Consider the following 130515-nt stretch of genomic DNA (forward strand, 5'->3'; position numbering starts at 1 on the left):
TTTAGTACATCTATCCACTAGTATTTCAGTTTAGTGTGTATAGTATGTCCTTTATTTTTTGGCATTATTTAGTTTCGCATTTTGCATTGCATTGCTTACGTTGCACGGGACAACGGGAAATTCATCCGTGAGATAAATTGGTTACTGTTTGTTTTTTTTTATTAGAATCAACTTATTTAAGAATTCAAACATATATTATTTTGTTTTAATAATATTGATAGAGCAGTAATTGAATTTTTTAAGGGTTTTTTTTTGTGTAAAAGGTATAATTAACTAGTCTACCTATGAACATTACAGAACAAAAAATAAGTATTGGTTTTTAGCTTTATGCTCAATGATGATATAAGATTTTTAAATACTAATGATAAAAATTATTTGCAATTCATTTCGTTCAGCAAGTCCTAGTTCTAGATAAAAATAATAATAAAAAAAAAGAACCACAAACAATTTTACTCCAAAAAAATAGTTTAATGTCAGGCCCAGGACAGAACCATGGGAGCTCCATTTGGAAATGGGCCGAACTTCTGAATTCTCAAGTAAACTCACATAAAATAGGTTATTAAAATCACATACTTTCATTTTCTCTTTCATTTTATTTTTTTTAATAAATCTTTATTCTTTTTCCATAGCACGATTCGCACCATTTATCAATTTTTTTCTATTTTTATTTATTTATTTCTTCCTTCCACTTCAATTTATCCCATAATCGGTAGACATTTACTATTTTCCAAGAAAAACTTCACTATTTTGGTAAATATCCTAATAAAATATAATTTAAACCTTTTTCTAAAGTTTTAATTTTTCTTACCTAAATTTTATTTTAGTTATACTTCAGAAAGATAATTCAACCTAAGTGTCGTAAATATTCAATAAAATTATTTATAACGAATAAATTTTACCTATTAAATGAATTTTAGTTAGGATATGATTAATTTAACTTTATACTATAAATTCAAATAAGAGAAAATTAATTATGCACCAACCAATACAAAATAATTTCCACACCGCTATTCATCCATTCACAAGTGAATTCTAAAGTAAATCATTATGATCGTATATAAGATTGCAAATAACACAATAAGCATTGGCAAACCGCATAGCCAGGGGCAACCTGGGAATTTTCAACAAGAGAGCCGTACAGTTATATTTTTCATCGTTTATCGGATTTTGTTAAATCATAGCTAGATACACACGCTGATGCTGCCAAATATCCAGTACTTCCTACATATCAATTTGGTTTGTGTTTCTCAAAGACATTTTAATAACTTGTTCAGTGTGAAGTTTCCTACCAATTTGTCGTTTTTACCATGGAAGAACATGTACTTCTTCTAGGTTAATCTCAAGGATATCTGCAACCTTGTTGTTCATGTAGATCAACAAGATGGGAATGTTACCTTTTTTCTTATATATATCTTGATTATTATATTCTTCTAATGTAGACATGTTAAAACCCTCAATCCGATATTCGGGTTATAATTTTTTTTTTAAAAAAAAAACTTTGGGTGAAGGGGATACGTCCATTACATTTTTTTTTTTTACTTTTAAATGTATTTGTATTTTTAAATATTTCCGGGAAAACTAAGGAATTTATTAAAAATAATAATCGTTATGCTCCAATTTGTAACTTATTTTATGAAGCTTAAGTGATTTGAAGCAAGATCATAGATTACTTCCATAATTTCCCCCAAAATGAGGATGATGTAGCTTGTAAGGGGTACTATTTTTGCATTTGACTTGACTAAAGTCAACAACTGTTAAGAGATAAAGTATAATAATAAATATTAGTCACAATTTAATAATCAAAGTTGTTATAAGATATGGGTGTATATATATTTAGCGAAAAGAAAATATTTGTATTTATTCCTCATAATTAAAATTTGGATAAATAACCATGTTCATTCCTGACGTTTGCAGTGATAATTTTGTTCTTATATTATGAAAATTATTAATTTAGTTAACAAAAATATAAATATACTAACAATTTAGTTTAACCGTCAAGTTATCTTCATTTTTGTTAATGTTTTCTAGCGACATCACAGTTTGATTCTTGTAATTTTTATTCGGTAACAATTTCATCCCTATATTATGGAAATTATTAATTTAATCTACAAAAGTGTAAATATACTAACAATTTAGTTTAACCGCCTAGTAATCTTCATTTTCGTTAATATTTTTTGGTGACATGGCATGTAAAAGATGACATGGCAAATCCACGTGGTGGAAGTGAACTCCATGTTGCTAACAAGACAAATCAACGTGTGTAAGTGATGTGTCATGCCAACCAATAGTTTCTTAGAGTAAAATGTCAGTGATACTTATTTTTTTAACTATTGGTTTTTAAATTTGCGAAGCTATGACTATTTTCCTAAAGAGTTGGTTCTTTCTAATTTCATTGTAATAGGTTGTTATGCAGCGACAAATTGGTTCCCAATATTTGTAACTAATGGACAAAATGGTCCACAACATTTATAAAAGTGGACACTCACCTAAAATATCGATGACAAAATTTAGATCTCTTTCATCATCATCATCATCAAAAGATTCTTCAATGTCATCAACCCAGGTCTCCATCATTATCCTCCCCCATCTTTGCAATAGGTTGTTATGCAGCCACATATTGGTCTCCTAACATTTGTAACTAAATGACAAAATGGTCTACAACATTTATAAAAGTAAGTACTCACCAAAAACATTGATGACAAAATCTAGATGGGTTTCATCATCATCAAAAGATTCTTCAATGTCATCATGAGAGTCTCCATCATTATCATCCATTGGTCTTAAATTTTCTCCTCGTCATCTTGATTATCATCCCCAACATTACCAAAGAAATTAGTTAGTACTTCAGTTGTTACATATCTTTTTTTTTTTACATTAAGATTGCCATAATCAAGTGAAATATCATACAAAGGATAAACAACCTTTGCAGATGTGTAAGCCACTACAACTCTTTCTTCCACATTACCCACACCACCATCATTGTCTCTACACTAAGTAGTAATTTTTTTTGCTATCTTATCAATTTCATTTAGCACATTATCTCCAATACAAATACAATCATCTACACCCGCATCCTTACCATCAAGCACTTGTTTGTTTGTGTTGTCAACTAATGGCTCACTAACAACATCAAACACACCTTCTATCAATATCTCCAATGTGCTATACAATGAGGAAATTAAAAAAGCATTCAAACACAACATTTTCATTCACACATCTATAGTGCAACAAAGTAACAAAATTGTGACCTTATCTTACAAAATCGCCTCTAGTCTTCAATGCACATGGAGATATCCTCTTGTAATGGCAGCCATAAATAAAATGCCACCATCCTCCGACATATCGTCATTGTTGGCCACTAACACTGCAAAGGGTGGAAAATGGAGATTTACCATTGATATTGACAAATTAGTTCACAATGCGTGAAGTTCACTTTTGTCAAGTCGATGTCGTCCTTCGCCATGTTGCTAAAAACAAACATAGACAACTTAATGGTTGAACTAAATTATTGGTACATTTATATTTTTACGAACTAAATTAATCATTTATGTAATACATGACAAAATTGTCATTAAATGCAAACTAGAGGAACTCAAGTAATTATTTACCCTTAAAATTTTCATTCATCACAATAATCGAGTATCTCACCATACACTTCCTCTATCTATTTTTTTTAAAAAAAAGAAAAAATCCTCTATCTATGTATCTAACTAAATATGTATGCGTGTGAAAAATATGTGTAAGTTATTTATTTTTAAAAATAACTCTATTTCTAAACTTAAAATTTGAAATTGAACCAAATAATTAAAAAAAAATAGGGTGCAAGTGGGTGGTTGAAAATCAGTAACAATAAAACTAAGAATGTGTGTATAAATTACATATTTTGAAAAATAACTCTATTTCTAAACTTAAAGTTTGAAATTACAAATAAGTTAAAATAAAATAGTATGTGTGTGAAATAAGTCTATTTCTAAACTTGAAGTTTGAAATTACACCAAATCAATAAAAAATTAATTTTAATTGTTATCGAAATTTTTTTAAGGAAAAAAGGTGAAATCGTCAATGCACATAAGATCACATATTTTTATCCAAAAAACGTCATATACGTCAAAAGATAAAATATAAAATAATAATTATTAATTTTAAAATTATAATAATTTTATAATTCATTGTAAAGGAATGTTAGTGATACTTTCTTAATCCTTAGAATAAAACTAACAGTTTAGTGTCTATTTACTTATAGATTCTACGTTTTTTTTATTAATTAAAGATCACGTAAAATTTGTAATTAAATAAATTAATTTTAATTAAAAATGTGATAATTTAGAGGTGACAAAATGAGATGCGGATCCTAGAAGCCTCGTACATATACTTCCCAAGAGTGCTAGGTACACCCTTTCCTCTTTCTTAATATATTTTATTACCAATTATTCCCTTTTAACTTTATTTTTACACCCCACGTTTATTATTCTTCTAAACTCTGTTTTACATCCCTTTTGTTCATCGAACCCCCCCCCCCCCCCACCCCCTTTTTGTAACATGTCTACATATAAATAGAAAGGAAATTATAAATGAAATAAAATTGTAATTGGATAAAAGAACATTAAAAGGTACAGGAAATTACTTTCTGGAATAGCATATCCCAATTCTAGAAAGTAATTTTTGGAATCAGAATACGTGATTTCAGAAAGTAATTGTTGGAACTATGTTTTAACCAAAAATGCATAGTCCTGTAAAGTACTTTCTGTAATTGGGATATGTTGCTCTATAAAGTATTTTTTTAGCAATAAAAGAAAACAAAATTGAACACGTACGCCACCTTAAATCACTAAACGCGTTACCAAAATTGAAAGTTGAATGCACGCGTCTTTTATAAAAAAAACTAAAAGTTGAGAGGCTACCATAATACATTGTGAAACTTATTGAAGCTTATTTGTTAGTTTGTAAATTTAAAGTTGTCACTAAAAGGAATGACACATACCAAGTGAAACGTTTAATAATGAAGTTGACATTAAACGTACTTTAAAATGGAGTGCTACGTAGAGATAAATACGGTATTACATAATTAGGATTTAAAGAATAATGAATATGGAGTAAATGAGAGGCTCAAAAATATGGTTTAGAGAATAATTAAGATGTGGTGAAAAAATAGGGTATAAAGGGTATATTTGATAATATAAATATAAAGAGAATAAAAGGGGTTAGCAAGAGCATGAAAAAAAAATCCTGTCTTAGTTCTATAAAATGAAACGACAAAATAATCCTTTTCTTTCCTAATTACTTATCTAAATTATTATTTTCATTTATTCTTCCAATATATACGATTAAAGTTGCCTGCAACAGCAATTGTTAAAAGGAGTTATGTATGTGGATTTATGGCGTTGCAGTCTTTGTCTTGTGTTTGTCCTTGTAAATTTAGATACATCTTTCCGCAAAATTCATACTACTTCACATTTTCACACAACCAATGACGGCGGAATAGCTGAATTATCATCGATGGAGAGAAAGAGAAGGAAAGAGGAAAGTGGGAAACTAAAGTTAAAAAAATCCATGAAAAAGGGTCAAATTAATTGGAATCAGATTCCCACTAGTCTTTTCGGGGCGTATTACACCACTAATTAATTAATTATACTTCTGAAAAGGTTGAGATTTCTAAATTGAATCACATTTCAGTCATTTGTCCTTTGTTATATCTGACACGCATTCGTGTCAGTGTCCGACATCGACACAACATCCATAATACATTATATATTTTGGATATTACAGGTGTTTATGTGTCTGTGTCCGTATCGTGTCAGATGTTTATGTTGGTATCGGTGTTTTATAGGTTGTATATAAAAGACGACGCCTTATTTATTTATTAAAAGAAACAATGCTTTTTCACAATGATAACAATTAATAATATGTTACATGATATAAAAATAATCAAAAAAGACTTTTTTGTAATAATTTTTCCTTCTCTCGTTAGAAGTTTTCTCTCTTTGCTAGGGTTTCCTTCCTAGGGCTCCTATGCATGTGAGACGCTTTTGTTTTCGTTTCTTGTTCTCGTTGATCTTTCTCTTTACCATCATGGAAGCTATCAATCTGAAGGGTCTCAAAATTGTTGATGATGAGGAAGAGCTATTCATCCACACTGAAGTCACAAACGAGGAACAACCAAACCTATCGCTTTGTCTGGTGGGTCATTTTGTAACAAAATGATATATACGTGTTAATTATGAATAAGGGATGGTAGAAGTTTAGGGTCCTCTGAGAGGTGTTACAATCCAGGAAATCGAGATTGAATATTCCTCTTCAAGTTTTTTCATCATTGTGGTATGCAGTTTGTGATCAAAGGAGGACCCTAGTCGTTTGATAAACATCTACTCATCCTCAGCCTCATCAAGGAAGTGGAGATCCCGAAGGAGATACCTCTTTTCAAAGTGCCTTCTGGATTCAATACTATGGGGGTAGAGCAAAGCATTGCGAACTATGTCAAGGAGTTCTTGGACTATGAGGAAAAGAACAATTCTGGTCTATCCCACTCGTATATGTGAGTTTGTGTCCTTATTGATGTTAGACAATCACTCATGCGCACTAAGAAGATTCGTAAGCAAGGTGGAGAAGCAAAAGAAGTTTTGTTCAAGTACGAGAAACTTGGTGTCTTCTGCTACTACTCTGGCCTTTTGGGCCATATATTGAAGACCACTGTGAAAGGCTTTTTTCTGCAAGCATTGATGATGGCACTCGTCTGTGGAGAGAAGGGACTAGGGCTGAACTGAGAAACACCGACTCCAGCGGCAGTTCCAGGTACCTGCGAGGTGAAGGAGCCCATAAATGGAGATATAAATGGGATTGATTCTGGCAATCAAGAAAATCAGGACGATAATGTGGAAACTGATCTCATCAAATCTGACAAAAAAAAGGAAGGTAATTAATGCAGGCAAGTTAACTGAAAGTGCCACGATCTCTGAAGTTGTTTCAGCCATTGACAATCAAGCTTAGACTCAAAAAATTGCTTCTATGGAACCTTTTTTTAATGGAAGGACATCTCGGCCAGGCCTGCTTGGAATCATGATTATGTTATCTTGGAACTGTCGGGGATGGGCAACCCTCGTGCAGTACTTTCTCTCCATGACCTTGTCCGTTCATACCATCCAGATATTATTTTCCTTTATGAAACTCTTGTAGTGCATAAGAGGATTGGTGAAATAAAATCGATTTTGGGTTATGATTGTTGCTTTACTATTGATTGTTTTGGTAGAAGTGTGGGCTTAGCTCTTATCGGGAGAAATCCTTTCATTTGCTCCCTTTTAAATTTCTCACAAAATTTTATTAATGTTAAGGCTTCTCAACTTGGAAAGCCTTGTTGGCGTTTTACATGCTTTTATGGTTTTCCTGAAAGACAAAGAACAAAATACTCTTAGGACCTCCTCAGGAATCTCTCTCGTGATAATACTCTCTCATGGTATATTATGGGAGATTTTAACGACCTTCTAGCGCATGATGAAAAGAAGAGGCATGTTGACCACCCGAATTGGCTCATTAATGGCTTCAGGAATGTTGTTGTTGATTCTAGATTAAAAGAATTGCCTTTAATAGGTTATCTTTTCACTTGGACCAAGAGTAAAGGTTCTCCTAATTAGGTTGAGGAAAAACTTAATTGTGCTCTTGTCACACAAAAATGAGTGATGACCGCTAAATATATCTTAATTTCACATGATTTAAAGTCATTATCTGACATTTTTGATACATTGAGTCTTGTTTTATCTTAAGATTAGGGTGAATTGTGAATTATCACATAGGAACTTTGGAATTTAAGGTTTTAGGACTTTTTGATGTTTTATGGAGTTTTTGCAGGAATTTAAGTCAGCTAAAGAAACTGAGCTTTCTCACTTAAGCGTGGTATGTTGTGTGATTAAGCAAGGCAAGTCATAATCAAAATGAGGAGACACCGACATGCTTCACTCAAGCTAGTCATTCTGAGCATTTGAGTGAGAGGAATCATGAAGATAATGGATGCAGTTGAGCTCACTTAAACAAGCCAAGTCAGATAACAAACTTGGATTCACATGAGGCCTTTGCTTAAGCCTAAGCCTTAAGGGGCTTGAGTGGGGTAAATAGAGCATAGGAAGAACACAATACCTTGCTTAAGTATGACATTTTGTGCGATTAAGTGAGGATAATGAGTAACTAAACTAAATTTATTAGAAGGTCTCGCTTGAGCAAGATGTTTCTCGTGCTTAAGCGAGCCTTTCACGTCAGGCCCAAGCCCATATCAAAATATAAAAGAATTGAGATGCGATTGAAAAAGGGGTCAATGCGATTTGAGCAAAGATATTTGAGAAATAGGGCAACTACTTTCTAGGGTTTTAGAGGAGATTCATTACCTAGTTTTCATGTATGATTCTTGGAATTATAATCAAGTTATAAGCGACTAATCACCTCATCTGTTGGGGTTGGATAAGTTGAACCTGAAATCATGTAACCTTCTCCAATTAATTTAGTTATTTAGTTCTTATTATTCTTCTTCTTCTTATCTTAATGCTTATTTTAGACTAATCACCTATAATTTGATCTTAAGAATTGAAAGCATAATCAATAGACACCCCTTTGATTCCAAAACTGAGGAAGAGTACCTAACTGGGGTTGATTCTATACATAAGTCAATACCAATTAAGCTCTTTGTAATTCTTAAACCTTAAGGTTGGTTATTTGGATTGGTTTACAAAGACATTATGAATTAATCCAAATAGCATAGATGTACTCTCTCAACTAAGACATTAGGGTTAGAATACAACTATGAATCAGAGATAAAATGTATGATTAATTGGCTTATTTGGGAATCATTGCATTGATAAAGGGAAAAACCGAGTCCAACCCTGGCTGTCCAAACCATCAAATTTCACCACACTATTGCAATTGTTTTTGCTTAATCATTCCTTTTACTTGTTTTTATTCTTATGTTTTTATATTTACACATTCAACACAACCAATTGATAAATACTTTTTACAAACTTTGATTTTTAATTCCTAATTGTTTGAGTATACACTAGTCCTTTGGAAGATGACTTGGACACAAGTCCAATTACTATTTTGAAACTTAGTTACAGTTGACCGCATGAAAATCCCTATTAATAGGCTGATATTTTTTCAAATTGTTGTCTCCTAAATGGTATCATTAATTTTGTGGCTCAAGCTATTGCATGAGTACTTTCCTTTTACCTTCTAGAGAAGGAGATTTAAAGGATATTTAACTCTTTTTTGTAAGGTTCAAACAATAATCCAAGAAAAAGAATTAATTGACTCAGTTGGAACAAACTGACTATGAGAAAGGAGCATGGTGGCATGGGATTTCACCATCTTTACGACTTTAATCGGGAAGCACTAGTTACTTCCATATTCTTCTTAATCAAAGGGAAGGTCAGTGAAATTTTTTTTAACTAAATAGTCGCTTTCTAAATCAATTTCAGTCACAACCAATCCATAGGGGTAGACTTATTGTGTAGCTTATTTCCCCCCTTGTGTGAGGTTTAGATCCAATGACATGTTGTTGAGCTGTTTCGTGAATGGGTAGACTTAATGAGTTATTATAAATTTGACTTGAGGTTTAGTGCAATTAAATTTATAAGATTATAAGTATATGTATTTTAATTTAGTTTTTGTACAATTTTTTTAACTAAATCTTTCCATTAAATGTTCTAACTATAGTTTTTATAAAATACTATTTTTTGTACGAATGAAATAATAAAAGTTAAAACATGTACTATAAATTTGTTAATAAAATAAAAATATCATTATTATTATTGAATTTAAAAAGTTGGTGAAATTTCCTCAACATTCCTTGTGCTTAGGTGGGCTGTTTAATCCACTTATTTATAATTACTATTGATATATTATATTGTGTTTTTCTTTTACATTTATTTTTAATTTAATTTAATGATCTATTTTACTCTTTATTTTGGATTTATGAATTTGAATATTTCGTCAATTACATTTGTGTTAATTCAAATTTTGAAGTTAAATAATATAAATACAAAAAATAATTACTAAATTATTGATGATAAATAATAAAAATGAAAAATAAATGAAATAAATAATTCTTTATAAAATAGCATTTCCAATAGATTTTCCGACAGAAATGGTTTGTCAGGAATTTCCGACGGATAGCAAAAATTCATCGGTTAAAATTTCTTACGATCATTTTTTCGACAAATTTCGACAGTCGAAAATACGCTTTTTTTTTTTGTAGAGTTGCAAACCATCAAATTTCACAACACTATTGTAATCGTTTTTGCTTAATTGTTCCCTTCACTTGTTTTTATTCTTAAGCTTTTATATTTATGCATTCAACACAACCAATTGATAAATATTTTTTATAAACTTTGATTTTTAATTCCTAATTGTTTAAGTATACACTAGTCCTTTGGGAGATCACTTGGATGCAAGTCTAATTACTACTTTAAAACTTAGTTACACTTGACCACACGAAAATCCCTAATAATAGACTGATATTTTTTCAAATCTTTGTCTCCTAAATGGTATCTCTTGTCACTCTAACCATTTTCCCATTATTTTGAAGCTAGATCAAGCATCTCAAACCAAAAGCTAGAAGATTTCGGTTTGAGAATACTTGGCTAGAGGAACCCGAGCTACCCACAATTGTCCAATCAGCCTTGGATCGTTCAGCCAAAAATGATATCTTTGGTAAATTCCATAGTCACACAAATGATTTGCATAGATGAGATCAAATCTTGTAAGCATCAACTAGAACTATGTTGTAAAAACCCTGACCCAGCATCTATCTCTCGCTTCCTTGAGTTGCAAAACCATCTGAATAATCTCTTGAACCACGAGGAACAATTTTGGAAGCAAAGGACCAAAGCCTTTTGGCTTCGCGATGGGGACTTAAATTCCAGTTTTTTCATGCAGTTGCGAGTGCGAGGAAGAAGCGTAACATTATAGCCCATTTAAATGATTTGGACAGTAGTGCTACAACCTATGATCATATATCTGTGGTGTTCCCTCCAAATATTTCAGCAATCTCTATACAAGTGGAGATCCTAATGTTAGTGCCATTATTAATCATGTGGACATTAAGATCAATGAAGAAGACAATAATTTTCTTATATCTCCTTTCAGCAAAGATGGGTTTTGCCAAGCTCTCTTCCAAATGCATAATGACGTCTGATAGCCACAATCCAACTTTTTATAAACATTTTATAGGATTTAATTGGGGATGACATCTTTATGGCAACAAATTATTGGCTTAATGCAGGTGAATTCCCTTCTTTCTTGAACAACATTGATATTGTTCTCATCCCAAAAAAGTATAATCCCATATTTATGCTTGATCTGAGACCTATATCTTTATGCAATGTTTTGTATAAGATTATATCAAAAGTCCTTGCAAATAGGCACAAAAATCTGCTTCCCAAATGCATTTCTTGTGAGCAATCAACATTTGTGGAGGGACAATCCATCTTAGATAATGTACTCGTTGCTATAAAAACTATCCACCACATGAAATGCAAGGTAAAAGGTAAAGTTGGTTAAAGATCGACATAAGCAAGGCATTTGATAAAGTTGAATGAGAATATTTATTTTCTTTATTGATGAAGATGGGTTTTGATACCAAGTGGATAAGGTAGATAAGATTGTGCATAGAGAATGTTGATTTTAATGTTATGATTACTGGAGACACTATTGATTCTATTTTCCCTAGAAAAGGTATGAGGCAGAGGGATCCATTATCACCTCATCTTTTTATTATATGCATGGAGGGTCTTACAATGCTCTTGAAGAAAGCAAAAGGAAATGGAGACATCCATGGTATCAAAGTGTGTTAAGGAGCCCCTATCCTCTTACGCTTATTATCTGCTGATGATTGTTTCCTTTTTTACAGAGTCATTGATAAGGATGATGAAGTCCTTCAAAAAATCATTAACTCTTTTGAGAAATCCTCTGGCCTTGCGGTCAACTTTCAGAAGTCTTAGATCTTCTTTAGTAAGAGCATCCTAGCAATGCTAAGGATAATATTTCCAGTCTCTTAGGTATTTCTAAATGCTTGGGAACTGGCAAATATATGGGTATGCCCTCCATGATTGGGAGTAAAAAGAAAGCTATATCCAACTATTTGAGGGGCAGAATTTGGAAGAAGATAAATCATTGGTTAGGCAAACATCTTTCCAAGGCGGGAATGGAGGTACTCATTAATTTTGTGGCTCAAGCTATTTCATCCTATTGCATGAGTACTTTCCTTTTACCTTCCACTCTAGAGGAGGAGATTCAAAGGATATTTAACTCCTTTTGGTAAGGTTCAAACAATAATTCAAGAAGGGGAATTAACTGACTCAGTTGGAACAAGCTAATTATGAGAAAGGAGCATGGTGGCATGGAATTTCACCATCTTTACGACTTTAACTTAGTCATGCTAGGAAAGCACAGTTGGAAATTTATTTTCAACCAAGATGCTATTGTTACAAGGGTCTTCAAAGCTAAATATTTTTCTAAGGTGGACTTTTTGCAATCTAGTTTAGGTCACAATCCAAGCTTTACATGGCGTAGCATCTATTCTTCACGGGTGGTGGTTAAGCAAGGCCTTAGATGGTGTATTGGGAATGTGAACAACATTAACATTTGGAAAGACCCATGGTTCCGAGGAAGTGATAGAGCCTTTTTGTTCAAAGTGAACCACTTGATGGATTGGAGGACATGTGTGTTTGTGAACTTATAGACACTATGTCGAGTTCTTAGAGGAATGAGATTGTCCAAGATATTTTAATGAGAGGGACAACCAGCTTATTTTAGCTATGTCAATCCACTCCATCGAGCATGATGAGGATACAATCATATGGAAAGTTAGCAAAGAAGGTAAATATTCTGTCAAATCCACCTATTTTCTTGTTATGAAAAATCTTGTTAACAATGCTAGCTTACGGGTACCCGGAGACTGGATTACAGTTTGGAATCTTAACATTCCTCAGAAGATAAAACTTTTTCTTTGCAAAATACTGAGAAATTGTCTTCCCTCAAGAGAAAGACTTTCTACAAAGGGTGTCCAATGTCCTATTCTATGCCTTTTGTGCAACTCAAATCCCGAGTCTACATGGCATGTCTTCTTTGGCTGCACCCATGCACGTGAGGTTTGGTCTTTCTTCTAGATCTTGTAGCACCATCCAACTAATTGTTAATGAAGACAAAAAAGAAGGAAAGATATGGAGAAATAAGTTGATGGTGAGATCTATCTGATATGATATTCTTGTCTCCTTTGTATGAAGAAATTGATTGAGATTTTAGAATAATCAAGTAATTAAGTCTTTCATCAATGCTAATAATCGTCATAGGTGAACAACGATAATTAGTTGATTCAATTCTATCCACAATTGAGTGGTAAAGTGTCTTGTATAACGATTACCCTCGTCCCTAGAAAAGGGATTTCAAAAAAATAGGAGAAATATTTATTCACGATACTATAGAGTATCCAAGAATGACGTGGAATTCAAATCTTTGAATAGTCCAAAAACGAGAAACAGAGAAAGAAAGAGTACGCAACACACACATCCATGATATTGAGAATAATACTTGGGTGCCTGGTGTCGGCTCTGGAGCCAGCCACCATAACGTGACACCAAATTCTCATTCTGGCGCGCGTCCTCACATCCCCACAGTTACCACTATTCCTCTTTTCTTCATCATCATCTTCTTCTTCTTCTTCTTCTTCTTCTTGCATTTACATCAACTCTTCTCCCAACCCATAAAAAAAAAAAAAAAGTTCGTATTTTCCCTCCCATGATCGACCCTCATGGTCACAGACTCCAAGCCCATCATTCCCCGGCGCGGCCTCGTCGTCGGCAACTACTGTCATGACGTCCTCCACCGCGACGGCGAGACCGTCGCCGAGACCCTCGGCGGCGCCGCCTCCTTCATCTCCGTTATCCTCGATGCCCTCTCCCTTCCCTTCCACACCGTCTCCAAGGTGGGCCCCAACTTCGCCTACACCGCCGACACATCGAATCACCCCCCGTTAATAATCCCAACCTCCCAAACCACGCTCTTCCACGCTCACTTCGGTTCGGGCCACCCGGACCGCCTCCTGAACCGCGTCCGATCCTGCGATTCAATCCAACCCACCGACCTCCCGGACCAACAACCCCGGTTCGGGTTCGGACTCGCGGTCGGGGTCGGCGGTGAGATTCTCCCGGAGACAGTGGAAAAAATGCTCTCGATCTGCGACCACGTGTTCGTGGACATTCAGGCTCTGATTCGCAGGTTCGACAACATCAACGGTCGCGTGAGCCACGTGGCGCTAAGAGAGAGCGGGTTCTTCCACCTCTTGCCGCGTGTGGCGTTTCTCAAGGCTTCTGCGGATGAGGCCGTTTTTATTGACGTGGAGGAGGTGAGGAAGTGGTGTTGCGTGGTCGTCACGCACGGGAAGGATGGTTGCGAGGTGTTTTGTGAAAACGGTGCGTTTAAGGTGGCGCCGTTCGAGGCTGATCAGGTTGATCCCACCGGCGCCGGGGACTGTTTTCTCGGCGGGTTTGCGGCGGGGATTGTGAGGGGCCTGGCCGTGCCTGATGCGGCTCTGTTGGGGAACTTCTTTGGATCCATTGCTGTGGCGCAAGTGGGACCGCCCAAGCTTGACTTCAACTTGATTCAGGTTTGTTTCTTGCATTCATATTTATCATCAATTGGCTAGATAGAGTAATTTAATCTTGACATGAATGTTATTGATTTGTTTGAGATTTTCCAAGTATAAGATTCAGCGGAAAGGAATTAGTCTCTGACTAACGGTTGGGAGATATCTTTGGTGTAACGTAAAAAACAAAGATTTGTTGCTCATAGTGATCTTATCCGACTTGAACAGGAACACGATTGCATACCTGAATCTAGATAAAAAAAAACAAAGATTTAGAGTTTTCCATATACCCCTAAATCATTAGCTTGCAATGTCTAGAAGAAAATATATATTTAGAATTGTATTTGACCCTTGAGAAAGAAAACTTTAGGAGTGCTACATGTTCTTTTTCTGTATGGACCACTTTGGTTACATGTCCTACTTCTTCTTCAGAAGTTTGTAAGCAATGTGAGTACATATACTAATTACTAGGGAGAGAAGAAGATATGAGAGTTTAACAATTATACGGGAATGGGAATGAAATAAACAGGGAAGTGTTTTAATGTAAGAATAATTTAGTGTCCATTTGTTTTAGATTTTAGTGGAATTGATATTTAGATGTTGAATGTGATTGGGATGTGTGACCAAATTAATCTCAGCCACGGATTCCGCATTCGAATGTGTATCATGGTAGCACCAACCAAATAAGCTCTTAGTTTGAGGATGATACTATTTGATTGTTAGCAAAGTGGAACTGGATGAAATTTCAACTTTTTACTTGTGACTTGTATGGGAAGTGGCTGTGCTTATAAATGAAAGTTCTATTTAAAAATATGGTTATTTTGTTTTGTGGGAATCAATTCATTGTCATCAATGTTACTACTACATGCAGACTGTTATAGTTTGTTGGAAACTTAGGATATGCTATCTGCTATTTATTATTGAGGGATTTTGCTAGCTATGTCATGTTAGAATTGCAGACTTATCAATGCTGTTTTTTGTTTTCCTTGGTATTATTTTACAGGAAATGAACAATTTATATTTAGACTGCAGCTATTTGATTATATATTGTATAATTCTAATGCACATTTAGAGCCAAAAACAAGGTATTATAAGCAATAGGTTTTAGACTGTCGTTGTAATCTTTGAAGACAAGGTTATGATTGTGCATTTCATTTCTGTTGTTTTAAAGCATATTAACTCCCTATATCTCTAACGTTTATGAAGAATATTAAGAATGGAAGCTCAAGTATACTTTCAGCCTCATCCCCCCATGCCTGTCCCAGAAAAAGCATGATTACTCCTCTGGAAGCTTAGTTTCAATCTGTTGACAATCTAAAAACGGACCAGAATATCTCTCCAATAGGAAAAAAAAATGTTTTGGAGAATGGATATGATCCATTTTATTAAAAACCAAAATACCCAATAAAACTCAAACCCCACAGCCTTGGAAAAGTTGGAAAGTTCAAAATAATTCACATTCTTCAATCTCCAATATGGCACAGGCATGGTTCATGATTGATGATATCCACCTAAGAATCTAATTATTATTTGGTGGCAGTATGTTTACTTTGTAGTGATTGAATTCATTTTAACTGTAAATACCTGCATGAGTTACTTCTTTTTTATGTTTACTATGGTCTTAGTCGATCTTAAGAAAGAAAAACATGCACATCAAATGTAGTGAGTATCAAAGAAGACTTGAATAAAGATTGGAAAAAACACATGGCAAGATCAAAGACATGTGCAATTTGCTAGAGTAGATATGGTTTGTAGCATATTACTTGTATCCCTGAAACTTTGATCTTTAACCAAAGCCAAATGGTGTCGAGTGATCCATTTAGCCAAACTCAATGGGATACGGCTTTGTTGTTGTTGTCGTCTCTCAATTGGTGTTGTTTTCTTGTTATCTAATGATTTGTGTGCGTATCAGCCTGTACTGTGAAGAGTTGACAATCGAGAGTTTTTGTCTATATTCCTCTTAGCAATACAAAAAAAATATGTTATGATCCATCCCTTACTTTTGTTTATAAAATACAAATTTTCAGATGGTTAAGGATGAGATGCACAAAAGGAAGCTGCAGGATATTCCCTTCTTAGAAAGAAGAGATGAGTCGCCAGGGTTTCAGAAGCCACCTGAACAAGATCAATTCTATGCATCTCTTGTTACTGCCAAAGCCATAATTACTTGCCAGATTCAAGAATCTGGTCGGAATCTGCTAAGCTCTCCTAAAGTGTTTGAGCAAAATAATGCAAAGACAAGACTTTCACTGGCTTCTGTGCACGAGGAACCAATTCCAAGCGTTGATGGTAAACCCTAACATGGGATGGTTGGAGTTCCAAATCTCACTGTAACTCTCCAGTGCCCTTCCTTTTCATATCAAAAATAGAGATTTCTTAGCATCCAGGAATCTGTCAATTTATGGTGCCTTTTCCACACCTAGTCTCACGTGCAGCCTAATTTGTAGTTCTACTTGTACCAAATTACTAATAAATTATTCTTAAAAAGAAAATCGAGATTGAAATTCCATTCATGTTTGTATGCCTTGCTATATCCACTTTTATCTCTTTCTTTTCTTATGATGAGTTTCGCTTCCTATAAAAGATAAAAAAAAAAAAAAGAAAGAAAGATGAGAATATGTTGGAAAAGCCGTTCAACCGCAACCGGACATGGCACAATTCTATTATTTTGCCCAACTTACTGAACATTGCACTATCATTTAGAGCAAATTATCTTTAATGTGCTCCGATTGACTTGCTATTGTTTGAGATTTTAGCATCTTGATTGGATGTTATATACCTTGCACATCAAACTAAGAGTATATTTGATAAAATTAATAACTAAGAGTATATTTGATAAAATTAATTGATAAGCTAGTTGGAAGTTTATAAGTCATGAGTTGGAAAGTTAGAAGTTAATTGAAAACTTATAATCTAACTGATTTAATTGAAAGTATTAGATAAGATTATCAAATAAATGTCAAATGACATAAAATGATATGTTTAATATTTTTTACATTTAAATTTATTTCTTATAACTTATCTTAATATATTTAAATTTAGTTAAGTTTGAGATATTTATTTCTTCCAAAACCTTTAATTAGTTGTAGACTATCATATTAAATTTGTAATTCTTAACCTTTTCATTGTCGGCCTACCATTACTAAGATGTAGACTTTCATATTAAAAATGTACTTTTTTGTCTTTAATTATAAGATTTTTTTATAAATTTGTTCGTCTCTTTTTATAAGATCTTTTTCTAATTTTTAGATGCATTAATTATTTTTTTTACATACTCTTGTTTAATTATAATTATTCTCTCTTTAAATATTAATGAGAAACAAAAAAAATAAATTTATTATATAATTAATTATTTTTTAGAAAGATAAGAAAATGATCATTTTGAAATGATAATACAATTAATTGACAAATTTAATGTAATTAATTAAATTAACTATTTTTATTAAGGAATATGAATTAGTTGAAAAGTTATTATAATTAGGGATCCGGAAGTAACTCCCTAGATATAAATTAGATTAAATGAAGTTTTTCAGTAAAAAAAAAAGAAGATTTTTAAATTAAATAAAAGACACTTATAAGTTTGTGTATTAAATAAATTTATTTTGATGAAAATAACTTATAAACTAGTTAAAATAACTTATAAGTTATTCAAAGAACTTAACAAACTCGGCCTATCATTCTACTTGCAATGCTTTATATTGGTTGTTGAATGTAGGGTGGATTTTTTTTTTTCATATTTTTTCTATAGACTACTAAATAGATCCTCCCTTATGAAATGATCTATGGAATGAATAATAGAAACTAGATCTTTGTGCTTTAGAATGAACAGAAAGAAGAAAAAAAATTCTATATATGGCAGTTTTGCTTTCGCATCATAATGAAGTAATTTAAAAAACAAATTACAATCAATATATTTAAAAAAATTACAAAAGATAAATCATACTTTGAAATACGAATTTACCATAAAGAAATCGTGATTCAACCCACGATTTTGATTTTCATAAAATTATTACACTCAAATCGTACATGCACATATAATTTCAATTGATGATAAAAAAAAAATATAACTTTTTATCAAATTAATCCTTAAATATTATAATTTAATAGATTTATATTTTGTTTTTCAGATAAAGTTATCATAGAAGAAAGAGCAAAATAGTGTCCCATTTAAGGGTATAACGCCTTCCGTCTAACCAGCGAAGGAAATCGGTGGACACAGGTCTAAGTTTTCTGAATTTGTTTAAAGCGGCGGTGCCGCCGTGCCGGCTCTCACTGTGAACTGCACGTATCTCTTCTCTCTCAGGCCTGCACCTTCGTCTCCGCCAACAGGTACTCTTCCCTCTCCTCTCACCCCCCCACTAATCACTTGGGATTATTATGCTAATCGCTCATATTAGCACTTTAATATGCGAAATGGGCCATTAATTTGTTCACGATATCATTCTCCTTTTTCACTTTGTGTGTAACAGTTGTTCACCACCACGCAACCAAAGATGGCAGATTCGATTTGCAGAACACTGAGGGATGGAGCGTTGGAGGGAGAGCTTGCGCCTACTCTCACAATCAAGGACTCCCTCGCTTCACCTTTCGCCTTTCATGTATTCTCTCACATTCTACTTCAACTCTCGTCACACGTCATAGCACAAAAATCTCAGTCACAGTCAGTTTACTATTCCCAAAAATGATTACGAATTCTTTTATCTTGTAGTTCTTATTTTTAATCTCAATTTTTTCTTTTATAGGGGTATAGTAATTGTTGCACTTTCTCGGAGTCCATCGTCTTACACTTCTTTGTTAAAGATGAATGGGATGGATGTTGCTTCTTCTAATAAATGGTAAATATTTTAAACTTAATTGTTTAAAAATGTGTCTTATTTGTTTTAACTGCATTTCTTGTGTCTTGGTTACCATTACTTTTTTGGTGTTTTATCTTAATCTTGGAATAATTTGGATTTCTTGAATTCAGAGTTAGGTGTTGTTTTGCAGGATTCACATTTTGGATTGTTATACTGATCCTCTTGGTTGGAAGGATAAGGCAAGGAAATCTGCGAATGTTACGGATCCTTCTCAGCAAATTTCGCTTGCTACTAGTTCTTATAAAACCGTGAAGGACGTGGATAAGTTGTTTTTGGTAATTGCTGAACTTGGCAGAGGTATTACAGTTATGTGACTAAAGTTAGCTTATAAATTATCCTTTTCATTTTCACCGAATAAATGTCTTTGCATCAGTTGATGGGTTTCAGAAGTATGTGTTTTTTAAAAAGTTATTTCTCTTTCTGAATAGTTTTTCTAATTCATATACCTGCAGGATTGGTTGGAGAAAATAAAGCCCGCTTCTGTGTTGCCATAGACTCGGTATGTTTTCATTCTGTGATTGTCAATATAAGATAGAAGATATACATAGAAAATACTATTGCCACGACTTTAAATGAAGTTGAATTTAGTTTGATGGTGTTTTGGGAATGAATATTCTTTGTGCCTCAATGCTGGACATGCCGAATGCATAAACAAATAACTGAATACTTTATGATTGTTAAACTTATTAGAAGTTTGTTGTTTGTTTGTTTTCCCGCTAATGCAAATAACCTTGGAGCAAGCACATCTCTTATTGAGCTGGGCATAAAAATTTCATCATATCTATGATCAGTATACCAATTTGAATAATAGATTCTCATTGCATTTCATGGAGTCTGTGGGCTTACATTCTAAGTTTCATACTGCTTCAATAGTTATTATTCAGCTAATAGGAATCTGTTAACTTTTGCCACATTATAGTTGACAGAAACTTGAAAACTCGAATATTTCTCTATATTCTATTCAGTTCATTTTGCATGATAACCTTAACTACCAGATGATTTGAATTCTAAAGTTGACTTCCTTTGGGGGAAAACTGGAAAACTATGGATGGAAGGCATCAATGTATCTTGTTTAACCTTTTAAATTTTCTTGGAAATAAATGAACTGTTAATATTAAGTTATTATGTTAAATTTATTTGCCCAGTAACCTGTATCTAATTATCTAACCTGTTTGTGTGTGCAAGTTTCATATTTTCCTTTTACACTTAAAATTCTTGTGCAAAAAGATTTTACAATAACCTCCAAATTGAAACTTTAACATGACAATAAGAAAAAAAAGAACATCCTGCTCAAGGATTCTTAGTGTAATATTCTATTTAAGAAAGTATTGTTTGTTGGTTTCTCTTGTATTATCTGTTTGTGCATCTGTAATCCTAATGGGTTCTTGTTGGATATTATCAGCTAAGTGAACTTTTGAGGCATGCATCTATGCAGTCAGTTGCAGGCCTTCTAAGCAATCTGCGTAGCCATGGTATTCCCTCTTGAACTATTTTGAGTAAAGTTCCTTCCATAGTATTGTGTAATTAGGCATTAGTTAAGTGAGTAAATTTATAAGAGTACCTAAACAAGTGGGATAGTTGATTATTTCTGCAACTAAAATTTATAGCATGGGTTGACTTGATGCATCAATGATTTCTTCCTTAAATTCGTTGCTTTTCTTGTTGCAGATCAAATTTCAAGTATGTTTGGATTATTGCATTCTGACCTTCATGAGGAGAGGGCTGTGGCAGTTCTTGAGTACATGTCCTCCATGGTGGCCAGTGTAGACCCGTATCATCATTCTGCAGATGGTCAGAAAAGGTGTTTAGAGAGTTCCTTATATGATCAAAACTTTACCAAGGGAAAATTTAATGTCAGGTTCAAACGCAGAAATGGGCGAGTTAGAGTAACGGTGATTTCTTTCTTCCTGTTTGTAAGCTTATTTGGAATGACAAATCTAAAAATTTGATGCACTGATATAATATCTCTTCACTTTTATCCAGTGTGAAGAATTTAAAGTTGAGCCTGGAGGAATCAGCTTCTCACCTGTTTCATCAGTAGATGGAACCGTCATTGCAGGCATAGTGCCAAAGGTCAGTCTATAGTTTCCTGTAGATGGAAAACTGGTACTTCGAAGTTATGTCTCTGTCAGACTGTCACTAGAAGCAAAAGCCAAAGTACTAACAATCTTTTTGTAATTAGGTATTTTAAATGGTTTTTGAAAGAAAAAGGATCTACTGAAGAGATCTTTCATTTGTAGAATTCCCTCTTCACCCTAGGGTTTTGCTGTTTTGGTTGAATGGAGTATATAGCATTCACAAGGCCTTTTTCACTTTTCAGATGGTAAAATTTAGATGCTAGGAAATATGAAATCAAGCATAAATGTCCAAGTTCTAACTACTTACCAATGCGCTGATTTGGTTCTTCACTTTGTCGGTTAAAGTACTGAGTGCTTCTAACAGTACATATTTACACGGTATATTTTCTGCATACAAGACTGATGATAGAATCAAAGTGTTCTATGTCTAATTTGCAATGGGCACAAACTGTCTTGGAAACATCTCATTTGCTGAAGAAATGCATACAGATTCTAAGCACTTAGTTTGTTCACGTACTCTAAACACCCATGGAGATACTTTTGATAACAGAGTATATCTGCAAGTACATAAAACACAGTCAAAAAAACCTGTCTGGAGACTACCAGAGACCAAGCGAGAAATGTATTGTGATATGAAGTTGATTCCTTTTCATTGATTGTGTTTTAACAGGTGCAGTTCAATCTCCAGCTGTCAGAGAAGGAGCGAATTGATAGGTCAAATGTTGTGCTTCCTTTTGAACACCAGGGTATGAAATTGATTTGTATTTGTTCATGTTTTACATTGTTTCATTTATATATAAACTCTCGTGCTTAAGCTCTTTATTCTTAAAGGAAATGGTAAACCAATACAAATTTATGATGGTAGAAGATCCCTTGAAGAGAGCAACAGTGAGGCAAATCCCATTTCAAGTGGTAAAAAGGAGGATTCTGCCATGGGTGAAATTATATATTTTCGTGATTCAGATGATGAGATGCCAGATTCTGATGAGGACCCGGATGATGATTTAGATATATGAATATACTCTTGTTGGTAACTTTTGTATCCCTAGGTGACATGAAAGGATAGATTAGGTTTATGACTGAACAAAATGGGAAAAAAATAATCTGATACTGTTTAATTGCTTAGAAGTGAAATGCAGTGTGCATCACATTCCAAAATATTGTACAACCTACTGAGGAACCTGACTTAGTTTGGACGATTTTGAGAATGTTTCTGTCTAGCGCTAGTCTCTACAAACCTTACTCTTGCTTCAGCTGGCAATAGAACTTTTAAAATAAGTGTTTTTAGTCCCTCAGGACAAACTCTATTAACACTGTTTCCTACGTGATGTCTGTCTTGAAGGATTAAAAACACAGATTTCTTAAAGTTCAAGGATCAAAATGTATGATGGTGAAGTTCAGGGATTAAAATCAAGAATTTTATAAAATACAGGGACTAAAAAGTAAAAACATGTTTTTTCCAAAATTATATATATTTCACGAGTGAAGTCCTTCTGTGTACAATCACCATAGCACTTTGAAGTATGAACTATTCTATGCATGCTTGGCTGAACTGCATACTTCAAAAATGCTGGTTAAAACTCAAAATTGATACGCAGATTGGTTAAGGGTGTGTTTATACAAAAGTTGGACCCAAGCGTAAAGGGATGTTCACCTAATTGAAGGAGAGTCCTCTCCGTTTTCTTCCTAGGAAAGTCCAACCGCAATCTCCAAGGACACACCAACACCATGTCTTGTTTTTCCTTTCCTTTGTCTTTCAAGGCTAATCACTAGTGCACGTTATAATATAAAGTGTAATAATAGTTATTAATTAGAAAATTAATGGTTGAGGTATACTTTATTCTCTAAAGTATAGTCATGGTCTACAGATCTTTCTAACCAAAAAGGTTTTCATAAAAAAGAATTAATCCAATTTATTTCCTATAAAGTCCTACTTGGCTAGGTTTGGTGGGGACTAAATCATGAGTCCTTATTAATTAGGTGACCTAACCTATTTCTACCCATAGATTAGATTTACCATCAATTATATCAAAATTGTGATTTTGTTAAAACAAAAATATGGAAATTACTTTTGCTTTTGAAAGTATGTTAGGGTTAAAATTGAAAAATATTATCTTTTATATTAGTTAACTTTTTTTATTAAGTTTTATTTAAAATATTCTTTCAAACGTAATTTTCTTCACTTAAAGTATGTTTTTAACAACAGTTAATTTTGAAAAATTAAAATTATCGAAAATTAGATTTATAAATACGTATTCAAACGCATTATCCAAAAAAAGGCGTAGGCTTTACCAATTCTTGTACTCACTTTGATTTTTTTTTTTTTGTTTGATAAAGGTGTGCAAATGTCTTCTTTTGTCTCCGAACAATAATATACTTTATTTTTTAAATGCTAAACAACCTTTATTCGCTACAAAATATATAGAATAAATCATTAATGGATTTTATATCTAAAAGTATTATTTTTTGTATTGATTTGTTTCTAATTAAAAATTATATAAGTCATTTTTAAGTATTAGAAATTAAGAAATTTCCTAATTATTAAAAAATATTTAAATTAATCTCTTAATGTAAGCAAAATATTAATTTAAGAATTAAATTGATAGATAACACTTAAAATTTATACAGTATTATTATTTAAGATATATTTAAGTAAGAAAGTATTTGGAATTTATAAAAAAAAAGATTTAAATACTCTTTTCATTTCTGTAATTTAGTATATTTTTTTCATTTTGTCCTCATAATATATTTTTTTATTTTAATTCTTGTAAAACATATTTTTTTTAACTTTGGTCCTTAAAATATTTTAAATAATATTTTTTTACTGTTTAAAAAGTAAATAGTATTTAAATGAAATAAAATTAAAAAAAAAACTAAATTGTAAGAAGGAAATAAGTATTTTTAAAAAAAATGTCATGTTTCACGCTTTGCATTGGCACTTGCCATATTTCACTTTCTCGTGCCGTCCGATCCAACACTCCATCTCAACTCGAAGATATTTATTTTTCTACATATTTTATTTCCTTAAAATATTAGCAACTCGGGAAGATATTTATTTATTCATTTGTTTATCCTCGTATTCAAAACCCAAGAAGATATTTATGCCGTCCGTCACTCAATTCGGTCACAGTCTCCAATCACCACTCGCCAACTCCCCATGCCCGTCAAATTACTCCACCCTCATTGGACCGTCACCATCCAATCTCACCCACCAAATTCAGCGGGAAAACCGCCATTGCTGAGTCAATGCTCAATGCTTCTAAGTCTTCAATGCCGCAACAAGAAGCGCCACCACAAATTACATAGTAACTCTTTTTCTCGAATCCACAGAGTGAGACTCATCGTGTGAACAACGATAACGGCATGTTTGAGCGTACTTGAAAAATTTGAGCGGCCATGGACGAAACCGCCGTAACGACGAAGCCTGATTGGCTCAACAACCGCGCGAGGGTCGCCGGAGAGAGAACCGAAGAATTTTTCTGTGGCGGCGACGACGAAGAGGAATGCGACGACGAGGCTTGGGACATGTTGACTCGGAGCTTCTGGCAGGCGCAGACTGTGCTGGACGAGAACCGTGCGCTGATCGACGAAGTGAACAGCAACCACGAGTCGAAGATTCCTGACAACATGGCGAAGAACGTTGGCCTCATTACTCAGATCCACGGTAACATCTCCAAGGTTCGCTCTATTTACTCCGATTTATCTGTAAATTTCCCCAACATTATTCGCCAGCGCGGCGTCGCCGCCGTCAACCACCGCAATCGCGACGGCGACGTCGAAGAGGATGAAGATGAGGCGGAGAACTCGGAGGAGAATTCCGCGGAGCACGTGCTGGATAAATCGGAGTAATTCTTTGTTTCCTTACATATGTTATATGATTGTTGTTGCCTTGTCCAATGCATCCTAGGGTATCATGTGATGTAGTTGGTGAAATTTGAAATAGAATGATTCGGTTTGTGCTAGTGCCTGTTTTAGTGTGAGGTTGTTTGAGAAATCTATCTGTGCTTATTCCTGGTTGTGCTTTTGTGTTGTTTTTCTTTGTTGTAAGGATGGTTGAATTGATGGCTGTGGGAATGCGTAGCACATTATCCGCCCACAGATATTAGGTATTTATGTCAATGTTTGATTTTGTTTCTTCATGGTTGTGTTGATTTTTTATTCTCTTGTTTCAAGGGAGGTCCTGTGGAACTGGGAAGTAGGGAAGGGAAAGGGGACAGGACAGGGATTGAACCTGTGCGTTGTGTTCGCCATGGTAAAGATTGAAACCGCAAGTGCCCTGTGAGCTATTAGCTCACTGTCTCAAGCCTGCAGCCTACTTTGTTATTGTTGTTATTATTCTCTATTCTAATATGTTGATGATGGGTAGGTAGTTCTCGAGTTTATTGGTTGTTTAAGTTGATGAGAATTCAGAATTCATATGTATGAAGAGCTTTAATGCAAGCAAATCCAGTAGAAGCTAGTTTACTTGGAGGTTTCTGTTAACTGAATAATGGTCTTTGTTTTAAATGATCTGCTTCTGATCTTTAATTTGAAACTCAGACCTACCCACCGTCGATGAGTTTCCATCATAGTGGTGTTGGTTACATGGATTATTCATCATTCTCCTCAATAGATGTTATTCTCACTCCTAGATACATTCATTCATAATCTTTTTCTTACTTTCTTGTGTGTGGGACTGTGGGTGTATCCATTCATCCGCCTCAACATTTTCATCTCCATTACACTTGCCTTTTGCCCAACACTTATGGATGCCGAGCAAAATGGTCTGATATAATTTGACATACATGCCATTGCATTACATGGCATGTTTCACGTCATTGCAATATGCTGGTGTTCTGATGCTGCCAGAGTTAACATCAGGGATTCCTATAATTCCTACATCAGGGGAATGAATACTGAAGTATTATCCTATCTGCTAAGAAGGTCGCTCTAGGATTGTTTTCAATTACCAAGTTCAAACTATTGAAATGCTCAAGAAATTGGAGGCATAGAAGACTTTGTACGAAGGAAAACATTTGAAATAGTGCTTTCATAGCACTGAAAACTCCAAATTTGATTTGCAATTCATCCCCAACAAAATTAGATGTTGTCATGTCAATACTGGAAGTACAACCACTCTGATGTTATGAATTTATTGTGATCAGCTTCGTTTTCAAAATCTTCTGTCTAAGAATTTATTACTGGGTCATTAACAGTTCCTGGACACATACGCTTCTTGTTGCATTTCATTTATTTTGTGGTTTGTCTAGCAAAAGGATGATGACCAAATTGACTTAGTAATGTGATATAATAGGAACATCTTTTAACTATTTCTTGGAAAGCATTTGCAATTATGACGTACTTTTCTCAAATGGCGCATATTGAGTAAATGGTGCAGCAAGACAAAGCAACTGGAAGTACCCACTTCTGCAGGAAGATGAAAGCTAGAATCCATGGAAAGGAAGTGGTCTTTTTCCTAAATTTGAGTTGTTAATGTGTTTCAATCTTAAATGAAATTTATATTTGAAGATACAGGCTATGGATATAGTGGACATGGTGGTTATAACAGGTAGGTTGATATGGACCAGGGAATGCTGATGACTTGGTAGGTATGGGTTTTAAACAGAGTAATCCAGTGGGAATTGTTATGGATGTCATGGAGGAGTTTGTTGTTTACTGTCTCTGGTAATGTGATAACATAGATATGGATTGCAGATGATTGAATTCTAATTAAGCACTATGCTAGTGAAGGTTTCATAGGAATTACGTGAAAATATGGTTTCCAGCAATGCTATTTCTGTGGAATTAGTGTTCAGCTGAACATCTAATGTGATGAAGAAAAAATGGTTAGTTGACTTGTTTTCAACATGGAATTTGGAAGGGGAGATGGAGAAAGACAACTTTCGGGGAAAACAGAATTCTATTGTTAACTGAGCTTTGGAGTTTTTAGCATGATGGGTAATGCAGCAACACGAGTGCTTTTAAAAGCGATCTTATAGGCTATCATATTTAGGTTTTGCAAAGTTAGAATTTTGGAATTTAATATCTGTGCCCAAATATTATCGTTAAAAGTTAAATTTTTAGATTAGCTTTTTATAAAGTTTCTAGTAATTAACTTCTGATTTAGTTGTGCAAATTTGAAGTTAGAGATAGCTTTGTGCCTTTGTCTTCATGTATCGTTTGTAATGAAATTCCTTGGCACTAATGAAACGCCTTTTTCAACTTTCTTCTATTTAAGTGTCTCTTCCCTGATCTCTCTGTGAATCTCCCTCGCTCTATAGAGTGATTTTTTACTGCACTTCTACTTGCTATGTTGTAATCTGGGCTGAGGCTTGAGATTAGTTTGCTTATGTTCATGTTAGAGGTCATAGAATCTGTTTGGAGATGATTGTCAGTAAATTGGCATGACTTGACTGGATAATTACTTGATTTGTATTTCGCTAATTTCTTGATTCATACATATAACTTGTCTAAACTCCAAACACAGATCAAAATTAGAGAATACTGGTAGAAATAGAATTGATAGGAGGCACGTCTTCGAGGATTTTTGTAAATCTGGTTTTGAAACATACTTCACCCATTCATGGATGAAAAATGTTTAGTATGTGCGTGAGTAAGCGTTTACAATATTGATTTTCAGCATGTTTGGAACTGTGTTTAAACTCACATGAAAGAGTATTATAAGTGAAAGTGAAAGATATTGAGAATAGCTTCCATGATTTTTTACAGTGGGATAAATTAAACCCATCAACAGAACTCACAAACACACGCAGGGGAAGAATAGAAATGAGAGAGAAGAATTTGGCACACACTTACCGGAGGAAAAGAGAAATAGAACTAAATTTCATTCACCCATAATTCACTTAATTGATCATTCATATTACTAATGTGGTACAGCGAGGTTCCTTTTATAGGCAGATTATAACAATAAAATCATATAAACTTAGTGCCTAAGAAAAACTAATGACGGTGGCACTAACCATACTACTCAAAGTCTATGCAAATGATTATGCAAAAAATGAAGACGGTGGCTCCATACAGATTTCATAGGCGTTGCAGTAATTTTTTTGAGCTGCAATCTTTGAATTCAACATTTCAAATCCAGCTTGATTTAAATTTTTTTTAACCAACATTGCCTCCCTTAAATCAAGCTTGTATCATTCAACTTGTAAAATAACTTCATCTTTAACCGCTTTGTAAAAATATTTGGATAATAATTAATTTCTACTTATTTATTGACTATCAACTCTTGTATCTTATGAAATCAAATATCAATGTGCTTGGACTTCTGGTGAAAAATTGAATTTTTACTCAATGCAATGACAAACTTGTTGTCACGAAATATTTTTGTGGGAGTATTCTGCTTATGATGCATTACATCTAGAATTCTTCTTAGTCATATTGCTTGCATAGCACAATTGTTTATTGCAATGTATTCTGCTTTAGCTGTTTAAAGTGCAACAATTGGTTGTTTATTTGAAGATCATGAAATTGCACCTAAACTCAAATGAAATGCATACCCTACTATGCTTTTTCTTGTTTCTACATCTCCTACCCAATCACTATCTATCTATCCAACAAGATTCACATCATTATTGTTAGCATAAAAAATTTTGTCGATTAGAGTACTTTTAATATAACGAAGAATTCTCTGAATTCCTTACAAATGGCAAACACGTGGCTCTTCCATGAATCTACTGAGCAAACTAACTTTGAAGATTATATTTGGTCTTGTAGTTGAAAAGTACCTCAAAGTTCTAATTAAACTGTTTTATAGAGTTGTATCCACCATTTTTCTGTCACTTTCCTTTGTTAGCATCAACTTCTCTCGAACTGGTGTAGAAATTGGTTTTGAATTTTCCATTTTAAATTTCTCCATAATATCACCTACATACTTCTTTTGGGAGATAAAAATTTCATCATCTTGTTGAATGACCTCAATGTCAAGAAAATACAACATTAGGGCTAAACTTGTCATCTCAAAATAACTTATCATAGCTTCTTTGAATTTCGCAATCATCTTTGAATTATTGTCAGTGAAGATTAGATCATCAATATAAAGACACACAATGAGAATATCTTCGGAATCAACAAATTTGACATATAATATGTGCTCATAAGAACATCTTTCGAAATCGTGCTACACAAAATATTTTCTTATGCCATGCTCTTGGCACTTGCTTCAACCTATACAAAACTTTCTTCAATTTATAGACCTTGTCTTCTTTTCCTCTGACCACATATCCTGTAAGCTGCTTAACATATACTTCTTCCAGAATATCATTGAAGAAAGCAATTTAATATCCATTTGATATATCTTCCCACTATTTTGAGCCGAAAGAGAAATAATCATGTGAATTGCATCTAACCTTGCAACATGAGAAAATGCTTCAAAATAATCAAGACTTGGTTTTTGCTAATATCCTTTTGTAACCAACCTTTCTTTAAAGCAATCAATTTCTCTATTAGGATTGTACTTTGTCTTGAGCACCCATTTCACTCCAATAGGCCTTTTATCTGCTGTCAAATTTGTTAGCTTCCATGTATCATTCTTCTCCATCGCATGAATTTCTTCATACACGGATTTTCTCCAATTCTCATCACTTGAGGCTTCTTCAAATGTCAATGGCTCACAATATGAAAATAAAACAAAAAGTGATAATCTCCTCGTTAGATGGCTCATCATCATTAAACATGACACAATCTTGTAATTTGGCTAGTAGTTAAGGATTCCTCTACGACCTCCTAAATGATTTTGGTTCATCAAGTGTTGGATCTGGTTGCCTTTTATTTTCTTCATAGTTGTTAGAGATCACCACTAGCTCATTCTGGGATTTTGTAGACCAATCCCACATGCCTTTCTCATCAAATGTCACATCTCAAGTGATAATTACTTTCTTTGTCTTCAGATTGTAAAGTTTGTATGCCTTTGAATTTGTGTTGAAACCTACGAAAATACACATTTCACCTTTGTCATCTACTTTCTTCCTAAGTTGGTCTGAAACATGTTCATATGTTATGCACCCAAAAACTCCGAGCTGTCTAATTGTTGGTCTCCTTCCACTCCAAGCTTCTTCTTGTGTCTTATCACAAATACTCTTTGTTGGACATTTATTTAAAATATAAACAGCAGTGGCAACTGCTTCCACCCTGAATTCTTTAGGCATTTGCTTGGCCTTTAGCGTGCATCTCACCATGTACATGATTGTTCTATTCTTCCTTTCAGCAACACCATTCTATTGAGACATGTATCTGGTTGTCAGTTGATGTTGAATTCCATGTTGCTCAAAAAAGTTTCTATAGGTGAGGTATTATTGGCCTGTGTGTTCTGAGCATTTTGATTCTGCATCCACGATATTTCTCTACAAATGTGTTGGTATCTCAACCGAACATAGATATGAATGAATTGTATCTAACAACTTTCTCACCTTCCAAGACTTTTTGTTTGGAAAAGATTCTCTGTGCTTATTTTCAATCTCACATGTCTCACATACTCCATTAGGAATATTCACAACAGGTAAACCAGAAACAAATTCTTTTCTTGAAAAATAATTTAATCCAAAAAAGTGAAAGTATCCAAAATGTATATGCCAAAATCAATCATCATTTGAAATCAAAAACTCAAGCAAGACAAAAAATTTCACGGTGAATTCTCAAAGGGAATAGGCGATTAAGAGTCATTTTTACTTTAGCAACGAATCTTTCATTTCTATCAATCAATGTGTTCTAGCCAGGATGAATCTACATGTTATAGCCTTTCTCTAACAATTGTCTCATACTCAATAACTTCCGATGAAGACCAAAAGCATAGAAAACATTAGAGATAAAATTTTGAGAACCTTCCTTCAATCTGATAGTAATTTGGCTTTTTCCCATAATTGGAATATTTGCATTATTTCCAAATCTCATGGTAGATTTTATCGTTTCATCTAAAGCAGAAAATAACTCTTTTTTGCCACACATATGATTGTTACACCCAGTATCCAAATACTAAATATTTTCATCCTTAGAAAAAAGTATTACTAGCTAAAAATAAACTTTGATGTCTATTAGAATTCTCACCAACATTTTGACTTTCCGCAACGTTTGCTTGTTGCTTGAATTTACACTCTGAAGCTTCTTGCCCGAACTTTCCACAATAGTAGCAATTAAAATTCGCCCAACCTTGGTAATTGTTGTTAGTATAGAGCAATAAAAGAAGAGAAAGAAATAAAGGGAAGAAAGAAAAAGACACACAGTTTAACGTGGTTCAGCACACAATGTATGTGCCTACGTCCACGGCTACACTAGGAGAACTTTTTATTACTTGCACATAAAAGCTTACAAGGTGTCTCTATATATAACACTAGTGAGACACAAGTTTTTACAAACCAAGCGATGTGGGACTAAGCCCACACAAGTTTTACAGACCAAGCGATGTGGGACAAAGGAACTAAGACCACAAACTCTAACAATTCTCCCACTTGGGGTCTAAGTTCCAAACTCTAGCAGCTCCTTGTAAGCAACGAGTTCATCGACTTTTTACCTAGTGTAGCGCCTTCATCTTCAATTGTCCTTGAAGGCCAATTGAGGCAATGCAAAGCCTCAGTTTGTCAGTTGTAACAGCTTTAGTCAACATATCTGCTGGATTCTCTGATCCTAAGATCTTCAATAAAGATAAGTCTCCATCATTTATCAACTCCCTGATAAAATGGTATCTTAATTGAATATGCTTGCATCTAGAATGGAAGACTGGATTCTTAGCAAGACTTATAGCACTTTGACTGTCACTAAACATAGGAGCATCATCTTGTTCTTTCCCCAATTCATTGAGAAAATTCTTTAGCCAAATCATCTCCTTAGCTGCTTCTGAGATAGCTATGTACTCGGCTTCCGTGGTTGAGAGAGAAACTCTATCTTGAAGTTTAGACTTCCAACTCACAGCAGTACCTCCCAAGGTAAAAATGTAGCCTGTGGTGCTCTTCTTGGTATCAAAATCTCCTTCCAAGTCTGCATCTGAAAATCCCTGTAAAGTGAGATTGCCTTTTCTGAAGCACAAACACATCTCTGAAGTACCCTTCAAATATCTGAGTATCCACTTTACTCCTTCCCAATGCTCCTTTGCTGGATTTGATAGGAACCTACTGACAACTCCCACTGCATGTGCTATGTCAGGTCTGGTACACACCATAGCATACATCAAACTCCCAACTGCTGATGCATATGGTACTCTTGACATGTAACATTTTTCTTCATCTGTCTGCAAAGATTGCTTCTTTGAAAACTTCAAATGAGATCCCAAAGGGGTATTCCTGGTCTTAGAATCTCCAAGGTAAAACCTGTCAAGCAACTTGTGTATATATTTCTCCTGAGACAGCTTCAAAATTCCTTCTGATATGTTTCTAAGAATTCTCATACCAAGGATTTGTTTAGCTGGACCAAGATCCTTCATTTCAAAGTTTTCTGCCAACTGCTGCTTCAACCTGTTAATTTCTGCCATACTAGATCCTGCAATCAACATGTCATCAACATACACAACAAGGATAACATAACTATTAGTATATTTTTTAACATACCAGCAATGGTCCATGTCACATCTTTTGAATCCTGAGTTGCTCATAAACTCATTAAACTTCTTGTACCACTGCCTCGGTGCTTGTTTCAAGCCATACAAACTTTTGTGAAGCTTGCATACAAGATTCTCCTTGTCTGGCACTTCAAAACCTTCTGGTTGGGTCATATAGATGTCTTCCTCTAAATCCCCATGCAAGAATGCAGTTTTAACATCTAACTGCTCCAAGTGAAGATTCTCTGCAGCTACTATGCTCAGAATAACTCTGATGGTAGTCATCTTTACAACTGGAGAGAAGATCTCTGTGAAATCAATTCCTTGTTTCTGCTGAAACCCTTTCACCACAAGTCTCGCCTTGTATCTTCTTCTACCGTCAGATTCTTCCTTTAGCCTATAGACCCACCTATTCTGTAATGCCTTCTTTCCTTCTGGCAATTTAGTTAAAGACCACGTCTTATTCTTCTGAAGGGATGCCATCTCATCTTTCATCGCTAGCTCCCACTCAATAGTGTCATTCCCCTGTGTAGCCTCATTGAAACATTCTGGCTCACCAACATCAGTTAACAACAAATAATGCAATGAAGGGGAATACCTATCTGGTGGTACTGAAATTCTGCTAGATTTTCTTGGAGGAGTTGATGGTTCTGGTTCTGACTCAACCTCTACGCCTGTACTCTGGTTTCTGTTGGCTACATCACTTTCTGAGATTTCTTCAAGTGTTGCTTTCTCAGAAATTTCTGACAGTTTACCTGCACATGTAGATTCTGCAGAAAATTTGTCCTTATAAAATAAGTTCTCATTAAAAGTAACATTTCTGCTTCTGATAACTTTCTTGGTTTGGTCATCTCAAAACCTGTAGCCATACATGTCAGATCCATAACCAATAAAATAACACTTCCTTGCCTTCGGATCCAATTTATCTCTACTATTAGAGTCTATCAGTATATATGAAACACAACCAAAAATTCTCAAATGTGAAAGTTTTACCTCCTTTCCAGACCATACTTCTTCAGGCAACTGATAATTCAAAGGAACTGATGGTCCTCTATTGATGAGATATGTTGTTGTGTTTATTGCTTCTGCCCAGAATGCTTTAAGCAAGCCAGATTGGATCCGCATACACCTTGCTCTCTCATTCAAGGTTCTATTCATCCTTTCTGCAACACCGTTTTGCTCAGGTGTTCCTGGTATTGTCTTGATCATTCTGATCCCATGTTCTGAACAGAAGTCTTTAAACTCCTGACTATCATACTCCCCACCATTGTCAGATTTCAGACTTTTAACCTTTAGACCTGTCTGATTTTCAACTTCTGTCTTCCACCTTTTAAACACAGAAAACACATCAGATTTATTTTTAAGAAAATAAACTCATACCTTTCTGGTAGAGTCGTCGATAAAGGTGACATAATAGCGTGAGTTTCCAACAGATTTCACTGGGGCTGGCCCCCAAACATCTGTGTGCACCAATTCTAGCTTTTCAGCTTTCAGAGTCTTCCCTGCCCTTGAGAAACTGACCTTTTTCTGCTTTCCAAGGATACAATGTTCACAAGCACCAACATCAACATGCTTGAGGCTTGATAGCTTACCCTTTGCCGCCATAAGCTTCATTCCTTTTTCACTCATATGTCCAAGTCTTTGATGCCACATGGTTAAATTATTGACAGCCTCAGTAACTGCTACCATATCCTCATCTGCAATCATGTAAAGAGATCCTCGCTTCTTTCCACGAGCCACAATGAGATTGCCTTTTATTACCTTCCAAGCTCCATCTCCAAAAGTGGTGTGATGTCCCTCATCATCCAACTGCCCTATAGATATTAAATTTCTCTTTAAGGCAGGAATATGTCTGACATTGTGCAATGTCCATAGGGATCCACTGGAGGTCTTGATGTTGATATCACCTCTTCCGACAATGTCAAGAGATTTTCCATCTGCAAGGTAAACTTTTCCAAATCTTCCAGAAACATAGTTAGACAATAAATCTTTAGAGGGAGTAGTGTGGAACGACGCACCTGAGTCCATGATCCATGAATCAACAGGACTATCCAAACTGCAAATTAATGCATCATCAAGTTCATCAGTTGCTGCATTTGCGGATTCATCATCATCGCACTTCTTGTTTTTGTGCGACTTGTTCTTCTTTGGTGCCTTGCACTGATTGCTAAAGTGACCTCTCTTGTCACAATTCCAACAAGTAACGTCACTTTGAAATTTTCACTGACCTTTCCCTCTTGACTTTGATCTGCCTCGACCATTCTGACCCTTCTGGGTAGTCCTTCCCCTGCCTTCAGTGTTCAATGCTGAATTGGAAACATGACTGGAAGATTCTCCTGAATCTCTCTTGCGAACATCTTCGCTCAAGATCAAGTCACGGATGTCACTAAGCTTTAATGTGTTCTCCCTTGTAGAACTACTAACTGCAGTAACAGTTGCAGCCCAACTATCCGGTAGTGATGACAATAGAATCAATGCCTTCACCTCATCCTCAAATTTAATCTGCACAGATTCCAATTGGGCAAGAATAGTATTAAACTCATTAATATGATCAGTTACAGAGATACCTTCTCCCATCTTGAGGTTGAACAACCGGCGCATCAAGTATACTTTGTTGGCTGCTGACGGCTTCTCGTACATATCTGATAATGCCTTCATTAAGCCTGCAGTAGTCTTCTCGTTCACGATGTTGAACGCGACGTTCTTGGCTAATGTCAATCTGATCACGCCAAGAGCCTGTCGATCTAGCAAGTTCCATTCTTCTTGCTTTATGTCTTCTGGCTTAACCCCTGATAAGGGCTGATACAGCTTCTTCTGATATAGATAATCATCTATATGCATCTTCCAAAAGCTGAAATCTCTGCCATCGAACTTCTCGATCTTCACCTTCCCCTCTTCTAATGCCATTGCTCCCACTGCCTCCTCTAAACTGAGAAGACTCCCACTAATTCCTTTAAACTAAGGAAATCTCGTGGAGTAACCAAAAGCTCTGATACCAGTTGTTAGTATAGAGCAATAAAAGAAGAGAAAGAAATAAAGGGAAGAAAGAAAAAGACACACAGTTTAACGTGGTTCAGCACACAATGTATGTGCCTACGTCCACGACTACACTAGGAGAACTTTTTATTACTTGCACATAAAAGCTTACAAGGTGTCTCTATATATAACACTAGTGAGACACAAGTTTTTACAAACCAAGCGATGTGGGACTAAGCCCACACAAGTTTTACAGACCAAGCGATGTGGGACAAAGGAACTAAGACCACAAACTCTAACAATTGTTACCTCTACCTCTTCCTCGATTAGCAGCACCAAAATTATCTCCACCTCTTCCTTGACCAAATGATCCAAAATTGTTGTTTCTACCTTGGTTGAAATGTCCTCGTCCTCTTCCTCTGTAATTTCCTCAGCCTCTACCTTTGAAATTTCCTTTTCCTACATTGTTGAAGTTATCTCGACCTCTACTTTCCGCACTTTGACTGGTTTCCACAGCATTGTTGAGATTAACTTGACTCTTCAGTGTTTCTTCACTTACTTTCTTTGCCTTTTCCAAGATTCTGCTCATGTGACTTTCAATGCTTCCTTGCAACTCTGTTATTGTCATGGTGTCTATGGGACTCGATTATTGTAGTCACCACATGATCAAACTTCATTGACATGGTGCGTAGAATTTTGTCTACCACCTTGTTGTCAGGAATGTCTTCTCCATACACCTAGATCTTGTTGATGAGATCTTTAACGCATGAAAAATATTGTTCCAAGGATTCAAATTTGGATATTTCATACCTTTCGTATTCCCTTCATAGAGATTGGAGCTTAGATCACTGAGCCTTCTCCGCACCTTTGTAAGATAGCTTCAAAATATCTCATGCTTCTTTATCAGTTTTGGCATTTACAATTTTGACGAAAATGGAATAGTCAATTCCTTGTTGAATCTATGACAATGATGACCAGTCTCTTCTCCTAGCAGCATCATTAGCTCCTTCCGCTAAACCATCTCAACAAAGCTCCAAATATTATAAGTTCTCAAATGTGTAGCCATCAAAGTTTCCTAATAATAAAAATCTAGCTTTCCATCTAGTTTGGGATCAGACCATACAATGTTGTAATTGGTAACATCTCTCAAGTGTATCAACTTTATTTTTTTTTACACAATGAGAATATTTTTGTTCCTCACAGACTTTTTTTTTCTCTCGCACTACTACTAGAATCCTCATACTCTGATATCAATTGTTAGCACTGAGGTAAATTAAACACTCAAACCCACACAGTGGAAGAATAGAAATATAAAAAGAATTTAGCACACACTTACTGGAGGAAGAGAAAAATAGAACTAAATTTCATTCACTCATAATTCACTTAATTGATCATTCATATTACTAATGTGGTACAGGGAGGTGCCTTTTATAGGTAGATTATAATAATGAAATATTATAGACTTGGTGCCTAAGACAAACTAATGATGGTGGCACTAACTGTACTACTTAAAGTCTAAGCAAATGATTGTCCAAAAATTGAAGATGGTGCCTCCATGCAGATTTCATAGGCGGTGCAGTAATTTTTTTTTTAGCAATCTTTGAATTCAACATTTCAAAGCTTCTCCAATCTTCTACATATGTAGCTTGTAAAAATTCCAGCTTGATTTAATTTTTTTTAACCGACAAAGATGGATTAACGTTGAAGGTTGAGCAAAAGTGAAACTAAACACATTTCGAATAAATTATATTTAAATGTTTTTATTTGAAAAGCCTATACTAAAATTCAACATAATCAATTTTATTTCGAATTCATAATTAATTCTTGAACATGAAATTAAAAGTAAACATTTACCTATGGGTCGATGTCCAAGCTTTCGGGGCAAGTAGTTTCTTGGGACCAAATAAATTTGGTACGGTTGATGTCAGAAATACCTTTTACTCGACGAGGAAGTAGTGATCCTGATTGGGAAAATGAGTAAAACAGTCTAAATCTAGTTCATCTAGACAAAGATCACATATGTTACGTAGTTAAAAGTAAGGTAACAGAAAATAACCTAATCTAGAGTAAAAAGGAAAATAAAATCATAAAATAAAATAAAGACTAAAATATTTTTATTCATTCATTGCTTGATTTCTCTAAAAAAAAAATACATTTATATAGACTTAATTGATGCTAACTAATGGATATTATTTATTTATATGTTAATATCTCATTATATATAATAAATAACAATAACACAAATATCAACTGTATTTCATATATATAATCTTTTAATCATATTTAATTTTGAGAGCATATCTAGACTAATTCTAACAAAATATCTCCACTAACATCTTATATTTTTCTTTTTGCTCTCATCCCCTTTATAATCCTTACTCATTCTTGAAGGGAGACAAATTTGTAAGTACAAAAATCAAATCTCTCTCTTAGTCTATTTCCTTTCATGTAATAGATAAAGGAAGTTTGAATATATAGAACCATAAATTATCTACCACATGTACAAGACGGTATGTACCACCAATTTGTACTCATAGAGTACCTAATTTAATTATTTTAAAAAAATTGTAATACACATACGCACAAATGCCCAACCTGTAACAGATACACGTATACATCGGTACATACTCGATACATGTTCCGCTTTAATTTTAAAATACACATGCTTTATAGAGCACATTTGTATTCCCCCATCCTGTAAAGTTGTATAATTATCTTTTTTTCATGTAATGTGCTGGTTTTCAAAATCTTCCAAAATTTGTATATTTATCTTTATCAACAAGATTCAGCATAATTAGTAAATAATTAATTTTTTTAAAACATGTTAACAGAAATTAAATTTTCTGATAATCATGTGTATGAAAAAAATTTATTAAAAAAAAAGTTACTTTAATGATTTTTACATCTTAAAGATTTTCAACATTTTCAACATTTTCAACTATAAGAATATCTTTTATAAAAAAAAATCTTTATCTTTCTTTTTATTTATCCGATGGCATCTGTAGGCTTCGGTGACTTTCTATCTCCTTTACATATTCACGTGAGAGTAAAATTTTTAGAATATTAAAAATAACTAAGTTGTCCTAACTCAGATGGAAGGAAAATATAGTTTGATGCATTGGGATTGGCACCAATTTGTTACGTGTACATATGTAGCATACTTTGTACTTAATGATACTACTATTGTTTTTCTTCTACGTACGTATAGCTTTACCCACACACATCACAGTGAATATTCCTAACGTTTGATAAGATTATTCAGTGCTATCTGGAGATGTTAATTTAATATTGAAATATATCATTAAAGAAAGCACAATGCATAAAATAAAGCAATCTCTTTCTTCGTTACAGAGATAAAGTTGGCCCAAACTATGTATTTTCAGTGCTTTGTACGTGTTCCTTATGAACATTGTATGAGTATAAATTCTCACTTAGGCTCCAAGCCATTCCTGGTCATTTTTGAAGGCTGACACCTTTCTTTTCTATCTACATCTCTATGTGTCTCCCCTTCAATTGGCATTATCCAAAACAATAATGGCCACCACATCTAGACACCCCTCTCGTAATAAAACCCCAAAACAGCACTTCAAAGTGTGTTTTTGTTTCAGGAGAATGTTTAGGCTCAAGGGGACTGAACCTCCTGACGAAATCAACACTGTTTTTGAAGAGTATTCACTGGATGGCATCATGAGCATGCATGACCTGGGCAATTTCTTAGTTCACTTTCAAGGAGAAGAGGAAGGTGATTCCATCAACAAACATGCTCAAACCATTTTTGACAGTCTCAAGCATCTTAACATATTTCATAGGAAAGGCATTCATGTTGAAGCCTTCTTTCGTTATCTCTTAAGTGACCTTAATGGTCCCCTTGCTGAGGTAATATTTGATTAACTACTAAAAAGTTTAAGGATCTTGTTAAGCAGTATTCTAAGAACACAGGTTAAGGAATTAAAAGAGAAAATATTTTATTAAAAGTTATATGAAAGTGTATTTTTATGCATTTTAATAAAATAAATTGTTTTTACTTTCTTAACCAGGACACTGGTTAATATTTGTTAAAGTTTAATTAATTACCTTAATGGTTTGAATGCTTCATTATAATTTGCATATAGTCTATCTTTTAATAAAGGTTTCAAGTTTTCTCATATTTTGGTGTGTTTTGGATCTCCAGGTGCACCATGACATGAAGTTTCCCTTGGCGCATTATTTCTTATACACAGGCCACAACTCCTACTTAACAGGAAATCAAGTTAGCAGTGCTAGCAGTACTTCTGCGATAATAAAGGCATTGAAGAAAGGAGTAAGGGTAATTGAGCTAGATTTATGGCCAAATTCCAGAGGCGATGATGTGCTGGTTCATCATGGAGGGTATGGGTTTATAGTTTTCAATAGTATATTAGGTGGAGAGATCAATACTTAAATTTTCTAGTATATCAAAGTAACATGTAACTTGATAGATATTTAGATATATGTACCATGATAGATATGAGAGAAAAGAAAACATCATATTATATCCTCATTCAGGGTGAAATTGTTGAGCGAAATCCTCTTAATTAGGAAAGATACATTGTTATCCTATTTATAATAGTGGAGATTTATTTCTCAACTAGGTCCTATGTTTTTTCCTTTACTTACATTTAGAAGAATTTTTAGTTTTCACATTAACATTATTTCTATCATATATCTTCATATGTATTTATTTAGTGTCCATTATGAATTAAGAAATGAGAGTTTGGATTGATATAATCCCCAACAACCTCCTTATAGCAAAAACACAAGAAAACCAATCCAATATACTAATAATCAAATTTCTTGCCTTAATTAGATTAACTAAAACCAAATGCTTTGGCCCTATGTACCAGTATATATGCCTTATATATGTATATAGACTTTTTTTAACGTGCATTATGCAACTTTCAATGTTGGTATATATCTGAAACTAATTGATTTTTTTAAAATGGTAGGACTCTGACTTCTTCCGTGAAACTCAAAGCTTGTCTAAAGGCCATTAACGACTATGCATTTTTTGCCTCTCCGTATCCCGTTGTTATAACTTTCGAAGACCATATAACTCAATTTCTTCAAGCCAAAGTGGCCCAGGTTCGTATGGTAACTCATAACACGAAAGAGACTAGGCCACGATCATGCATGCATGGTTTGAACTGTAATTACACTTTTTAGTGGAAATAAATTAATATACTTGAATGCATGCAGATGGTCGATGACATATTTGGAGATATATTGTTTCGCCCTGAATATTCACAACAAATGACACAATTCCCCTCCCCAGAACAATTGAAGGGGAAAATTCTAATTTCAACTAAACCACCAGAGTCTCCTGAAAGCCAGGACCAGAGGGTACGAGAAGAAGCACATAGGCTTGAGTACGATGATGATAGAACTAGAGTCAATTACAAGGTAAAAACAATTTGAAGAAAATTTTGCTTATGTTAACAAAGTGTAGTTATAATTTTGTGAAGAAATAATTACTTTTTTTTTAGATTAAGTAATTTTTTTAGGACTAAATATGTTTTTGCACCTATAAAATAAATCGGTTTGGGTTTTGCTCCCTGTAATAAATTTTATTTGATTTTTATCTTTCTAAAATAGAAAACTAATACTTTTTGTTTTACTATTACATGACATCGATAAACTTCTTATGTATCTAACGAAATGTCGCATGATCATTCAAATAACATCCAATAATGCTTACTTAATGTCATGTCAACACATGACTAAAAAAATTTGATCCCTAGCTAAAATAAGTGGGATTTATCTATTCTGAAATGAATACCAGGATTAAAAATAATAATTCCAAAATTTGAACGACTGAAAACTAAAGTAAAAAACTTACATAGACCAGAACTAAAATTTGCTCATATTATATTGATGAAAAAATAATTTCAAATTGTAAAGAGATAAAAACCAAAGGAAAAATATTTAAGAACCAAAACAAATATTAGATCCTTTCACAAGAATGAAAACATATTTAACCCTTGTTTTAAAATATAAAAAAAATGAACCAAACATGTGCTAATTATAAGCCTTTTGTAATCAGCTTCCTTGTGTTGCCTTTTCGTCATCAGGATGATTTAGAGGAGCAAGAAGAGGAAGATGATACTCTTGAATATAGAGATTTGATTTCCATTCGTGCAGGGAAGCCAAAAGGTAAGTTAAGAAACTGGCTGATTGATCATGAACAAGTCAGGCGTCTTAGCTTGAGTGAGCAAGAGCTTGAAGATATCGCCAAAAATCATGGAACTGACATTGTCAGGTGATTTCAATATTTTTTTTAGACATACTGAACCTAAGTAATTTTTATTATTATTTTTGTGCTAGAATTTAAGCTCATACATGTATTTTTGTTAGCTTAAAATTAAACTTAAGTAGCTCTCTTTTACTCTGGCGCCAAGACATGTAGAAAACACTAAACATGATTTTCTAAAATTACATGGATTATATGTTAGTCTTTTAATTTAAAAGTAGTAGTCTATTATTTGTTTTTTAAAAAATCTCTTTGTTAAGTACTTTAAGAAAATTTCAGCTAAATTAGTCTTTAAAACATTTCATCTACTGCCAAATTAGTTCTTAAAAGATTTTATCATGAATATAGAAACATGTTATATCTTTGAAAGCAAGGAAGCATTCACTTGGTGAATATCGGGGACAATTGCTCCCACAAACTTTTGAGATTTTCTTAACATATTATATAGGTGTAATTATAATTTGTCACCATGGTTTGAAATACAATATAAAAAAACTAATCCATAATGAGTCTTGTTCTCACAATACCTGTTATCTATACCAAAAATAATATGATAATATCATTATATTTGAGAATTGAGATATTGATTTGGCAATTAAATTCAACTAACTTGGTGACACATGTAATTTTGGAATAATAAAATGAAGTTCATTGATATTTTTTTTAACCCCCATGTTATTCACCATTACAATAGTTGACATTGTTCCATCCTACAGATTCACCCAAAGAAATTTGCTTAGAATATATCCAAAGGGTACTCGTCTGGACTCGTCTAATTACGATCCCATGATTGGATGGATGCATGGAGCTCAAATGGTAGCGTTTAATATGCAGGTTAGACTTTGTTTTCCATAAGAATGAAGAAATTTGGGCCATATGGATGTAACAAATGACAATTGTGAGGTTTAAAGTTGGTTCTCTGTTCTCAGGGAAAGGAAGCTACATGAGCAACCTTCTCTAAATGGCATTAGATAGGAACTCATGCGAAACTAGTACTCCTGATATTTTGATTGTGTGAACCATGCACCATGACAATAGCATAAATTGTAGTGGTTTATATGTGATTGTTATTTTTGAGGCATTGCATTTTCATTTGATTTTCTAGAGGTTGCAGAGACATACAAGAAGAATTTTCGTTTCCACCAATTTGTAACCACTTCCCTACCTACTTCTCAACTGTAGATTAGTTAAGGACAAAATTTGATTTCCCTTTTTATTATAAATGTAATCATTTTTTATCAAGAGCATCTAATTCAGTTGGTTGAACGATATTGTAAATCCTCATACTTGAGTTTGTTTCCTACTTACAAAAAAAAATGCATTTCAGTTTTGTGCTTTAGTTAATTATGCACATATCACAATTTGTAGAAGACAGTTAGAATCCTCAAATGGTTAGGATAAGCAAAACAACAAAACCTAATAATATTAAGATTAAGAATGTGAATAAAGCAGAGCTCCACTAGGCCACATAAACTAAGATTTTTCATTAACCATTTCAAAAATAGCTTACAGGCCTCAACCTTTGGTGAATGGTGTTATTTCTTTATTCCTTATGTAGTCTAAGGGGAAGTATATAAAGCAGAACAATGTAGAGCTGAATCAAACTCTGCATTTTAATACCCTATAATGACTTGCAAAAACCGCATGAGAATCTTTTCTACATTCTTATTAGTTCTTGCAATGCTAAGAAATTCGGTTTCAGCTTTCCATAATTTAGCATTATGAATAGAAATCATAACAGGTTTCGTGTTCACTTGCAATTTCTTTTCCTTAAAGGGTGGTGGGCACCATCTTAGGTACATGGAAGGAATGTTCAGAGCCAATGGTGGTTGTGGTTATGTTAAGAAACCAGACATACTGTTGAATGTTGGTCCCAACAACGAGGTTTTTGATCCAAGAACAATTCGACCAGTCCAGAAAATTCTTCAGGTGATGCGAATGCGCATCTCAATTCATATTTAAGGAGAAAAAAAAGCACAAAAAAAAAAATATTCAATCCTCATCTAATTTAAATATGAATAAAGCAGGTTTTGGTATACATGGGTGAGGGGTGGCGTTCAGATTTTGGCCCAACACATTTCGATTTTTATTCTCCTCCTGACTTCCGTGTAAAGGTAATACTTTTGATCAACATAGAAATTGAGTTTTAAAATTGTCATTGAGTTTTAGTAGGAGTAATGTTATTTGTACATAACATTTTCATTCACTTTCTCCCACACCTCAGTTTTAAAATGTAATATCAGAATTTATTTTAAATTTATTGTTGGGTCACGTATCATTATTCTTAGCCAATTGTCCTAGGCATGAGTTGTGTTGTAAAGTAGAGTAATTGATACCTAATCTTCTGAGTTGTTCCTCTCGACCTCTCCTATCCTATCTATGAACTAAGCTTACAATTTCCATTCTAGAGTGGTTTGAGATAGCAAAATAGTTGTGGCATAACACCCCATCAATGTTAAGATACAAACTTTTCTACTTTAATATTGGAATAATTGAACCCATTGGTATACAATGGTAAAAAACACATTTTGAGACAAAATTCTTTTGTACTTCCCCTCTCTCAAAACAAATGTCACTAGAAAAAAAATTATCCCAAATAAATTTCATATTTAATTTTTTAATATAATATTAATTATTTTTTTATTAATACCTTTTAATAAATGTCAATTTAACTTTTAATCTAGTATTAATACTATCATCTTCCATCTATTTGATAAGGTTTGTTTGATAAAATTATAATTTTTTTTCATTTATTTATTAATTTTTCTTAATATATATAAAATAATGTATAACCACATTTATTTTGAGATGAAGGAAGTAGTATCTTTCAAGTACAAAAATATCATTTGCTCTAGCACTACAAATTAAAAGGACCAAACTTGACAACTATGTAAAATAACAAAAAGATGAATGATGGTGTATCTTTCAGGTTGGTATTCATGGTGTCCCAGCTGATAAAGATACAAAATACACCAGAACAGTTGAAGATGACTGGGTACCGGTATGGAACGAAGAGTTCAGCTTTCCATTGACAGTTCCAGAATTGGCCCTCTTATACATCAAAGTTGTTGAGCGTGACTTTTCTGGGAGACATGATTTTGGTGGACAAACATGTTTACCTGTGTCAGAACTAAGACAAGGAATACGTGCAGTTCGTTTGCGTAACCGCAGGGGTGAACTTTACAAGTCTGTAAGGCTTCTCATCCAATTTCATTTTGCTGATAGCACTGCATAGAAATCTCTGTTGTCATGTTAACTACTGCATAGGTGCTAAACTGCTAATGTTGTTAACTAATTACCTCCTTAAAACCATTTTCGTATATAAGGAAAAAGTAATGTTAATTCATTCATGGACTGTGAACTGCTATTATGTGTTTGTGGCTCTTCTTACTGAGTGGTTATGTTTTATGATTGATTATGTGATTGAAATGAAATCCCAGTTAAACTCCATGCATATATCTATCTATAATCTATTCATATTATGGTTGCCGATGGGTTTGGCTTATTGGTCAACCTCTTGCTCTTTGATAATTATATTGCATGGCTTGAGTTTGAATGTACAAGTCTCTTTTGCTAAGTATTATTTAATCTGATTACAAATTCTCGTTGATTACTAAATATTACACGGGAATAAAAATGTCAGCATAATATATATATATATATATATATATATATATATAACAAATAAAAAATCATGGCCTTACATGAAAAAATATAAGTATTTATTTGTTGTTTCACCTTCATTATAACTTTTGGGGAAACACTGATAAATTTTAAATGTGATTAACTGGTAAGTCAAACATTAATTTCATAATTGGTTAAAAAATCAAAATTTGTAAAGATACTCTGAAATCTAAAAAAAAAAATCAAATAATTCTAATTAGGGTAATTAAAAAAATTAATTATTTTTTGCTTTCAAACTAACCCAGATACACTAATACATATACACAACACAGTTCATAAATAAGACAGTGTTTTTTATTTCCTGAGATTATTAATGTTTCGGACACCATATAATAAGTATTTGACTGATTTGAATTAAGCTGCACAAGGCTACTATCTATGATAAATTTCTTCTTCTAAATTTTAACTTTGTAAATAAATTTATCAATGTAAAAATATCATGCTCCTTTAGCAAAGGAATAAGGGATTCGATCTTCAGCTCGTATGTATATAAGAATATTTGTTAAAAGATGCTAACTTATTGATAAATTAATCTTTCACTTTCAATTAGAAAACACGCAGAAAGAAAAAAAAAAAAAAAAGTCGCGGATATTGAAACAATCCTGAGTTGCTACTTGCTAGTCATGTGTGGGAAGAAGAGAAATGGGTCTGATGAGAAACGAGGTGAAGATACGTCATTAAAAATTTAAACGAATCTTATATTTTCTTTTTCTTCTTTTCTGCCTGCTTTAAAAACAAAATTGGAACCGTTAATTATGAAACTTTACCCACACCAATTTGCACCAAATGAAAAGCATACTCTAGAGCTAGGAAATGGGTCAAATATTTAATTTCAAGAAAATTCGTGGTATATATTTAATTATAGTCTTTTGTAAATTTTAGCATTGTAGTTTGTTCATTAGTAAGAAAAATTGTTTTTATAAAATTTATTTTTTTTAAATGATATATGCATCTTTTGTATTAGATTTTTGGAAATTTATCTAAATTAATTATTTATTATGTGTATTTTCCTTTTAATTTATATTTTTAAAAATTTTCGCATTTAAGAGTGTACATACAATTTTACAAAACAAAAAAATAGTAATTAGCGCCATTGATTTCTCTGTATTAATAATTTTGTATTAGTTCAACACCCCTGCGATGTATAAATAATATAAAAATATGTATCAATAAAAAAAACTTAAGAATTACTACATCATTGAAGAAAATTAAATGAAATTTTAAACACTTCTGATTTTTAAATTTTATTCGAAATCTTTGTTTCGCTTTTTAAAAATCAAAATTTTGTAACAGGCATTCAATGTTAGTTATTTGTGCACCCATGAGGTCCTGGAGTAGGGCTGAGCATGAGTAGAGGTGCGAATAGGTCAGGTTAGGTCAGGCTTTGAAAGGTTTGAGTCTGGCCTATAGCCTATCAAAGACTTTTATTTTGACTCAATTTGGTCTTTTTAAAAGCCTAACCTAGCTTAGCCTTTTTAAAAAGTCATCTTCACATTAAATCTTTAATATTCATTTGCTCTAAAGTAGGAAGTAACCGGAAAGTTAAAGAAAAAGGAAATGTCACCAGGAATAGAAAAGTCAATAAAAATAACTAGGAATATAAAGGGACAAACTCACACCTAAATTGTAATTAAAGTTTTACTAGGAATAGAAGTTATGGAGCAATAATGTGTAATCAAAGTCTGATAGTTTCAAAAAAAAATTAATTGTATCCAAAAAATAATATAAGTATATATTGATACCCAAAAATAATATATATATATATATATATATATATAGGCTGGCCTATCAGGCTTATAAGACTTTTTAATAAGCTCTAAGCCTGGTCTATTTAATTTAATAGGCTTTTAAAAAAACTTGAGTCTAACCTTTTAATTACATAGGTCTCAGGTCAGGCTTATGTAGGTTAGGTGTAGGTCTCTGTAGATCGGTCTAGCTTATTCCCACCCTAAGCACGAGTGAGGTTCGGGTTCAAAATTCTCAACCCATTGAAAACCGAAACTCATCATCTTCTCTTTACCCGCAACAACATTACTATCAGATTCTGGAGTTTAGGAGTTAAGAATATATGAACTGTGGGTTGCAGCATGAACCGGCGTAAACTCTCTGCCTCAAAGCTTTAGTAGCATGCAAAATTGTGGTTTTTTTAATGGTTGTTTCTCTACTCTCTCACATTTTCTCTGCCATTAAAAGCATAGGACTGAGCAAAACTTTCATTAACATGTACTCTCTATACAGCAGCACCATGAGAGCATCTTTAACGCCCGATTTTTGAAGTCAAGAATTCTTCTTCATCATATCTATCTATCACTATACATACTTTGGAGATGTCCAGCATAAAGGTTGAGTTTTTCATCTAAAACTTTCAAGAATTACCCCCATTTAAAAAAACATTTTTTAATGTTTCTCTCCCTTACTAATTAATAAAATATACTTAAGTGAAATAAATTGTAAAACCTATAAAAGTGGCTCAAAACTTATAAGTATGATCTATCAGTATCAGTAGAGTAAAAAAAGAAGGTTCTTACATCTAATGTGATACCATAAAATCCACAAAAAAGTAATCCAAGAACCCAAAATTGATTCTATTACTAAAAAGATGTTCTGAGAGAAAAAGTGACATAATGCTTAAGGAGTCAGTGTGACATTCTTGAGCGAAGCAAAGTGTCATGTGCATAACAACTATATTCAATGAGCGTGAAATTTATTTTATGTTTTATTTGTCGATCGAGTTCGGATACCAATGGATTCACCACTTTAAATTTGAACCCGACCATGTCAAAATGAATGCAACCGACATTTTCAACCCGATCACCCATTTATTCATTATTAACCATTTTCTTCTATCAATTTGACTTTGGGTACCTCAGTTGTCCAACGAGTGTGGCTTTTGTGCTCACACCTACCGTGGAGAATGCTTCCAATAGACCATCTTTGAGGATGTTGTTTCCTACACTTTAAGTTTTTTCTTACATTTCTTTTTGGCATCCAGAATGACTGATCTGAAATGTAAAACTATATTCTAGAATGATGATAGATTTTGACTCCTAAAATGATCAATCCAAAAGGTAAAAAAAAAATCCAAAAATGATGCAAGAAGCAACTTGGAGGTGTAGAAAGCAATAACTCATCTTTGACTCTAAGGAAGTGTTTGGTAGGGTTCACTTTCCCATTAATCCTAAAACTTGGGAAATTTAATTGTCCATGTTTGGTATGCATTTTTAAGAAATATATTACTGAGAAACTATGATTTCTGGGAATCATTTTTAACTTGCATTTCCATAAAAAATATTATGTTATTCTTATTAAATTATTTAATGTGGTAATTACAGGTAAAAATATCATGTAACTCTTTGATTCTTAGAAAAAGTATCTAAAAATTCTCAATGGTTAATCAAATAATTTTTCTTTATTCCTAAGAATCATGATTTTTCAGGCATGAAAAACTTTATTCCTTGTAAAACACCCCAAAGATGCATGAGACTAATTATAGAAGTGGAGATGTTCACAACTATTGTTTACCTAGCAAACTTTGGGCTCATATGAAGGCTTTGGGGTTATTCTTCCTACACCATATAAATTTCTTCTACACCCAGCAATTGAAGTTAAAATAAGTGTCCTTCAGTTAAAACTCAAATACACATATCCTTTCACACACCATTCACTCATGCCTCCTTCCCTCATGTTGCACCACAACACCATTAACGCCTTCTTTCCTTCCCTATTGTGTTGTGAGTCTGTCCCCTCCCCTCCATTATTCTTCCTGGATTCATCTTCTATCCCATCTCGCCTCCCTGTCATGAGTACCATGTCTATGTTTGTTTTTTTACTGTGTTAAACCCATACGGATTGACAATTTGTATGGTACATGCGAAAAGGGAATTCATATGACCATATGGATCGACAATCATATGGATCACACGGATCGACAATCATATGGATCACACGGATTGGCAATCACAAACTCAATGTGAACTGCGAACGAACCACCGTGACAATGCACCTCGATAAAACCAACCACAACATGAAAGGAGAAGCTTAGCCAATAAAAAAACGCAACTGAATGGTGTAAGAAGAAAACAAAGAAGGAAGGAACAAAGAAGAAGTAAAAAGGGATAAGGTTGGAATTTTAAAAATATGTTGGGTGTAGAAGAAATGTTAATGGTGTAGGAAGAAAATCCAAAGGCTTTGTTGGACTTGTAAGAAGGTATTCTATAAGGCCCAAATTCAAATGAAGGGTATATATGTGATAATAAAAAAAAATCGAAAAAGTTAAATGGGACTGTACTTAGCCAGAAGGTGAAGTTGATATGGCAAAAGCCTGAATTCTATTGTGGTGGTTAAGACAGTTGCACACGGTAATACAGGGAGAGAAACAAGTTTATGGATCCTCTAACCAAATCAAGTTTTTCACATCCAATTGGGCTCGTTAATTACTTATTGCTGTCCTCTCATGGTCATGTCTCAGGTTTTGCCATTGGAGTTTCTGTTTCTCTTGTTATTTCAATGTAATGTTTCCCCTTTCTTTGGGTTAATACCCATTTTTTTACATATAAATTAGATTAATTATTTTAAATAAAAATAATTTTAAGATTTATATTTTATTTTTTAAAAATATTTCAACATGAACCATTTTAGAAATTTTTTCTGAACCTCATCTTTTAATTTATCATTTTCATTTTGTCTCTGAATTAAATTTTAATATTTTTAAAAAATTATCAATAATAAAAAAAATAACCTTGTATCACAATTTAAATTTTTTATTATAAATTTAAATATAATTTATTTGTACAAAATAATTTAATTATTTATTATGAACTTTAAGTATAACAATTTATTTATTATAAAATTTAATTATATAACATAAATATTTGTCTTGTGCATTACACGTACTAAACTACTAGTTAAATACAAAAATGAAGTCTAATCTCATTTTGGAAGTCTCAGTTCCTAAATCAACATTATCTAAACCAAACGGGTTATCATATTGATTAAACTAATGAATTACTAATAAAACTGCATATATATATATATATATTGTATAAAAAAAATTGTCATACATATATAATATATTAACTACATGCTTTGGTGAGTTGCTTAAAATTAATTTGAGCATCAAATAGAATTTCATTCAAATCCGTATTCCCACTTTAAATTTTAGCTCGCTAAGTGTGTTTAGTTTTTAAACTTTGACGTCTTTAAGACTATGTGACACTCATCCAAACACATGTTAAATTGAAGAGTTCAATTTTAGCTCCTCAAAGAAGACTTGTGGTTATTGGTGAGTGTTGAACATTGTGCAAAATTTTCTAGTTTGGGAGCTTACTGAATAATGTATCAAAGTAGTTGACTTACATTGGGCAATGCAATCAAGATTGAGTCACCAGTTCTATCTGATTTAATTCAGTTCAAAGAAAGTTTAGATGAATTGAACACAATTTCAATCTAAAGAACTAACTAAACCAAATCATAAATTGGACTTTCAATTCAACTAAACGAATGGATGAATTCGACCCCAATTTAATAACACTGTCCCAAATACGTCTTCCTCTCTCAAGTAAACGATTTTCAAATTACATTACCCAAATTGCACTATACAGTTCAATAAATCCATATTTTACAAAGGAGAAATATCTTGAGATACATTCTTCTTTACATGTAAACATTAGAGGATATGCATTTATGGCAATCAATAAAATTGATTTGTTTATAAAGTGCAACATTTAAATAATGCATTGGGTTATGCTTTTTAATATTCTTTCATTAATTAATTTTTAATCATTATTCTAAGTACAATATTAATAAAATAGAAATAAAACAATAGCGAATAGTACCAGATAATTACGAATGGAATTTGCATGGGCAAGGCAAACCAGTAGGAACCAAGTGCATATCACAACAATAAGAAGGGCAAAAGAAAATGATAAGGAAGTTGACAAAGGGCATTTGACATTGATTGGTAGTTACCATTCCAAACAACTATTAGATAAGAATTTAACCTTTTTTTTAATTGAGATGGATATATTATTAAAGGAAAAAAATATAGTTATAACCATTGATAAATAAATTATTTTTTAAAATTGGTTAGCCATCAGTCGAGATTCAAAAATTAATTCTTTGAGATATTATTATTCATTTTATGCAATTAAACTCTAGCCATATGCTTATAGGTTAAATCAATAATTAATATTGTAACAATTTTATAATTTATCGTGTATATATTTTATCATATTTAACTCTTTTAAAGAAAACAAAAAATGGAAGGGAACGTTTAACGAGGGAGAAGTTTTTCTTTAGCCTGAGAATCATAATTCTTAGAAATAAAATTTATTTGGTTGGTTATTGAAATTTTTTATATAAGTTTTATAGGAACTAAAGTGTTACGCATATTTTTATTAATTATTTATCGTATTATATAATTTAATAAAGAATAATATGATATTTTTATCGTGATAAAAGAAAAATTAAACCTAGTAGAGTAAGATTTTCACCTATTGATGAAAAAAAATTCATGAGAATCTACTTAAAAAAAATATTTTCAGGAAATATAATTTTTTTCAGGAATATTTTTTTTAATGCATACCTAACCCAATCTATGATTCCTAATTCCTAGGAAATTAAAAACTTATTTCCTACCGAACACCCTCCAAAGGAAAATAAAAAATATATCTATCATTAATCTTATTTAAAATATGTTATTGTTTAAACTAATTTTAATTTTTTTACATAAACTAATTTTAAATTAATGGATAGATTTTTTAACTTTTCATATTTTCTTATTTTAGAAAAATTAAATCTTATTTTATCATAACCTTAATCATTAATTTTCCAAATAGTTATTATAATCACTTACAACCTATCCTTTACACTGATTCATATTCATATCCAAAACCTAGCTACTAGATGAGAGGACGGAACTCAACGAGTAAAGGCAACCTTCTAACTACTTATGCAAATGTTAAATGGTTTTCAACCATGGAGAGTGAGAAGTTGCCAAGTTGGAAGATGTTCTTTACCGAAAATATTACAGATTTAGGAAAATCCAATATGAGATTTATTTGTTAAGGTGTACTTATTTATTTATTTAGAAGAGACGTTTTAATTAATTACACCTTAAATATGTTTTAAAAAACAAATCATTTTAACATTAATACGTTAGCCACTATATATAGATATTATATACACTCGTTTACTTTTTTAAAAATATCTTAAGAAGTTGCAAATTTGAATATATTTAAAGCAAATAAAATAGGTTAGTATATTTACTATAGTAGTATTTAAGAATTCATGTCTAACATACACGTAGATATCCATTATCCAATACATTCAAACCTAAAATAATGGTCCTTAAACAAGTTGTCCTCATTTCCTTTCCTTTTATGACACCTTTTCCCACCATTTAAAGGTCTTTTTCACGTTGAGAATAGGAGTCGCGTCAAACCAAAATCCATATCTTATCGTTAAAGTGATCAAAAGTCTATTTGTGGCATAGACTGAGTGAAGAGTAGAGATTCAACACTGATCGTCTCCCTTGTGTCCCTAAAAAAAATACAAAAAATACGATTTTTTTTAAAAAAAGAAGATTAAAATGAAAATATTTAAATAATTAAATATATTATAAGAATTAGAAACATGTTTCTTTTTTATATATATATAAAAAAGCGTTTTCCATACAACAGATGGTTAAAGACTTGATACACGATCAGTAGAAGCCAAGTCTTGGAAGAATTAATGAAGATAAGATTTGCAAGTTTTTTCTTTTTAAATAACTCTAGATAAGATGTTCTTAATCATAGCTATCTACCAAGCAACTTGTTTGTTATTGGTAGTATATGTAATGAATCAATCATGTATGCTAAGATTTAGCAATTTATAATATACTCTTCTAATTATAAGAAAATTATATGCCTAAATCAGTTTTACACTCAAACTTATATGAACTATGTATGCTTATTTACTATGCTATACAGTGGCAGATGCTTTTGGGGTGCACAGAAAATGGAAGATAAAAAATACAGAAATAAGATTAAATTTTAAAAGCAAAAGTAAAATTAAAAATGAAAATATAAAATAACTAAGAGGTAAGATGTATAGGAGCATAATTAGTTTAAAAAAAAAAGTAATAATTATATATATAAATATATGTTTTATTTAAATATCTTTCTAAATCTTAAAGCAAAAATATTGTGAAAAACTATTTATCTATATTAAAAATACAATTAGCAATATAGTATTACTTTATGTTGTTTTGAAGGTTGACTCAAGGGTGAATCTATTAAAATTCAAGCTTTAGGCTCATTAAAAAAAATATTTACCATTAAATTTTATAAAAATATAAGTATTAAATGTCACATATATTGGTAAAATGGATTAACATATACCATTATTTTTTTTTAAAACTTCTCTTAAAGATTGTTTTGCATCTCACTCACGTTAAATCGGTTTTAGTTTCCTTTATATAAAATGCATGTGTTAAAAAAACTATAATATGACAATTAGAAAGCAAAAAGATGTTCAAGAAAAATAATAAAAATAAATGAAAGCTAACCTTGACAAGCAGTCCATAATAATATTTTCTTTTATTAATAAAAACAGGAAAGGGAAAAATGACTATGGTCTATTATTTGCCCCCGAGAAAGGATAAAATCAAAGACATTGACAACAACACTTTTAGAAGTAGTAATTATGAGAGAACCATTCCGAATAATCTCAGATGATAATCATGGAATGAAGTCTTCATAAAATGATGGGGGGAATAGTGCCTAAAAGGCATGACACTTGTCGACTTAGCGATTGACTTAGATAAAGTTTATATTTCGGTACCAAAACAAAAAGGTTTATACTTTTAAGTTTTTGTTAGAATTTCTTATGGTTATAATACAAGGTACACCGTGTTATTATTTAATTAATTAAAACTTTGTATTTATAAATAAGATTAAAAAATAAACAAATAAAAAGAATTCTATTATAATTATATATTTTTTTTATTGAAATTGGTATATAACTATTAAAATTACATAGTATATTGCGTATGTGTTATCTTAAAAGAAAAATTAAAATTAGATATCAATTGAAATTATTCTTTTTGGTAGTTAGGGATAACACATGAATAAATCACCAAAAATATTTTTCCAAACCATTATTCCCTCTCTTAATTTATTCCTCAAATAATAAAATTATGTAAGTAATTTCTGAAGAATTAAATATCTATAAATTTAGTTCTTAAGTAATAGTTTAAAAATCAATTTAAATAATTTTTTAATATTAGTATTTTAATATTTTTAACACTAATTAAGTAATATTTTGAACTTTTACTTTAGAAATCACATTGGGGAAGGCTAAAGCTTCACATATATATGAAATTGGTAGTCTATTTGATATAAAAAAATATTTTATTTTAAAATGAATACAAGTTTATTTTTATCGGTATGAATCAAATTTGAGTATTAAAATATTACAATAGCATACCCACACTACTCAATCAAATGAAATAACTAAATTCTCTTACTATGAATAAAATTGGTAAGTGTGACTTAACTTTCTTTATCTTTGTTACATTGATTCATTTGATAACTCTAAGAAGTTGAGAATCAAACAAGTTGGTGATTACATTCTTGAATTTGGAGACTATCTAGCATCTACAAAAGCCTATTCTAATGTGCCTTTTTAGAAGGAAAATAAAATGAAAGGAAAAAAATAAAATTTTATTTTTAAGTTTTTCACTGAGAGTCTAGGAGATGACAAGATTAGCCTAACTCATTGGTTTGACTCAAAATTTAATTGTCACTAAACTTTCATTGTTTTATAAATTTTATCAAATTTTAATTTTGCAAATTTTATCATTAAATTTTCATAATTTTGTAGATTTTATCACTCAAATTTATTTTTCTACAAATTTTATCATCCAACTTTTAACATTTCATAAATTTTTCCATTCAAATTTTTTATTTGTCTGCATTTTACCATCACATTAGTAACAAAACAACATTATTTTATTTTATCTTTAACTTTTTTATCACATAAACAATGATAGTAAAATGCAGAAAAATTAAAAACTTAGGTGAAAAAATTCACAAAAATAAAACTTGAATGATAAAATTTGAAAAATAATAAAATTTATAATTAAGCCAACAATCTATAAATAAGGATGATTTGAACTCTTAAAATTCAGACAAAAAATTGGCCCAACATGCTAGATGGTTTAGGTCGAGCCCTAAAATGTTGGCTAGAAAATAATCAACTCTCTTTAGTTCGATATTATTTGTTATTTTAATATTTTCTTAATTATAAAATTTACATAAATTGAAGCTTAAAAAATCATATCAGGCTAGGCTAAATAACATGTTGTTCTTAAAGAAATGGCTAGGCTAAATAACATGTTGTTCTTAAAGAAATCTAAACTAATTCATTTTTAAAAGTGTATTTAATTTGCAATTAAGAAATCTCAAGCATTCATTCATTCAATGGAGATTCTTGTTTGCATGATGCAAACCCATCCCCGAACACACATTACACCAGCTTGATTGGGCAACTCATGTTGTCACCTTTATATTATGTAAAAAAAAAAGTAAAAGAAAAAAAAATGTGTATAGGAAAATATAATAAGAAGAGTGATATTAATGTACTTTTACTGTGGTCTGCCCTAAACATAGTAATATTCGAAGAAGTTTTTTGTGATACGAGTACTGGACTAAATGCATTGCTGTTGTAGTAGAAAAATAAATTAACTTAGATTTTTTCCAAAATAAGAAATGCCCTCTCTCTCTCTCTCTGTCCTATAAGATTCACCACCACCACCTTACCTAAAGTAGATCAATTATGAAGGAACCTGCACCACTAAATAATTCACTAACTATTTTAAGCAGCTTATTGTGCTTTCCATTTTTGTTGCCAACAATGCTTGTACTTATTCAGAATAGAAACCACTACTACATCGCACACAACTTTCACGCGCTGTCAATTATTATCTTCCCTAACCATTGTGATTGGAGTGTAACATGCACGCTGCTATATATTGTTCTTATTTTGATTCTCTTAGGTACGAATTAATACAATTGTGGACATGGTAGAGTTTTATTATACACAAAGAGAGAATATGTGCACATGTGTGCTACATCGAATCCAACTAATTTGATAACACTATGCAGTATAGGCCTAATATGGTGCAATTACCATACTGTGCAGCCTGCAATCAAATAATGTCGTTAATTTCAACGTGTCTATTATATTTTATATTCTTCACTTTTTTATTTTATTTTACTTTATAAAAAAAATTATTTATGTTTCCTAGCAAAATTTAGTAATAGGCAGGAGAAGTGGACAACCTATTACTAAGGTGGGCAATGTGGATGCAATATATCTAAGATTAAACGCATGTTTGAATAGCACTTAGAGGTATTGCAGCGTTTGTTATGAGACAAATCCAACCGATAAAGGCAGAAATAATAGTCATAATTCATTTGCAAACATAATTATGAAGGCACTTGAACATTCAAACATGCCTTAAATCTAAGAGTTGAACATTCAAACATGCCTTAAATCTAAGAGGAGAGAAATGTTTCAGTTAGTACATGTTTAGATTAAAATTCACAAATGTAAATTTGAATTAAAATAATATTGTAAATTTAAGTTCAATAAAAATGAGTTTATTATAATATGTTTAACTTATATTTTATTTGCATATCATTTATCACATGAGAGAAATAAACAAAAAAAATAATATTATATATTTTTATTATTATATATGCATCACATCTAAAAAAAGAGAAGTATTATTTGTCCAACAATTCATTTTATTCCGTTAATTTTTTAAACAGTAGGATGAATTCTAAAATCTTTATTACATTTTATTTTTAAATATGCAAACAATAAAATGACATTTTTGATAATTTCTATTCCATATTATATTCTAGTCAACTTTATTCTATTTTTCATCACCAACCTAAATATATATATTCTAAGGTTAATCTTGCGTTAGATTACAATTAGGGGTAAATAAGCAGGTCCACCTATCCCGCGTAAGTTTGCATTGACAACGGATCAGGTCAGTCCGCCTCACACTCTTTACATGAATCTAAAATATTGATCCGTCTTCGCCCCGCGAGCCAAATGGACTAGTCCGTGGGTCTATTTTTTTAAAAAAATATAATTTTTAAAAAAATATATTTTTTCTCTTAAAAAATAGTCAATTAGACTCAATTATATATATATATATATATATATATATATATATATATATATATATATATATATATAGATATATATTTTTTTTCTTTAAAAAAAAGTCTTAATAAATCTCTAAAAAATACTTAATTATAAAAGTTAGCACAATCAAATAAATTTTCAACATAAATGCAAAAAAAATTTGGACTAAGCTTATAAGATTAATTGGATTTGGATTGAACTTAACTAATGGTTGTGGGTTTGCGGATCAACCCACGAACTTCGTGGGCCAAACATGCATAGTCCGTGAATTATGCGGGGCGGGTCTAAAATCTTATATAGTCATAGATTATTAAAAAAATTGGTCCATAACTAATCCAAAGTTTTTAATTTGAAATATATATATTAAGGTTAATCTTGCGTTAGATGATGATTAAGAGTGGATAAGCGGATTAGTCTGCCCTGCGTAAGGTCCATAACTGATTCTGCGGGTCGATCCATGAACCTAAATCCATTTAGTCATCTCTAATCATGATTAACCTCTATATAATTTAGACTTTCCTCTATATAATTTGGCCAAAAAATCGGATCTAAAGGCAAAAAATATATTATTTTTAAACTAATCCAAAGTAAAATGTAAGTTTTTGTGGATTTTTTATTTTTTATTTTTTATTTCAAACTTGATTGAAATTCAGCTATCAACAGCCCTATTGTTGATTTTCACTGATACTTACCTCAAATTGACCAATCACTAATCAGTCAACTAATCTAATTTATCAATTGAAAACCTTGTCATGGGGAGATGTCTGCATTCCACTTTTGGATGGAGTGAAAAGTCCCAAAACCCCCTGCGAGATTCTTCTTTGTTATTTAACTCAAATACTCAATCACCTTTTTTCAGAAAAGTCCCGATATCAGCACCAGATCCTCTCTAATGAATTAAAATAGAGAGATAAAATTGTAAAATCCACACAAAAATTTTAATTTTTTTTCTATTTAATCTCAATCAAACAATCTCTTAAGCTCCTTGGGTGAAACTAGAACATGATCATTGATCAGACCAAGGATATCCACGCTTTGTTTCACTTTTTCCTCATAGAACTAAAATAGAAAGCTCATGTTGTTCGGTCCAACATTTTGACTAACAATTACCAAACTTTTCATCAATGCCTCCCTCACATAGCTCTTTCAAAAAATCAAAAGGTCCTCTTCCTAGTGGATTTCCGACAAACAGTGCAGTGTTCAATTCAAGGACTGTGTACAAAATCAAAAAAGCTATTCATAAATCAAAAAAATGCAACTTACAATTTGTCCCTTTCATATACTTCACGTCCATAGACAGTGCAAGTTTAGATGTATACAAAAACAAAGAAAAAAGTTCATGACAAAAACTGTACACACACAATATATATATATATATATATATATATATATATATATATATATATATATATATATATATATATTTCTTTTTTTTTCATTATTTAAAAACCCCACAAGTTCCTTAAGCAACGTTTTAGTTGGTGGAACAAATATCCCCCACTGAGTAATATGATAATGATGATACCCGTCACACACACACAGAGAGCATTGACATGACATGAACAGCTATAAAAATCAAGTTGTCGATTAACCATTCCCCTATATCTTTCTTGATTCATGAACTCATCAAACCAAATCTTGTAGTATTACTTATCATGCTTTATTTTTATTTATTTTTTCCTCCTCTTTTTAATTGTGGTTAGACCACTTCCAACGTACCTGACCAAGCAACCTTCAATAATCACTTCTTTTTCCGGAAAAAGAAATCCTTGTAAAAGTTGAGCTAGACGCTTTAGCGTACGTATATTTGTTTTTAACTAGGACCAAAAGAATTACCCAAATTCACACTTACACGACAACCATTTAGAGTATTAATAATATGCGTTGCTAACTGCATTATCTATATTCCTATTTTTTATTTTTTCTAAAAATTGCCATCTGATATTTGTAATATTTCTTCAAACTTTTGGTGTAATAATATATTCTTTTTCGAACCGTTACAGTTTATACAAACGCAAATTACACACTGAAAAAAAAAAATTGTCTAGCGTAATCTCTTCCAACTTTTCTTTTCTGCCTTTTAGTAACTCCTTTCTAGTTCAACACACAACAGTCAGCACCTTATCAAATTCTCATCTTCAATTTTTTTATGCATATCTTTCTTTGTTGAATTAGATTTTATTCGTATATTTTTTTATTATTGCACATTTAAAATCTATTAAGTATTATACTAATTTATTTTTTTAAAAAAATATTTATTTAAATATGATGTTGGTTCTTTGTAAAAGTTATGCAACTCTTAAACCTACACAAGATTAAAAAAGAAAAAAACAAAAAACACACTAAAACAATACACAACAAAGCAAGAATTCAAAGATTGTTAAAGTCTTCTCACTTGTGTCGTTAGTGATTTTAAATCACAAACCATATGAATTTATTAGTATTATTATTATCATCACGGTTATTGTCATAATTATTTTTGTTATTATTATTATTAAGGAATTTTTAAATGATGACTTCACTGAAAGAAAGAAAATAAAAAATAAATATTAAAAAAAATTAACTCAATTAATCCAATAAAATATGCGAATTATTATAAATTTATGATATTATTTTTTACTTTTATAAATAGAAAAATGAAAAAATTAAATAAGTAAAAAAGAACAAAAGGTCTCTGTCGACTCAAAAGCTTGACCGTGACCTCCTTCTGCCCCCATTTGCTTAAGTGGTTGGGCACGGCATCTGTCTCGCTCTCGCTCAACCACCGTGAAAGACAAAAGCACTCGCAAGCCCAAAGTATTTTTTGTTTATTGATATGTCTAAATTATATGATTTTCTATTTCTAAAAATAAAATTGCCAAACCTTCCAATAAGAAAAATGTGTTATATATTCATTATTTTAATTTTTATATTTAACTTCACAGAAATGAAATTTTGAAGAAAAATTATTGATTTTCTGTTTTGTTTTTTCTTAATCTAAAAAATAATAGTTGAAATTGTATGCCAATAATATTTAAAATTATAAAAATACATTTAGAAAGTTTATTTATATTAAACTAAATTCAAATATAATACATCAATTTCCATAAGAAATTAGTTTTCTTAGAAAAAAATATAAACTTAATTGCATTCGTAAATGATATATTTGATAAAAAAAAATATAATTAAATTATTCTTAAATATAATTTTAATTTTTTCAAATCATAACTTAAATAATAGTAAAAATAAGAAGTTACTTCTTATTAAACAAACCATAGTGCTGTAAAAAAAATAAATTAAACAAGTCATAGTGTACCGGATTTGACTACTCTGCACTAAGTATCTGTAAATGTGTATTTACTATCAGTTTAAAGTTAAATGAGATGATAACGCATTATGAATATTAAAAAAATGCATTACGAATTGAATTGTTTATATATATATATATATATATATATATATATATATATATATATATATATATATATATATATATATAGAGAGAGAGAGAGAGAGAGAATGAAATGAAGTTGGTTATTACTTATGAGTTTCAAATTTCAGTATCGGGTTTAACTTTATGTTATTGAATTCTTTCGAAACTTTTTTGAGTGATGTTGAAAGTTTGTGAAAGATCTGATGGCATGAATAATTGTATTTGTACTAACACCAATTATATTTGCATATTTGTTTGTGATGATTTAGTAGATAAGATTAGACGAAAAATAAGAAAATTTGGTAAATTCAATTTTTAAAAGATGCTGTACTAATAAACAATGGGCCGAAGTATTGTTATATTTTTAGTCTTAAATTTGAAATATTTTTTAATTTTTATTTTGGTTTTCAATTAAAAAATTGATTTTTTTAAAAAAAATTGTTAAATGCTGATTTTAGTTTCTTAACTTTCCTCTTGAGAGGACTAAAAAAAAATTAAATATATGTTATTTTTTCTTTCTCAAATTCACTTTGCAGATTAAAAATAACATTATATAAATTTAAGGATTGAAAAGAATAAATTTTTAGTTGACGGATCAAAATAAAAAAAAATCTCAAATTTAAGAAATTAAAAACATTTAAGCTTAAATAATGTTTAAAAAAAGTTATACTACACATGTGGTTATATTAATAGATTGTGTTTAGATATTTATATATCTCTTTTTTTTTTTGTTCCCACAAATTTTCTCTTTTGAATATAGTTGGACATTAAATATGAATATTTATAGAAATTTAAACCTTGTTCATGATTTATTGTGGAAGACTAACCCCTTCCAATAAATTTTACACTGGATGGTGATACCTATATCTTTTGATTATATAGATAATAACATATTATATATTTACTATTTTATATAAGTAAAAACATATTATGTAATTAATATTTTATAGAGTTATATATAAGTTATATCATGTTCAATATCTTTTAATAAGATTTTTAATTATTTTTTAAATTTAGTACTTAAACTTATATTTACTGTTTAATTAGATCCTTTAGTCTATCTATTATTATGAAAAATTAATCACAATAACCCATTAGTCCCTGAACTTATCATCGTTACCTTTGCAAATCTTCACTCGGTATTCTCATCTCTCCAGTTTAGTATTTTCACCTTTCTAAACCAGCATCTTCACTTGGTTGAAAACACTTGAGGTCTTAATAAATTACACGATCAAATTATGAATTATACAAACAAAAGAATATTGTTTTTTAGCATTCAAAAATAAATTATCTGTCTGTATTTCGTCATTATCAAATTTAAAATCAACTTTATCCAATTCAATTTTGTAAACACTCAATTCAAATATACACCAAGTCTATTTGATTTAAACTTTTATGTGTATTTAAAATAATTTATTATTATTGGTTGAAGCAAAACCTTGAACTAAGTCTCTTGAGTCTAGATGACTTGAGTAACACTTAGTATGAGGGTATATTTTCTGTTTTCATTTTTAAAAAATAACTACATTTTTTATTTCTTCGAAAAAAGCTAAGAATATTAATTTGTTATTCTCAATTTTGAGTCTGTTTTTTTTTATTTTTTTTTATATTTTCTAAAATTTAAACAAACCATATTTTGACTATTATTTTAATTTTCTTTAAAAATAAAAAGCAACCAGCAGCAGCATAACTATTAAGTCGACCTTTTAAAAGATAGCTTTCCATATAAAGTCATTTCAGAGGAATTAAATCCTCATTTATCAAAGGCACACACCCAAAAGGAGAGTGAGGTAGAGAGAATCTTAGCCCACCATCTGTTCGATGAAACAATAAGGTCCCACCCCACCATAATATCCCCATTGAAACCCAAACAATACACTAACACCATCTCCTCTTAATAAAACTATCACCCCCACAACACCAACATCATCACCATTCACCATAACCTCACTCTGCTCCTCCCTCTTGTCTTCTCTTCTCCAATAAATTATTCCACACAAAGAACAAGTAAAACCCAAACCACAACAATTTTCTAATTTTCTTATTTTATTCTAATTGTTAATCTTCATCATCATCATCATCTCTCTACTAAAGTCCAAACCCTAGCACCTGGTTCCCAGATAACGCTACATTTTATTTATTTCCCCTCTCCCCCTATAATATTATTAATTTTTTATTTATTTATTTAATTTAATATCACACACTCCACTTATTTTTTAAATATCATTATTGTGATTACTATATATGTTCGCCGGCGATGCCGACGCCGGTCAGTGTAGTGAGGCAATGCTTAACCGACGAGGCCGCGCGTGCACTCGACGACGCAGTCGCCGTCGCGCGCCGACGCAGCCACGCTCAGACGACGTCGCTCCACGCCATCTCCGCGCTCCTGGCTCTCCCCTCCTCCGCCCTGCGCGACGCGTGCGGCCGCGCGCGCTCCGGCGCCGGCGCCGGCACCAGCGCCGCCCGATTCTCCGCCGCATACTCCCCGCGCCTCCAGTTCCGCGCCCTGGAGCTCTCCGTCGGCGTGTCCCTCGACCGGCTCCCTTCGTCGAAGTCCACCTCCGCCGGCGAGGAGGAGCCGCCGGTGTCGAACTCTCTCATGGCGGCGATAAAACGCTCTCAGGCGAACCAGCGGCGGCACCCGGAGAGCTTCCACATGTTCCAGCAAAGCCAACAGGGAACAGCATCGACGTCGTTTTTGAAAGTCGAACTAAAGCACTTCGTTTTGTCGATCCTCGATGACCCTATCGTGAGTCGCGTCTTCGCTGAAGCAGGGTTTCGGAGCTGCGATATAAAACTCGCCTTGCTCCAACCGCCTCTGCCTCCGGTTCAGCACCGGTTCAACTGGTCACCTCCGGTTTTCCTCTGCAACCTCGACCCGGCCCAGCCCGACGAAAATATTCGCAGGATCATGGAAGTTCTCGCGAGAAAAAACAAGAGAAACCCTTTACTTATGGGCGTTTATGCAAAGAGTGCTCTAAAGGGTTTCGTTGAGATGGTTCGGAATGGAAGGGGAGGTTCGGCATTAGGTTCGGAGTTGAGGGTGGTTCGTTTGGAGAGGGAGATTGGGGAGTTTGTGAAAAAGGGTGGGAGTGGGGAAGAGAAATTTGGTGTTAGGTTGAAGGAATTGGAACAGCAATGTGAGGGTTCTGGTTCTGGGGTTGTTGTTAGTTTCGGGGAGATTGAGGTTTTTGTAGGGGAAGATGTTGATGTTGATGTTGTAAGGTTCGTTGTTTCGGGTTTAACGAGGTTGTTGGAGATTCGTGGTGAGAAGGTTTCGTTGCTGGGCGTGGCGGAAACTTCTCATGCTTATTCCAAGTTCTTGGGATTGTTTCCCAATGTAGAAAATGATTGGGATCTTCATTTGCTCACTGTCACTTCTGCCACTCCTTCCATGGAAGGACTCTACTCAAAATCCAGGTTCGTTCTTTTTCTTCTTTTTTTTTTTAAGAAGAAAAATAATTGGTGTCTTTTTTTGGTGTATGAGTTTGAATTTAGGATTTCGTGTAAACTACTCAAAATGGGTTATTATTGGTGTGTACCTTTAGTTCTATTAGTATTAGTTGCGGTTTGATGTACTTGTCGTGTTTTTGGTTGAAGGGAAAATGGGGATGTGTACTATTCAGGTTCTTGCACGTTGATTCGTGTAAATAATAATATAAATGTTACGGAGTTTCGTGAAGAGCAATGCAAAATTGTGGCATGGGGTTCACAAGCGTGGTGGAGGCCATGCACAAATAAATGGTGGGAGTGTAGATTTGAGTTTAATAAATGGTGTGTTTTGTGAACTGAATTTATGGTTTTTGATTGTTCTGAGATCTCTGATGTCTTCCATGTTCTTTTTTTTTTTTTTTTTTCTGTTACTTTTAAAAGGGGGTGTTAAGTTGAAGTCGAATTTTTCTGAATCTGCTTTGCATTCAACTCTAATTTACCTCGCGAAACTCCAAATGTATGTTATGTTTAGTTTTTCTAAATTTTAGAAGATATTGCAATGTTTTGGATGCGATTTTTTAATAGGAAAATAATGAGTCATATGCAATCTGCTGCAATGTACTACTTGCTGGGTAGAAGTCAGGTCTGGAACGGTTCTGTAATGAAAGATACTAAATTTGAGTTTTCACTACCGTGGTCTTATATCATGGCATGTATAAAGCTTTATCATAAAGTGGAGTTTTCATTACCATGATCTTATATCATGGTATTTATAAAACTTGATCAGATGTATTAGACATCCCGGAGAAATGTTCTTACAAAGACCTGGTTGTTCTTGTTCTGCTGACTGCTTGTGTTGGCCAGTATGGACGGCCGCGATGAGCAGTATTTTGATGAATGGTTTGATTCCATTTCTGCATTGCAGGGGCTCTTTTCACTCAGGTTATGAATGTAATTTTGATTATGCAGCTGTTTCTGATATCCTTTCTTGTTATGTATTTTCAGATCCAAATGGATAGTTAGAAACTTGATGAGTTTGTATTTTTCTGACTGCTGTCATGAGATCGTCAATTTCAGTAGTCTATTGTTATGTATGTATTGGCCATAGTATATTTCATTTATGTAGATGATGTCTTGAAATCCTTTTCATTGTGCACACTTTAGCTTCTGACTGTTTCGTGCCTATTGGATCTCACAGTTCCCTGCTCATGATAAACTTACAGCTTGATGGGGTCCTTTGTTCCATTTGGAGGGTTCTTTTCTACACCTGAAATCAGAAGTCCGGTAAGCTGTGCAAACGGGTCTTTTACACGTTGTGACACATGCAATAAAAAATGTGAACAAGAAGTTGCAGATCTTCTGAAGGTAGATCCTTCATCTAGTTATTCAACAAGCTCACACTGGTTACAAAAGGTTGTTAACATGGACGCGCATAGAGGGTCGGACGTGGCAAAGGTTTGTTATGATTGCTAATTATTGCATTTTTCTTGTCCGTTGCATACTGAGATGTCACATGCATATACACATACATGCAACATGGTGGGGGCAATTGCTGTACTACTGATACACATAATAATTTAGAGGTATCCAGTATAATGCTAACCTGCCTAAGAATGTGAAAATAATACTATTTGAATACAAAAAACATAATAATAGTGATTTATATGCAGCAAACCAAATAAAAACAACGGTTCTTTGTCTATTTTCTCCCTCTGAGCTCTCTTTTGTTGAGCCCATGGCATTTAATGATCAAATTGAAAATTATATTAAATATGTTCCTTGAGATGATGGATTTACTGAACTCAGTGGATTATATCTTTCTGAAAGTTTTTGAAGATGATGAAGCACTTTCTATATCCACATGTATCTTTTCCAGTATAGCTTTGGTCTTACTGCATACATCTGCTAATGGATGAAAGGACTTATTTGCTATTAGTATTGGCAAAGAAGAAAATCATACTTGTTCCTTTTATGATAATTCACAACATTTGCAAAAGTTATTCTAGAACATTTTTTCAATGAAATGATAATATCAATTTTATTAGTTATATTTTCACATGAGGAGCTGTAAGTTTTCTTGTGTTTATACCTTGATTTAAATTCTTGGATCCACTATCTGTAAATAATCATGGTTTGCATCACTTACAATATTTCATTGCTTCAATTTATGGCTGCATATATTTAAGAAAGAGCTCCATCATCCAGTGCAGACTAATGAAGAAAACACAAGTTTGAATGATAAAATCTTGGGATTTCAAAAGAAATGGAGTGATATTTGTCAGCGTCTTCATCACACAAGTTCACTACCTCAATTTGATATTTCTCAAACAAGGTCCCAAGCTCCAACAGTTGAGGTTTTACGGTTTGGTCTGGCTTTTAAGGAAAGCAGCAATAAAGACCCATCACACAGTGAATTCCAATATTCTAGTCAAATTTCCTGCATGCCCAAAGAGTTGCATAGTATTTTTCCTTCGAAGCAGTTATCTGTTCCATTACCTTCTGATACAGTCTGCATTAATACTGGAACCGATCATGTTCCAAAAGTTTCAGAGACACTGCAAATTCACATGAACACCCCTTGGGTTGCCCCTTCCCTTATGGCCAATAAGAGTGCACTTGACCACAGATCATCTTCATTCCGTACTCCTGTGACCACAGATTTAGGATTGGGAACGTTATATACATCAACTGCTCAGGATCCAGATACCCCAAAACTACAAGATCAAAGAAAGCATCTTCAGCACCTGTCAGATTCTGTTTCAACTGATTGTGATGGTATGAATGAAAATACTTCTCACCGAATTGCTAGATTTTCCTGCTCTGGTTCAAATTTGGAAGGTAAATTTGATTTAGCAGATTTCAAGTCTCTTGATCGACTTCTCACTGAAAAGGTTGGCTGGCAGGATCAAGCCATATGTGCTATCAGTCAAACTTTGTCCCTTTGTAAATCTGGTGCAGGAAAGCGTAGAGGCTCAAATGGTAGAGCAGACATATGGTTGGCTTTCCTTGGACCCGATAGACTTGGAAAAAGGAAAATTGCTTCAGTTCTTGCAGAGACTATATTTGGAAACCCTGAAAGCCTAATCTCTGTGGATCTTGGCTTCCAGGACAGCTTTTACCCATTGAACTCGGTTTTTGAATACCAAAAATCACGTTGTTATGATGTGCTTAGGAGGAAGACAATTTTGGATTATATTGCTGGGGAGTTGAGTAAAAAGCCACATTCTGTTGTCTTTCTTGAAAATGTAGATAAAGCCGATGTTTTGGTGCAGAATAGTTTGTTGCAGGCAGTAAGAACAGGCAAATTTTCATATTCGCATGGAAGGGTGATTAGCATCAATAACACAATCTTTCTTGTAACCTCAACTGTCTGTAAAGGTAATGGCTCTTTTGTTTTGGAAGAGTCTAAGATGTTTTCTGAGGAAAGAATCCTTGAAGCCAAAAGATGCCAAATGCAATTATTACTTGGACATGCTTCTGAGGATGCCGGAAGAATTGGTAGCACAAATGTTAAGGTTGTACCCGGAAAAGGGTTTTCCAAATCATCATCTCTGAACAAAAGAAAGCAGGCTGATATTAGTGACTCCAAGGAGGGGGCAACAAGCAAGATGCAGAAACAAGACAGTGAGGCATCTCGATCCTATCTTGATCTAAATATGCCTGTAGAGGATGGTGAAGAGGGTGTCAATGATGACCACGAAAGTGAATCCATAACAGAAAACACAGATGCCTGGTTAAGTGATTTCTTTGATCAAATTGATGAGAAAGTGGTGTTTAAGTCATTCAATTTTGATGAGCTTGCTGAGGAAGTATTAAAAAGAATTGGCATGCTATTTCAAAGGACATTTGGTTCAGAGCTTCAGCTGGAAATTGATTATGAGGTAATAACACACATACTTGCTGCTGCTTGGTTATCAGACAAGAAAAATGCAGTTGAGGATTGGGTTGAACATGTTCTTGGCAAAGGCTTTGTTGAAGCTCAGCAGAAGTACCTTCCTGCAGCTCAATATGTAGTAAAACTGGTTAATTGTGAATCCATTTTTGTGGAAGAGCAAGCTCCTGATGTGTGCCTTCCAGCTAGAATTAACACGGACTAAACTTTTCTCACTTGTATTATTCTAATTAGTTGTAAAATGTAGCTTTTAGGATATATAGCATTTGGTAGTCGGCAGCTAATTAATCTCAATTTTTTGTTTTCTCAATCATTGTGTTATAATTTCTATGGTAAATGAATGTGTAATTTTCTATACGGTATACTTATTTAATGCATCTTTTCTTATCTTCCTTTGTCTATAATCTAAGTCCAATATTATTAGTTTGCAAGTGTTGTACACATGATTGTATCTGTTCTACTCGTGCACTTTTTTACACTTTTCCACTACTTTTTGTGTGTAGAATGATGTCAGTGGGTGCCATCTTAATCTAGAACTTTGGCTAATCAAGGGTGCAGATTGAATTTTACATTCTGCCTCTATTGTATTTTTTGTTATGGCACATACATAACTTGTAAAATCCATTTGTCATTGTATTTTCCGAAGGCCATTGATGATTGTAACGAGATGCTATGATCAAGATTCCATGGATACGATCTTATTATGTGTGAAACCACTTCAATTTCTATTCTAAGTTTCGCATGAACTTTGATCCCCATAAGAAATTGGAAACTTCAAATCTCATTTGGAATGTTTTGACTTATGAGGGCCAGGTGATTGCATTTATGACTTGTCCTCGCTCTTCTTTATTCTTGATGTGAATCACTCCTAGAAGATATATTTCAGTTGTTCTTATGCTTTGAGGAATCATCTTGTTGTGTGCATCAAATACAAATAGGCCTTATACGTCTATGAAGGGTGTTGTCACATGCATCCGGAAATCGAACATTGAACATGTGACTTTTAAATTATTAGCACAAAGTTCTAATCAATTGAGTTAATAGATCAAATATGTTATAAAATAATTAATGTTATTATATGTGACACTAAAATTTTGAATGTATATTTAATGCGCATGTAAATTTATATAATAAATTTTGTGATAATTAATTTTGATATAATAGTGAATTTTTTTACATATATAAATTATAAATGAAAATCATAGATTTCATAAAAATTTATATATGTAAACATGTTAATTATTATATTAAAATTAATTATCACAAAATTAATTGTTACATATAACAACATTAATTATTTTATAACATAATTGATCTATTAGCTCAACTGGTTAGAGCGTCATCCTAATAAAACATATTTTTTTAAAAAAAAAATTGTACGGACCACTTACACATTGGACAATATCTGTATAATTTTACGGAAGGACAAAATGAGAATCTTTGCTATTATGCTGGATGTATCAGTAGTTGTTCTGGGTGTGCGTAGCAACACCCCTTTATGAAGTGGCATATATGCTTGCGGTACACTTAGACGAGTTTGTATTCTATCCTATAACCACGGGCTTGCGGCCCAATGTTCACGTACTCATGAATTACTTTTATGGACCCTACCGTGTATCTCTCTTGCAAGTATATTGCCTTTTACAATTTTGTAACATTAAGTCTTTGTTTGGTACTGAGGATAGAAATAGAAAAGATAGAAATAAAAAGAAATTTTTTGAATTAATGTAAAAGGTAAAATGAGTAGGTGTCACATAACTTCCCTTCAATTTCTCTCCCCATCCATCCTCTTTTCCTCCTATCAAACTCAGTCTAAAATCTCTATTGATTTGGTGGAAAAATTTTAAAGTTAAAATCTTTATTGACAACGTTAAAATCTTTATTGTGTTGGATCCTATTTTCACATTAAAATTCCCAACGATTTGTAGGATAATTGTGTTGGTTGTTGCTGGGTTGAAGTTAATTCCTCAATCATCACCATGTAGTATATTAAATTTTTTAATATTAGTATAATATAAAATTATTATTTAACCATTTCCAGTTTAACCATGGTTTACACAGATTCAGTGAAGCAAAGCAAAGAATGGGCTAACTAAACTGTGAGGTGTTCGTGTCTCTTTTTTTTTTCAATATCATAAGTAGAAGTTAAATTCAGTTTAACAGTAGTTTAGTTCTTAAAAACTGAACTGAAGAATAGTTCGCTTCAACTTTTATTCAAGAAATAGTTTGAGTATTTTAGTTTAAGTTGATGTAGTTCAACAATAGTTTGGTACAGTTTGCTTGTTTTTTTAATAGACCTAATCATATTTAATAGTTCAACTAAGATTTTTATAGAACTAGAGAACAACCCCTGTTAGATCCACTCATTCATGGGTTGTTAAGAGAAGTAATTTGTGCTCTCTCACGTGTGGGATCATATTTCAACAAATTTTATTAAGATAAAATATGTTTTTGATCCTTTTAAAATGTGAAGTCTAGAATTGATTCTCCAAATTTTTTTGTCCCATTTCAATTCCTTTAAAATTTTAACATGTTATTATTAATTCAGTATGTTATTTTCATTAGTAAATCCATTATGTTGATTTAGTATTTTAATATGCATCACCATCAAATTTTGTTTTAAAATTGTTGTACAAATGTCTTAAATAGAATCTATGTTCATGCCACATAAGCATATTCACTAATAGAGTTAACACACTAGATGAAGAATAACATGTTAAAATTTTATGGGACTGTCTCTTAGACAGAAATATTTAGAGGAATCAATTCTAAATTTTACATATTTTAAAAGGATAAAAAACATCCTTTAGTCATTATTTTTCGTTATGGAGATTTGAAGTTAACAATATAATATTTTGATATTACTTTTTACAATGCATTTGGCCTATTGAAAGCACAAATGAGTGGATGATTTTCTTTTTTTTTTAGGAAGGAGGTTCTTATAATCTTCATTTAAAGGCAGACATATTCAAAGCACTATTGAACACTAGATATAAGTACGTCTCAAAATCTGTATGTTAAGAATGAATTCGCTTACAATATTTTGAGTTTTTCTATTTTTTTTCATTTTTTTAATGTCTAATGTTTTATTAGACAATTCAATCTTTTAATTTTATTGTTTTTATATTGGATAGATTTTGAATTTTAGTTTGTTACGTTGTGAAAACTTAATTCCTTTTATAGTCTGATAATTTGACCCATCTCAAGGACAGAATGGGGCGGGGAAGGCCAAAGAAATTGGCGTCCCTGCAATCGGATGCGAGCAATGGAGGCAAATCAACCACGCAGAAGCAGAAAGAAGTGTCAACAGAGAGTGAGAAGCGACAAGAAGAGGCAACAGAAGGGAACGATAGCATTGAGCTCATTGAAAGTTTCGAAGAGGGAAACCCTAAAAACAACGGCAAGCAGATTGAGGATCCAATCATGAAGAATACACAGGAAGCTGAGCAATTATGGGTTTACATCATAAAGGGAAATAGGAATACGGCTAATGGAGTGGCGATTCAATATGTGGCTCCAACAATCATTGATGGGAAAGTTGAAGTAGTTTTGGAGGAAGAAGACATTTTATCAGAAATTCGATATTGGGAAACCTCTGCGATTATGTATGTCATTGGAGCAGATTTAAGTATGCATGCGGTGAAGAATTATATGAGCAAAATGTGGAATTTTGTCACGCTGCCTGAAATCTACTACAATGATGAAGGGTATTTTATCCTAAAGTTCAAATCAGTGAAGGATAGGACGAAGGTCTTGATGAGAGGCCCTTATACTTTCCGCAATATGCCAATGGTAGTCTTGGAATGGAGGGAGGATTTCTCAATGGAGAGAGATATGTTGAGAACAATACCAATCTGGGTCAAGCTGCCGCACCTACCCCTCAAAATGTGGAACCCCAAAAGTCTGGGAAGAATTGGAAGCGCCATTGGGAAACCGATGTTTACGGATGAATGCACGACGAGTAAACTGCGAATCACATATGCTTGAATACTGATAGAAGTTGATGTGACACAAAAACTTTGCGAAGAAATTGAAATAAAGGATCACGCAGGTAAAGTGAGACAACAGAGGGTAGAATACGAATGGAGACCTCAGTTTTGCGAACGATGTCAAAAGGTAGGACATGTGTGCAGCAATGAGGTGAAAATTCCTGTTAAAAAATGGATTGTGAAACCAGTGATAGAAGATACGATGGCTGAAGCTAGCAAAATCCAGGAGACGGAACAGCAGATACAAGAAAGGCGAGAAGGGCCAATTATGGAGAGGATAGAGCAAGCACCAGTAACACCTTCAGATAATAGTAAGTGGATAGAAGTGACACGAAAGAGCAAAAGCATCGGAAAGAAGGCTAGATCAGACCCTCATGGTAAAAACATTTTCAGTCAAAATGATGTTCAAACCTTTGATGTTTGGAATGGCTCAAAGGTGCCTCCATGGGAGGTACCATGATTTTGTCGTGGAATGTTCGGGGGCTGAACAGGGTAGCAAAGAACAAAGAGGTAAGCTCCCGCCTCTTTAATCTAAATCCGAAAGTTGCTATCCTTTTAGAAACAAGAGTCCGACAGAACAATTTTGATAAGTGTAAGAAACGACTAGAGAAGAAGTGGCAGGTTATAGAGAACTATAGTCATAGCGTAAATGGAAGAATTTGGATACTTTGGGACGATAAAAGAATTGAGGTGAAAAAGATCTCTTGTACTGATCAAGCTATACATTGTGGTATGTATAATCTTGATGGCAGTTTCATCCAGAGGCTCACAGCTATTTATGCTTCGAATAAAATTGAAGAGCGGAGGAAATTGTGGTTGCATATTGAAGATGTAGGAAAAAATCAGAATGGTGCTTGGAGCCTCATGGGCGATTTCAATAATGTACTGAACATAGAAGATAGAGCTGGTGGGAAAGATGTACAGGAAACAGAATTCGTTGACCTTAGAAGAATGATGGACAATATAGGGATGTTTGATGTGGAAAGAAAAGGAGATAGATATACTTGGTTCAACAAACACACGGAGGGGGCAATATACTCCTGCATTGATCGAGTTCTCGCTAACATTGAGTGGCTGCAACAAAACAGTAATAGGACTCTGCATGTTTTTGACCCGGGTGTATCGGATCATGCGTTATTATTTGTCAAAGATGATGTGAATTCTAGCAAAGGTAACAAAAAATTTAAATTCATTAATCAAGTTACTGAGATGGATGGTTACAAGACGGAGGTGAATAGCAACTGGAACCAACCTATTGGAGGGGACCAGGTCAAGATCCTATGGAAGAAGCTAAGCAGGTTAAAACCAGTACTGATGAAGATGAATAAACCGTTGATGGGCCTCAAACAGCAGATTGAGAACATTAGAAATAAGCTGACAGATGCCCATAATAACCTGAGTCATGATCGTATGAATGAGCAAAGGATTAAGGAAGTGAAGCAACATACCGAAAATCTCTTAAACCTTCAAGAGACTGAAGAGAAGGTGCTGAGACAAAGAGCAAAGGTCGAGTGGATCCGGTTAGGTGACGGCAACAATGCGTTTTTTCATGCCTCTCTAAAAAGCAGGCAGAAAAAGTGTGGTATTACTAAGCTTTTGCAGGAAGATGGGACTGTGGTGCACCAGCAGGAAGACATATCCAATGAGGTGTTAAACTTTTATGGAAAGCTATTAGGTGAAACTCATGAGAAGTTAAAAAGTGTGGATATAGTTGCTATCAGAAATGCTAAACAATTAGACAGAATCCAGAGAGCTGAATTGGTGAAAATGGTGGACATAGAGGAAATAGAAGTAGCCCTAAAAAGCATTGGTGATCTGAAGGCACCTGGTGTCGATGGATTTGGCGCAAAATTTTTTAAAGCAGCGTGGTGCACTGTTAAAAATGATGTTACGAGGACTGTGTTAGACTTTTTCAGGGATGGTGGGTTTGATGCCAGGTTCAACAGAACTCTGGTGACTTTGATACCAAAGCATGATCAGGCTATAAAAGTGAAAGACTATAGGCCAATATCGTGTTGTACTACAGTATACAAAATTATATCCAAAGTGATTGCTAATAGACTGAGTAAAGTACTGGGTAGTATTATTAGCAACAACCAAGCTGCGTTTGTGCCGAGTAAAACAATTCACGATCATATTTTACTTGCGTACGAGCTCATTAAAGGGTATAGTCAGAAGGGTGGTATGCCGCGTTGCATGATTCAGATGGATATACAAAAGGCGTATGATTCAGTTGACTGGAATTCTTTGAAAGTTATTCTGACATAAATCGGTTTCCCTAGGAGATTCGTTGGGTGGATTATGACGGCAGTCCGTACCGTGACGTATCAGTTTAATGTTAATGGAGTTTACACCAAAAAGATGGAAGTTAGGAGAGGTCTTAGGCAAGGGGATCCTATCTCCCCCTTGCTCTTTGTTGTGATCATGGAGTATTTGCATAGGAAATTAAAAGGCCTTAGAGCTATTCCTAACTTTAATTTCCACAGCAAATGCGAAAAAGATTCAGATTATAGATGTGAGCTTTGCGGACGATCTTCTTCTTTTCTCAAGGGGGGATGTAATGTCAGTCAAGCTAGTCATGGAGAGATTCAATGAGTTCTCCCAATCCACAGGTTTGTTTGTTAACCCGCATAAATGTAAAATTTATTGTGGTGGGATGAATGGGAATGGTGAAGACCAACTTGCAGGTATTACTGGTTTTGCGAAAGGCCCACTGCCTTTCAGATACTTAGGGATCCCGTTGACAAGCCGAAAGCTTAACAATGCTCAGTGTGTGGGGCTGGTGGATAAAATCCTTGATAGGGTAAATCATTGGAGTGCCCATACGCTTAGTTACTCAGGCCGTGTTCAGCTGCTGCGAAGCGTCATTTTTGCAACTGCAAACTACTGGATGCAGTGTTTACCGCTTCCTAAGGGTGTGATTCGTAGAATAGAGGCTGTCTGCAGGTCTTTCCTCTGGACTGGTAAAAGCTGTGTTACGAAGAAAAGTCCCGTGGCATGGAATAAGGTATGTGCTCCAAAAAATCAAGGTGGTTTGAATGTGATAAATTTCCAAAGTTGGAACAAGGCGTGCTTAATTAAACTACTTTGGAATCTGTATAAGAAAGAAGATAGCTTGTGGATTCAATGGGTTCATACATACTACACTAGAGGAGAAGACATTATGACAGTGCCGATAAAAGCGTCCTGCTCTTGGATTATGAAGGGAATTCTAAAGCAGAGGGTGAAAGTGCAAGAGATGGCTCAATGGACAGATTTGCTCCAGACCAACAGATTTCGCGTCAACCAGTTTTACTATGGGCTGTTGGAGCCCCAACCGGTGGTATCTTGGAGGAAAGTATTTTTTAACAATGAAGCTCGACCTAGAGCCTTGTTTATTCTATGGCTAGCTTGTCATAACAGATTGGCCACGAAAGAAAGGTTGTATAGGTTTGGTATTGTGAATGATGCCCGGTGTGCGTTCTGTGAAGAGGTTGAAACGGTTCAACATCTTCTGTTTGAATGCGGGGAAATGTATGCTATTTGGAAAAAGGTGTTGGATTGGTTAAATGTTGATCATGAACCCGCAGGGTGGTTGCAAGAGTTAGATTGGATAGAGGATACGAGCAAAGGAAAGAATTGGAAGAGTCGTTTCCTAAAAACATCTTTTGTGGAGACGGTGTATAGATGTTGGAAGTATAGAAATAATAAAATTCATGAAAAAGTTGACACGGCAGATATAGCTGATGAAATTATAGGTACAGTAGTACATCGATTATGGATGAAAAAGAATTATAGAGAGCAAATTGCTCACCTCCTTATGATATAGTTTTGGTTTTCTTTGTTTCTTTTAAACTGGACCCTAGGGGTGATTCTGTACTTCATAGTTTTTTGGAATATAAATTTATATTTCTTTTTTCAAAAAAAAAAAAATTAATATAAAATAATATTATTTAGTTTTATGTTCTAATTATTAATTGCATATTCTACTAGTAATTAAGTATTTCTTTGAAATAATACTAATTGCATAATGAATTTTCAAATCATTGAATAAATAAATTATCTAAAATTATTGAAAATTTAAAAACCATATAGTGTTAATGTTTAAGCTGTACCTAGTAAAAAAATTATTAAAATTGTAAGATTTGCGATGCTTTAATAATTGAAAATCTAAAAAAAAAAAAACATGTGTTGTTAATGCAAGACTTAACAACCAAATCAATTTTAAGATGCCAACAAAAGGCCCAAAGTCGCAAAACCCATTTCAAAAGGCAAAACCCCAGTTATGCACAATAAATTGAAAAAGAAAGACACTTGCGTTGTCAAACCAAGTTATCTTGAGATGGTTTTATCTTGTGTAGTGTATTTCTCCTGCACTCACTAATACATGTTAACAGGGATCGAAGGTTTTCAAGGTAGATATTAGTATTACTTTTCTAACAATTATCATTCTTCCACCTGCACTTGTTAGTTAATTAGAATATTTTGTGTTTTCCCTAATTTTTTTAATAAATAAGGTTTTTTGCTTGTCAATTATACTAAATAATACACTATTCTTTTAGTTATATCCTATCTCCAATTTCTCTTTTTGGTTTATATTCATTGATGTGATCCTTGCTCAGATAAGTGTGAAATTTCCTATTTAATTATTCCACCATTCAAAAGTTCAATATAGATAATGGCTTATGTTGACATATAACTCATTTCGTTTACTCTTGCAAAATCTATACTTAACGTCATTCCAGTTTTCACTTTTGTACTCACTCTCATTTTCAAGTTGTGCATTTTCTGTGTTGATTGAGAATTCAAAATAATCTACAAATCATTAGACATTAGGACTTTGTGGATGTTTGTTTCTTAAATAATTTGGAGTGTGGTGCTTAACCTTTAACTAAACCAAAATAAAATATTTTTCTTCGTAAAGTCTTATAAATATGATATGATTTTGTCTGAGAGAGATAGAATTTTAACTAGTCGATCCTACAATCATTCATGGCGTGGCCTTATTTGATAAAATTGTGTTTTCCTCCTTCCATTTGGATTCTAGATCATGTGTTATTCAAAACTAGGAATGCAATCAAATGCCCTTGAGCAGACACTTTTTCCCTTATAATGAAGGCTGCTTAAACATGACTACTTTATTATATATTAAATTCTTTTAATATATACATTTTGGTGCTTTGGTTTGATACAATATTATTTATATTCAAATAGGAGACCTAGTCATGGACAATACCAATCAACTAAGGAAAATAGTGGTAGAAAATATAGGTGGTTGTTGTTTCCACATATGTCCAACATCTATTTTTCGTGATGATTTTATGGTGCGAAAGGAAGTCCATAAATGTGAAAGGAGAAAAACAAGAAAGATTCTTGATCATAGACATGGTGTGAAAAACAAGAGCACAAGATTTGGTCACAAGGAATCTTTGTCTTTACATTCATAAAAGCTAGAAGTTGATGACTTTTCACCTGACTTACGCTTAATTCAAAATAAAATGAAGATCAATCTTGAAAATTCACCCAAGCTTGAGGTTTTAGCCAATGAATCTTTATCGGAGAGTGTAAGAGATACATATGCAGCTAGTAATGATGATGTGGATGTGATAAATGGAATGGAAGCATGGTTGGTTCTTTTGACTTTCTAATAAGGTACTTCTTGAATTATCTTTTCATGCTTTGATAAAAGGGAACATTAGTGTAATTCACAAAGACAGATTGACACAACAAGTTAAGTTTCTTACATGCTCAATTAGTATACGGATAATGTTGTGTTCATCATATATCACATTAAGAAAAATTACTAAATTGCCTAGTTTCATTATGCTTTTTCTTACTTTATATGTTGTATTAGGATCTATTAGCTTGGTCATTTGGTGGAAGCTCAATCCTTCATGAATCACATATTTCTATACTTGATCCTTCTTGATATAAAGATACTAATTGATAACTATGAAATTTGAGCTAAATTGATAGTTATTTTTGGCTAATAATAATAATAATAATTTCTTTACTTTATTATTGTTTTTTGTAACATCCTAGAAATTTCTACCCGAAATTTTTGGGAAATGATGTATTTTGAATGATTATATATATATAAGTATTATTCAGTGTATATGCCTATATGTTCTTGGTAGAAGTAAGAATAATGGGGGCAAGATGCGTGGGTTAGGCTAATTAAGGAAGAGAAATCCATAACTGGGAGGTTATGGGTTAATTCTTAAGTAATTAGTCTAAAAATCATCGTTTTGCGTGTGACTTAAAATTTAACGAAACCAACCTCTGAACCACGCTCGGGGTTTTATTCTGAGCGTTTTGATATATATATTGCTTGTTTTCGAAAACTGGTCCCGACGGACGCAGAGAAACGCAAGGAACTGGAACCAGAGAAGCGGCATGCAAACCGAGGCAGGATTTTAGCGTTTCAAAGGTCGGGTTTTTCTCACTGTTTATGGTTGAGTATGAGTCACAATCAAAAGAGAAAGTGGGCCCTTTTTGCTCCACTCAAATGGAGACATGTGGCATAGTTTATAATAAAATAATAGAAAAAGAGAAAACCCTTTTATTTAAAACCAAAAAGCTATGTTCTCTCTCCTCACTCAGCCCCAAAAAAATTCAGAAGCCTTTCTCTCCCTCTTTCACGTAGCTTTTCTCTCTTCTTCCTCCACCATTGAAGCTCCACACAAAGCTTCAACCTTTGGTGCCCGTTTCCGCTCCAAATCGCAAAAGGAGGACATTTCCGAAGTCGTGAAGTACGTGTCTACGAGTGGGACTTCGTAATTTCAGGTTTGGGTAGACTTCTTTCTCCTTTGATTTTCGTGGGTATGGGGTTTTGAGAGATATGAGGGGTAGTTTTGTTAGTTTTCTGCTTCATGATAGTTATTTGTGAAGACTCTTGTTGAAATCTTGTTGAACTTGCTATGTTTGGATGAGTTAGACATACCCATTCTGTTTTAGGGTTTTTGTGATGATGTTTGTGATGTTTATATGCTGAAATTGCTTATGGAAAACTGATAAAGGTGAAGGGTAGAGTTAACCTAGGGTTAGAAAGTGAGAATGTGATGTTATGAGTGGAAAAGAGTGAGGCTTTGAGAGTTGGAAGGTTAAATCTGGATTCTGTGGTAAATGGAGGTTAAAGTGAGTTAATCCTAGCTTGAAATGTCATTTAGGACTTATGAGAAAGCTTGGACTGTGCTAGGGAGAAAAACAAATGACCAAAGTGAACCAAGAGCCATTTCTAGGGCAAAATTGGGTGTTGAGGAGTCAAATTTTGATTCGGTGGAATTTTAGGTGTAAATCCAGTTTGAGCAAGTTTAGATTGATGTTATGGACTGGTGTGAGGTGAGAGTTTGCTTCAAATTTACCTCATTCTAAATATCACTTCTCAAGCCTAGAAAATCCATTAAATTGAGGGGTTTTGGGACACCTAGATTTTGTGTTGCTGTGGTTTGAAGCTTGGCTTTGGTTTAGACATGATTAATACATGATTTGGGACTTGTAGGATTTGATTTGGGCAAGATTGGATGAGGGGAAGTGTGATTTTCGAAATTTGCACTTATGCAGAATTTTGCTGTCAAAATAGGTGCAGCAGGATTTTGGCTTTGTGCAGAAAAATGCTTGTGTGTGGTTGGCTGTGGAAAGAGTAGTGTAGAATGAGTTCTGGATGTTTGCTAGTAGATCCCAACAGTCAAGATGTAGGCTTATGTACTATAGACTTCCAGTAAAATTTTGGAGTCGATCCAACGGTTAACGAATTGGATCGAAGTAATTGTTATTGGGGTCTTTAAGTGAGAAAAGTTGTGATTTTGGTTGGTGTTTTGGGCAGAGTTTTCTGCCTTTGACCTGTTTTCTTGGCTGTGGTAGTTGGTGCTGTTTGAATGTTATTTTACTTGGATGTTGTGGAAGCTTGGGAGGATTGATGGGGACCCGGTGTTGAGAAAAATGAGGATATGGGCTACGTGGGAGTACGTGAGCTCAGTTGGAGGTGGGCAATATGGGATGGTGGGTTTATGCGCGCTTTGTGGATGTGGAAAACTTGTTGTGCACCATCGCCCGACCGCCACCTAGTACCACATGTGATGGGTACCCCATAATCCTATAAGCTTGAGATGAGGAAGTGTAGAAGGGTGAAATTTCCTGCTTTTACTCGTTGACCACAGAGTGGTACCTGAAGATATGTCACGGGGGTCAGGAGACCTTGGGGACGTCAGGTGGGGTGCTATTGCCCAAAACCAAGCTTGACCAATCCCGACCCAACCCGGGCATAGTCGGTCAGTGAGAACCTGTGATGTACCTAAACAGGCGAGCTCCTGGCAGTCAACAGATAAAAGGAACAAAGACCACAAAGCAAGGAGGCTTGTGGTGGCTGGCCAGCTGTGAATTTTGTGTGATATATGGGTTGTGGCCTCTGGTAATCGATTACCAAGGGTGGGTAATCGATTACAAGGCTTAAAAATGAAGACAGGAGGCAAAGATGGTCTCTGGTAATCGATTACCAGGGTATGTAATCGATTACCAGGCTTGAAAACGAGGTCAGGAAGCTAGGGGAGCTTTTGGTAATCGATTACCAGGCTTCAAAAGGGAACTGGAACACTGTGGAGGCCTCTGGTAATCGATTACCAGACTGTGTAATCGATTACACAGAGGAATGGGTCACTGGTAATCGATTACCAGGTATGTGTAATCGATTACACAGTGCATTTTTGCAGATTTCATGTCCTGAGGCTGTGTAATTCGAGTTTAGCCTCTGGTAATCGATTACCAAGGCTGTGTAATCGATTACCAGAGATGAAAAGCCTTAAAATACCCCTTTTACTTGCATGTAGTGGTTATGAGACAAATTGTGTGGCGGCATAGTTAGATTCTTGTGAAAGAGTCTACCCCTTTTTTTTCCTTCTTGTAGATCGTGATGGCGGCACGGCTAATCCATGATCGAGTGGAGATGGAGTGCTTAGAGGGAGCTTGGGAGACCCTCGAAGGCAACACGAGGTGCTGATTTCGGGGCACGATTCGATTCACGGCTACTTCTTTGGTGCATCCAGATGAACTTGCACGGACGCTTCAGCGCACTGTGGAGTGGATACTACCCACGCCTACACCATATCGTCTAGTGGAGCCCGTCCAAGTGATCGAGGTGACGTCATCCGAGGAAGACCCTGAGGAGGATCCCAAGGAGCTACCTCCTGAGCCTGCCGCGGATGCTCTTGACTTTCTAGAGGGTGATGAGGATCCACTTCTTGAGGTGGATTCTCCCGAGGAAGTCATGTCGGCATCTAAGGCAGACTCTACGGAGGATAGTGGCCTGGGGGAGATGGCGATCAGCGGAGGCTCTTTATCCCAGTGGACAGCTCTTTGGATTAGTTTTGTATACTTTTTTAGGGTGGGTGTATCTAGGACTGACTGTTAGGTTTACTCTTTTGTTTTTGTATGGGTAGACCTGATGTATAGGAATTTGATGATTGTATACCTGTGGCTGAAGCCACCACTATGGACACCTTTGCTCTGGATGACACTGTGTATTTTGTGAAACTCCCATATTTTGGACAACTTTTAAATGATGAATGTATTTATGATCAATCTTGTTATTTGAAAAGAAAGCATTAGCAACTTTATTTGTAAAAGAGTTATCGACCGTATTTTATTCTTTTATTTTCACGTGACGACCTAAAGTAATGGCTGGTACATTTTCCTTTTAAAACAACAAAATAGTTTAGAGATTATGAGCGGTAAGAAAGAAATGACTCCGAATAGAGTTGTGAACTGGCCATTCAGGACTCTATAGTGAGGATTTTCCTTCTAAACCTAGTTATGGTGGAAAGAGAAAGAAATGAAAAAGAAAAAGAAGAAAAAAAATTTACCATGGTTTTTGTTAATTAAATTATTACTATTAAACCAGTCATTAATTTAGGGACGCCACATTTTTCATGAAATAACGAAGAAATTAACATCTGTGCAATTTTTTATTCGTAGAAGTCAAAAGAAGAAGAATTGAAGTGTTTTAGAGGAAAATTGATAAAAAAAAATGTGGAAGAAAAAGCATTAAAGAAGAGTTGGAAGAATTAGATAGCTCACTCAATGCGCGATCCAGGCTCAGCTTGCAACTCTCGCTTAGCGCGTTGTCTTGCTCAGTGCGCAGGTCAGGCTTTGCATGAGAAAGTTAACGTGAAAAGTAAGCTACATCAGACATATAAAAGAAGTAGGAAGTCGAAGGAAAAGCCACACCGAGTCTCAGAGTTCTCCAGTGAAGAAATCCAAAGTTTGAGCCTCTCCCTTAGGGGAAACTCTTTTTCCTTAGTCATTACCCATTTTCTTGATATTAGTCATTCAGTCATTTCTTCCATCTCTAGCTCTTGAAGTATAAAGCCTCTTATGACTATGAGAGGCTAAACCCTATTGTTGGAAGCTTGGAGGCCAAACGCTTGTAATGTAATTATCTGTCTATTATCTAATTAATGTTATTTTGTTTCCATTATTCTTCTATGTGCTTATCTGTTATTATGGCCTGATCATCCATATAATGTTTAGGGGGTAATGCATTGAAAAATGGTTATTTTCTAAAGAATTGGGGAATGGTATCTGAATAAATTCATTGCTAGAAATAGATTGATTTTTATTTTGCCCAAGAATTTTTACATCTCTTATCTTAATACGGTTTGTTATTTTATCTATGCAAAGAAATTTGGGGGAAAAAGGATAAATAAACTAGGCCCTTTGTGCGGGAAACCAAAGGTAGGATAATTCAGTAGATGCGGGTGAAAACAGGAATTTCATAAATTAAAGAAAACATACTACATTGCATTATAAGTAGTTTTGGCATGTTAAGCCCCAACATCACCGCACTCTGATTTCATCTTTTTGCATTAAATTGTTCTTTATTTTTCCTGTCATCTTTTTCTTTGGCTTACTCTAAATTTCATACTTCCAATTCTTTATCTTTTCTTCTTCTACTTCTTCTCATTTCTTAATAATTGGGTTTGCATCACTTAAGTACAACCAAAGTCCATGTGGATTCGACACTTGAACTTCCATTTTAATCTTTACTACTTGTGATAAAATTGGTACATTTGCCAATCTGTTAAGACTAATCAACCCAATCATGTTTCAGTCCTAAAACCTTCTTTTTACAGATGATCTGTCATCTCATTCTGAATGTTTTCAAACTTAACCCATTGAATTATCCTTATATTTACTATTCTGATATTCAAATTGGATAAAGATGAAATTCAAACAATGATTTAATGTGATATACAAGATAACAAAAATATGTATTTATTTTGATTACTTTGCAATGTCAATGTCAATAATCAAAATAAATGCCTATTTTACTAATCTTGTATATCAATATTCATACTTTCAAAAAAATTATAATAAGATGACATATCTTCTATAAAAGAAGGTTACAGGACTAAGACAAGACTATGTTGATCGGAATCTTTACAACAAGAAGATTCAAGTATAAGAACAGATGATTCATGGAGGATTGAACTTTCACCAGATGATTCATAGATCTCGAAATATTACAACATATGAACTAAGAAAAACATAATGAAACTGGGGTATTTTTATGCAATTTAGTAACTGCTTAATGTGATAGAATATCAACACAACATTATTAGTATACCAATTGAAAATGTTAGAAATTTAACATATTGTATTGACTTGTCTTTGTCAACTGCACAACTGTTGTCTTTTACCAAAACATGAAAAGATAATTCAAGAAGCACCTTATTATAAGGTTCAAAAGAGTCAACTATACTTTCGTTTGTCTATTCACATCATCATTAATTGCACCTGTATCTGTTACCATCTTAGATAAAGGTTCATTTTCTAAAACTTCAAGCTTGGGCAAATCTTCAAGATTGATCTTAATTTTATTCTAAATTGTATCCAAGTTTGGAGAAAACTCATCAACTTTTAGTTTTCATGAGCACAAATACAAAGACAAAGACTTCACATCATGTGTAATCAAGACACTTTGTTACTCTTCTCTTCTCATATTTATGGGCCTACTTTGTCACCATAAATTGATCATCACCAAAAATATATGTTGGGCATATGGAAGAACAACTATCTATATTTTATACTACTTTTTTTTTAAGCATATATCCTTTTGATGTAATGTTTTAATGACAATAAATTATCAAGTAGTAAATTCTAAGTCTTTTAGACTTAAGCTACTAATGGTTTGTTTTGAGATTATGATTTAAAGACGAGACTTGATCAAGAAGCATGAGAAAATGTGAGAAACATCAACTTGAAGTATGTCATCCCTCCAAAAATAGGATGAAGTCATCAGAAGTAGGATTACCAAAAGGAATGCTAACTAGAAGCATACAAGATAGACGATGTTTCAAAAGATCAAAGTGCATCAAGTTCAGATTTGTGCATGATGATAAGCAAGATAAATGACTAGAACCTACACATGACAAGAAAGATGACTAGAAGATGCAAGACTGAACAAAGAACGAGATGCAAATGTATGCATTGTTGAGATGAACCTACATAAAAAATACTAAGCTCAAAATCATACCAATAAGTGTTTAGAAGCACAAAGTTGTATGGGTCATCGAGTTTTGATAAAAATAGAAGCATAGAAGATTGTTACTTAACCAGTACAACCTCCAAAAGTTACTTCAAGAAGGATCTTGCAAAAATTAATATTTAATAGCAACACTCTAGACTAGATTAAGAAGTTGTCATAAAATGGACCACTAAGGAACAACAAGCACCAATTGTTGCAATTTCAAATTTTAATAGTGATAGTTGTATTTGGAAAGAAAAAGGAAACAAATATTATAATAGAGAAAGATTCAGAAGCAACAAAATATTATAATAAAGCCAATCAACATACAATAGTGTGAAAGGGACAACTCATGCGACATTTGACTGTGTTTGAAATATTTTCTTGTAGTCATAAACGATTAGCTTGAGTTTCTAGATAGTGAATTCCTAAATTTTGATTTGAGTCTTCCTTAATCAAAACCATAGTTTTAAAAACTGGATCCATCACTGACTCAGTCGAGGCATTGGGTTGGTGGTCACTAGTCAAACCCATGGGTTAATAATTGAATCAAATGAACCAATATAAGTAGCATAGTTTTTTAAAATATGCATTTATATTATTTATGCTATGTATTAACTAAACAACCATGTTGTCTCGATGGTAAACTTGTACGTTGAAAACTCTAAGGTGTTGCGCCCAAACCTTGGAAGGCGGATTTTAAAACTATGGTCAACCTTATGTCTATCTTAAAAAGTGTGTATAAGTCTTTTAATTATGGGTAAACTCACTGAAGTGCGCATCTAAAGGAAAATCATTAGGTTTATCAAAACAAAACTTATGAGAGGGGAACTCAAAAATACAGTTAAATGATTGATGCTTTTGAAGTGTATTGTATGCACAACAAAGTCTATTGTGTGAGTTTGTAATAATGTTGTGGTTGGGTTCAACCTAGAGAGACTTACGAAAGAATACCTAGGTTGAATGAAACCTACAAAGGTTAGAATACTAGTTGAAAATTCTATAGAGGTTAGGAATATTGAGTTGTGTAACCTACAAAGGTAAGAATATGAAAGGAGACAATACTTTGTGCAAACTTGAAATGGTGAGAATACTTAAAGCGTAATTGCAAGTGTGTGAATACTTAGTGCAAACCTACAGATATAATGATATTGAGTTTAGAAGAAACCTGAAGAGGTGTTAACTAATGGCAAGTGAACCAAATTATGCAAGTAGTGATAAACGGTAAGATCAAGTGTCATATTCATAGGGGCTTTGCTTATGCTAAGTAGTTCGTGTGAACCAAGTTCTAAGCAATTGAATAAAAGAAGTTAAGTGATTTTTAAAACATACATAGAGATTTAAAATCTAAGTTTAAAATAAGACATAGAATAATACAACGTTCAAAGGGACAAAAGCACAAACACTTTGGGTGCAAGATAATTAGTGGCAGTGGAAACAATTAGCTAGGTGCACACCAAACTTCATATTTCCTCCCAACAAGCTTCAGATGCTTACCACGTGGCCTTCCAAGCTGCCTCATGTGCGCTATGCAACACCTTAAATTTTCCTTCTCCGTTTATTTTTCTACACATGTAAAAAATTTTACTGTTAAAGACTAGACAGTGGAAATTTTGTACTGTGTAATTTAATTATATGACTATGTGATTTAATTTATTATCTGCATGATATTAATTATATAAGTTTAGAGTTAGTTTTATTTATTTATAGTGTAAATAATTTATTTAGTTAGCACAAATTTGGAAACTGTTTGGTTAAAATTTCATTTGTACCGAAATTGCATTGTGCATTGAGCGATAGTATAATTTAATTCTATGCGAGGATCACTCTGGGTACACATATTCCTAGGGAGATTGACACAATAACCTAGGCGATTAAGATAAGATTTACTACTTTTGGTAAAAAAAGTGAAAGGGGGTCATTCAAAGTGTCACAATGCCTTGCCAATTGAAACCTATACCATAACTTATTGGTCTTAGTGAGAGAAAAATCTTTTGGAGCCTTTATCCCTTCATTTTGCATGAATTCAAGAGGGAATTGAGTTCAGTTGTGCTTAGTGTTCTTGAGCTTTTTAACCATCAAGCTTAGATAAATGAACTTCATTCTTCATGATAGACTTGATTTCTCTCCAGTCTCTTGTTATAGTTTCTCTAATAACTTGGAATTGTCATTTTGTTTTACTCATGAAGAGAAACTATGGAAAAACCTGAATATTCTTCATTCTTCTTCAAGAGTTCGTGAGTTCATTAGGAGTTAAGGGGACTCTCTCCAACTCTTGAACCATATGCTTGTTGTTGAACTTCCTTCAATATGTTGTTGTTTTGAAATTTTTGAACTTATTGTCATGTCCTAAATATGTGTGTTGAGTTGTTTTCCTTGATTTTTTTATGCCAAAAATGAGTTCTTTGCATGTTAAAACATAGAGTTAGCCTAATTTCCCTACAATTGGAGTTTTCTAGCAAAAGTTACAAATAAAACGAGTTTAAGGACCTTTAGTAAAATAAAAAATTTGTCACAAATTTGGAGTGAGAGTTACAATAGTATGGACTATTCTTATTAATTTTTTTACCTTAAAAATAATTTTGTTAGGTTTGAAAATATACAGTAGCATATAAGATTTGCAAAAATCTAACTCCCGGAGCACTGAGAGCGCTAAAAATAAGTTAGGAGCAAAACTGTGAAAATCAAGCGACAAAGTGATTTTAGACAGTAGGTAATTTAACTTTAGAATCTGTGTCTCCATATAAAGTATTGAGGGATAATTTTATGAACTTCTGATTTATTTACTATTATATTGCTCAAATAAATGCAAAATCTGATGACTGATGCATGTTCTGAAATTGTGATAATTCTTTATTGATAAAATTACTTAAATGTGTGCCTGTATTCTATTATGATTATTGAATGATAAGACTAGTAGCATGTGAACTCCAACAATTATATTTGTGGCATGCGAATTTATTTCTAGTATATGTGTGTGTATATATATATATGTTTGCACATTGTCATTTTTATTTGTACGTATTGTGATTTGGATCTGAGGGTGTTCAACCATCGACAAACTGTTTGTTATGATTGATTAGAAAACTATAATTACAATTATTATGTTGTTCGTTTGTTTGTGTGGCAAGTGGTTTCTTCCGCTTAAGGGATCACAATTTATTTCCTGAGAGTAGTATGTAGGCTTAAGCCTCGTCTATCTTTCTTATTTGATTGTTTGTACACATTCATTGACGTGCGTATGGTGGCAAGATTTAAGAGGACTGGACAAAGAGTAAAATAACTAGTGGTTATATTTCCTTCTATGAGAAGGTGAAGTTGTGTTAAGGAAGTGGATGATGGACAAAGATACACTGAGTGTAGTGGGCTGAGAGGTTCGAAGAACCTAGTGGAATTAGCGAGTTGTGACTACCCTACATTTGGTGCAGTCATTTAGTGTGGTTAACTCACAAACCTCACTTTGCAACTCCCGATGGGCTTTAAGACTATGCTTTTTTGAGTTGGGAGATGAGGGGTCAGTATATGATGTTTCTGTATGTAGCGATCACTCCCGACTGTCATCCACATGATTTTGTAAGACCATCAAGACCTAGGAGGATTGATGGCAGTGATAATGGTGAATTAAGTGTGATAGTTATGCGCTTAGGATGCAAGAGTGTTGTTTGTTTAGATAACCACACGTAGTGGTTATGCAGATTGTATGTTTTAATTTTATTTTACTATTATTTGTTGTTTGTAGTGTTCAAGGAGTGGAAGACTCACCCTTGTAACAACCAATTTCAGGGGGAGGTCATGGAGCATTAGCAGAGGATGCTTAAATGGATTAGTAGCTACACGGTGAAGGAAGAGGCACGCCTCCACACATATTTTGGATACATTCGATGCCACGTTATGTTGTTAGATGAGCCTCATGTATCACTGATCACCATAAAGGAAAATGCTTCATATCACTACCTGTTCGAGCGTACCTCTTAGCGTGATATTGCCCATATTATTTCCTACTACACTTACTTTGGACTTACACGACCGAACAACACGTTGTGATTCGTGCAATAGTTCTTCAGGCACAATGTCAACAGAAGGCCTACTAGATCTACCTTCTACCAGGACAAAATAGTTGAAGTTCACAAGGATATGGGAGATTTTAGTGATGATGAGGATCTCATGTCGTCCGAGATCACCTTCTACTGGGATGTTATCGGTAAAAGAGATACTTGAGGGAGAAATGCTTTCATCCAAAGAGGAATACAATTCTTTGGGAGACGAAAGCGACCCTTCTGAAGGTATTACTTCGTCGTAGGTAGTTGTGGGTCTTGGGTAGTGACTACTCTAAGTGTAGGATGATTTTCCCTTTTTGATATATATATTTGGGGCGGAAAGATTTCTATACTCAATGTCGCAATATTTTGTTATATAAAACCCTTTAATGATACTGTGTGATGTTTTGAGGGGGACGATGCATATTTATTTCTTGTTACAATTGTAATGATTTCAGTACACTTATGTTTAAATCTTAAGGGTCATTGAGACTCAATATGAATGCTTATTATTCCTTCGAGTTCTTTTCATCATTTAATTTTTGCCTAAGTTATTTCTTTTATAATTTGTACTTTATGATAACGTTGTGTAAGGACAAAAGAAAAATGGCAACAACTTTTCAAATGTTTTTTTTTTACGCATTTTGACAATACCTTTTATTCACGAGCATTTAATTATATGTACAGGTTTTAATCAAGCGCAATAAATATATATGTATATGTGCTCCTTCTTTTCTCAAAAGAAAAAAATATATTGAGATATTTTGTCAACTAGAAATGGAAACTAAAATTTAATGACGAGTATTCTGCAATATTTATTATTTAAATAATTTCAAAGCTATATTTCAAAAAAAGAAATTGAGGTGTTACAATAGTGGTAAGTGGTCTGCTAGGGCAAATGGAAGAGTACACCCAACGAACACAACGTGCATCAAGTACACCCAATGCAGGTTACAAAGAACCTAGGTGACCCTTCGGATATGTCGTCCGAGGAGATGGAAGAGTACCGGACACTACTGAGATAGTTGGAACCGACGTCTGAGGAGGAAAGTGGCAATTCTTCCGAGGACACATCTTAGTTAGTTTTGTCTTCTAGTGTCATAAGTGGTCTGCTCTAGTCCTAGTTTCTTTACTGTTTTGATATATTTTGAGAGATATTTTCTTCATAGTCATGTATTTTGTTGTAGCAAGGATGACAAATATATTTTATTTATTATCACACTATTATGGGTTCTATTTGTATATTTCTTTGTGACACTACAAATTTTATTTTATTTATGTATGGAAATTGAATTACTTTACATTTGTATTTATTTTAATTCGGTACAACTATTTAGCATTTCCTTATTATTGCATTTTGTTTAAAAAATGGAATATGAAGATGTTTTTATTATTTATAAGTAGTGGTAAAAAAAAGTGATGTGTATTTTTAAAATAAATTAAAGCATTTTCAAGCAATATTTTTAGTTTAAAATTTGAGGTGTTACACACTAAACTTGGTTTGGCACGCTAAGCATGCTTCTTCATCAACCCAAAAATGATTTCTTCCTTGTTGATAAATCAAAACTCTAAAAAAACATAACTAAAACTAATGAATTTACTAAAATTAACTTCAATAAGCAAAAAAATGTAAAAGACAGTAAATTCTAACTTATTAAAAACAAACTAAACAATAAATGAGAAAAATTAAGATAATTATTGTACAAATTCAACACAAAAACTAAGCATACATAATAATTATCAAGAGGCTAGGATATAATATTCTAAAAACCTACGGAAACTTAAAGAAAAATAATACCTCTTGCAGTTGGTGTTTTATTAGTAAAAAAATTCTACAGGTCGTAAAGAATGACATAAAATTATTGTGAGTGAACCAAAATAAAACCTCTTGCAGGTCGTAAAAAAAAAACCCAATGTTGTGAGTGAACCAAAATAAATTTCATGTGTATTGTATCCATTCTTTTACTTCTCATATATGTTTGTTGCCTTTTTAAATTTATAACTACAAATCGAAAACCTTTATTTTCAAGAGCTAAAATTTAAATGTAGGACTAAAAGAATTTTCAAAGATATTCTTATATATGTTTTTACTTAAACCATTTGTACTTATCATAGTTTTGAAATTTAGATCGAATGTATCAGTCCAATCAATTGGACTAAACATTGCCAATGAAAAAGTTGGACTAAAAACTAGTTAGATTGCTAGTTTGGTCAATTCAAGAAATGTGTGAGTAAATAATTCGGTAAATCAATTAAAATTGAATAAAAATTGATGACACAAAACATGATTAAACTAGGTATATAAAAGAAAAATTAACTTTTTTCATTGTTGTCCTTTTCTATTTTATTTTATTATACTTATATATATTTGAATATTAAATGCATACAATTGTCTTAACAAAAAAATTAAACTTTGATTTGTCATGTTATATGAAAAATTAATTTCTTCCAAGTTAGACTTAACTGTCAATGTTATGTTGTCGTGGGTTAAATTGTTGGTTTAATTTTAAAAATATGATTACACACTAACTGTGCGTGTGATTATATTTTTTGCAAATATATATTCATTTTAAAATATATTAAAGTTAAGCTTTTCTTATTTTTATTTTTTTGACCAGTACAACTTTGTGTCTTTCGTCACAAGCAAAATGTATATGTTATATTTATCTTTTTAACAAACTATGAAATTGCGAAACCGTCAAATAAAATTTTGAAAAAAATAAGAACATTTACAGACGGCAAAGATCTTCTAGAAAACACCAATATCCCCATCACAATTCGATAACATCAAGATTTTCAACCTCCGAAATTAATTTTTTAATTGTTAGTATTATCTTGATTGAATTCCTCCTCCCACAATAAATAAATAATAAATAAATAAAAATAATACATATAAATATTTTTTAAATTATATTATTCATATAAAATATTTATTAATTTTTATTGATAATTAACTTTTATAAGAAAATCTGACCGATCACCTTTAATAATATTTTTTTCTTTTAATTATATTTTTTTCATTCATAAAATTCGAACGTAAGAAATTATTTAAAGATATCAAATTCAATATCACTCGAATATTGAAAAAAATTCATTTATTTTAAACACATTACTAACAAATCTAATTTATTTATATCTCTTTCTGCCATAAATAGTATAATATCTATATTAACTTTTTCTCTTTCCCTTCTAAGTGTTTCCTTAACATTATTGATTTTTTGAATAAATAAAATAAAGTACGGATAATAGTCTTCCAAGCTAACTGCCAACCGAAGAAAGACGACAGACCAATAAAAAAACGTTCACATCGTCAGCAAAGGGTATCTGTGACTTTGCACGGGTAACAGTAGGTGACGTAAGATAAACTTCTCCAAGCCATAAAATCCAAAACGCGAAAGGCGTGAGCACCCAGAATATGAGGTTCGGTCTCTTTAGTGTGGCCGTTCGTAGATTAACATTGACACGTGGTCATCCACTATTGGAAGAAGCTTTGGATATTATTGTTCCGCCGGGCCCACATGCCTCTGTTTTCCACCCCTTTTTCTGCTTTCACTCCTGTTCAAATATGGGTTCCATTCTTTATTTTTTAATGTCAAAAGGTTATAAGTAATTTTATTTTTCTATTCTCATTTTTTCTTTTTCTTTTTCTTTTTTTTACCAAAATGAATATTAGAATAATTTTTCTAAAAAAATTATCTGAACTTTATTAATTTCTGGCTATGCAAGTTCTTTTAATTATAATTTTAGTTTAATTACTCATTAATTTGATCTTCGTATTTATCAAAGTTTCCATACTTCCTATATTTAAAAACATCCTTTCTTTATTTCCTAAAAAATCATTCCTTTTTAATTCATTTTATTCTCATTGTAAGGTTTAAAAGAAATTAAAATGACATGCATATGAACTAAAAATTGATATGTGTGGAAACTAAAAGTAAAGGTTTTTACGTATAAAAATTATAAGAAAAAGGTTTTGCAAGTATATTATTAAATGACTAATTAAACCTATAATTTTTTAAATGATAAGCCAAATAAAGTAGTGTCACCTAATATAACAAGTAGTTTTAAGAGTTCATCTGTTATCACGTTTTTGTGTGTATGTAAAAAAATTACATTTAAGTTTTATTTTTATTTTTTAAAATTGTGAACTCTTATTCTAGGAAGATAAATTCGCTTGGTACTTCAATTTCATGTAAAAGTGGCTTTAGTTTTAGATTGTTTGGAACGAGCACACTAGTGTTCGTTCCAAATTTTGTTTTGTTTCTTAGTCCTTTCCAATTTTGTCTCCATTTTTCATGAAGATAAAAACTTGATTAAGTTTTTAGTTCTCAAATGATGAGATTTTGAATTTTTGGTCTCTAAATTATTTTTTTTAAAATTGATCCTTAAAGAATTTATCATTATTAGAAATAGTTCACGTCGTTTGTTAAGTGATGAAATATTATGAAACAAGATAGGTTAAATGTCACGTATATATCATATACATGTCAAATAAGTTTTATTACATTTAGATAAATAATTAAAATATTATGTTATTAAAATGGAAAAGGGAAATAAAATTGTCATTGTTGAATCCTAACCATCCAAGCACCCAAAAACGTATAATTAACAACCATCCATGGAAAAATGTGTGAGGTGGAGCAACAATTCATTCTCCTCATCCAGAATCTATGGTGATATTCATGACCACTTAAGTAGAAAGTTTAACATTTAACGGAGATCATTAACAACATGGACTATTCATAATAAGACTAAATTCTTTAGTGACCAAATATTTTAAAAAAATAGTTTAGGGATAAAAAATTTAAAACTCCCATGGTTTGAAGACTAAAAACTTAATTAACCCAAAAATTTAGTATCCATTATGTTCCTATTCGGGGTCAAGGATATCCGTCTTGTCCTATTGTTATTAATTAAAAGTAATTATTTTTTATATATGTAAAAATCAAAGACATGTATAAGAGGATTTACAACACACAAATCCCAAAAACGCATAATTTCTCTCCCCAAAAATCATTGATGTTGAAATTTAAGTATCATGTTCAATCATCATTCTCAATATCGTGATTATTACTTTCTAACAATATATTTATACATTTATTGTCTAATTTTAAATTAATTTATATATCATTGCATTAAATTAAATAAGTCATAAAAGTACAATAATTTATAACATAAACTTAACCTATTACAATAAAGAAAAAGATGTTAAGTCTAAAAAATAGATAAAACAAATAAAGAAAATAATAATTAATATATCTTTCAAGGATGGAAATGAGACAGGTAATTACATGCACATCCTCCATTTTTAGAAGTTAGGATCATACTTGTTTTCATATTGATCAAAACGGATATTTTCCATCAAAGTTGGAGAGGGTTTGAATAGATACCTGTGAGTAGTTAAGTTACCCACACAAAGGACAAGCTAATTTTTATTAATATTTGTTTTGTGATAATAATTAAATATGTAACAATAATACATCATTAAATGAAATTAAAAAAAAATGAACATGGTCACAATATGTTCTACAAACAAGTAATAAAAACACAAGTTGTGTATATACATATTTGTCAACCCACGACAATCCAAAATTTCCCTTTTCCAATCACTATAAGTCCACAAAAAATGACCTCTCCAAAATACATAAAATATCAAAGACACATTTTTCTCACTTTACACTTGCACTGTATTGTAACCAATATCTTTGAATACACTTGTGCAATGTTTTAGAATTATAAATTTATTGCATATTCAAAGCTCTCTAACACATAATATAACTCATTTTTAAGAACTACATTTTTTCTGTTAATAAAGCTGGCTTATGACACTTGCATCGCTACTCATTGCATCTCATAAAACTCTTAGTAATATAAAGAAAACAAATTAATCTTACTTTTTTTTTATCTCTAGCATTAATAACTAATATCTTGAAATTAATTGAAAATCTCTTATTACAAAGAAAATTAAAAAGTAATCCTTACAATTTTTTATCTTTGACATTAATAATCAATATTCTGACATTAATTTAAAATCTTTAATGATCGAGTTCAAAAATTAACTAACTTAAGTATTTTTTTCACATGTTTTTTTTTGCTAGTTTCTTATTTTAAATATAAGTCATTCTACAACATTTTTTACTCTGCATGTCACCAATTTAGGTTGCTTTTAATCTTAAGTGTAGTACATATGATTGTTTGTAAAATATGAATTATGCAACTATAAGTTTGAGATACTATTATCTTCGGTGTAAAGCATGTTATATATAAAAATCAATGATTATAGATAAAAGATAAATTGAAATTACTTGTGATTACTCTTTTGCATGTGATACAAACAATATAAACAAATGAATTATTTCATTTGAACTAACATGGCCTAAAATTTTGACAACTGATTATAGAAAATTTAAATCTCCAACGACTAAGAATCAAGTGAAATATTCAAAATTCTAAATGAATATTTGATATACTAAACAATAATTGTGTTGCAGATTGCAGGACATTAGTTGTTAGGCAATATCTAAATCAACCTCAAGTATGGTAGTGTTTGGTTGCTTATTCAATTACCATACATCAATTTCACTCTACTCTAATCTTTTTACAGTTCCTTCAACAAACTTGTTAGATTGACAACACATCAGTTGCAAACAATTATGGAATCTTACTATTGCACAATGTATTTCACAATGAAAAATAGGTCTTTTGATGTCATTTATGCATTCTCAATCCTTCTTGAACAATGAATAATCTTCCATTTTCAAAATTTAACATTTATGATCATACACTAACAATTGTATGCATAATTCATATAGACCAACGGAAGATTATAGGAAAGAATAACACAAAATAGAAGATAATGTAGAATTTATCAAAGCCTAACTATTTTTACGTCCCAAAACAAGATTGGAGATAGTGTGTAAGAACAAATAGATTATGAATGAGAGATATTCAAATATATATAGAGAGAATTCTCATAAGTTGGAGAGATGAAAATGTGATGAGTCCAGAACAATTAGAGAGTTGAATGATTTGGAGTTTTCAATGATAATAAATTAGTAATATAATGGCTTAGAATTTATTAGTATCATTATGAAATGGTTATGCATATTTTAAAGGTTTGCAAAAGAAGATGGAAAGTCAAATGCTTTTATGACTACATGAGTGCACTTACATTGAAGCTTTTGTAGGTGTAAAACAATAAATGCATTAAACACAAAGAAAGATGGAAGGTCTATATTAGTTTTGGGCGGGCAAAATTTACTTGCAAAAGTAAGAGCTTTTATATATTGCAAGTCTTGTCTCTATTTTAGCAACAAAATCTTAACTTTTCCTCTCTAAACACTTTCTAAGGTTGAACTACACAAACCACTTAACTTTAATATTTTCTATTACTGTTACCTTATCATGCTTAATGTAGGATTGCTTGAGCAATGTTAGCTCCTAAGTCCTCAAGTCTTTTTCTTACTCACTCTTAATGGAAATTTTGAAACGAAGGTGGAGCTTTTAATGACAATTGATGTGGAGATGTGAGCAATTATTTCATTCTTTTAATAAGAATATATCAATTTATTAACCTTTAATATGTTATCAATTAAAAATTGCAAATATGATTTTAATGACAATAGGGGTAAAGATGTATGGAAATGACGTTATGCACAAGAAAGAGGATTTATATATAATATAGATGGTTGACACTTGACCCGAACTATCTTCTTCATTTGGGTTCGTCTCTGCCTAATACAACATAACTAACTTAAAATACTTTTATAGGTTAAATTTGATATCATGGTTAGCATTTTTAGAATCGTTTGAGATGATTAGACTCAATCTATTCTAAGTCAAGGTTCACACTTGATTTTCCAAATCATTTGGCAAACCTAGTCCAACATGTTACTGGCTATTAGGGAAACTACTACTTGCATTTAAGAGATAATGATATCTTAAAAGTATTATGTATCTCTTTCATTATGTCAATTGCATGTTGTCACAATAAGCTTTTTGAGGAGAGCATTGGATCAAATTGAGTCACAAAAAAATAGTCTAATATTTTCTCGGACGAAAAAAATAGTTTATTGTGACAACATGCAATTGATATAATGGAAGAGACATATAAGACTTTTTAAGAATAGATATTATGTTAAGTTCTCTCTTTATATATCTTTAGTAATTTTTTATATCATCATAAGTTTTTTCAATAGAATAAAGACCCATTTGCTTAAGGTTTTTTTATTTTATAAAAAAAGTAATTTTAAGAATGTATAAAAAGTAATTTAAGTTTTACAACTTTTTTCAAAAAAGTAAAAAGTTGTATTTTGTGTTGTTTAATTTTTTATTTTTAAAAGTAGTATCTAATATTAAAAATAGTCTCTAACATCTTTATTATTTATCGTCTAGATAAAATATGAGACAATTTTTTACCCGTACTAAAATCATGTCACTCGCCATGCTCCCTCCCAACCCAATGATCCTTCCATCAACACCTACCTAAAGAATCATTTGACATGAATGAAAATCCATGAAATCAAGTAAAATTAATGTAACTGAAGTGGTTTTTTAAAAACTTTAAATGCCATTAAATTTTTTAAATGAATAGACCGGATGATGTAAATTGTTATTGAATATTTTTTGTCTGGTTAATTAAAAGATAAGACTAATATTATTTTCAAATATGATTTTAAAAGATATAAATAAAATCAATAAATCAACGTGTATTTGTTTTGTTTCCTTATATTTTGAAGGGAAAAAAAATCTAGTATCCAAGTGCAACTAGAGATTTTACTTACATAATTAACATATTAGAAGTCTTTAACAAGACAATTCACTTTTTTTTTATGCTCAAGACAAGTGTTTTTCCTTTAAAGTATAAATTTGGATGACGTTTAGTGAATATTTGGGTAAAAGGACCTTCAAAATATGAGACTAAAAAAATTAATTTTAAATTTTGAAGAACAAAAACAAACTTGCTTTCAATTTGAAAGATTAAAAATATAGAGTAAATTACATATATTTCTGTGAGATTTAAGGAAATTACACATATTTCTCATTCTTTAAAAAAAAAATATACACATGCCTTCTACGATGTTTATGGAAATTACATATGTCTCTTGAGATTTAAGAAAATTATAGACGTCTTTTTTTTTATAAAAAAAAACCTACACAAATCTCCTAAATATCATTTAAGCATTTGACAATAATAAGTCATGTGCATTGATAATTTTGATTAAAAAAAGACCAAAAAAGTAATTTAAAAAAATTTGACATTTTCTACAATAACATACATGTAGGTTTAGATGTTGCCAAATCTAACTTCAAACAAAAAGTAACAGATTTAAATTTTATGAATATGAAAAATAGATAAATATTTTTGCAGAGATAAATTTTGAACATTTTCATATTTATGAGGACAAAAAATATATTTTAGCTTTTTTTTAATGAAAATGGTCAACAAACATGATTTGTTATGGTCAAATGTTTAGACGATTCATATTTCCTTCCTCGTCGTGTCCACAGGAAAATATTTATTCTCGCCCGTATTCCTACCAAAATTCAGTTTTCGGATCTAAATTGACATCCCTAATTATATGGCTATTTTAGGGTGAAATTAGGCAAGTTAATAGTGTAATTTGGTTGATTTATTTCTATTTTTTTAGGTTTCTGTTCCACAATATTTTCTTAATAACATTTTAACGTGTTTTTCTTAAAGTAGTTAACTTTTATGGAAAAAATGTTATGGATATCTTCTTTGAAAAATCTAGATAAGTTTTTTTAAGTGATTTTAATGTTTTTAATTGAAAAAATTAGAATTTTACTTCAATAATCAGGACAATAAATTTATATTTAAAATCAATATAAATGAGTGTTGTAAAACTATAATTAAATTAAAGAATAATACTAAAACATTTAAGCAATCACATTTAATTTATGATTTAATAAGATAATTTTTTAATTTTCAACTAACTTTAGGCCACAACTAAGTTTCAACCTTCTAGCTACCATATTAATTAATTTTGCTAAACATAAATTATATAAATTCTATGTTTTTTTTTTTCTATCTTTCTTTCTTTGGGTTCTCTCTTTATATATCTTTATTAATTTTCGGCCACACATGTTAAGTTTTTTTTTAATAGAATAAGGAACCATTTTCTTAATTTTTTTTGGAAAAGTAATTTTAAGAGTGTAGTATAAAAAGTAATTTAATTTTTACAATTTTTTTGAAAAGTAAAAGTTGTATTTTCTTTTGTTTACTTTTTATTTTAAAAAGTAGTTATATTTTTTTTTAAAAAATGTTCAAAATAAGTAAGATTTTGTCCCATTTTTTTATCATTTAAATGTTTCAACAAACACACAAACAACGTTTAAAAATATTTTTTTAAAATAATAAAAATAATTTTCCAAGTAAAAAAAAAAGCTAAAACAAAAGTACAAAAACTATAAATGAAGTAATGAAGTTGCGAAATAAGAAAAGGAACTGGTAACTGGTAAGCAGCTAGGTGGGTTCCACTTTTACCCAAACCATAAAAAAAATAAAAAATAAAAAATATAAATTACAAGGGAAGAAGAAAAGTCTTTCACTCTGTCCTAAAAAACTTTGCTAGTTTTAAAGAGCAGGCACAAAACCAAGCTTAACTTCCTTGTTTTGTGTCTCTTTCTCCCAAGGTATGTTTCTTTTCTTTTGTTCTTGCTCCTTGTTTTCTCTTCTTCACGTTAATGAGTCATTCAATTTGAGTTTAAAAATGAATCCTTTATTACTTCTTGAAACTCTTGTGTGTGTTTTTTCCTTGGTTGCCAAGAACAATTCAGAAGATTGATGGTGGGTTTTGGCCTGTAAGAGTTGTTGATTGATGATGATGAAAAAATCATGTGTACCATATTAAAAAAATGCGTTTTTTTTTTCCCTTTTTCTCACCAACAAAGAAACTTAGGACAGGTTGTACATGCTATTTTGTGTCTGTTTGCACCGATTTCTTGTTTCTGTTGTTACCTGGATTCATTTTAATTTTTATAGTTGTTGGTACCTAACTATAATTAACTGAAAGAATGATTCTTTGTCAATTTGATGTATGCTTGTTGCAAAATAACTTTCGAAGTCGTTTGTTTTGTTTTCTCCCAAAATGGGGAGAATCTGCCCCTTAATTTGCATTTATCTGTTTTAATTTTGTTATCTTTGATTGATTTTTCAGTGCTTTATATTTGAAACTTCTTTTCTGGTACAATAGCGCATTAAACCTGTTCTCTGCTGTGATTTGTCAGATTCTGCCGAGGTCTTAAGGGAATATATTATTATCTCCATGTGCGGTGTTTCCAAGGGGAAACCTTCTCAATTTGGTTTGGTCATGGAGGAGTATGCAAAAGAAGGGATGCATCATATAATTTCAGCTTTGCTTGAGTTTTCTGCAGCAGATGATCTGGTTAGTTTCAAAGATGCGGTTGAAAAGGAGGGTCATGATATTGATGGGGTAGGGTTTTGGTATGGAAGGTGTGTTGCCTCGAAGAAAATAGGTTATGAAGAGAGGACACCTCTCATGGTTGCTTCCATGTTTGGAAGCCTTGGTGTATCAACCTATATCCTTTCAACGGGTAGTGTCGATGTTAATTGGGCTAGTAGGTCAGATGGGGCTACTGCTCTTCATTGTGCTGTTGCTGGGGGTTCTGCCGCTTCCATTGAGGTTGTCAAGCTTTTGCTTGATGCATCTGCTGATGTTAATGCTATTGATGCCAACGGTAACCGGCCAATTGACTTGATTGGCTCGGTGACCAATTCTATCTTCAGTCAAAGGTCAAGGGTGCTACAGGCCCTCCTGGAGGGTACAAGTGATGCTGATCAGGCATGTCTTGCACTTCCAGAAGTGATTGACCAAATTGAGGAACAAAGGCAAGATATGACTACGCCCCGTGTTTCGAAAGATTATCCCATTGATCTCTCCCTTCCAGACATAAAGAATGGGATATATGGTACTGATGAGTTTAGGATGTATACATTCAAAGTGAAGCCTTGTTCGAGGGCGTATTCTCATGATTGGACTGAGTGCCCCTTTGTTCATCCAGGGGAAAATGCAAGGCGGCGTGATCCAAGGAAATATCATTACAGCTGTGTCCCTTGTCCCGAGTTCAGGAAGGGGTCTTGCAGCAAGGGCGATACCTGTGAGTATGCACATGGTATTTTTGAGTGCTGGCTTCACCCTGCCCAGTACCGGACGCGGCTTTGCAAGGATGAGAGTGGATGCACAAGAAGGGTTTGCTTCTTTGCTCACAAGCCTGAGGAGCTTCGCCCCTTGTATGCTTCTACTGGTTCCGCTATTCCTTCTCCAAGGTCCTATTCTGCTAGTGCTTCTGCATTGGAGATGGGTTCAGTTAGTCCAATTGCACTTGGTTCTCCATCTGTCTTGATGCCACCTACCTCAACACCACCTTTGACTCCATCTGGAGCATCTTCTCCCATTGCTGGATCCATGTGGTCTCAATCTAATGTTTCTGTCCCTACCCTGCAGCTGCCCAAAAGCAGATTGAAGACCGCATCAACTGCAAGAGACATTGATTTAGATATTGAACTGCTTGGACTTGAAACACATCGGCGTAGACAGCAGCTAATGATGGATGAGATATCTGCTCTTTCCTCTCCCAACTGGAAAAATTCCATGCCTAATAGTCCATCTTTCCATGTTCCTTTGAGTGATCACACTGAGTTAAATAGGCTTTCAGGGGTGAAGCCTGCTAACCTTGAAGATATGTTTGGATCACTCGATCCATCAATTTTGTCTAAATACCATGGAATCTCACTTGATGTTGCAGGAACTCAGTTGCAATCTCCAACCGGAATCCAGATGCGCCAGAATGTGAACCAGCAGCTAGGAGGCTATTCATCCAGCCTTTCTACTTCGAATGTGATTGGGTCACGCTCCTTCAGGCTTGATCAGTCTGGCGAAGCAGCCACGGTTGCCTTGAATCCAAGAGCTGCTGCCTTTGCAAAGCGGAGCCAGAGCTTCATTGAGCGTAGCGTGGTGAACCATCATTCTGAGATTCCTTCTCCAAATCCCTCTACCTTCTCTAACTGGGGCTCACCTGGTGGAAAATTAGATTGGGCCATAAATGGAGAAGAGCTGAATAAGCTGAGGAAATCTGCTTCCTTTGGATTTCGAAGCAGCAGTAGTCCTCTAACAAAGGCTTCAAACAAAATTTCAGCAAATGTTGATGATGAGCCAGATGTGTCTTGGGTTAACTCACTTGTGAAGGATGCTCCACCAGAATCCGGTGAATATAGTGTGGAAGATCATCGAAAGCTACTGCAATGCCACAACGGAACAGATGCGATTCCAGCATGGCTGGAGCAATTGTACTTGGACCAGGAGCAAATGGTGGCGTGATTGCAATTTGGCGGTGGCTCTTTCTTGCTTTCTTGCAACTCAACGGTTTATTTATTTAGTGATTTTTTTTAATTTTATAGAATTTAGTTAGATGACAATTTGCAAAAAGGATGGTAAAATAGCCTACCAAGGCTATAGGATATAGAAGTTGGGCAGGACGCAAGTTTTCTGCTTCAGTAACTACTACCCGTTACTGGGTTCATTGATTCTATTTTTTTTCCCAATCTATTTTCTTTCTTATATGTTCAATTGAGTTGTAAGTTGTAACTTTCCATTGACCGAATTACAGCATTGTAGTGGGGATATAGTATTCAATATAATGAGACTGGAGATGTAATAATTTTATTAATTCCAATTCTCAATTTGCATCACACATTCATGGCTTATCCATTTTATTCGCAGTGTAAGTTTCTTGGGTGTTTTGCTGTGTTTGCTACAAGTCATCAGTCTTATTAGAGAAATGTCAATAACACTTTTTTTTTTATTATACTGGTCATTATTAACTAAAATTTATTAAAAATTACAAATACAAAATTTTTAAGTTCTACTAAGACTTCTTTTGGTCTTGGATTAGATACTATGAGTTTCTTCCAACTTATTAAGTTAGAGACTAATTTTGTTTGTGGTGTATAATTATCGCTACTTAAAAAGAATTTTGCATATAAAAACAATTAAACATGAATTTTTCTGTTAAATAGATTTTTTTTTATATGTGAACCCAACGAGCTATTAAGACTTTAATGAATTATAGATTAGTATTCAATTAACTTTAACTAATAGTAGTAGAAATAAGTGTTAGATTAGTACTTGTTTTTACCTTCAAAAAGATTAGTACTTGTTTTCTTATTGTTGCAGCAGTAGAATAAGTCAGTCAGCGTGTCTCTGTTTTGACCTTGTCACAAGTTCTAATGCTTTCAAATGGATGCAATAATGTCTAGCTGCTGGGTAAACGGATGTTATGTCATTGCAAATGAAAAAAGAAAAAGAATAAAGAAAAACACTATTGTTAGTCAATATTGGTGAGTTTGATTTTTCCCATTAGCCATACACGAATGATGAAGTGGGTCCAATCTAGTAATAGCTTAGTTTAACTAACGTAGGCCTATTAAATGCTGCAACACTATGTGTGACACTTGTGTGTAGATATAACACTGCAATTTTAGATTTTGGGATTCATATAACAACTTTGAAATATGGTCTTAAGCTGACTTGCTGATGCAGTTTTCACCTAGAGTGAAGTAGATGTTAAGGATTTTGTTTGCACTTGGGTAGTTAACCCCTGCTTTTAAGTTACCTTCATATTAAGAATCAAAATATCTTCTTTTGACACTCACTTATTGTATGTTTGTGTTTTCTAAGACCTTTTTCCATATGCTCCACCTACTCCTTTGTGGATTCTGCCTGGTACTTTTTAGCAATCAAAGTTTACATTCATTGTTATGAATGTGGAGGATTGTAAAGCACTAAGAAAAAGCATTCTGAAAAGCTTAATGTATTGCACTTGGCTTTTATCATATGGCTTTTAACAACCCCTTTTCATTGAACAGTTTCACTAATTCAGACTTTTCTATAAATATTTCGGTCCATAATTGTCAGCTATATGGACATTGAATTTGTTAATGACAAAAGAAGCACTAGGGTGAGGAGTAAAAATGGGTTACGCTGCTTCTAAGCTGCTTTTATTTGACTCCTTAATCCTTATAGGTTTTATTCAAACTCAACAGAAAACTTAAATAATAGAAGAACTTGATTTGTTGGATTGCAAGCTAAGGCAGTAACTATCATTACAAGTTAAATTTAAGCTAGATTTTAGTTTATTTATACGTATTCTTTTTGTGATAGTTTTTTTTTTTTACATATATATAAAGTAGTCATCTTTAGAGTCAACTCCAGTAAGTTCTTAAAAAGGATACCATGTAATTTTTTTAAGAATGATTAACAACATAACAATATAGTCAATATTAACTTCTTTTTTTTTTTACTTTTACCATTTAAGCCAACATGAGCATGCATATAAAAAATTGGCTAATGTTTTCATGCTTATATGTTTCTTCACCGATTTATGGTTGAACTCTTTCGGGTGAAAATATTCTTTTCCAAGGTAGCTTTAATATTTTAATGGGTACAACATTTGGCCCTTTGTGTAGAAAATCAAAGAGTTTTACTATTTCGTAAAGAGACGAAATTATGCGAATCTATATGATTTATATACAGAAGGAAGATACCAAAATTACAGATGAGGTTAAAATACAATTCAGCTAGTGACAAATTAAAAAAGGTAAATTCGGTTTTCGTGTTGATTGAGAGATTGATTTTTCGTACTACTCATATTATTCAAATCAGTTGTAGCCTTAATATTTTAGTCGACACAACATTTGGACTCTTGTGTAGAAAAACCCCATCTGCACTACACTTATTATAATTGCCTCATGGAATTGAAGTTGACTTGCTTGTGCTGTGTGAAGTGCATTTGTCATGATGAACTTTGTTAGTTGCACATCAATACTTTTACAATTTCAATCCTCTTTATTATACTTTTCTTACTAGAAATTTAAAGAGAGAAAAAAAAGAGTCTCTAAGGTCGCTTTAACATTTTAGTGGATAAAGCATTTTGGCTTATTGTGTAGGAAAAAGAAATGAAAAAAAAAAACTGCACTAGACTCATAGTTGCCTCGTGAAATTGAAATTGACTTGCTCGCTAGTGCCTTGTGCAGTGTATATTATTCTAAACTTTTTCCACATCAATACTTTTAATCATCTTTATATTTCTTTATTTCTTTGGAAGTTAAAAGATGCACAACTGCACAAGAGTGGTTATAATGTGTTTTTCATTGTTTTCTTATACTAAAGGTACAAGAATGATGTAAATAAAATTATTTTATTTAGATCCGAACTAACAATATTTGTCATCTTACGGGACAAAAGCCAATGAAGCCGCAACCCACAAAGGGAAGTGCCTTCTGTGAAGAATGTTTATTGGGTTAAGTGATCCCATTTTTAACGTGCTTTGTTCCCGGACATTATTTTACTAATTTTCTTATTTATTTGATAAAAAATATTAAACATTTTTTTAACTTTTCTATACATTAAATATGTATTTTTTTAGAGCTGTTAAGCAGATTTATTTTCTTTTTATAAAATAATACTACTGCTGTTAGAAAGATCCTCATCTCTTCCCTAAAATTGTATTATGCGAAAAAATCAAACGTAGCATGTATACTCTATTTCTTATATTTGATATTTGATATTATTACAATAAGACTAAGGCTATGGTCTCGTACCATGTGCCATATTTAGATAAAGCACGATCGAAATACATCGCATCATCGAAAAAGGTTGAAGAATCTTCCATGATGCACCATATGCCACAGACAGAATCAGAATTTGAACATAACGAGAGGGAGAAGAGAATCAAAATCTTTTTACAGTTCATTAAATTGCTTGTTTTACAAATTTTGAAGTTGCAATGCTTTCAAGGGATTCCCAACAAGTTGATCTATAAGCTCATATAACAAATGATAAAAAATTTGCGATTCAAAACCTGCACACACACTTTCAATATCGTCTTGTTTCCACAACCCTTCCTCTAACTTATTTGATCCCAATTCACCTTCAACTAGCCTACAAATTTCTCCCCAAATATCTACACACTCCTGGCTTTGCTTCTCATTTTTCTTTGACCCTTCATGTTTGTTGTCCTCAATTGTATTAACCTTCATCTCCTCAATCATCAAGTTATCAAGCTGCTCATTTTCAAGCTCTGGTGACAATTTTCTTCTCCAACTCGTGTCAACACCAAAAGAATCCACCTCTGTTACCAGTTTATTTAAAACTCTTTAGCTGACATGATATCTAAAGCTAAATACATAACTACAACAACCATATAAGGAAAAATTGATCAAATAAAATTCTCATAAATCTTACTATTTTATAAAGACAGTATTACCTACATATTTAGTAACTCATCTGAATGTAAAATTTTATTTTTTCTCTTTGTAATTATAAAACCCTTTCAACTAATTCATATTTTTTCAAAAGAATAATTAATTTAGTTTATCACATTAAATTTGTAAATTATCTGTATTATCATTTTAAAATTATTATTTTTTTAATTTTTTTTATCTAGTTAATTATTATTTATTAGTGTTTGAAGAAAGAATAATTAAGAAAGAATATGAAAAAAAAATTAAAACATTTAAAAATTAGAAAAGAAACTTATGAAAGTGGAAAAATAATTTTTTTTTTAAATCTTATAATTAAAAATGAAATGAGTAAAATAAATCCATTTATTAAAAAACTTGGAAACTGTAATTATCAGTTTCTTACTAAAGAGTAAATCACATTTCTATAACATGCAACTAAACTCACTTAAAAAAAAGTAAGTACATTTAATGCGTTAGAAATATAAAGCATACAAATTACTTAGTAGAAGATTTAGAACTAATCAAAATTGAATTCAACTTAAACAGAAGCAAACCTGTTCCAGGAGCTTGACGCTCAAAATCAAAGATAGAAACTGGGCTTGAATCTTCTGAGCTGCATTCAGTGTCCACCTTCTCTTCAGCATAACATGTTGTTCCCTTCTTTTTCCTCTTCACTTTCTCATCATTGGTTACTTCCTTGCGCTTCACGGGGTGTGAGAATCTCTCAGTTTCAGAACCAACGTACTCCTTTTCAGAACAAGCCATGAACAGTGCTGAAGTGTTGGCAAATTCAAGTCCATGTTTACCAACATTGGCAGAAGACATGTCAGACAAGTTCCCCTTCTCCTTCTCATCATGCACCTTTTCTCTCTTGTTTTTCTTCAACTCACTTCTCTCTTTTGAAGCCTTTTCTTTTTTTATCCCTTTTTGGGACCTGAATTCTCCACCATCACATCCACTTTCGAAGCTGAGTACCAAGAAGTTCTCATTTTCATGCAAGTGGAAAGTTGGAACCTCACGGAATGATGAAGACTTAGCACGCTTATGGAGACCCTCCATTCGCTTGTATTCCCCCAAGTAGTCCATAGAGTTCATGGATTTGCTACGTGGAAGTGAAGAACTTGATGTTGCTTCATTGGTTGTATTTGTATCTCTCTCTACCATTGATTCCAAACCCATTAACCTTTCTACTATCCCACGAGTAATAGTAGTAGTAGTAGTAGTAGAAAAAGTGACGGTGGTGGTAGATTCAGTGTTTTGTTTAGTCTTCAATTCTTGAACTTTGCCACTCATCTTTGACATTGAATCAAGTTCTCTGATTTGGTCTGATGGGTGTGTTGGAAGGCCTCCAGAGCAGAGAATCCTTCTCAAGATGGCTGTGAGACACCCTGCAGTGACACTTTTGGAGTTGCACAAAGATGGGTCCAAACTGAGGGAGGATGAAGATGATGGGGTTGATGAATAAGATGATGATGATGAAGTCAAGAGCTTCATGTTGAATTGAATGGTTTAGTAAACAAGTAAAAGAGCTAAAGAGAAGAATGATAAAAAAAAAAAAAGTGAAATGGGGTTTCTTTTTGGATTCACTGACTCTCCAAAGAGAAAGGCAATGGTTATGGGATGGGAGCAACAAAAGTAGGATTTGAATTTTGTTATATGAAAGAGAAGGGTGGCGGGATTTGCATTTGAATGTGTGTGAGAAGGAGCAAGTTAGAGTGGGGTTTTTACTACTTTGCTTTTGGCCATTGACTAGTCAGTTCATGCTTCATAGCTAAATTTGTCCTTTTATTTCCTTGCTTGGTGCAAACAGAAGCCCTCTCTTGGGGCGCGTTGAGGTGGCACTTTTACTATCTTCTTTGAAGTTCAAACGCTAGGAAAGGAAAAGAATGACAAATTGATCAATGATTGTGGCCATTTTTTTTTTTTGAAACATTATCATCTCCTAGAGTAAAAAATTAATCTTTTCGAAGCTGAAATTCATCTAAGAATTAATATTTTTCTACAAATATTTATTCCTACAACTCGAATCTCTAACTATATATTTAAGGGACATAATTAATTGTCAATCATACTACACTAATACAGAAATTTATTTAAAAAATTGATATTTTTCAACAAATATTTGTCCATGCAAGATTGAATCTCTAACTATATATTTAAGGTACATAATTATTTGTAAATCATACCAAACTATATTCATATGAGTGTGACCTTTAATATGGTCTTAGCATTTTGATTTTGATGATAGAAGCTGAGGGTCAGATTGAGTGATCTAAGCTTGGCAGTGATAACATAGTTTGTAATTTTGTGTGGAGGGTGAAACATTGACAGAATGTGTTTGTTTTTTTCAGGTCAGAGTAGCTGGTAATGTCAGTGACCTGACCAAATTCTTTTGGGTTCTGCAGCCGAAGATACTGACTTTTGGTTGTGTTTGTTCCAACATAGACACTATTTGGGCTTTGGGGGAGGGAAGGAAGAAGGTTGATAATAATAGTACAATGATGTGGTAAGAGTCACCAGTCCCCACCAGTTCTGGACACTGGTTGCATCTATTTTGTTTTGTAATAAAAAGGAAGTGATTTTGAAAAGCTCTTAACGTTTATGTATTTGCCTTAACAGATAATGTTTCTTCAACCAAAGTTCATAGGGAGTGGTAGAACTAGAATCCTCCGAGACTGCTATGAAATTTTGAAAACTCTTCCCACGTCACAAAAAGCCAAAAGATAAAAACCATAACTCAAGTTTATAGTACTTTATAGCTTGCTTGGCCTAACTTTTAAAACTTTAGAACCTGAAAAAGGTAGATTGAGAATTTGGATTTCAAACTAAATCAAGAAGCTAATTAGGCACTGGTTGAAGTAGGTAAGATTTTAAGTAGACTTCAAGAGTTATAACACACCCTTAATCTAACTAATTAAGGTTTGACATTCTCTTTTCAATGTTTTTCATTTACAAGTTACTATAAAAGTACATCAAACTATTATTTATTAAGATTTTGATTTGGAGCTTATGTCCATGTTGTTATCATTAAATAAATGTATACAAAAAATTCAACATGTAAAGGCAAAATTATTTAATAGACAGAGTTTTCTATTTTACTTGTAAGCAAAAATAAGTTTGTTTAAAAGTTATTTGTGATCAGAAAAAATCTAGTTATAAGTGTGGGCTAATGATATCTAGTTATCTACTTTTAGCTTAGTCATAATTAGCACAATGAGAGACTTTGTAGCTTTTCTGTTTAAGCTCTTGCTGTAACAGTTTAGATGTGTGCAAAAACTAAGTGGTAAATCTCAATGCACAAGAGATTAGTTTTGCTCATTTCCTCTACCTCTTTTATTTTCCATTCTATTTTCCAACACATTCAAACACACCCTTGGAGTACAAGGGTCTATTGACCGTTGATTTAATTTTAAATCTCTCGTAATTTTAATTCATCAAAACTTAAATTTAGCTTTCCAATATTTACTATCTTTAGTAAATTACAGTGCACACAAAAACACCAAAAGAAATCAGCATTTATTCCAGCTACATACATCAAATAACGCATATATAGATGACTAATAATGTGTCCGCCATGACATATTATTAATTACTTTCTTCTCTGGAGTCATATATAAATAAAAATAACTAATTTTATATTAATTAAGAAAATTAATTCATATTATTTAATTTTATTAATCTCAAATAAAAAAAATTATTTTTAAAATCTACTTTATTAAAACTTATTATCATGCATAAAAAAGAATAATTGAAAATAAAATTAAAATTAAATGAAAAATATTTTATGAATGATAATATTAAATAAGATAACATTAGTTAAATTTATTTATATTTAAGTTTAATATAAAAGATATTTTTATATATGAGTCAAATGGGGATAAAATATTACTAGAACAAAGTCATTTAATAAAAACATACAAAGGAACCAATCTCAATCAAACTACTAAAGTGTAATAAAAGAAAACTCCTAGATTGAGATGAACTTGGGGAGAGGGGAGCTGAGATTTTGAGACATGCTGCAGCTTCTGTTCTTCTTCTTCTTCTTCTTTTTGTCATTAAAAAAATCAAGCACGCATAGTACATGAACAATAGACATGCTGCAGCTGAGTGAGTCTGAAGAACTTAGATCATAATTCATATAGGTAAAGGCCTTAAGTTCGATATGCTTTGGGCCATGAGTTAACGAATTCGGTCATTAGTTAAGGGAAGGGAATTACTACTGTCATCACTAGGAAAACTATTGGCACTACCAAACACTTTGATATTTTTCATTTTATTATTATTCTGGAAAGATGAAACGAACACATAAAAAAGTAAAAAACTAAAAAAACAATTTTTTAAAAAAGGTAATTCTTTCATAAAAAAATGTATAACTAATGATTTCTGTCAAAAAAGTTAATAATTTTTTAAAAAAGGTAATTTTCTTCCTAAGTTAATTAAATGATTTCTGTCAAAAAAATTAATTAAATGGTTAGATATAGGAGTGATAAAAGAAGTCAATTTTTTGGCCTGTCATAAACTTGCTTAATAGGAGTAGTACAAGTTGACTTGCATCGATAAAGTATGTTGATAATTTCAACTTGTCTTGTTTAGTAACACGATAAAAAAATTATTGATGAAATTACTAAAAATAATAAAAATAAAATGATCTAAATAAAATTTTAATTAGATATTTATAAAAAAAATGATAAGTGAAAAAATCAAATAACTTTCTCTAATATGCAACAATAGAAGCATGCACCTATATATCTTCATCATGTAGCAAAATAGAGCATATTTCATTATTTCTAACTCTCAAGTGCAAAAATAAATGCAAAGTGCTTCCTTTTTATGTCATGTAACAGTGAAACTATATGTAAAACAAAATCTAAAGCAATGTCATCAAATACTACTTCACTAAAATTGTATGATTCATCCAGCAATCCAAAAAATTAAAAAGTTAATTGTTTTTTTCATATAGATGATGCTTAATTACATTTTAACTCTTTTACTTTAATATTTGCACATGATTTTTGTCTTTTAATTTTGATCATTCTTACTTTTTTTTTTAATTTTTGAATTGTCACTTAAAACTAAATTATTAACTTCAAATTCTATAATTAACATAAATATAATGGAAGAGTGAGATGCATGACATTGACGCATATATATATATATATATATATATATATATATATATATATATATATATATATATATATATATATATTGATAAAAAAATATTAAATATTTAGATGATTAAAAAAACCAAAAAAATGACTTAAAAGTGTTGTTTTTAAGAATTTTTATTTAATATTATATAATTTTGTTTATTAGTCTATACAAATTAATGTCCAATTTCATTTTTATTATATTTTTCTTAATTATTAGATACATTTTAGGATGAAAAACTTAATTTTAATAAAAAAAATTATAATGATTAAATTAAACAATTATAACTGGAAAAACTAAAATCGCAGGAAGAGTATAATACTATAATCACATTTATCTTTATTATTTAGCACGTGTTTGGATTTCAATTTAAAATGCGATGCATGGATTTGAAAATAAATTTAATAATCCCCATACTCAATTTTATAAAAGGAAATATCTGAATGTTTTTATAAATTTTATTTTGCTACAAATGTTTGTTTGCAATTAAAAAACAAAAAAACAAGCATGTACTTACTTCACTTCTTTCGACTTTCTGTGCTGTGTACTTATATTGGGAATTGCCGAATTGGAAATAAAATAATACCCGCATGGTGCACATGTTGGTCGTCTATGTTTGATTTTTTTTCTGTCTTTCATTTTGGAGTTCTAGAGAAAACCATGAAAGAACGTGGAGCTCTTGCCTCTTGACAATATTGTCATTTTATAATATACACCATGGTAATATATACGATGCATTAAGTTAATATGTTAATTTAGTACTTGTAAAATGATTATTAATTTATGAACTAAATCGACATATAAGGTATTTTTTAAAGATTAAATTAATTATTATTTTAAATATTAGGAGACTAGAGTACAATCTTTCAGCCATACAAGCTAGCTGATAATTTTGCTAGGTTTGGTGTGTATATTACCGCCACTGCTTATAAAGTTTTAAATTCAATAATTCATCGATTTGGTTATTAAAGGAATCTAAGTTACTTGATTAAACAAAGTCTCTGAATATAGTAAATCCTTTGGTATTATCTTCCATTCCTAAGGACAATTTTTTCTTCTTCAATTTTTCAGTTTTGGGGGTCTTTTCCCCAACCCATTAAAAAAAACACAATCTTATACATAACTCAAAAGTATTATATAGTTATTAATCATTAATTTTCCTCCATTAGTTTCTATTGGTCTATTTTTAAAATATAACATATGAATTTAAAAATACAATTAATATTGTTGTTTATATTATGATAATAATTTTTTTTTATATTGTCAATGTACAATTTTTTTTACGTTGTCAACTAATTAAAAATCATTCTAGATATAACTTATAAAAATTAAAATAGTTATTATCAAAATCAACAAATTTATTATATATGTTAATTTATTATTGAATGATAGTGTACAAAATTTTACATTATTTATGCATTCTAATTAAAGTCACGATAATTTTCACCCTGATAAATAAACGGTAATAAAAAAATACTAACAATACACACTCTATTGTTTATTAAAAATAATAAAATTTAGTAAGTCTCATTTATAATTTGTAATTTTTAATAAATTTTAAATAATAGTAGAGAGTATACGGTTAAAACTTTCGGTGACTATAATAGTAATGATGACATGGTGTCAATAGTAGTGATAACAATTACAATTCACATATGCAAGTGTAATATGATCATAAGATAATGATAATGTTTTATGGTAGTAGTGATGACTATGACAATAAAATAATAGTGATTAAAAAATGGATAGATTATTGATAATAATGTAGGGTTACAATAGTAGGTAATAGGTATACGACTTTATTTGTGTCCACTCTATCCCAGTTGTCATCTTTATTAGGAAGGGTAATAATGACATTAATGTTTGTGGCTTAATTTAAGCTTAGAATGTAAATATCCTTAAAAAAATTAGGCTTTCATTTATCATTTTAGAAGTATGAATTAAATTCAATATTTTAGCTTGATCGGCAACCTACATTAAGCTAAATAACCTTTGCTCCCTCCAATGATAATAGTGGTTGATCAATTGGGGCAATAGTCAAACTAATAGCAACGGTGACTTGGTCTACTTAGTATTGGTGCATAGAAACAACAAATTGTTGCTAGTAAGATTCTAAGACCATAAGGGAGTGATTTATGGTAGTGGTGGTGATAGTAAGAATAAAATAATAAAGGTGAAACTTTAAGATCAAAGACAACAATGATAATAATAATAATAGGAATAGAAAGAAATTTGAAGGGAACAAGCAAGCGTCTTGACTTCCTCCCTAAGACCCTTTATGAGATGAATTAATATTCAATTTTTTGTTAAAAAAAATATTATATTTATTGTTTAATTATACAAGGCCATTAAAAAAATATGTGAGAAAAATAAAATATTCCATCCTACCATCATTATTGACCTCAGGGTGAGCATACCAACAAACGTGTTCTTTTGGAACACTTCTTTCATTCAATGAATTTGGCTTGTGTTCATTTCGGAGTCTTTCTTCAGAAACCTAGTTATGCATGAATAGTCACCATGCTCTTAATTTTCTACTACACTACTACCTTAAATGCGCACATCCAACCACCATATTACTTAATTATTTAAATAATTATTAAATAGATATTATATCCGTACATTATTTAATAATTATTAAATAGATCTTATAACGTACATTTTTTATATTTTAAGCAATTTTTTCATTTAATTATACAATTTAAAAAAAATAATAAAAACTTTGACAATAAATTTCTTATATTTATGCATCAAGACTTATTTTTATTTTTGCCTTTACTGTACAACTTGACCCACTTCTTCTACAGTGACTTTACTTACAGGTCAACGGATCTTTTTTTTTTGACAGTTAGGTACAACAGATCTTCAACGGTGGAACTCTGTTTCTGATAGTTTCACCTATAGAATTAGTTCTAAATCATAACTTAGAGACAAATTTTTGTTCAAACTTTGGGTTGAAACTTTCCCAAAATCACGTAATTTTCTTGCATAGTTGCTGTTAAATTCTCGATTAAATAATAGAAACACTGCCTTATGTAATAATTTTTTTAAATGTATGTTGCCCATGTGAATGCTCTGTGCAAGTGGTAGAAATCATTACAAATGAAACTGACAATTCAATATTTATTAATTACCACCTTACTAATTTCAAATAAATATTCCATTGAGGCCCACTATGAATTCCTGTCTCTCTATGCATGTAATTTGCAAGTTGTTCAGAAAACGTTAAAACTCCAAAAACGTAACATTAAAAAAAAAGTAATTTGAGTAGCTAGAATCCAATAAATAACCCAAAAATTGAAACTCAGTCTCGGTGCGAGTGAAGGTGCAGAGAATCAGTCTGATAATAAACCACATCTCCAGTGTCACTTACGAAGTGGTCTTGTCTCATACTCTGAATTAAATACTTTATTAGATGAAATGGTAATGGTGCAGATCTTTCTGGCTCACGGTAATACTCTCCAAGAACTGATTTTGCTGCTTGTGTCTGCAGTGAATTCAAATGACTGTTAATTTTTTTTTCTTTTGCTGATCTCAATCTTCTTTTTAATAATATAAAGTTTTAGGTACGGTTTTTAAAGAAGTTAATGATTATATATTAATAATGTTTTTTTTATCAGCAAAATATAATTTATATTGATATAAAAAGGGACCAGAAGTATCAAAGCACCTACACCTAGAAAAGAGGGTTGTAAACCCCTTTCACCACCAAGTTCCCATTATAGTATAGTGAGCTGGTTACATGATATTTATGCCAATTATATAACATAAATAATGAATAAATCACTAACTTTACAATAAGTACCAAAGCATGTAAAAACTGTATATCATACATGACTTTTAAGATAATGATTGTAAAAATTAATTATATATAATTATTTGTGATAAAATAACAATGTAATTTTTTTTATACTATTAGTATTAGTAGAGTGTAATCTATTTCCTCTTTTTTAATACTAGTTTTACATTATTTTTTAAAAGAAGTTAATAGAAATTAGAATAGTATCCACATTCTTATTTTAAACGAAGTAGGTGTGAAAACATGGTTTAAAAATAGAGAGAACATTACAATCATGCAACTGAAAATGACTAACTTCCAAGAGATAAAACAAATGTACTAATTGCATTCTTTTTAGGTGAGTAATAATAGTAAAATATACCGCTTCAACGAGGTGATAATGAGGAATTTGAGGGAAAAGATGGTGAATAACATGGGTGCCAATGTCATGGTGAATGTTATTGATCCAACCATAGTCACGATCCACAGTTGTGAGACCACCTCTTAAATAACTCCATTCCTGTCCATTTTTGTACACCACAAAAACACGTGTTATTGCTGGGCCAAAAAAGCAACACGTGTGTTGCCACTTATCACACTTTCTTTGTTGAGGTAAGGTTAAGGGGTAAGACACATGTTTTTCATAAATATTTACTTGTAATTAAGATTGTAACATCTAAGTCCCTTAAAGCTATAAATGATCACAGGTAAAGCTATAAATGAAAAATGGGTCTTGTAAATTAATGCCTTATGGGTTTTGATTAAAAAATAATAAATACAAATTTTCAATAGAAAATCATGTTAAATATATGTCAAATATTATATAGTAGTACAGTGTATTAATAATTTTTTTAATTTTTCAAATATTATCTTTAAGGCACTAAGTAACATTTATTGTGAAAAAATGGAGTATAAATTAATTCCGATTATAAAAACAAAACAAAAAAAGTTCCTGTAGCTTTCCATTGAATCGTGATTTTCTCATACTTCACATGAATTTGATATGGGTGGAAAGCGAAGAAAAAAAAGAAGAGAAGCATGATTAATAACGCAATAAAAGAAAGAAGAAAAATGATGATCCTTTCACTCTTATTTATTTGAAGTTTTAACGAATTTTTTATTATTTTAATTTAACTGTCACGTTAATATTTCAATGAATAATTAAAAATCTTTTCAAGTAAGATGTGAAAAGGATGTAAAATAAAGAATATACCCTAAGAATATAAGACAGTAACTAAGGGACACAACAGAATCTGAGTAATGGTAGGTGAACACCATTTCACTCCAAAGTCCAAACACTACGTAGACAACAGAATCTTTGAGTAATGGTAGGTGAACACCATTTCACTCAAAAATCCAAACATTACGTAGACTCTATTATTTCTTTTTTTATGTTTTCTTCTTCCCAGGTTATATTATTTATTTTTACCTATATTTGTCTTTCTTTCTCTTTCTAGCTATTATCTAGCATTAACCTCAAAAAAAAAAAAAAAAGAAGAAGAAGGTAGTATCTAACATTTAAGTGTTCACTCACTATTTTCTATTTATTTTTGTTACCTTGCCGCGATACCAAGGCAGTTTCTGATGATGACCATGGTGATGCAAGTATGTGACAAAGTCCAGCCACATAACAAATATCTGCACGTGTTCAAACAATTACATAATTAATGGTGACTATTTCAAATTTTTAATTGGAGAATTGAAATATTCAAAAAATGTTAACCAGATTCTAAATATATTGATTAAGAAATTTAAAATAAAAATATTTTTAATAAGAGACGAAAATTATGTTATTCATCATTTTTTTTATGTTCTTTTATGATTTACATAATAAATATTTTTTTAAAATTTTTTAACCAATATTTTTGTGATACTAGTTAAGACCCATAAAAAAAAAGAGGAAAAAGTAATGTAAGAGTAATTTAATTACCCAATATGGAATTCCATAGAGCTTGAGCAATAGAACTGGACTAGTTATGAAGGAGAGATAGATAAGCATAGAAAACATGGTAACCCAACACAGTGTTGATATTGCTATTCCCTTTCTCTCACTGGGTGGGAACAGATTGCTGTAGGGATTGAAGTGAGAACCTTCCTTTCCGGGGCTTCTTGAGAACTGAAAATGGAGTGCACATCACAAAGAAATTAAAAGTCATTGATTTGAACCATATTATAATAATAATAATGTGTTGTAGTCTTCCAAGTAAAAAAAAAAAAGCACTCACCAAATAAATTGGATACACAAACAATGGAAATGGCACAGTGAATCTAACAAGTCTTGTCATGTTGTCTAGATTCTTGTAAATCTTCTCGGTTAACTAAGATAATGACAAAAAAAAATGTTCAAGAACAGCTTTATCTGAAGTATAAAGATTCCTTTTTTCTTGAACTTATTAAATAAATAAATTTAATTGAATCAAAAATAACTATAGAGGAAGTAGTTAATCACATACTGGAACCCAGGATTCATCCTTCTCAATGTGTCCATGATTTTGATGGTGAGTTCTGTGGCTAATTCTCCTGCAAAATCCATCAAAATCAACTTGGTTCTCAAATCAGATTTGGTTCCACATCAAAAATGTGATTTTTTCAAGTTTAGTCAAAAGTTAATAGTTATAACTTTCACATTTTAAACGTGATTTCTTATTTCTCAAATGGGATTCCAAACACGCAATAAAAATATAATTAATAAAAGAACTTTCAATGACAATGAAGCTAAAAGTTATAACTTTCAGATTCAAGATGTATTTCATTATTTTCTGAAACGCGTTTCCGAACACGCTATAAAAATTGAATCAATAAAAGAACTTCCAATGACAAACAAAAAAGCCGGGATGAACTAACCATCCATGGTATGGCACAAGAATTGAGGAATGCAAGATGTGTCCCACCAGGCTATTTAGAAAAGGGCTGTCTGAAAAGCTTCCATGGCCACTGTTCAATTCAATGTGAAGAATGAATCACTTTACCATATAAGCAAAAAACATAATAAAGATCTCAAATTTAAGTTGTCTAAAGCCAAATGAAATGAGGTAGGCATAACAAAGCAGTGTGTGAGATTCATATTATAACAAAAAAGTAACAACAAATTAATTAATTACCAATCATGTCCAAGAACAAACAGAGCCCAGAACATTGTTCCTTGAATGGGCCAATAGATTAGCCAGAGAAGCCAGTTGTTGAAGTGACTTGCAGCAGCCATCAATGCAGCAATTACAAGCACATCCCTGAGAACATAACTGAGGGATCTCCATGGATTCTTGACCCAGCAATGTTTTGGTATTGCAACTCTGATTTCTGCAATCTTAAACGGTGGAGGAGCACTGGGATCAAAAGCTTCCTTTTGGTATCCATTATTAGCAGCATAGGCTAAAGGCTTTGTGTCTTTAACCATTGCTGCTTTGGCTTTGGCTTAGTGTGTTTTTCTCTCTTTTCAGGGATACGTGGTGGGTGGTGCGTAATAACCTAGAAGAGGAAGAATGAAATCTTTGAAAAATTCAATTATGGGGTAGTGCATTTATATAACACCAAGGTGAAACAGTAGTAAATAATAATAACACTACCACATTCTACTTTTACTTCTACTGCTTCCTATTTATGTTGGTTTGCCTAGCTGACGTCAAAAAACATACGGTGTAGGACAAACCAGCGAGGATGAATTTGTGGCGGTTAATTAAGTAGAAATCTTTGAAAAATAAAAGTATGTCTTATTAATGTTATAGGTAATTTTGAGAAAAACATATAATTTAGCAAAAATTTAATATTGTTGTCTAAATTAACTATTTTTCTTAATTACTCCAAATTAGTTAGTTGAATTTTATCATTTAAGTTTAATGGATCGTTAAAATGATTTTATTATTGTAATTAATGTTATTCTATTTACAATAATTATTTAATTTGTTCAAAACATCTCAATTATTGAAACAAGAATTAAACAACATTAAATATTACTCCTTGTATTCTACAATTATTGAAGAAAATAAATTATAAAATAATTATTATTTTAGTCTTGTTAATCTAGTATTAATTGTTTTTTATTTATATTACTTATAATTTTATTTTATTTTAATCTTTGGATTCATTTGGAGAAGATACCCAGCATAATCTAGAGTTCGACCGACAGGTAAATATAATTGATCAAAAATTATTTTTGCCAATAATATATTACTTATAATATAAATGATAACAAAAAATTATAAATAAATTAATAATAATAATATTAATTTTATAAAATTGATACTTTTTTATCCATTTATTAATTTGTCTTGATATGTATAGAAAATAACATGAAACGATAATCATTATCAAACAAAAGGAGTATTAAAAATAGAATGACATTAATTATAATAATTTCAATGACCCATTAAACTATTATACAATGCTTTTTAATGAAAAATGACTAGTTTTATATACAACAAGAGAAAATAAGTTATACAGTTTGAGAATTTTACTTTGCTTCCTAGCATGCAAATTGCTTCCTAGCATGCAAAGCTAATAAAAATTAAAGCAATGAACATATTATGAGGAGAGATTAAAAGAATTAAGGCGATAAAAAAATTTTAAAAAATAAAAGTATGTCTAATTAATGTTATACGTAATTTTGAGAAAAACATATAATTTAGCACAACTTTAATGTTATTATCTAAATTAACTAATTTTCTTAATTACTGTAAATTAGTTAATTGAATTTTATTATTTAAGTTTAATGGATCATTAAAAAGTCTTTATTCTTGTAATTAATGTCATTCTATTAAAAAACTTAGTAGCCGGGAATTAAGTTCAATGGATCCTTAAAAAGTTTTTATTATTGTAATTAATGCCATTCTATTTACAATAATTATTTAATGTGCTCATAACAACTCAATTATTGAAACAAGAATTGAACAACATTAAATTATTACTCCTTGTGTCCTATAATTATTGTTGTATAAGAAGAAAATAAATTCTTAAATAATTATTATTTTAACCTTTTTTAGTGTAGTATTAATTGTTTTTTTATTTATATTATTTGTAATATTTTTTTAGTCTTAATCTTTCAGGAAAAATGAACTCTTAACTAATTTAAAGTTTGACTAAAAGAAAAATAAAGTTAAAATTTGACTAAGAATTATTTTTATCAATGATATATTATTTATAATACAAATGATAAAAAAAACTATAAGACAATAACGAAAAAATTTCAATGACCCAATTAAACTATTATATAGTGCTTTTTTTTAGAAAAAATGACTAGTTTTACATAAAAAAAAAAAACAAAAAAAAAACAAGAGAAAATAAGCTCTACATTGAGTTTTACACCGTTATCAATTCGTATAATACAGGGGTAAGTTTGAGAACAAGATTGCTAGCAGTCAAAAAGCAACTGCAGATTAATTATTTGATTTAATTATTTGATCCATTTTTTTTTTACTTATATTTTGTTTAATTATCTGATTTATATATTTTATTCTTAATGTGGGGATTCCATGCAATCACTTTTATAACCGTAAAAAAGTTTATTTTTAAAAATTTGTTAACTAGTATAATAATTATTTAAAAAATCATATCAGTGATAATTTTATATTAGTTGAGAGATTTACATTGTCGACCATTACATTTTAAAAAATAAACACATTTTAATGTCTTCTAAAGTAGTAGAGAAATAATTCGAATTTAATTTAATGTAAAAGTTCTATAATTATTTTTTTTACTGCATACTCCCATACATGTTTCATAATTTTTGTTGGAAGCAATTAATTACTTGCACAATTTTTATTTGAGGGGTCATAGTTAATTACCACTACGACTAACCATAAATTGGGTTGTCCCATTCCATGATTAAAGTAAAAAATAATAAATAAAAAAAAATAAAACAAGATAATTCAACTTCACTTTTAAATTTAGTTCTTATTAAAACGAACTAGCTCGAGATCGAATTAAGGAAAATTTTGTTTTTTTGAATAGTTTAATTTTTGTAATCTAAATTCACATCTCAATTAATTCGTAGAAATTCTCTTTTACTTACCCATATACTCAATACCGAGTAAATTTAAGATTTTATCGCCTTTAATTATTTTAATCTCTCATAATATGTTCATTGTTTTATTTTTTATTAGCTTTGCATGTTATGAAGCAAAGTAAATTCTCAAATTGCTTTTATACGAAGAAACAAAGACATTAATCTATTTCACTTACTATTTATTAAACTTAGAAAAATGCCTCATAATTAAGAATAATTTACTAAAAAAATTATTTTAATTTTTTTTGCATATGATAATATTATTTTAAGAAAATAAATTCATAAATATAATAAATCAATGTATGAATTCAAAAATATTAATTATAATTGTTACTTTAATTATGTCCAATATAATATTTTTTGATGAGAAAGAAAGCCAAAGATTAAACTCTAGCAAAAGAAACCCCAATAGCATTAGCTAACAAGATAGAAGCCACGGGGAAGAAGCAGAAACTAAAATGTCGAAAACATCATATGAAGAAAACTTTTTACGAGCTAACCAATCAGCACATTGGTTCCCTTCACGATATACATGGTTGAAATTGAGCTCCCACTGCCTGAAGTCATGAAGTCAGGACTATTATCAAGTCTAAGAGCTTTCCAAATTTGACTGAAAGAGGACAGTCACGAAGCAAATGAATAATGTTCTCCTCGGCTCCACCACACCTGAAACAAGAAGCATCAAAAGAAATATGTTGCCAAACACGAAAATGGTTAATAGGAAGATTACCATGGTAGGTAATCCAAACTAACTCTCTCGGGGTGGTGTTTTGAATGTTAGGCTCTTTAGAGATCTAGTTGTTAGAATCTTTGGAGATCTAGTTGTGATGAGAATCATTGAGGGGACTCAACGAGTTTAATCACTTTTAGGCGTAACAAGATAAATTTATTTTGAGAATAATTGTGTTTTGTACAATTCATAGATATAGTCCGCGTGTTAAAATGTTTTCTGGGTTGAACCTAGGCAAATTTACGCAAAGGGGTCACATTTAAAAACTATTTACGCAAAGGGGTCTATTTTGTAAATATTTACGCAGGGGGTCACTTTTTGGATGGAACCCGCTAGCGGTAATGGCGAGAAAGCATGAGCCGACAGAGGGTGCCGCCAGTGTGCCGCCAGTGGCACTAGCGATACTGGCTGACGTGGAGGGAGTCGCTTTCTCCATTGGCGAGACAACCACACATAGGGTCTCGCCTCTCCCATTGGCGAGACACCTTCACGGAGTTGTTGAAGTGGTTACGAAATTTCTGCGAGCGTGTTCGGCGGCGACGACGGAGAGGTGTTTGAGAATGCTGGTGGTGTTGGCCACGTGCGTGGAGGGTCGGGCGGTGATGGCGTAGGAGCCGTGGTGTGTTGCGGCGATGGTGGAGAGGATTACGAAGGCGTCAAAGGTTGCGGCGGCGGACGCGGTGGCGGTACTGTGGAGCTTGTGCTGTTTATGCAAGAACGTGAAGGTGAGAGATGACGTGGCAAAGCGAAATGGCGTCGTGGTGGTTTTGTTGGTTATGCAGAGGGGGTGGGAGGAGCACGTGAGAAGCATGTGCATGGATTTGATTAAGGTTTTGAAGGGTGTGCGTAAGAACGGGTTGCGGTTGGAACTAGGATGCTATGACACAAAAACCACTCATATAAAACCTTGCTAATGTTGTAACATTGATTAAGTTGAACCAACTTTTTGATTTTTAGTGAATAGTTGAACCATCTTTTTAGCATGCAACAAAAGAATGTTTTATGTTGGTTAACTTTGCTCTTATCGATCTTTTCTTTTTAGTATTAGAAGGAAAGAAAGAAATGGAGAAAAAATGTATATGGTAGAGAGAATAATATTTGAACATAACAAAGTAGAAGGAAAACAAATTTCATTTGATATCAGTATTTTTTTTTTCAGTTTTTTAATTTGGGTATACAGTTTTTGTTTGGATATAGATTAAAGATAAGTTCTAGCAAATCAAGGTCACGATGATAAGTTTTTATGACCTAAGTACTTTTCTGTTTTTTGGTCTTTAGGATTTAATTAAATGCTTTGATGCAGAAATTTTTAGAGTAAGAAGTGGTTTTGAACTTTTGGGTTTTTGAGAAAAAGGTTTTTCATATTCGTTCAACCAGAAATAGGTTCTATAGTTTTCAGAACTTCATTATAAGACTGGAGAAGAAACCGTGTTTGTTAACTTGGAGTGGCCCTCTGAAACAATGCATTGTGCGCAATTATCCTTGTATTTTCTCATATATGAAATTGGAGACCCGTGAAGGTGTCTCGCCAATGGGAGAGGCGAGACCCTATGTGTGGCTGTCTCGCCAATGGAGAAAGCGGCTCCCTCCACGTATCGCTAGTGCCACTGGCGGCACCCTCTAGCCAGTGCACTGTATCGCTGTTGGCAATGGCGGCTCATGCTTTCTCGCCATTACCGTTGGCGGGTTCCATGCAAAAAGTGACCCCCTGTGTAAATATTTACAAAATAGACCCCTTTGCGTAAATAGTTTTTAAATGTGACCCCTTTGCATAAATTTGCCGTTGAACCTAAATCAAAAGGGAAAGGTCATGACGGACTCTTTGGAGTGTAGACCTTGAGGTAAATATACTCGGTTTGAATGCTCATTAAAACCTATGCTGATCCCATATGGTAGGAGCATTCTTGCAAAACAGAATGACCTTGACTGGTCTCCCTATAATTTTACCTAGTGAGAGTGACTTGACTTATCAATGTACAGTCTATTTTGTCATGTACTCCTGGGTGTCTAACGAGATTTTTCACTGACATGGTACCGCATTACATATAGGATTGAGTCTTAGTGTATCTATTGCATAACGCTTTTGTATTGATCGATATTGATTGGTTGAGTGATATTGTGTTTTGATCCTTGAGTACGTGAATGATGTAAAAATGAATGAGATGTGTTGTGTTGAGATGTGATATTACACGACAAGTGGTGAAATGACATGAGCTGTGTTCAAGTAAACTCTATTTCATTTATATGATATGTATATCTACATATTGTCTCGCTTCTCTCTATTAGTTAGGAATGTGATAACTCACTCCTCGTCTGTTGTTTGTGTTTGGATCCTGTGATGATTTCGAACCTTGTGTTTGTGGGAGTAGATGATTAGGTGAATGACTATGAAGAACTTCATGCTAAAGGACGCTGAAAACAATGTTTTGATAAGATGTGACATTGGGACATGAGTTTCTATCAACTACATGAGGTTCTGGATATGCAGTTTTTATCATTTTGTTTCACATGCTGAGTTTTTAGTTCATTCTTTAAAATTTTGGATGGTCTTGTTTTGAACCGAGATGATTTTATTATTTATTTGAACAAGTTCTACTATGATGTTAGAAAAGTGAATGCGAGTCTTTTACCATTTTGAAATGTTTTTATTAAAATGTGTTTTAAAACTTTTAATTAATTTTATATTTTTATTCCTTTTATTATTAGTACATATATGTGTAGGGTAGATGATGTCACAAAATCTCCATAAGTGCATGAGGAAATATGAGACACCAATTTGATACCATGATCCAATTTCTTCCTAACATGGCCACCATTTTGAGTATTTTTTCGCCAAGTCATGAAATGGCCTCCAACAACATCAGATGAAAGAATGATTTCATTAAAGTGACCCAACAGGATCCAAGGGCCATTATTATTAGCCGAAACAATAGTAATATGATTCCAAAGAGTGTTACGCACAATTAGTTGTTGGGGAGGTGTAAACAGAAGTGCAGTACCAATGGCAAGTCAACTTCTTAATCACAAAAGTAATAGATTGAGGCATGGAGTCCACCAAACTAAAGTTAACATCCATCCTGATTGTCAAAATCCATATACCTCTAGAGTGTCCTTGAGCCTCTTGGATGAAGAGAGAAGAATAACCAAGGGATTCCCAAAAAATCTCCACTTTACTAAAAGCAACATGAGTCTCATAAAGCATAAGCAAGCTGGGCTTATAAGACTTAATTAAATGGCGACAATGACATTTGGTGCAACACCCTAGAGCTACCCTTATGTTCCACAAAAATATGCTAAAGTCATGAAAAATATTCATGGCAAACAAGGGTATAAAAGGAGGGGGAAGCCCCTTAACTAAACATATTGGATACATCTGGAGGTCAACCATGGCCCCGAAGAACTTGGCCCACTTCAGGAAGCGATGACTGGACCAACTCCACTTCCATCTCCCCACTGTTATCATTCTCAATAGGCATTTGAGGTTGAACGTTGTTTACGTGAGTTAGGTTAGGGTTTTTCTGAGCTCCCTTGCCAAACTCTATGTTCAATGTTGATGGGCATCTCAAAATTAGCAGATTGCTGTGGCTGTTTGTTTTTGGGCCCTGCAGTATTATTTGCCTTATTATTGGTCCTTACATGTGGGCTAACTTTAGAATCTCCCCTCATAAAAACATTATTGCCAACCCAAATAGCCTTTTCTTTCTATTTATTCTTGCCAGGATTTGGATGATCACTACGACAAAATTGGGTTTTAATGGCTATTTTTTTGAAGTTTACTACTGGCGGTTTGAACTGCCACTAAATTGACTTCTGGCAGTTTCCAAATTGACATTATATCTTCCGCCACAAGTCTATACAACGGCGGTATCTTGTAACCGTCGGAATAACCACCAACAAGTAAGAAAGAGAATAATAGCAATTATTTACCCACCACTAAGTTATGAAATGCTGGCAGTTCTGAAAGCACCACTAGGTAATGGAATGCTGGTGGTTATAGGACCGTTGCTAAGTTATGGATTTTTTTTTTTTTTTTAAATAATGGAGTCAGCTATCACTATCAGCTACTACATATCACCTTACAAATATTGTTATTCTAAAGATTTGTCCAATTTTTCAGCCAAAAAACCATGAAATGAATCACAAATACACATACAATTTTTCAACTCACACAATTTAAGAAATAAACATTGACTGTGAAAGTAGCTATCTCCATATCTAGAAATAATTATTTCTACGACTTCAAAAGAGCAATATGGCATTCCAAATTATATTTGGAATCAATGCAACACCAAATCATATTAACACTGACTGACATGTTATCATTTGCAAAAGCAATTGAGTCAAAATCTCAAAAAACCATAATCAATTATGATTGAAATCAAAGAGTAGGATAGGTACCTTAGCATAAGACTAAACCAACTTCCGTTTTGGTACAGAACAAAAATAGGGATTTGAACTTGTACTAATTTTTAACTATGCAACAATGAGAAAGGGTTAGGGATTGAGGCCAGCATAAGGAATGAGCTCACAAGGAAGGTACAAACCGGGGAAATAGTTCAGGATTCAAACTAGAGAATCATTGTGTCAAATTGGAAAAATCACTGGACATCCAGATATATATATGCTTGAAAATCGCAAACTTGCAGTAATTAATAAATGAAGTTATTTCTAGCAAAAAAGATCTATATCATATTCTTAAATTTACACCATAAATTGCAATGTTAATTTGTTGCCATTCGACCCAATGTACATATTGATGCACAACATAGCAAATATCCTAGCAACTTAGATTGGAAATTCTGATAAGAGACCACAGAAAATTTGTTCCAACTTATAAAATTAGCCACCTGTTTGTGTATTTGTATTGCACTATGTGTGTGTGCTTATTTCTTTTATCCTAGCAATCTAGCATAAGTTTGGATGCAAGAGACACAAAAAGAATAGCAACTCAAAATAATGCACTTTAGCCCAACGAGCATGAATTTGTAAAGCATGCCAGACAAATCAACTTTTGAATGCAATCAAACATCAAATGCATAGACAAGTCATCAGTCACTAGGTGAGAATCAATTCTTCTAAAGCTAAAATAGGATCGACTAACATGGAATTAAGATGAACAAGGAGGTACCTTAGACTCTACCTGAATAGGTTCATCTAATCCAGCTTTGATAACATCTGTAATTTTAGTTAATGATTTCTTGTTTTAGAACACAAGCAATCCAACTTTGATAGCTTTTCCATTCTTCTTTACTTAGGCAACCAAATGTTTGTGTTCTTAGATATGTATAAACCTAATTTAAATATTGAAATTAAAATTAATAAAGAGGAGAACCTGTAAGAGGCATAAAGCTGGGGAACCTTTGAATTGGAGGGAGCTTTGTATTCCTGGAGCTTCGTTTTCTATTTGCAAAATTTCCAACAATCAAAATTTTATTCCCCTTCCATATTAAACAAGGAAAAAAATGACTTTCCTAGTTATCCATATTCCTGGACTTCGGGAAGAAAAGAAATCTGATCTGCACAAACATAATAATAAAAGACATAGATAAATAGCAAAAAAATTTATGAACAGGTAGCAAATGAACAAGAACAGTTTTTCCTTGCTATGTCTTGTGCTACATTGTCCTACAAAAACAAAAATTTTAGAACCTTCCCATAACAAATTAAAATCGATCCTCTCTTAAGATAATAAACACTTATCCTAAAAATTCTAAACATACCAAAATCACCAAAGGAATTGAACATAGGTTATATATAAAACAGCAACAAGAAAAGGCTACAACAGTTGAACTTAACAATATGCCAATCACCATGCATGTAACAAATCTCGGTCAAGTATAGGGGACAAATTGCCATTAGAATTAATATTCTGATTATGATTGATATCTTTCGCTACTTCCTCATGGATTGCAACTTCCTTCTCCGGAATAGAAACAAACGAGTTGTCATTGGAAGCTTCCTAAGGAGTTTTTGGCTGTTTCTCAGCAACTGGTTATATTTTGTAGTTGTGTCCTAGGTGTCCATAACAACCACAAGCAAAACAAATCCTGTGAAGGTCTTCATACTTAACCCAATAATAGAACCCTTGAAGCCATATATACTTCCCCCACCATTGGCTTTTTGAGATCCACCTCAATACAAACACATGCAAAACGTCCCTGCCGTACATCCTTTGTGTTGCTATCAACTTTAATGGGTTTTCCAACAGTTGTTGCTAACGCAAGGAGAATACTTTCATCATAGTAAAGGAGATTTAGTACAGGGAAACAAATCCATACCAAGGTTTTTTTTTATCAATTTTTGTTGTTGGTGAGATAAAATCCCGAGTCCATGTTCTAACAGTTAAATAATTGTCAAACAACATCCACGGGCCTCCCCGATCAGCTTGTTACAATCAACTTCAGTGTCAAACTTCACCATAAAGTAGCCATTACTTATATCTGGCATTTCAAACCATGTAGACAACAACTTCCAGAGTCTAGAAAGTCGATCCAGGACATACAAGATGCAAGACAAATTAGACATCAGTCTAAGGCAAAAAAAAAAAAAATTTTTTAGACCCCTAAATTTTTTTTATTACTAACTATTAACAAAATTTTAACAGATCAAAATAAAATAATTTAAAATCTTTCTCTTCCCTAAAAATTAGTCAATCAATATTTTTTTAAAAATTAATCAATATCAAATGTCATTTAAAGTATTTTATTTATCTCAAAAAAGTAGATCCCTTCCTAACTAATGTATCTCACTCTCGAGACTTCATTCTTCACATTTTTTTATCTCCTCATCTTCTATTTATAAAAAAAAATCTATTATTCTCCTTCCCTTGAATGAAACTTATTGTCTATTGATCAAACTTTGTCTCCGCGGTTCAACCTCTCTGGATTTGACATCGTCTGGATTCTGAACGCCTATAAACCGCATACATCCCGGCGTCCTGCGTACGTACGAAGCCTTTCATCTCCATCCTGGTGGATTGGTGGAACAATTCATTTCACGGGCATGACTCTGGGTACGCAGCAATACAACACGTATCACGTAGCATCCTTGCGCTTGGCACAACATCTAAACAACAAAATCTCTGTCTGTTTCCAATTCCAGGTTCTATCATTCTGTTAATCCATCTTTATTTTCTATATTTATTTTAGAGTTTAGTTTATTTAGATTTATTAAATATTTAGTTAATTTTTTTTTATTTTGATTATTTACAAAAGAAAATGTCAAATAAAAGGTATGAATTTGGTTATGAAAAATTGAAGAAAAAATGAAAAGTTGAAAAGCAAATTGAATTTCAACGTGGTGCCCTTGATAAATTTGTTATTATTCATAAAAATGACACAGAAGCAAGTTCAATAGGTGAAAATGTGATATAACAACCACCGATAGATCATACTGACAACGAGGAAAATGTTATAGAACAATCTTCTATAGATAATATTGACAACGGTGTAGAACAACCAACCACCTAGAGATGATACTGACAATGGTGAAAACGTGATAGAACAACCACCTATAAATAATACTGACAACACAAATAGTCATAATTTCAAAAGATAGATTGAATGAGTTAGTTATTTTATCTATTGAAAGTGAAGTGTTAGAATTGTTTGATTATAAAATTCTGATAAATGATTTTGCAGCTAAAAAAGCTAGAAGATTAATATAAAAATTGATATTTTATATAATATACTAAATCTCTTTAAAATTCTTGTAATAAAAAGACCCTTTAACATTTTCGCCTTAAGTCCCAAAATGTCTGTACACGACCCTGAGTGAATCACACATTGTCTGAAAACCAACATTCTTCCCCAGAAGCTTGATCACCAATGCAACTTCCCATGGTGCATATAAGCCTTCATAGACCGATTCATCAATGTGTATCATTGGCTTTAGAGGGTTGTCATCCTCATAAACAATCTTGGCTAGATTCTCCTTGAAGAAATCAACTTTTGCTCTTGGTGGAAGAGTCTATTTGTGGCGCATGGCCATATCACGAAAAGAGGCACAAGTGGGTGTCGAACCACCGCTGCCCCTTAGGAGGATCCTTATCTTTGTCCCTTCCATATGCTAAAATATTGGTAACCTTTATATACCACCCAAACGTGT

General features: G+C 32.4%; 8 protein-coding genes across 13 annotated transcripts; 6 read left to right on the forward strand and 2 right to left on the reverse strand.

Annotated features, from left to right (window-relative positions):
• Nucleotides 1-13479: 13479 nt before the first annotated feature.
• On the forward strand, nt 13480-17126 carry LOC100792029 (inositol 3-kinase). Its single transcript, XM_003544835.5, has 2 exons — nt 13480-14638; nt 16645-17126. Exons 1-2 carry the CDS (start codon nt 13784-13786, stop codon nt 16915-16917), a joined length of 1128 nt encoding a protein of 375 aa, XP_003544883.1. The 5' UTR covers nt 13480-13783; the 3' UTR covers nt 16918-17126.
• Nucleotides 17127-18737: 1611 nt separating this feature from the next.
• Nucleotides 18738-23019, forward strand: LOC100792556 (Elongator subcomplex subunit Elp5). Of its 4 annotated transcripts, none has more exons than NM_001255893.3 (10): nt 18738-18946; nt 19087-19277; nt 19360-19452; nt 19604-19770; nt 19926-19972; nt 20876-20945; nt 21142-21365; nt 21457-21546; nt 22222-22297; nt 22383-23019. In NM_001255893.3, the coding sequence occupies exons 2-10, from the start codon at nt 19111-19113 to the stop codon at nt 22565-22567; spliced, it is 1119 nt and encodes a 372-aa protein (NP_001242822.2). In that variant the 5' UTR covers nt 18738-18946; nt 19087-19110; the 3' UTR covers nt 22568-23019. The 4 variants fall into 4 exon arrangements, with proteins under 4 accessions (NP_001242822.2, NP_001401666.1, XP_006595561.1 ...); NM_001414737.1 differs by having other exon boundaries at nt 19087-19215; XM_006595498.4 differs by having other exon boundaries at nt 18761-18946; nt 22420-22771.
• A 1782-nt stretch (nt 23020-24801) lies between these two features.
• Nucleotides 24802-25991, forward strand: LOC100793086 (protein ELF4-LIKE 1). Of its 2 annotated transcripts, XM_003544837.5 has the most exons (3): nt 24805-25396; nt 25600-25657; nt 25725-25809. In XM_003544837.5, exons 1-2 carry the CDS (start codon nt 24948-24950, stop codon nt 25655-25657), a joined length of 507 nt encoding a protein of 168 aa, XP_003544885.1. In that variant the 5' UTR covers nt 24805-24947; the 3' UTR covers nt 25725-25809. The 2 variants fall into 2 exon arrangements, with proteins under 2 accessions (XP_006596422.1, XP_003544885.1); XM_006596359.4 differs by lacking the exon at nt 25600-25657 and having other exon boundaries at nt 24802-25396; nt 25725-25991.
• A 13494-nt stretch (nt 25992-39485) lies between these two features.
• LOC100817915 (phosphoinositide phospholipase C 2) lies at nt 39486-45666 on the forward strand. Its single transcript, XM_003544245.4, has 9 exons — nt 39486-39927; nt 40223-40419; nt 41016-41151; nt 41266-41469; nt 42138-42325; nt 43033-43150; nt 44093-44245; nt 44344-44430; nt 45246-45666. Exons 1-9 carry the CDS (start codon nt 39586-39588, stop codon nt 45549-45551), a joined length of 1731 nt encoding a protein of 576 aa, XP_003544293.1. The 5' UTR covers nt 39486-39585; the 3' UTR covers nt 45552-45666.
• A 17726-nt stretch (nt 45667-63392) lies between these two features.
• LOC100818456 (protein SMAX1-LIKE 6) lies at nt 63393-69330 on the forward strand. 2 transcript variants are annotated; one of them, XM_006596360.4, is made up of 3 exons: nt 63393-65039; nt 66275-66506; nt 67238-69330. In XM_006596360.4, exons 1-3 carry the CDS (start codon nt 63874-63876, stop codon nt 69146-69148), a joined length of 3309 nt encoding a protein of 1102 aa, XP_006596423.1. In that variant the 5' UTR covers nt 63393-63873; the 3' UTR covers nt 69149-69330. The 2 variants fall into 2 exon arrangements, with proteins under 2 accessions (XP_006596423.1, XP_006596424.1); XM_006596361.4 differs by having other exon boundaries at nt 63394-65039; nt 67262-69330.
• Nucleotides 69331-99989: 30659 nt separating this feature from the next.
• On the forward strand, nt 99990-103202 carry LOC100819521 (zinc finger CCCH domain-containing protein 66). Its single transcript, XM_006596362.4, has 2 exons — nt 99990-100124; nt 100719-103202. The coding sequence occupies exon 2, from the start codon at nt 100757-100759 to the stop codon at nt 102827-102829; it is 2073 nt and encodes a 690-aa protein (XP_006596425.1). The 5' UTR covers nt 99990-100124; nt 100719-100756; the 3' UTR covers nt 102830-103202.
• Nucleotides 103203-106118: 2916 nt separating this feature from the next.
• LOC102660974 (uncharacterized serine-rich protein C215.13) lies at nt 106119-108684 on the reverse strand. The gene is made up of 2 exons (XM_006596363.4): nt 107307-108684; nt 106119-106640 (listed from the first exon to the last, which is right to left on the reverse strand). The coding sequence occupies exons 1-2, from the start codon at nt 108244-108246 to the stop codon at nt 106276-106278; spliced, it is 1305 nt and encodes a 434-aa protein (XP_006596426.1). The 5' UTR covers nt 108247-108684; the 3' UTR covers nt 106119-106275.
• Nucleotides 108685-115006: 6322 nt separating this feature from the next.
• FAD3A (microsomal omega-3-fatty acid desaturase) lies at nt 115007-119171 on the reverse strand. Its single transcript, NM_001249854.2, has 8 exons — nt 118783-119171; nt 118526-118615; nt 118135-118201; nt 117907-117999; nt 117612-117797; nt 117239-117319; nt 116064-116201; nt 115007-115390 (listed from the first exon to the last, which is right to left on the reverse strand). The coding sequence occupies exons 1-8, from the start codon at nt 119073-119075 to the stop codon at nt 115208-115210; spliced, it is 1131 nt and encodes a 376-aa protein (NP_001236783.2). The 5' UTR covers nt 119076-119171; the 3' UTR covers nt 115007-115207.
• Nucleotides 119172-130515: the final 11344 nt, after the last annotated feature.

Source organism: Glycine max, chromosome 14 (genome assembly GCF_000004515.6).
Source record: "Glycine max cultivar Williams 82 chromosome 14, Glycine_max_v4.0, whole genome shotgun sequence".
Taxonomy (NCBI): domain Eukaryota; kingdom Viridiplantae; phylum Streptophyta; class Magnoliopsida; order Fabales; family Fabaceae; genus Glycine; species Glycine max.

What these genes read in the sequence shown, in the direction of transcription:
- LOC100792556 (NM_001255893.3), top strand. Translation starts at nt 19,111, where the DNA reads ATGGCAGATTCGATTTGCAGAACACTGAGGGATGGAGCGTTGGAGGGA. An exon ending in GTTGCTTCTTCTAATAAATG is followed by an intron (nt 19,453 to 19,603) that starts GTAAATATTTTA and finishes GTTGTTTTGCAG; the next exon opens with GATTCACATTTTGGATTGTT. An exon ending in TCTGTGTTGCCATAGACTCG is followed by an intron (nt 19,973 to 20,875) that starts GTATGTTTTCAT and finishes GGATATTATCAG; the next exon opens with CTAAGTGAACTTTTGAGGCA.
- LOC100819521 (XM_006596362.4), top strand. Translation starts at nt 100,757, where the DNA reads ATGTGCGGTGTTTCCAAGGGGAAACCTTCTCAATTTGGTTTGGTCATG.
- LOC100817915 (XM_003544245.4), top strand. Translation starts at nt 39,586, where the DNA reads ATGGCCACCACATCTAGACACCCCTCTCGTAATAAAACCCCAAAACAG. An exon ending in CATGGAACTGACATTGTCAG is followed by an intron (nt 42,326 to 43,032) that starts GTGATTTCAATA and finishes TCCATCCTACAG; the next exon opens with ATTCACCCAAAGAAATTTGC. An exon ending in TGGTAGCGTTTAATATGCAG is followed by an intron (nt 43,151 to 44,092) that starts GTTAGACTTTGT and finishes TTTTCCTTAAAG; the next exon opens with GGTGGTGGGCACCATCTTAG.
- FAD3A (NM_001249854.2), bottom strand. Translation starts at nt 119,075, where the DNA reads ATGGTTAAAGACACAAAGCCTTTAGCCTATGCTGCTAATAATGGATAC. An exon ending in TTTGTTCTTGGACATGATTG is followed by an intron (nt 118,616 to 118,782) that starts GTAATTAATTAA and finishes TGAATTGAACAG; the next exon opens with TGGCCATGGAAGCTTTTCAG. An exon ending in ATTATCACCTCGTTGAAGCG is followed by an intron (nt 115,391 to 116,063) that starts GTATATTTTACT and finishes AATTCACTGCAG; the next exon opens with ACACAAGCAGCAAAATCAGT.
- LOC102660974 (XM_006596363.4), bottom strand. Translation starts at nt 108,246, where the DNA reads ATGAAGCTCTTGACTTCATCATCATCATCTTATTCATCAACCCCATCA. An exon ending in GCGTCAAGCTCCTGGAACAG is followed by an intron (nt 106,641 to 107,306) that starts GTTTGCTTCTGT and finishes AACTGGTAACAG; the next exon opens with AGGTGGATTCTTTTGGTGTT.
- LOC100818456 (XM_006596360.4), top strand. Translation starts at nt 63,874, where the DNA reads ATGCCGACGCCGGTCAGTGTAGTGAGGCAATGCTTAACCGACGAGGCC. An exon ending in GGACTCTACTCAAAATCCAG is followed by an intron (nt 65,040 to 66,274) that starts GTTCGTTCTTTT and finishes ATAAACTTACAG; the next exon opens with CTTGATGGGGTCCTTTGTTC. An exon ending in GAGGGTCGGACGTGGCAAAG is followed by an intron (nt 66,507 to 67,237) that starts GTTTGTTATGAT and finishes CATATATTTAAG; the next exon opens with AAAGAGCTCCATCATCCAGT.
- LOC100793086 (XM_006596359.4), top strand. Translation starts at nt 24,948, where the DNA reads ATGGACGAAACCGCCGTAACGACGAAGCCTGATTGGCTCAACAACCGC. An exon ending in CACGTGCTGGATAAATCGGA is followed by an intron (nt 25,397 to 25,724) that starts GTAATTCTTTGT and finishes TCTTGTTTCAAG; the next exon opens with GGAGGTCCTGTGGAACTGGG.
- LOC100792029 (XM_003544835.5), top strand. Translation starts at nt 13,784, where the DNA reads ATGGTCACAGACTCCAAGCCCATCATTCCCCGGCGCGGCCTCGTCGTC. An exon ending in TTGACTTCAACTTGATTCAG is followed by an intron (nt 14,639 to 16,644) that starts GTTTGTTTCTTG and finishes ACAAATTTTCAG; the next exon opens with ATGGTTAAGGATGAGATGCA.